This window comes from Siphateles boraxobius, unplaced genomic scaffold (genome assembly GCF_051911475.1).
Source record: "Siphateles boraxobius isolate OS27281-9 unplaced genomic scaffold, OSU_SipBor_1 16, whole genome shotgun sequence".
In the NCBI taxonomy this organism is placed as follows: Eukaryota; Metazoa; Chordata; class Actinopteri; order Cypriniformes; family Leuciscidae; genus Siphateles; species Siphateles boraxobius.
Window position 1 is genome coordinate 7,668,034 of NW_027508766.1, and position 102,497 is coordinate 7,770,530.

A 102,497-nucleotide genomic window follows, 5' to 3' on the forward strand; every position below is an offset into this window, starting at 1 on the left:
TTACACTGCCTCAGAAGGGTACAACTAACCGATACCATTTTGTCACATTAATATGGTTTTCTCTTACAGATGGATTTGTAGTTAAAGCAAAGCATACTGTGCAGATAAATGCTTTCAGGTCAGTAAGGAAGGGAAGGAGATCATACATACACTTTTCCTTTGCTTTTAGGTATTATTGATCTTGGTTATCATTTCCATTTCCATGTACATGACAAATAATTTGACAGTATTTTGTAAACGGATGACAATCATGGCACAAGAGGAACACAATCACATTGAAAACATTTTAAGGCAAGTCATGTTCTATGCAACTTTATACTTCTTTTCATTGTACATTTATACAAGTGTCCAGGTTATTTCAATTGTTGTTCTGCGTTTTTTTTTTTACACTATGCACGTCATGTTCAAAGCATGACGATGTCATTGACAGTACATACATCATGTTAATTTTATTTCATAATTTGAGCATCGGTTTGTCTGGGGAGGATTTAAACATCTATAACTATGAACGTGTTTCTGCTGCAGTGTTATGGAAACCAGTGAATTCTGTGGTATGAGAAAGTATAGAAAATGACCTCTGACTGTATAATAAAAGCATGCAGTGAATCCCCAGAAGTGCTGACCTAAAATCTTTACTCAATAAAAACTGGAACCAAATATTGAAATACCAACATGCTGGCAATAGAATCGCAGAAATAGATTTTCAAATTAATATTAGTTCTAAAATGATTATTATACACCTAAACAAATACAGCAGTAAGCACATTCATTCAATCTAATATGCCTATATGATCTAATAACAGCCACTTTTCTCTGGAGAAACAAAGTTTTCAAAAGGAGAAAGGAATGTTTGATGTCAAAATTGTGAATGTTCTTTAACGGAGGACTTCTGTATTTAAAAATTAAGTGCACTTATCAGGCAGATCACATGCTGGAGCAGTTCATCTTGTGCGGACATTGTTGGGCAGACCAAAAGTTTACACTCCATACAAACAATAAAAAGATAACAGCGAGAAAGATGAGCCACTAAAACATTCACTTCTTCACATCGAAATGTAGATGACCAACCATTATTGATTTATTTTTGCATGAGCTCATAAGGAATGTACTTTTTAAAAAGCACATTACAAAAACATATTTAAAAAAAATGAAAACCAAAATAAAATGTAATATTTTGTCCAAAAATCACCAGCATATTTGTTGTGCAAATCTAACGGGAGAAAAATACTAAATGAGGTATAGATACTCTGTGACTGTGATTCAGTTGATTATCATCAGATATCACCAAAACTCCTGCAGCATGGGAGGTCCAAAACATCCTCATACATGCTTCATAAAACCTTCACCACTCCAAGATAAATTATATGAATGACTACAATATTATTATGAGACTATAATTATGAGAACAATATGCACGTTTGCTTGTGTGTTATTTCTGGTCTGAAAAGCTGATACTTTGGATACTTCTCAACTTCAGTCCTCTGGACCCACCTTCCAGAATGTTTAAGATATCTCTATTTAACTAACTAACAAGCTGATGGGTTAATTCTGGTGTTTTAATTAGGGAGAGACATTCTGATAGATGAGTCCCTAAAGACTGGAGTTGAGAAACACTGCCTTAAAAAGATAGTTCACTCAAAAACGAAAATTCTGTCATCTTATACTCACCCGCATGTTGTTCCAAACCCTTAAGACTTTTATTCATCTTCTGAAAACAAATGAAGCTCTTTTTCACGAAATCTGAGAGATTTCTGTCCCTGCGTTGACAGCTACGCAATTTCCACTTTGATGCTTCAAAAAGTTCATAAAGAGATCGTAAAACTAATCCATATGAATTAAGCGGTTTAGTCCAACATTTTTGAAGAGAATCGATTGCTTTACGTATTTGATGAGCAGATTTAATTAAGGCTTATACTCACATTTAAACATTGATCAGCGAACATAAACAGAAGCTCAACCGAACCTGCTTGATGCACGAGAACAAACATCTTGAGGAAGCTCAAACGTGCTGTGTAACACACGAGAACAAACCTCATTGGATCTCGCACATCAAGCGAATATGCTTGAGCTTCCGTTCACCACAACTGATGTGCGAGTTGATGAATGAATAAAAGGCTAAATTAAATCTGTCATTGTATAAAGCAATCGTGTATCTTCAGAAAATTTGGACTAAACCGCTCAATTCATATGGATTAGTTTTACGATCTCTTTATTAACTTTTTGAAGCATCATAGTGTCAGTTGTGTTGCAGCCTATGTGGGGCCAGAAAGCTCTCAGATTTCGTAAAAAATATCTTCATTTGTGTTCCGAAGATGAACGAAAGTCTTACAGGTTTGGAATGACATGAGGGTGTGTAATTAATGACAGAATTTTCATTTTTGGGTGAACTAACCCTTTAAATTATGCCATTTTAGGAGAAAAAGGCGCAAGCATGATAATAATGTGAGAACGAAAGAAAATTGGTTTACTGTTTTTTATAACATTAAGCACAGTTTAAAAAATGATCACTGTCTCAGTGTCTAAAATCATGATTTTAATGCATTCCTCGCTATTCGGTCCTTTTTTCAGAAAACACCTAAGAGGGTTTAATGTGAGAAGCTCATTGCATTGATTCTCAACAAAGAGCACTCTATTGTCTCATCTGGAGTTAGAGTTGTTCTCCGGGAGTTTTTGGAGGGTTTCACAGAGCTTGACAGCAGGTGTTGAATCTTGTTTTGAGGTTATAACTAACGGATGATGTCCAGGTAATGCAGGTCAGTGTAGAGCGCATTGACCAACAGGGTCAAAAGGCTTTTGCTGTCACCCAGACAGTGATCTGGGTACTTGATGAACTGACAGGCCTGGTTCACAGACACATGCAGCTCTGAATACTGCTTATTATTCAGCATCGCCTCCAGTACAGATAAGCCCTGAAGACAGAGAGTAAACATTCAAGGTACAGAACAATACCATTTGCTTGTACTATAACAAATAATCATCAAATCTCTAAAACATATCCCCTTCTAACCATCAGAAAGCCACACAACAAAGCCACATTTCCCTAAAAACAGAAAATGTTATATTATATTACATTTCTGTCATGACAACTCTCTGAGAGATTGGCATGGTAATGGTAATAAATACAGCAATGTTAATGTATTTGGTCTTAGATCTGTTACGCTGCTCCAGAACAAGTACTGAGACTTGCGACTGCCAATACATTCACAGACATTGCTGTGAGCATATGCTGAACATGTTACATATAAATGAAAAACCCCCGTAGCAGAAATCAACCTGATGCACTATTTTTTACGTCTTGCCTGTTGATGACATCACAGTTTTATCCCATTCCCTGGAAACACTTACCTGTTGTGCTTTAGCTGAGAGCTGCAGGTCTGTGCCCTGATGAAGACGCAGCTGATTCTCTGAGGGCACCTGAACCAGGAGAAATGCTGACATGCTGCGTGCCACAACCCGAAACCTGAAATACAGCAAGAAATGAAATTGTGAGGGATGCAATTCACACAATTCAACTTTCATGAGCTTTAATTGAGAGCAGTTAGCTTTTACTTCTGATCTGGACGTCAAACAAAATTCTACTTCTAGCAGTATTTCAACAACTCTAAAACTTCTCTCACCTGTTAGAAAGGGGCGATTTCCTCCCAAGGCCGATGGCTCCCAGAATGCCTGAGTTCAGTCTTTCTTCACCAAGCTGGGCCAGATGGTTCTGGAACGCCATTAAGGTGAAAATCAGAGTGTCAAGTGTGCAGGTGTCCTCTTGGTCCACCTGGATCTGCAGAAGCTCCAAAAATTTATGCCACCATAAAAACAGCTTTGCCTCATCAGCTGGAGCACTGCAGGAACAGACGACACACTCACTTAGGTCATGAATACAAGGCTATCTGCAGGGTTTTTTAAATATAATTTATATATATTCAATTATTAATATTTATATTATTGTGTAATTAATCGTATGGGTGTGTGTGTGTTAATGTTTTTGGTAACATCTTAAACTATAAAATGGCTGTACAAAAAATATTTTGAAAAAGTTGTATAAAATTATAAACCGATTATGAATTAAAAAAAATATTACATATATTATATTATTCTACCTTTTTTGAATGCAGATTAGCCTCTTATCGATTCTCCATTTAACATTTACAACACTGTACTGACCTTGAATTTGATTTTAAAAACTAATTAAGACTTTTTAAGGACATGAGGGGACCCTGAAATAGTTCCACAATAAGCACTAAAGGTAAAAGGGAAGTCATTTACTAACTCTGCAATCCTACACTGCTTCCAGTCAGGTTTTCTGCATGCGTCCTTCAAGATGTGAAAGAACACAATGGCACTAAATGTGATGAAGTTCACGTTACCTAGGGAAGACCTGACAGATCCACGTGCTGAGCAGCACTAAGGTCTTCTTCTCATTCAGGAGGGTTTGCTCTAGGTTGAGCCTCTGGAGGATGTAGACGTACAGTGTGAGGTAACTACCCAGGCTCAGGCTTTCCTGGATGAAGTCCTCAACAGTAAGCTCAGGAACCTGAAGAGAGACCAGGATGGGCCCCCAACCAGAGTACTGATCAGCACACCCACCTGAGAGAGACACACAAGATACTAGTAGAAGATGTGGAAATTTTAGACAGTTTTATAAGAAACTAAAACTCACTGTACTCTTTAAGGGTACTGTAATACACAAACATGCAAATGTTTTGATTCAGCCCAGAGGTTTGCTTTTATGGTCTTAACATTGTGATTAGGGAGAGGAATAATTCCTAAAGGCTTACGCAGACAGAACATTTAAAATCTGTGACTAAGCCCAGAACAAGTACGAGCTATTATTACCGTCAGTGAAGTAGGAGAGAATACAGGCCTCAGTGGTGCGTGTCATATGACGCACTGACGCCAGGCATCTGGACGCAGCGGTTAGCAGGGGGAGAACCAAAGGACCCCGAGCTCGCTTTTCCACCCAGGAGTGGAGTTTAGTCCCAAGTCCCTCTGCTGTAGACATACTAGCTTCATTCAGAAGAGTCAGCATCTCAGCAAACAGACTGCAGGTGGCCATGTGCCGCTGCTGGAGGTCTGTCTCTGAATGTGAGGATGAAACGCATTAAGATCAGGTCAGCCTGTTATGTGTTCCAGCTTTCCGCAGATATAAGCAGCTCAACTGTTTTTAACAAGGGCAATAATAAGAAATGTTTCTTGAGCACAGAATCAGCCTATTAGAATGATTTTTGATCTGTCATTGTATAAAGCAATCATGAATCTTCAGAAAATTTGGACTATATCGCTCAATTCATATGGATTAGTTTTACGATCTCTTTATTAACTTTTTGAAGCATCATAGTGTCAGTTGTGTTGCAGCCTATGTGGGGCCAGAAAGCTCTCAGATTTCGTAAAAAATATCTTCATTTGTGTTCCGAAGATGAACGAAAGTCTTACAGGTTTGGAATGACATGAGGGTGTGTAATTAATGACAGAATTTACATTTTTGGGTGAACTAACCCTTTAAATTATGCCATTTTAGGAGAAAAAGGAGCAAGCATGATAATAATGTGAGAATGAAAGAAAATTGGTTTACTGTTTTTTATAACATTAAGCACAGTTTAAAAAATGATCACTGTCTCAGTGTCTAAAATCATGATTTTAATGCATTCCTCGCTATTCGGTCCTTTTTTCAGAAAACACCTAAGAGGGTTTAATGTGAGAAGCTTATTGCATTGATGAAACGCATTAAGATCAGGTCAGCCTGTTATGTGTTCCAGCTTTCCGCAGATATAAGCAGCTCAACTGTTTTTAACAAGGGCAATAATAAGAAATGTTTCTTGTGCACAGAATCAGCCTATTAGAATGATTTTTGAAGGATCATGTAACACTCAAGACTGGAGTAAAGCTGAAAAATTAGATTTGTCATCACAGAAATAAATTACATTTTAAAATATATAAAAATAGTAAAACGTCATTTAAACCTGCAATGATATGTTTCACAATACAACAGTTTTTTTTTTTTTATCAAATAAATACTGCTTTGGTAAGCATAAGACACTCTTGCCGACACTAAACTTCTTAACTGTTGTGTAGCTTGTTAAAAGTTAAAATCAGCCTTGGGATGTAAGATAACTGAGTAAATGCTAAAAATCACAGAAATTGACATACTAGATTAATATAAATGTTTGTCAAATTTGACCAAGGATTCTCCATTTTATACCCCCTATATTATTCAGACTTAAACTCTCAGGCTTCAGACAAGGAGTAAACTTTTTTTTGAAGTGTGACAAACCCCTTTAAAGCTTTTTGTAGTCTTAACAGCATGTTTAATAAAAAAACAATAAAATAAATAAATAAATTACAAACTACACTGTATTTATTTTGAAATTCAAATAAAATCAGATTTTTGGAAATGCGTTTCAGTTTGAATGGTAAAATTGAATTTCAGGTTTAGCATGGAAAGTGAACAGACGCTAGGGCTAATTCAGAGATTGCTGCACAAATTCTATGTACATATATTTAAGCTAGAAATATAAACATATAGCATTCTCTAATCTCTAGCATGCCAAATAGAGTTAATTGGCATACTCAAGCATACAAACCAGTAGATCATTTTTCAAAGGTTTTTGGCAAGAGCTGCATTCATAATGCACAGTAGTGCCTACAGTATATCAGTCCGATTACTCGTTTCTTACTTTTTTCCCCCAATCTGGGGATTGTGCAGATGCCTATGTCATTTACTGTGGCAACCGATGCACTGGGTAATGAACAAACTGATATGATTTCGTCATCTTCTAAATTACAGTGCAATAAATCAATCTAAAAGACTGGATCTGAAAAACAATCCAGAACTGTGTGCAGTGTGAACACAGCCTAAGCACTTCTGAGGCTAACTGCTTTTATTCCTATACGACCCAGTAGTGCAGAGAACTACAAATTATGCTTATGCAGTATTCTTGAGTCACCTGCGGAGTGATGTAGCAAGAAAATGAATGTGAAATATGAAATTTCCTCCTTACCAGGAGGGTTGAAAATGACAATGTACTCCAGTAATTTCTCCATTTCTGTCTCCAGAGATGCAAGACTGATGTGCCCATTTTGATCCAGAGAGGTCAGGAACTGCACCATTAGATGAAGGAAGGCTTGGCACTTTAAAGTCATGTCCTAACGGACACAAAACACACAGCAGCAGCACATCATGATGCTGTAAAGATGTAGGTATACGTTTCACTAAGGTACAGTGTGTTAACATGGATTTGACAATAATGTGTCATCTAACCTTATGATGCAACACTTGTGTGGTCGGCCCAAATCCAGCAGCCATTCTAAGCAATCTGATGACTTGTTGTGAAGAAGTGTCATTACTGAGAACAAGGGATGCTGGGTAATGTGTGCTAACATAGCACATAACATTTTGATAAGAAGGAAAATCCACGAGGTGCCAAGGCAGAGAAGCTGATTGGTCCAGTAGAGTGATGACAGAAGACTCCTGTAGAAGTAAACCAAAATATATTAACCACTAATAGGCACCGTTGAAGATGATTAGGGTAAACAGGTGAACACTCACAGGTTTGCTGAGATCCTCTTTGGCCAGAAACACCATCAGGTAGAGAACAGAGACCACCATGGTCTGAGCTGAGGGGTTCAGCTGGGGGCTAAGAGAGTCACTCAATACACTGACCCAGTTCACCTCACACAGCAGCTCTCCCATAAACAGGAAACAACTCTTTGGACTTCCCCGCTCCACCTGAACATCATGAAATTAAATTATTGACATTGATCTACTAAAGTATCCAGTTTATATGAGTGAGCCTGTTTAAACCTTAGAAGGATTAAAACCCACCATCTTCACCAAATTATTTGTCAAACTACCTCAATTACCAAATGTATATAGACTACCGTTCAGAAGTTTGGGGTCAGTATCATTTAAAAAAAAAAAAAAATTTTAAGAAAGCAAAAATGCATTAAATTGATCAAAAGTGACTTAATACTTTCATAATGTTATAAAAGATTCCTATTTTAAATATATGCTGTTCTTTTGAACTTATATCAGCAGCACAGCTGTTAAAATAATGATACATAAGAAATATTTCTTGAGCAGCAAATGATCATATTAAAATGATTTCTGAAGGAAAATTCAGCTTTGTCAAAACAAGAATAAGATACATTTTAAAATGAATTAAAACAGAAAACCACAATCTTAAATTATAATAATATCTCACAATATTACTGATTTTACTGTCTTTTTTTAATCAAATACATGTAACCTTGGTGAGCATAAGAGACTTATGACATAAGAGACTCCAAATGTCTGAATGGTAGTGTGTATAGGTCTAGAAAGTTTTGAAACATCACACAACACTCCTCAAAATTCTAGAGACCCTCAACCAAGCTCAAATAATACATGAGATTTTAAAGTCTCTCACATTGAAAAACTGGTTCATTAGTGTCTGATCTGGATGCAGGTCCTTCCATGGCAAACGACTGTACTCAGTGTGGTAGGTGTACAGCAGGTACTCTGGCATCTTGGGAGATGTGCAGGTCTCACAGTAATGCATGAGATGAAGCCACAGAGCTCCTCTTTGTCCTGGCAACAAGCGATCTGCAACAAAAACATGGATTTAATGAAACATGAAATTAACGGTAAAAAATATATAATTGAGCAAAAGCGGCTGAATGGATTATGACTTGTGTGTTTTTCTGTTCTTTGAGGATGTTTACCTTTGAATTTCTCATGTAAAGTCTCCAACAAGCAGGCATATAAGCTCACTAAGCTTGTTGCAGCTGCGGCATCAGATTCAAGCCACGGAGAACAGCGGGGATGACTGTGACATACACAAGAGAGTTGTTACTCATCACTTCTGTCATCACAGTGTTATTATAACCAAACCACTGAGCCACATCAAAGCATACCTAGTGTTGTCAGTTTCAAAGACCAGAATCCATGGTTTAAAGAGTTTGGCCATTTTTGCATGCAGGTTCTCAAGAGCTACATTTAGGAGAAAAGGATATAATATTAAAAACCTTGATTGTACAAATAGTTACAATGCACATCATGTATTTATTTTTAAATTTTATTTCTGCATTTTTTTGATCAAAGTATCAGTAAAACAATAATATTGTGAAATATCATTACAATATAAAATAACTGTTTTCTATTTTACTATATTTTAAAATGTAATTTATTTCTGTCATTCTAATATAAAAACATTTCTTATTATTTTTAATCAATGTTGAAAACCATTGTGCTGCATATTATTTTTGTGGAAACAAGTGATAATTTACTTTTAAGAATTCTTTGATGAATACAAAGTTCAAAAGAACTTAATTTATTTGAATCTTTTATAACATTATGAATTTCTTTGCTGTTACTTTTGATCAATTTAATATGTCATTGATGTATAAAAGTATTAATTAAATTTGTAAAAAATATTACGGTTCCCCACATTTTGAACGATAGTGTATTTCTTTATCTATATAGTTGTTAATATATAGTTGCAAAGCATAACAAAGAAATATAAATTTGTACCTTTGACCAGTTTTGGACTTCCTACTGGTTCTTTGCTACAATTGTTTAATTCCAGATAAATGACGTAGGTAATCAGATATTCACAAAACACCTTGACTTCCTCAATATACGGCCCCCATTTTGAGAGAAGACCAAAGCTCCTGAAGTCCGCATTAGACAGACGGAGCTTCAGGAAGAACTTTGAGAGCCACTCGATTGTTTCATCCACCTAAAAAAACATTATATTATTGTAATGCTCTGCTTCAGTTCAAAGTATTTAACACAAATAGATTATGCCAGTTAAAATATGTTTTTAATGTCAAAGAAATAATTTAAAATAAGGGTGTTTTGTGTTACCTGTTGAGGAGAAAGAAGGATGGAGCAGGGTTTGTTTGTCTTCATCTTAGGATGAGGAGAACAGCCTAGCACTCTTAGTGCCATTCTCCAACAGTCTGGACTGAGAAGCTTCTCAGAAGAGCCTGCAGGAAAGTGAACAATGTAAATTTTTCCAGGGATAAATTGCATTTAAAAAAAAAAAGTATTTAAAGTACATTTTTTATTATAGCAAACTCTTCATATGTAATCTTTGACGTTTACATTGAATGTTTATGAATTATGAAAAGCATGTCGCAGCATGTCTAATGCAAATACAACCGTGAATCACAATCACAAAAATGAATGGTTGTGACCCAAAAATCTGAGATTTGCAAGTATATTAAAATAAAATAACTTATTTTCTGAGGTGATTAAATGAAAGAATACAACATTGACCCAACCAAATCCAAAAAACACATTTGTCTAGGTCAAGGAAAAGGAAAGTCATACTCTGCATGAGCAGACGAAGAAAGTCACTGTAGTGGTCTGGAAACTGGTAAAGCAGCAGTTCAGTCCAATGCTTGCAGAAGATGTTGAAGGGCATGAGGACTTCTGCCTCAGGTTCCAGCCCACAGGTGCACAGAGCCTGATGGATGATTGCCATCAGCCGGCTACGCTCAGAGAACAGAGGCTGCGTCGCCGACAGCCACTGAGTCAAGTCAAACTAGAAGCACAGAACAGATTATTATTTGCAAACATGAGCTGCACATTCAAGAACAAAAAGTAGAGCAATCAAAGTCTCAGAGGGCCACAGGAAGGATCCAGCATAAATCTTACACAATTAAATCCTTCATAAACCCTAACAGCTGACGATTTTGCCACATTCTTCATAGATAAAACAACCACCATCAGCGGCCAATTTACCAATCCACAAACTGACACACTTTTTACCAGCAAACGCACACATTCTACCCTCCTTCTCTCTACTTTCAGAGGCAGAAGTCTCTAAACTCCTCCTTTCCAATCGCCCTACCACCTGTCCACTTGATCCTATCCCCACTAATCTACTTCAAGCCATTTCTTCCTCAGTTGTACCCACACTCACACACATCTTAAACACCTCTCTTCACACTGGTACCTTTCCCACAGCTTTTAAGCAGGCTCGGGTAACCCCACTGCTTAAGAAACCCACTCTAAATCCAGCACATCTGGAAATTACAGACCCTTCTTCCATTCGTCGCGAAAACACTTGAACGAGTTGTTCTCAACCAGATCTCTTCATTTCTTACACAGAACAACCTCTTGGACAACAATCAGTCTGGTTTCAAAAGCGGACACTCAACTGAGACTGCCCTGCTCTCAGTAATTGAAGCTCTGAGACTGGCAAGAGCAGCTTCCAAATCCTCAGTTCTCATCCTGCTGGATCTGTCTGCTGCCTTTGACACAGTTAACCACCAGATCCTTTTGTCAATCCTAAAGATGAAGGGCATCTTGGGAACCGCACTCCAATGGTTCAAGTCTTACCTCTCAGGTAGGTCCTTTAGGGTGTCGTGGAGGGGTGTGGCATCTAAGACCCAACATCTAGCTACTGGGGTGCCTCAGGGCTCAGTGCTTGGACCACTCCCCTTCTCCATCTACATGACATCACTAGGATCTGTGATTCAGAAACATGGCTTTTCCTATCATTGCTACGCTGATGACACACAACTCTACCCCTCATTCCAGCCTGACGATCCGACGGTAGCTGCTCGTATCTCAGCCTGCCTGACAGACATTTCTGGCTGGATGAAGGACCACCACCTTCAACTAAACCTTGCGAAGACAGAGCTTCTTGTGGTCCTGGCCAACTCAACACTTAATCACAACTTCTCCATTCAGTAGCCACTTTCAAGAAACTGCTGAAGACGCATCTTTTTCGGCAGCACTTGATCCAGTAATACTACCACTTTCTCTTCTATTCTATTTTTATTTATTAAAAAAAAAAAGGGACTGCGTTAGATTAAACTGAGAGGGGTCATAGCACTTACATATTGTCGTCCTACTGTTAGTTTAACTGCTTCTATTGTTCTCATTTATAAGTCGCTTTGGATAAAAGCGTCTGCTAAATGAATAAATGTAAATGTAAATAAGACTGTCTATTTCAGTCTTTGCACCCGCTATTTCTGCACAAAAACGGTAATAGTTTGGGAATATGCTAATGAAATCCTGTTAAAGGATATGACAGCACTACTTCACATGATTATGAACAAAACAGTGATTCCTCCAAATGGAGCGGGGAAAAAAATCTCTGTAAGAATTTTTTTTTTTTTTACAAATTCTTTGCATCACATGATAGTTTCAAATGCAACTTGTCTGACAAACATTGAAAGCATTATTCAATGAAGGCAAATTACTTTTGTGAGGAGCATGAATATGACATCACCGCTGTCTATGTGAAGGGTGTTGACCACTTCCTCGTACAGAGAGACCAGCTCTGCAGGGGAGGCGTTTGGGGTGAAGTACGGTGAGAGCAGGTTACATAGGTGTCTTTTGAGCAGGATGGTCTTCAGCATGTGTTTACATTCTGATTGGACGTCCCGGATGAAAACCTATTGTCAAAGACACACTTTATATAGTCTGTATTAGATAAAATATGTAAGACAGAGCTGTAAACTGCTTTACAGGAAAGTTACGGGGAAAAGAGAGAGAAAAAAAAACTAAATTTAAACAAGTATTGAAATTAAGGCTGAAATAATGTATCAAAGTTCTCCGGAAAACGATACCTGACCCAGGATCTCAATACAGGACGTGAAGAACTGGCGAGTGGGTGGATGTCTCTGTGTGTCCTCACAAACAAAGGACACTATCTGATAGAATGCAGCGATGCCCACTTTCAGTATGCCAGGGGATGTATTTAGTTTGTAAACATTAACCAAAGCCCTAAACAAGAAAACGTGATGTTTACATCTAGTGACACAAATTTAGAAAGCTTCAAAAATGAGTTGAGTGGCTACTGACGTGATAAAATTCTCGGTGTGTACGGCCGCCTCGGCCAGACTTTGAGGAGGAGCTTTGATTCCATCAGCCTGTAGCTGTTTAATATCACTCTTCAGGCACTGGATCTGATTCTGCACTGGATCCAGTCTGTGCATTGTTGAGTACTGCAACAAACAATGGAAGGGAGAGAAAGCTCATGAACATGTAGGATTACAGAGAGAGGACAATATTATTTAGGGAGAGATTAGAGGTATGGATTTGGACACAGGCTGGCTTTGAACATCCCAGTTTACACTGGGTCTGGAACATGCTTGTGCAAACTGCAAGGCCATGGCTGGCTGCAACAGGTGGATATTAAATTTGTTTGTGACAAAACCAAAAATTACAGCACAGAAATAAAACACAAAAGTTATTTTAGTATTATTTACATATTACTATACATTCATTTTATACTTTCAGTTTTTCATTTTAGTTTTAGTAATTATGTGCTTATAAGTTATGTGCTTTTGTCAATTTTATTACTTTTTGTTTTTCAGATATATAATAAAAAATATATATATATACATACATATACACACACACACACACACACACACACACATACATATATATATATATATATATATATATACACACATATACACACATGTATATATATATATATATATATATATATATATATATATATATACATACATACACACACACACACACACACGTATATATATATATATATATATATATATATATACTTAAAAAAAAATTTATCATGGACTTATTGGACCCGCTTCATCCTTCAAGGACACCTATTGGCGTGCATGTATGCAGATTTAGGTGGATGTGATGTGGATTGGCGTTGCGTGGAGTTTTAAGTTGCCATTGCCACTGTAGAAATATGCTAATTGCAGTCAGTCATGATTAATTAATTACACAATCAAAAGTGTCCAATAATATGGGGTTTACCACAATAAAGTGTTCAGTGGGTCATGTGATTTCAACATGGCGCACAGCTGAGTGCGTGAGACTTTCAAAGTATGCTCCTTTGGCCGTGAGCTAGAGGATTTTGTTTTTGAGCGCTCAAGTCACTCGCACATGCGTTGTTGTACACGTACCGTCCGCGAGGTCACAAAAATTGGGTTAAAAATAAAGTCAAGACAGGGGTTTGCGGACGACCGCGGACCCTCCTGATGATGAAAATTATGTAACGCGAACGGTGCAGCGTCGTGGACGGCCGAAGTATACTATGGGCTTCAGTTGTGTTATGTGTTGGAGCTGAACTCTGCATGAAGTTAGATCTCCAAGAACAGGATTAGGCACCCCTATCATATTTTTTTTTTTAATTTGGCTCCTTAATATGACGAAAGTTTTCATCTCATGTGACTGTACATTATTTTAAATGTAGTTTCAAATGTACCAATTTCTTTATGTAAAACCTTTTAGCGCGGTAAAGAAGTACACCTTCCGAATAGCAAAGAGCAGAAATACAGACACAACAGATATATGTGTTCACCTTAACAGTGACATGTGCGGGTCCCTGGCAGGGCAGTCCACCTTTTCCACGGCACTCTAACTGCATTGAGAGCTGGTCTTCTCGGTTTATGTAGAGCTGGGGCAACACCTCCAACAGTTCATTGTCTAGAGCGACCTGCTGCGTCTCCCGGACCGTTGCCAACCTGAGAAGAGGACACAGTCATGATTTACAACATAATTAAGCGCTTTGAGTACCTTGAGAAGCGCTATATAAATGTAATGAATTATTATTATTATTATAATTCAGTTTACAGCTTATCATTGAGTAATTTGAGTGGCTCCAGTTATTAATCACTGGAAACTTAATCTTAAGTGTATCTTAGTGAGTTTTGACATTATCAACCAATAAATGCTTCAAAACGACTAAGTGAGTGCTCATGTATTGAATCTTACTTGGCTTGATGTTGGAGCTTAGCAAGGTCTTCCTGAATTAAGGCAGTTGAAATTTTCTCATCAGACAGACTCTCAGTGGGAATGTCAGGCACTGGAGCTTTCATAGGGATGAGCAACAGCGCCCCCTGGGGGGCAACATGCTTTCTCAGGTGAGTGAGAATACGTTCCCTTGCTGCAAAATAATAGTTATGGAATATATTATTTATTGAAAAAGGTACAAAATGCTGTTCACTTAATCTGTACAGCAAACTGTGACCTAAGCTCTACATATCCAACAGCAAAAAAAAACATCTTTTTATTATACAAAACTAACTTGAATATGTTGAAAAAGGGCTTGTTGTGAGATGAATGGAGTCCCTGACTCTTGCTTTTTTTATTTAAATATGCCTGATGCAAACAACTGTAGCAACTTAAAAAGTAGAGAGTCCAGATATCAGAATATGGTTATTAGTGGAAAGTGGGCTCAGTACCAGCCAGAGGATTGATGAAGTCAATAAAGTTGGAGGAGTTGGTGTTCTGGGAAAGTACAGGTTCACTCTTGACCTTTGACCACAGACTGAGGACTTCCTGCAGCTCATGCTGGACTCGCTCAATGTCCACATGCTCCATCCACACCTCCTTAAGATGAATTGACACAGAGCTGGCTTCAATTTATTTTTCTTAATGTTTTGTCAATTCAGTTTTTGCCGTATATTTAATCAAATAAATGCAGTTTTGGTGAGCATAAGAGACTTCTTTTAAAAACGTTACAAAAATCTTATCAATGTAGATTTGTTAAATATACAGCTTGACATTTTATTCAAAATAATCTACTAAATCCGTTTGATGGTTCACAGTCCTCTTAAAAACCAAAACATAGGTTTGAAAAAATCCTCACCTGCTGGCGCTGCATGATTTTGGCTAGGCGATGGGTATCATACTGCTTTGGCAACGAGGGCAAGAAAATTTCCTGCTTCTGAAGGTTTTCATCATCCAACCACAAAGCAAACACAGTGAAGAGCCTGTACAATAAGAGTTTGGCATTTAAAAAAAACTCTTTATATTGTAACTTGACATAAATGAAAAACATAGCAGGACTCACAGCTTGGAAACAATATCAAGTTTATTTTACTCAATAGGACATTTAACTCAAAAGTAAACAGAATAATGGATGTTGAGAGAATAAAACACTGGACATTACCGCACAAGCTCAGTGTGCAGCTCAGGAGAGGTCATGTACTGGGTGATGGGCGTCCCGGGAGTTAGCAAACCATCACTGGATTCACCTTTCGAGGAGGGCACTTTCAGAGCCTTGCTAGCAGCATGGTGGAAGTCAGACACCTCAACCAGCCGCTGTCTGAGGCTCTTCAGCAAAGAGAGATGGGCCGCACTATGGAAATAACGCCTCCCAATACAACCTTTCACCTCCAGGCTGATGGTGCCAAATAAAACAACAGAGACAAGGGTTCAGAAATACCCATAATCATACAAACTGTACCACATATGCAGTTCACAACTCACAAATTACTTTTAGTAATGTAAAAAGTAAAGTATATAGTCATCTGGTCATTACTGCAAATTAAAAACCCAAGTGGGTCACAGCATTATAAAAATAATAAATGCAAATATCGATTTGAGCTGAAATTATTTAATTATGGTACAGGAAAAAGACTTTGAAGTGTATTTCAGAGAGCCATGTAATAAAATTGACATTTTCCAGGTACAAAATAATCTTATATTGACAAACAAAGCAAGTGAAATGCATCTGTGATATTGTACACATAATAGACAAAAGAGAATTATGTTAGTGAAAAAGCTTCATGAGAATCTCATGAAGAATCTGAGTCAGAAGGAAAGAGGAACTGTGTGAACAGTTTCAGTTAAATACAGCATGTACTTTGAATCCAACATGCATTATGTAACAACTAGATTTAAGTGAACTGAAATAGCATGGTGATATGTAAAGTTTGGAAGTCTTCACTTTAAGGAGCCAGATCATTTAAAACTTAGCAAAAAAATAGGTAGTAAATAACATTATCTAAAAAGCATAGCAAGTCTCCATGTTTAACGTACCCAAACTCTGGTCCAGGTTGACGGAGGTAAAGTTGGAGGAATTTCTGCCACACTAAAGGCAGGAGTGGATGATCTGCAGGGGTAGCTAAAGCTTGTTGAGCCCAGCGATAGATCATCAACCTCTGCAGCGACGGGACGACCTGAAGCTTGAGGCGCACCTGGGCTTTCTGACAAAACGAAAACAAATGGGCTAAGAAAATTTATGTTTATTGCATTAATGTATAAAAATGTTTACAGGGATCTCAAACCAATTAACCAATGAATATCTATTATCTTTCCAGTCATTAATAATTAATGAATACTTTTTTTACTCTTTTTGAAATGACTTTTTAATCATTTAATAATGTCACCAATAAGATCCTCAATGAAATAAGTAGGGGAACATGGGATATGTGTTTGGGGAGTTTCCTCACATCAAATTTTTCCATCACCATGTCCCCTTAGGGGCTTTGTAACAAAAGGAATGATGTTTCAAGTTGGCCAGTTTTACTCTAAAGACCACCTGCAAAGTGAAACAATTTAAATTTTAAAGGGGTCCTATTATGATGTTTTATGAAGTCTTTATTTTGTTTTTGGGGTGTACTAGAATATGTTTTCATGCTTAATTGTTTAAAAAACGCATTTTTCTCACATATTTTACATACTTACAGCACCTCCCTCCCTAATCTAGCTCGAACACGCCGATTTCGATGAAGCCCCTTCCTCCGGAATATGAAATGTGTTGTGGTTGGCCGTGCTTACAAAGAGAAAACAAATAGTTTTCATTTTGTCTAGCCCTCCATAACTGCAAGCTCTACTCTAGTGTAAATACTGAGGATGGCGTCAATTTCAAACCACTTCGAGCCCGATTCAGACCCTGACAATGTTAGTGAACAAGAGGATCACGCAGAACAGATTTCATGCACAGATTTCACAAGACATTTCAGAGTGGTGAGTTTTTTGTCATTTTCTTATACATTATAGATACGATGTTATCCACCATTTAATTGTGATATTTGTTGGAAAACTAAGGTAATACAAACAGTAATCGATCACAAATCTATGGTTAATTTTCCTAAGGAGTGGTGAACCGTCTTACAAAAGTGAGAGTTTACAAAAGAAACAGAAACAGAAAGCTGTTTTCCATAAAATGTGCAGCACACAGATAAACGTTGGGGTTATTATGTTCTGGAACAGTGTCACTCTTTATCTCTAGCGCAGCTCAGCCAGGCCTCGTCCCCTTTTTTGCGTATTCCGTGGGCACAAATTATTTAAATGATTAAAATTGTGATTTCATAACATCTGGAAAAATCGTGTTGTAGTCCAAACGAGCTGTTTGTTGTTAGTTCTTGAAAAGTGAATTGTGTTAAATATCTCCCTTTGGAGTGGACTTTGAGCTTTGTAACCTTGCAGATCTTTTTCATGCTCAAACAGCAACATTACAAACTAACTAAAGTTGAAAATGTGGAAAAGCATAATAGACAATTTAAACAATTTTCACATTCCCTGATCCTTTCAGGTGTGCTCAAAACACTCTCTTTGATGTGATTGCACATGTAAATTGTACTGAAGAGGAGAAGGTCTGAGCAGAACGAAAGTGTACCTTCAGAGCCTGATCTGGTGTGCAAGCAGAGTTTGAGAGGAGCTCATGCTCCACACAGCGTTGCAGCTGAGAATCTTCCTCGAACATTGTCTCCATGTTTAGGACCAACCAAGCAAACCACACCTTGAGACAAAATAAAAACACGGAGAGGGACATAATGACTAAGGGTGCTTTCACACTTGGTTCAATTTCCTGGTCCAAACCAGAGCTCGACTGCTACCCCTCCCCTCGCCGGATTATATTCACATTATATTTTTTGGGTCTGAACCGAGGTGCGTTTGAGTCATCAAAGCAGCAGCTGTTCACACGTGTTGCTTACTAACAATAACACAGAGGGTGGCAAAATGCATAGCAATTTAGATTCAATGATTTAGAATAATTGTATTCATATCAGGAGCGAACAGTACCAGAGTTCACATGAACTGTACCCCAGACTTCCCTTTTTAAGCAGACTCAGGTATGGTTTGCAGGTGCGCACCACCAGAGTTTGGAAAATCGACGTCAATCGAATCCGGGTGCACACCAAAAGTGCTATTGTGAAAGCAACCTAAAGGTGATACACAGGGCAACTTTTTGAGCAATGTTGCTGGGCAATCTTGCCGAGCGAATGTTGCTTGGGCACTTTCCCATTTAAAAAGGGCAATAAATTTCTACCTGGATAATTTAGATTGGTTGTGGCCCCTTTGTCTCAACTGGTTGCCCGTTAACGGCAACATTGCCTAGCATATTTGCTCAAAAGGTTGCCCTGTGTATCGTCACCTTAAGAGTAATTGTGTCAAGAAATAGACCAAGATGTGCCGTATAACCTGTATTAACCTGCACATACCTCTCCTGTGAGAGAATTGCCCTCAATGAAGGATGGAGTAACATTTCCTGCCACTATCCAGCCCATTAGAGATGAGAGCAAACCTTTGTCTCCATGATAACCTAATGCACTCTAAAAGGGAAATCCAAAAAAAAGCATCATACAAAACCATTTGTCGATCATTTGATTTAATTCACCCATTTGTTAGAAGAAGGCTGTTTAAACATCAGCCAAGAATGAAAAACCTTGTGTTGTTGGTAGAGAAGTTTCTGGAGACATTCCTCTTGTTGGTGAAGAAATGCAGCACGGCACAGGTGGTCCAGAAGGTAGAGAACAGCTCTGTCTCGATGCCAGAGGTTCTGTTTGGTCAAAACCTGAAGCCAGAACTCAAGAACAGCTACTGCACCAACACGCCCGGGCCTGGAGCTCTCCAGAATATGAGCCTGCAGGACAATAAGATCTTCTCATGATCCATAAAGATTTTTAAGGTTTTGTACTTAAAATGTTCATTATTTTTATGTATACATTAGCCTTCTAAAGTTTGGTGTTAGTAAGATGTTTTTGAAAGAAATTAATCTTTTTATTCAGCAAAGATGCATCAAATTGATCAAAAGTGACAGTAAAGACATTAATAAAGTAAAAAAATATTTTTCTTTAAAAAAATGCTGTTCATTTGAAATTTGAAAGAATCCTGAAAAAAAAAACAATTCAGCATATTAGAATGATTTCTGAAGGATCATGTGACACTGAAGACTGGAGCAATGGCTTCTGAAAAAAATGCAGCTGCCATCGTAGGAATAAATGACATTTTAAAATATATTAAAGGGGTCATCGGATGCAAAATTCACTTTTAAATGGTGTTTGTATTAAATGTGTCTTTGCAGTGTGTGGACAACCACCATATAATGAAAAAAATCCATTCACTTTTTTTATCCTCAAAAAGCCTAAACACTCTCAATAATCAAGCCGTTATGATTTTCTCAGCAATATGATGTCATATTGCTTATGCTCCGCCCACGACGACTGACGGACTGTCCCGCATTAGCACATTTACGCCCTTAGCCATTTTTATTCTGTCCATTAAGGCAGCTTGCCAAAGCAGCACTTTAAGGCCGGTGACACACTAGCTGCGTGGGTGCGTCTCAGCTGCGTGGCGTGTCCGTTTTTATATCAGCTCCCATGTTAACAGGTTAGAGCTTGCAGACTGCCTGTGCGTCTCAGGCACGGCTTGAGCCGCGCGGAAAACGTGTGCATGCTAGAAATAGAACCGACGCCTATTTTTCACGCGACACGCAAGCGTGTTGGAAGCGCTTCCAGGCAAAATAGAATAGGAAAAGATGTTATATGTTATTTTGTACATGAATACACATTAATAAATTACATTTTGATGGTTGAAAGTCTAGGTTGTGACATTAATTCACATATAAATATAATTTAAAAATAAAGAAATAAATAATTATAAATTTTCAAATATTGCACCTGTCAATACAGAACGAAATATTCTGTAGTCTATTTTTGCTGTCAATACTGCTGACAGTGTCTTTATCAGTAGGCTTTATATTTATACTTAACATAAAGTAGACTATATAGGGCTTCCACAACTCTGTCCCATATATCGAACAAGGGTGATCCGTGTCAGCAGCGCAACCGTTTCTGACACGCAACAGAAACGCCACGCTCCCGCCACGCAGCCAGTGTGTCACCGGCCTAATGTCTTGTGTCAACACGCCCCATGGAAGAGAGGGGTGGAGTGAGCAGTTGCTCATTATCATTTAAAGAGACATGCACCGAAACGGTCGCAGTGAACAGAACTGTTTTTTAGGAGGTAAAAGGGTGTTGTTTTACACAACTATTGAGGAATTTTAACCAAAGTATGTTACAAACTTTACATGAACACCCTAAATAAGGGGCATCCGATGACCCCTTTAAAATTGAAAACAGTTACTTTAAATCCTATTAATATTTCTAAGCGACTTTCAAAAACATTAAAGAATCTTACCCACATCAAACATTTGAACGGCACTGTATATTTTTATAATGGGGAGTTGGATTGGGTAATAAAGGAAAAAGAGTAACAAGTGTCCAGTATACATGGATAATCAACACAAAATCCTACCTGGATCACACTGTTGAGGAGTTTTATGTTCTCGCATGTAGAGGTGCCAATCAGATGCTGGGCCACCTTCTGTGTGACCTGCTGGGTCACACCCTGAGTCCCACTATCCAGCTGCAAGAAGAGCTGGATACAGCTCAGAAACCTGATTGATATTAGAAGGAAAGCATTGGTATTTCTTACATAACTACAGCATAATTAATTATTTATGCGGTAAATAAATAAACACATTGCCAAGGCTGCAGTAAAGTCTGACAGGAAGTGAAAAATATTTAAGCATAAATGTTCTTAACTGTTCATTCTTGAGCAGATAGAACTGGCAGTGGTAGACCAGAGGAAGGATGTTTTCCAGGATATGCACTACAACTTTGAGATGACGGGACTGAACCAGAGTCTTCAGCAGAGATATTCCATCACTGCAAAACTTCTCCAAACTGTCATGAAAAACATTTAAAATTAATTCATGTTACTAGACTTGGATTTTCATCCAGTCTGGAACGTAACTGATGATGAATCAAGTCAGTCGATGGTCACTACACTTCTGTTTGAAACAAGAGTTGTAATATTCCTTCCAAACCTGTGCCCAATGGTTGTCATGTCAATAGCCAGAAAACAGCCAATAGGGATGCCTGCTTTGACTGCCTTGAAAACAGGGTGCATAATGGGAGAGTCTGTGATCTCAGGCACACTGGGGGCGCTGGAAGAGGGAAGCGGGCACCAGGCATCCTGAGGACTTCTTTCATTGGCATGGAGCTTTAGCCTCAGAACCAGGTCCCAGGCCCACTGGTTAAAGGAGGATTCTAGTGTCTGGCCATGCCGCACCACATTAGCCAGGTAAGACACCTGCAGAAAGTTATCACACAGCAAATGTGAGCTGGCACTAGGAAGAAAATGATCATTCTTTGAGGGGAATTCTAAACTATCAACTATAAGTGGCTGATTCAACTTTTGGCTATAATTTCTGCTGATGAATGGAGGTGAACCAGTGCATACTAGATATTTTACATAGACTGATATGGTCTGCATTTGTCCCCCAAAACAAAGTCATAAAATGTTCAACAAATTTCTTTTTAAAACTGTTGAGGAAGCTTATAAATCTGCCGTAGCCAATGAATGACAATTAGTGTTGATTAATAGGCATGATATGTAGCCACCTTAATTCATACCTGTTTGATGCCTTCTGATAATATGCCACCATATGGCTTGTCTGAGAGATATTTTTGATATGCCTCAATCGCCAACAGGGCGACTTCACTGTGCAAAGACGCTGGTAAAATGAGGCAACCATTCTGTGGACAAGACAGAAAGTTGTATTAAAACTTTATAAAAAACACAAAATAGCATAGAAACTGGGCACATTTTATGATGATATAATCATAGCTGAGACTCACGGGCTGAAATCCCCAGTTTAGGCCCTCTAGTATGATGCAGGCTAATCTGTTCTCCACAGCAGAGAGACTGAAGTTCAACAGCCAATCTCGGATCAACCCCACCTCAGCTTGAGCTGGCATCCACAAGTGCAGGGGCAACTCCTTGAACAGGTAGAGTGACACCTGGACAGATAATCATAATTATCAGTATTTGCTGATAAAAAATACATTTTTGTGGCAGATGAGTAAATCATTAAATAGACAATACAAAAATGTATCTTTAGATCCTGTATTAAATATGCCTCTATTTTTCTACAGTAGCTGTTCTGAATGCTTATTTAGTAGTGTTACAATCTCAATTGTCAATCTTTATCAGTCTCTGATCATCCAGTTTCTACAGAAATTTAGAAATTAAGTTCTTGTGATTTTGAAGAATCACTCACCATGCCCACTTTCTCTATGGTCTCTCTCAGTCTCTCCAACAACACAGAGATTATGTGAGGGTGAGCAGTTGCTACAGCCGCCAACAACTCCCGCCCGACTTTAGAGAAGATCTCACGGGTGGTGATACTAACATAGGACACCTAGAGCAAAGAGTAATCACACAATTTATTGCATTTATAACAGCTGGATGATGCCATGATCAGATGTTTTTTTGTGCTTCACTAAAAAGTTGGGGGGGAAAAAGTCAAATCACCTCGTATATGTCTAGCACTATGTTCCTGACAAACTCAGGGTCTACGTCGGTGCGTCTGGGCTGGGCCATGTGTGCAAACGTTGTCAGCAGGCAGATTCCATCCGAGCTGTTTATCTCTGACAGCCAGAGCTGAAACCTTTCCTGATGGCTTGGTTCTGGACATACATAAACACACAATAAGTGTTTTTGCTATAACCAGTGGTCCTCAACCAGGGGACAGTGACACACTAGTGGGCATCAGCACACTTCCAAGGGGGGGGGGGGGGCACAAATGGCTTAAAATTATTTTAAATAAGACAAAAACAATCATTCTACTTAAATAAAGTGAGCAGTAAAGTTAAAATAGTAAACCATTCTCTTGTATTTTTCTAGCATCAGATTGGCATCTCACCTCTGAGTCTCCGGATACAGTCCTCATCACTCAGGCTACAGCTGAGCTTCTCCAGACCATCCATCTCTGCACACTGCATAATGTAGAAGATCTTCCACAGCATGCAGCTGGATAACGTGCCATACGGCATCTCAGACATGAACAGCCATATGCCCAGTCTGTAAACCAATAAAGAGTTAGTTAAATAGACATTATTAGACATTAAATAGACTACATAGAATAATATCATTATTCTATACCTCTTGGCCTTGAGCACATGAAGCACTGCTCTCAGGAAGAGATGGTCAAACTCCACCTGCAGCTTCTCCATTGAAAACGACTGTTCCTGCATTGTGGTTCTACTCACACCTGTCAGGCTGATGTACTGCGCCCAGTGGTCACTAACATAACAGAGTGTCATCCTAGAATGAGGAAAAGAACATGGACATAAAGTCAGTACTTATTAAAAGACTATATTGTCAACTATATAAAAATGAAAAATACCTGAACACCTGACTGAAAACCAGCTAAATAATTTCTACTAACAATTCTACTGCAAGCAGTCCAAGCACAGGAATAAACGAGACATGCAACCATGGCTGGGAGCTTTAAAAAAACTGCAACAATAATTTTTAGATTATTTTAGTCAAAATGGCTGAAAAAAAAAATCACAAATACAATCACAAGTAATATGATTAAATTGCTTATCACTTTTTGACCAATAGGTGGTGCTGTTACCAAATTGATGTTGTGTGGTCAGTGTGAGCAGACAATGACACATACAAAGTTTGCTGTTAATATGGCAAAGCGTTGCAGTGTTACAGCCTCAGAATCAGCGAGGCACCATGCCATGAAATTTGTTGATGTGTTATTCGAGAACAGTTTGGTCAATCAAAAAGCTTTTAATAACTAGGCTGGCATGGTCTGAAGATGATCTGAGTCAATGTAGGTGAAAATCGGACCAACAGTTCGAAAAGCAGGTTTTCAAAGAACTTGAATTTGGCAGACAACAAGTTTGATAAAATATGGCAAAATTGGTATCATTGTCTAAAATGGCTGTGGTTAATGTTCACGCTTTCCTCAATCAGTGTATCAAATTTCACAACTTTTCACCATACACTTCTATGGGCTGCCATACACTTCCAGAGCAGAATAATAATAATAATAAAAAGAAGAACACTAACGATTACAATAGGTGCCAATGCACATTTGGTGCTTGGCCCGTAATAACACCATAAAATAATATCGGATTATAGATTAAAATGGGATTTGGAAAATATGGATTAAAATAGGATTACTTAAGTATGAAAGCATTAATGTATACAGTGTGAAATGAAAAACTGAACTGAATTAATAAAGCTTACGTACCGAATCATATAACCAATCCTCTTCACAAATTGGCGATAACGTGCTCTGTTGTAGGTCTGCAAGCCAACAGCAAGCAGTTCGACCAGCGAAGAGGCAAATGCAAATATCTTCATCATCTTTTGACTGGTGGTGGCTTGAGGCTGATAGTCCTCTATTGGCAAGAGTGACATTTAACAGGTCAATTTATTAAATCGGTATGGAAAATGTCTAAATATTTCTAAGTCTTAAGGGAAATGCATGCCATAAGCTTTTTTCCATTTCATATCCCCATTCTCTTTCAATATATAAACAAAAATTGTTTATATATAAACATTTTTCCGTTCAATGGAGAGTCATGTGACAATTTGCATTTCTGTGTGAACTATCCTTTTCATAGCAAGTGAATACTATACAATCTACTGACCAATTAATGAGGAGAAACAGACATACACTGAATATTGTATGGCTGCCTCAGCTCATTTATGAGATATGACGAGTCTCACCTTTAGAGCAGATCCCCAGTAAGCGTTTGAAGAGCTCATCAAAGGGAAACTGAGAGAACAGAGAAACCAGATCTTCCTCAGACAGCAGCATCCAGCTTGTTTCTGGGTCTTCATCCTGAGAGAGTTCACAAGAGTGTTACAGTAGACATCATCTGGTAGTAAGGTTTTGTTGGTACTTAGATAAGAGACACAAAACAATGGCACTTTCGGCCTGTGCTAACAGAAGTCAAAAGTCTGATCAGAAGTTAATGCAATATAATATATAATTGATTCCTGATGTCAATATATGCAGTGAGGTCAAAAGGTCTGAAACCATTTTTAATAATTGAATACAAATCAGCAAAACAGTATGAGTTCAGACATTCTCGTATAAAAGCACTGACAGGGGCTGAGCAGAAATTCTCATTATCAGTTTCATGATGGACCACCTCACCTCCTCTCCACCCTCATCCACTAGAGTCCAGTTACCAGATGGAAGTCCTGTAATACTGTTGTTGCCCTTCACGTCAATAGGCTTCATGTGTCCGAGGAAGTCTGCACGGTGCCTGCATCATGTCACACAAATCTCCATATTCAATTAAATAAATAATGCAAAGCCAAATTCTGTCTCAAGTTTGTGCTTTTAGTTATAACAGTTTTAAACAAAAGAAGCAGCTTTTCGAGCTGTAACTGTAACAATGGCGATAATACAGACAATAATACAGATGATATGTAAAAAAAATTCAATGGATCATCAGCTCAATTTCCAGTAAAGCTAATCTTTACCTTGCAGGAGACATGAGGATAGCCAGAGCCTGCATGAAATGATACACTCCAGATGGGTTATCCAATACTTTGATCTATTGAAGGAAAGTGGATGCAATGACTATTATAAGACAAGAAGATATTTGAGATTTTGTATATTTCCCTGTTAAGATTGTTTATAGCTGATCTGAGTCACACATCAAGGCTCTGCTTCAGTACCTGTAGGAATGGCACAGCCCATTTCCCCACACCTGCTGGGCAGCAGAGTAGGTGGTTTAGGATGAAGAGATGATCTCCTCTTGAACCAACCTGATGCAGCACAGACACCTGGATGGAAAAAAAAGCTTTTATGTTTCATCATAGGTCATGAAAACCAGATCTTATAACCGAGATCCTTTTAACTCTGGGGTAACGTAAGGGTACGAGTATAATCAGCTTGAACAAGCTTGAATTTAATAAATTAAAGGACATCAGAATAATTGGTATTTATAAATACCAAATTTTATATGAATGTAATATTACAAATAATTTGTAGCTTTTTTTTCAGAATGTTCCCGATTCTTATTTCATGATCTCATGTTATCTTGACATTTTTTCAGTTCATTAGCTGGTGTTTGAGGGTCTTTACCAGCCTCTGAAGCCAGAGATGGATGTCAGCCTGAAACTGAGAATCATCTAGGACCCGTCGGGTGAAAATAAACAGCACACTGATGCTCTCCTTCAGCGATTGCAAAGAGGACGGCTGAGACTTTGAACTCACTAAAAAGTTCAATACAAAAATCAATAGACAGCATGGCATTCATAATAACAGAAATAACAACTTTCAACTGTAATCCTATGCTTTTTCAATGCTCATTAGGACCAGACCATAATAATACAGAAGTAAGACAGTTGTCCGTTCTGGTCATCCAATCTTTGGATAAAAGTGTCTGCTAAAATACACAAACAGTGAACAAGGAAAATCCAACAAGGATTGCATTAAATATGCCTCAATTATCAAAAAATGTTTTTACATTTGCCATATTGATGTTTTGTCAACACCAGTGTAACTGTGAAAATATTTATGTCAGTCATGGTACTCCTTATCAAACAGTGTAAGTTAACCAATTATTTGTGTCTAATGTACAGTGTAGACTTATCAGTGTGAACTTGCCTGTGCTTGTATCTTGCACAGCCACACTTTTGGTGGTGGGGTTAGAGCTGAGCAAGCAATAGAGATAAGACTCCACTTGCAGACGGGACAGGACGGAGGTGTATGAGTGCAGGGCCACTGTCTGATGGAGTATTTCTGCTTTTGCAGAAAACAGATGCTTCAGCTCAGCTAACGCTGCCTCGTTCAGAGTCACCTGCTGGTAGCAGTGGTAGCCAAACACCTTGGTCTGGTCTGCACATACACCCTGTAAAGCAAACAGGTGTTTGTGATCAATAAAATAGACCAATGCAGTGTATTGTTATGGTAAGGCATGGCTGTGACTTAAACAAACAGCTGGATTTACAGTTTTGATAAGGACACACTATAAAACTTAATTAGACCTGAGATCATGCTACCAATCAGCAAAAAAAAACAAAAAACATTCAGCTGATCAGGGTTGTGCGCATTTATTCAGAATTGCACTGAATCCATTCCTGAATTTGAAAAATATGATGCAGAATCACAATTAAATTTTTTTATGTATTTTTTTTCTTGAAATATGAAGGTTTAATTGGCTTTAATATGTAACTAGATGGATGGATGGATGGATGGATGGATGGATAGATAGATGTGACTCACCTGTAATGAAAGTCTTTCATCCTTGAAGCTCCACATGCGATTCTGCACATTTTTGCAGTCTGAGTTAGCAGCCTGCAGTTCAGTCTGGGCCTGCGTCAGCTGTTTACGGCACCTCCAGTAGCTCAGCAGCAGCTCGTACAGCTCATGTCCCTCTTGGTTGGCCAGACTCTGGAACTCGGCTTCAAGGAGCTCTACATTTTCCAGCCAGGAACCGGGTTCCCATGTCCGAAGCTGCTCGCTACTGAAGGGCTTTACGGACTGACAGGTCCTGGGAAGCTCTGGATAAAGCCTCTCCCTGGGCTTCTCCACATCAGAAACCTTCACAGGGACCAAGCTGGGCGGGGAGGATTCCTGGTTAGCCAGAGGCAGAACAGCTGGAGCTAGCTGTCCCTCAGAAGCCACTGGCATAAAGGAAGTATCTAACAGTCCATAGGCAATAGAGTATGAGTCCTCAGAGAGCTGAGGCTCAGAGCAGGAAGCTGGGATAGACGGATATATAGAAGGGACGCTAAATGGTTCAAGTTTAGCACAAAGAGGTTTGGGATCACTTTGGCTGTACTGAGTGGGTGCCAAAACTTGGTCCACCCAAGGTGCCGTGTCTTGTGATGGCACTTCATGCTCTTTGTCCTCATGGCAGAATGGTTTCTTCACTATTTCAGTCGTATCAGACAAGAGAACTTGGTCCTTTTCAGCTTTGCCATTATGGTTTAGTGAGGTCTGTGTGGCGGGTGGGTCCAGATCAGAGGCAGGAGGCACATGAGAAAGGCTGAGAGGGACATCAGTGAATTCAGGAGCCAGCGCTGGCTCATTAAGTTCTCTAGAAGGTTCAGAGGACTGTCTAACACTCTCTAACTGTCTCTCCTTTTTGACCTGTTAATGAGGAATAACTATTTTTAGGATTGAGATAAACTTAAACAAGATTTTAATTGTCAACCTAAGTAAGAGAAATATTATAGGTGGATTTTCACCTGTGGCTTCCTACTGGATTTGGACTTTGATTTTTTGGGTCTTAAAGCCTCCATCTCCACACCGGTCTCCACATGATCGTTATAAAATTACTCCATTTCTCTACAGGCCACTGCAGCACACAAGTCATTAAGCTTTAGAGAAGATATTGCGTTTAAAGTGGCAATTCACACAAAAATTTAAACTTTACAACATCTCTTATGTCGTTACAAACCTGCATGACTTAGTTTCTGGCTGTGGAACACAAAATTAGATGCTTTGCAGAATGACAGTCTCTGCTACCTTTCACTTTTGTTGCATGGAGAGAAAATACAATGAAAGTGCAAGGTGACTGGGAGATTCATTTTACTGAGATCTCTTGTTTCACTGAAGTCACATGGGTTGTAACAACATGAGGATAATCACAATTACATTTCGATGGAACTACAATAGCTTACAATTAAAATACAACAGAAAAATAAACCAAAAATGTAAGAGCGGAACTTCTGGCGGTAAGTTTCAACCTTCCATTTTAACATCTAACCCAACTGAAGTCAACTGACAGCGACAGAATTTTGATGAACCCGTGCAGTAGTTTACATTCATCTGATTCAACGCTATGTCTATTCTTAGCAGTGAATAAATTAGTTGTTACTTCCACGAACGAGGCTACTATTTCTAGTAAAAAGTAAACATAGACAGATACATCACAGGACTGCAGGGAGGAGCGGATCAACCAACATAACCCCTTCTAACATGGACGCTTCGTTCTACAAAACACAACAAAATAATCTCGTGTGAAAGGAAGATTATTATAACTCACCTACGTGATATTACTCTTATAAACAGCAGCTGTCGGTCAGTCATAAAGATTTAGCGGAGCTGTCAGCTCTTGGATTGTTTTGTTCCTGGACGCTATCGCAATACGGGGATCACGTGGCCCTCCACCCTCAAATGGTAGGCCGGAAGGGACAAAACGCGAAAAACTTATGAGCCACAGTACGAAAATGGATTTAATTTTTTTTTTTGTGCAGCTGTAGTTTTGCAGTTTCTACAATTTTGTTGCAGTATCAATAGTTGCTGCAAAACAAACAAACACAAAAAACGACAGATTCTGAAAGTTTCTTGAACAGTTTGAAGGCAATTACATGATTTTGTTTACAATACAATGCTGTAGGTTTGCAAATGACAGATAATGAGATTTACTTATATTTGATTTGATTAGTTGATAGCACTTTGTCATGTACATATTTTAAAAATCTCTCTATACATGCAATATGTGTAGTTAATCTCCATTATTTGAAATAAAACCAGGTCTAACCTTTATGTGGTATATTTCAAACATAAATAAGGCTAACCACAACTCAGTTCCTAGATGTAGATGTTTTATTAATTATTTCATACACAAGTGACACTGAAAACTGTTAGAAGTTCTGAGGTCATTTCTTCCATCCTCAGCCCCAGAAGCTATCAGCATCCAAACTGCTCTTGATGTTGTTCTGATTCTCTCTCCTCTCCTTGGTCACCAGGTTGGCCTCACCCTTCTGCAGACGTCTTCTCTGAGCAGCCTTCTGCTGTTTGGTGAGCTGTCTCTTCACTTTCTGCCTGATGACCTCCTGTATAGGGGCACATCCAAATCATTACTTACAACCACATAAATCTAACTTGCATCATGAAAGCAAAGTTTACACCAAGTTCAAATAGCCCACTTTGTTGGCAGAGGCTATTTACAATAATTCTGCCCACCATTTTCAAGATGAGTCAGGACAAAATTACAATCTGAAACAGAAGCAGTGACGTGGAGAGTAAAGCTGGTTGCCGATAGCTTTTGACGCAACCAACCAGAGTTCAAATCCGGCTTTTTCCTAACTTATTCTTCTCCCTTTTCCTATTGCATATCAGCTTGGAGAGGTGTTACTTTAAATAAAAAGTATAAGGTATATTATATATTCTAAAGGTACTTAGATATTTAATAGTGGGAATTAATTGCTAAACTGGTATTTCTAAATTAAATTGGATGTGGTGTCCTCACGATGGTCAGATGGTCTTGAACATTGACTGCGACACATGCAGCTCATGTTATCACGCTCAAAACAATGGCTCCCTTCCTGGACCTTTGAGGACAACTTTCCTTATCAGCGGGTTCAACATGGTTAGGGTTAGGGGTAAATGTAGGGAAGGGATTTAGGGATAGGAACAAGTAATTAGGGCTGCAACTAACGATTATTTTGATAATCGATTAATCGGACGATTATTTTTTCGATTAATCGATTAATCGGATAAAATTAAATTAGATTTTTTTTTTATTATAACTAAATAAAACCGTAAATCAGGGTATTTATGTGTAAAAGTGTACTTTAAAAAGTGCAAAAGCCACACATTGAGTTTTACTAATATCAATATTTGCATTGTTTTTAATGATAATTGCTGATGGCAAGTTGACAAACATGATTATTGTTAAAAAAATGATATCCAACATATTATGTTTTAACACAATTTTTGTTAAAACAAATTTACACAGACATGTTGTTCAGATGTGAATATCTGAACTAAAAACAAACTAAAAACATCTAAAATATATAATTCAATTTAATTTTTATTTAAAATTAATTATATATAAGGAATATAAGGATAAAGAATATAATATATATTATATATAATATATAAAAGAATAATATAAGGATAAATTGATTAAATAAATATAGAAAGACTGAAAACAATTGTGTGAATGTAGAGCCGCAGTAGATCGCGTTTGAAAAACAATTAAAACTTAGTAGACAAATGCTATAAAAAGAGAACGGAATGGAGGTAACGTTACCCAGCAAGCTAACAGGCTTGAGTAAAGGACAGGAGAAATTATGCATTAGTGCACAAGCATTCGCTGAAAACCACTGAGTACAGTGACTAAAAAAAAAATATTTTACTGCTGCTGTTATTAACTGCCTTTATATTTAGTGCTTCGCTTTGTAAACACCGTTTTAATTTAACCTATTTCTGCGGTAGCGCTATTTTAATCCATCACTTACGTTGCGAGCGAACTGATTGCGCAACCTGATGCTCGAGACAAAATACAGACATCCCGGAAGTCCCGGGATTCTCCCGCATATTGATTGCGGCTCCCTGATGCCCGCGAATTAGTTCAAACTCCCGAAATCTAGAGCGCGCAAGCAAGAGCGCGCATGCGAGACATAAGAGACTGCTCCAAACCGTGTAGCGCGCGCGCTCGGCAGAGCGCCTGAGGGAGAGAGACCTTGCGTGTGTGTGCGTACCAGTAAACGCTCCCCGTGACGTAAGCAGACCAACTAATCGATAATGGCATTCGTTGACAACGATTTTCATAATCGATTATAATCAATTTTATCGATTAGTTGTTGCAGCCCTACAAGTAATGTCCCAAAAAGGCAGCATTCGTTTTAATAAATGCAAACACATACACTCAATTTCTTTTTATTGAATACTGTTTTATAAAATACTTACTTGCAATACAATAAAGGTGCAAATAGTATCTGCCACTATTTGCACTAAGTGGCAGATAGCATCCAGTATACATAGCATCCAAAAACTGTTGACATTTAGTGCAAATAGACTCTGGCTTCTTTCCCCGAGGAACTTTGCATTTATATATGCAAACCTAAACATTTTTCACTGCATCTTGCTTTTGTGAACGAGGAAGTAAATTATAGAATAAAATTCAAAGGGTTATACTAACCGGTGGAATTGTTGAACAGCTGCCAACACTTCCAATGCTCATTTCACTGGTTGTTCTCCTCCTGTGCTCGTTCTCAAGGCTCAATTGATCTCTGTGGGATCACATGCATCATTTCATTATATGTATCATATGTAATAGTAAGGGATTTATATGAAGGAATACTTTAGTTCACACAAAAATTCAAATTCTTCAAGGAATCACAGGGTGTCAAGCGCATCAAAATAAGCAAAAAAGTAATTTAAGGTCATAATTCACAGAAAATGTTCACTTCCACTGCAGCTCTCCAACCTAATATGTCACGTTGTGACCGGATGTGTCAGCTTGAAGAATACTTGCGTTAGCAAACCTACATTTTTTTTACACAGGTAGCAGATATTTCAGTTGAAATTAAATTAAAAACAGATTTAATTTAGACTTAGTCACATTTAAACATTGATCAATGCACATCCATAGAGCAAATATGGTAAACTGAAGCTCAACTGTACTTGTACTTGATCCAAGTAAATTACAGAATATTCAATTTTGGGTGAAATAACCCTTTTAGTATATAAGCCACAAAATGAATGGTAGCTATATAGCAGTGTGAAAATGGTTGTGTGTGCAATCAAGTTACGATATTAAAAATCATATTTTTAGATATAAAAAAAGTCACAATCAGGTCGGCGCTATGGTGGGGCATTCGAGGGCCGTGCCCCCCCTAGCGCTCATTGATAGTGGTTTTAAAATATCGGCATCAGCCGATAAGTTTTTCTGATTGGCCGATGTGTTGGAAGCGGCACTTTTATTTTGACGGCGCTACGGACTTTTATTTTGACGGGCGGCGCTGAGAACACCAGCACCTGAGAAGAGAACACAGCGCTCACTCACATTCTCCGTCTTCATTAGTTTACGATCTCTGTCAGTCAGATCAGATCTAATACTTTGTTTGATAGAACCGGTGGCTACAGAACTGGTCAAAGAAAGTAAATGGTATGTGAAAAGTAATGCGTTTGCTTTTGTATTATTTGTAACCGAAAAAAAGGCAAACAATCAGCCTAAAATACTTTCTCATTTACTGTCAACATTCAGAAAATGCGCATCTACATAATTTAAACAAATCTCTGAATATCTAATAAACATTTAATTTCACAAACCTTGCAGATTTAATCGAATCCAGCTGTGATATCTTGTGAAGTGTGCGTTTGTAGCCTGCATAAACGTGTTCCTGCGAGTGACGGTCCGTGCGAAGTGAGTGAATGCGAACAGAAGATCAGCTTCACAGGAGACGCGATCGAAACACTTTAAATCCTTCTTTTTAAAATATGCTGTGCTATATCCAGTGGCCCACTGTGTCATATTCATGTCGTTTTCACTGTGTGCTGTATGTAAAATTAGCGTTACCTTGTCAAAAGTCAAAGTAAAAAAAAGTCTTCATTTGAAAAAATTTGATTATCAGTGATTACTGATTAATTACCAGATTACTGAGTGCCCTGGTACAGTGTTTACTTCCTTTTTATTCACATATTCATATATTTTTAAACATTTACTTTATTTGTGAAAAATTCTGTAATAGGATTGCAGATTCAAGAAGTTGCCATCTAGTATAGGGCCTAAGCATGTTTATTTTAAAGATTTTTAAATATGTATTAAATTTATCAAATTTATTAAATATTGATTTATATAAATATAAAGTATGTGTGACTGTGTGTGTGTATATATATATATATATATAAATATCGGCTTTATATTGGCCATCGGCCACCCTGCTCTCTAAGATATCTGCATCGGCCATCAAAAAACCCATATCGGTCGACCACTACTCATTGATGCCCCTCCTACAGGAGTTTCTAATACAATGCTAAATCATAAATCAGATGTAGGCTATACAACACCAAATGTCCAGCAATTATTTAAATAATACATTGTGTTTAATTTGTCTAATGAGATCTAAAATGTGTTAGTGCCAAGAATTTTCACGTGAAGAAATAACGTTAGATGTATTCTATCCGACTTTTCTTTGTAAGTGCTTAAATGGTCCAGTGGTGTAATTTTAGACTATCGTGCAAGAGATTCTGGGTTCTAACCCACACTCGCATAATTATTATTTTTTCCCCCTCATTAAAATCGATTATGTTTATCTGTGGTTGTCCGGGACATGTTTGAGTGCATTTTACTTTGTGATTTCACCGGTACGAATAGAGATTTCTCCGCAACTGATCAAGCGGGCGTCCGTGTGAAGATGTTTCTTGTGGCAGCGCGAGCCACAAGAGAACACTATCAGCACCACAGATCGCAGTCAACGAGCGCTTTGAATGGCGTGTCCAAAAAAAATATCCCTTTTAGTTATTTTTTCAATATTAAATGTACAAATTTTAACTTAAATGAAATAATGGCTTGGTTGAATTCTAATGTAACGTTATAATTTCTTGATAACAGACCGCTGCTAAGTATAGCACACCGTTGCCATTAAAAACAGAACATGCCATGGACACAGTTATGTTCACGCGGAAGCAATACAATCGTTTTTAAATCAAACTTCTATAAATTAATAATTTTTTTGTGTGTAAAATGATTTATTTGTAAAGTAGCCACAAATTCGCAATTAACAAATAATAATAAATAAAAAACGTGTTTTTCGTTTTTTAAAGCATTTCTGCTGTGTTAGCAGAAAAAAAAATTATCAAACGGCAGTGCCCCCCCGCGGATGACCCAATGCCCCTCCAGTAGATCTGCTCTGGCGCCGACTCTGGTCACAATATATTTTATCATATAAAATAAATGACGTATTAAAGTCTCCTTACCTGAAAGGCCTGAATTCTTTGTTGGATGCAGAAAGGTCAACCAAATCAGGACACTCATCTTCCACCTCATCCCTTCCCAAGTCTTTGGAAATGTCAGAAACGGTCTCTTTCTGAATGTCCTCTGCGGGGATCTCCTCTTGACATCGAGCTCCCTCATGTTCCTCTGTGTCGTTCTCTTCTGATAGAGTCTCCTTGCTAATTTTTAGCCCTTCCAGCTCAAGCATGGCATGTTTATACTCCTCCATGCTGATAACGTCCTCTGAGGCTGCCTGATCTGTGTCATCATCTGACTCCGAGATATCATCATCTTCATCTCCACTGAGTCCCTCACCCTCTGGACCTTCAGGGTGAAGCAAACTGTCATCCTGCTGGAGCTCCTTGGTGTAGCCGCTAGCTGAGATCTCCACATCGAGCGAACATGCTTTTCTGTGGAGAGAAATGCGTAACTTAGCTCGGCCTATAAAGTCTAGATTATGCAATAAAGCAAGCTATTAGAAAAATTACCTGATATCTTTGAATGTTGGATAGAGTTCACTTTCGTAGTTGAATCTCCTGAGGAAGAAATCCCGGACACATTTGACGTCTCGATCGAAGTACCTTTTGGAAAACAATTAAAAACTTACGTGCGAGTGCTGCTTATTAAATAATTATCTGTTTGTTATCAGGTTAAATAGTCACCATTCAGCATTTGTATGTGAGGTGGAGACCATCTGAGGGAAGTCAATCATTGTGACGTGGTCGTTGTCATCGAGCATGAGGTTAAATTCATTGAAGTCTCCGTGGATCAGGCCATGATTGGCAAGTTTGATTATTAGCTCCATAATTTCACTGTACAGTGTAGCAGAGTCTTGTATCTGTCGAATCTGACACCTGTGTAAAGAATACAGCAACAGTCAACGCAAGTAAATAAATAAACAAAAAATGGTGTTTCTATGTCCTTTCAAATAAAGTATGGTACAAGACAAATTAATACAGCACAGCACTACACAGTTATCAATGACCATGACATACAAGTAAATATTTAATCTAAGAAAAAAGTAGTGTGTCAGGAGTGTGTTCATCTAAAGCAAAGTGCAGGTAAACTCACAGCGGGTAACCATTAATGAGCTCCATAACCACTGCATGTCTGTTGTAGTCTATTGGCTTTGGAACAGGAAACCCTCGGTCATATAATGCCTGTAGGAAAACAAAGAATCTTAAAATGAATTCAGACAAACATTAGCCCAAACAAGAACTAAGTGTTTTCTGGTCTTTTTTTTGGTTAGATTTAGCTTTAATATATCATAAAGTAAGCAACAACTGGTAGCAGCTCAAATACCAAATAAATGGACATAAAATACTGATTTACATTAAAATTATTTCAGAAGAGAAGATTTAATCAGCACAATGTAGGAGATTGGTTGCAAGGGTCAACAGGCAAATACAGTTGGTTGGCATTACACAAATATTAGACCTCAGAATGCTGTGATTGACCAATTAGAGTCAAGTATTGCAGAGAATACACATACTCAACCCAAAAGATATTGTAGGTTGAAAATGACAATAGTAAAAAGATTTTATTTATTTTTTGGTTGTTAGTTACGGGACACTATGGGAAACTTTAGATAAAAATATCTCCTATATCAGTGGTTCTCGACCAATTTTGTTAAATTATATTAACCAGGGTTCGTACAGACTCTGTCAAATGAAATTTCAGGACTTTCAAGGACTTTTCAAGCACTACTTTTTGGGATTTCAAGGACTTCAATCAGCACTTAAACAAAATATTTATTATTATTATTATTTATTTCATTTTAATACTCAAATTAAATATGTATGGTATCTGATGTTTCACTTCATAGATGTCAATCCATTGACCAGCGCTGTCAGGCATGGGAAATCCCCTTAACCATTGAAAGAATATTGAAACTTCCATTAATATATATGATTGACCTGAAGAATGAAAGTTGTATTAGGCCTTTATACTTATCATATACTTAATATCATGCTCATAGCTCTATATCTCAGACGGGCTGCAGTGTTGATTTAGCATGAAACAATTGTATCTTTTCAACAACAACAACAAAAAAATCACAATATTTTGAATTAGGGATGCACTGATACCATTTTTTGCAGAACGAGATACCGATACCGTAACCGATCCCTGAATTTTCACTTCATTTGTAATTTTTAAATGTATTAGTAGATAAACCAAAAAAATATAAATCATATTAGTTGGCTTAATTTGTTCATCAAATATACATTTCTTTCAATTATTTTCATGCTTAATTAAGCCTGCTAAAATGCATTGTATGAGCTTCTGTTAGTGTACATTCTATTGCTCTATCATATTTTATCTTTCATTGAATAGCACAGCACATATTTAGACTAGAGCAGCTCCAGAAGGGTCAGTGCTGAGGATTGGGTCAATGGTACAAATGTTTAGACACCAGTGAAATATCAATTATTTAATCCAATTTTGATACTACAACAAAAACTGCCAGCCTAATTCATGCGAATTTAAAACATTATTAAAGGTAAGCAGCCAGCAACAAAATAAGAACGAATAGTCAACTTACAAATAAATATAATAGAACAAAGAAAGGCTACAAATGAAATAAACAGTGTTTTTAGAGTTTTTCGGGTAGATCTAACAGGTACAGAAATTCGAATAAAGTAATCAAATGTGAAAAAATTGCATATTCATTACTGGATAAATCAAATATAGATGGATCTTTTTGTAAAGTTGAAAAGGGTAGCCTATTTAGTCAAAGCAGTGAGTAATTTATTTGTCCATTGTTTGATTAACATTAAAACAGCAGTGGGTTTGTTAAACTGCCCCTTTAAGACCGCACGCAAGGACCCCATTTGAACATGGCTATAATCACTTGAGAAATAACTGACTTTGTTTACTAGGATACTCGCCAAGATGGGCGTTTTAACATAATTTTGTGTTAATTTGTCCGTACAAGCGCAAGACGTGAAAGACAATTTAATTCAGTAGCCATTCACGCGCGCGCTGATGTTTGCGTTCATGGAACTTCTCGACCGCAAACGTCCAGTAATAATGTAGGGAATCACTCGTTATACATAAATCAGGTAACAGTTCATGTTTTACTTTACTTACATATACGATTTAGTTTTCATCCAAATAACACGTTCTGAGTGAACGATCAGCAATCAAGAGCATTCAACAGAACTGCGCTCTCTCTCGTCAGTTAACGTTAATAATAAACTAACGTTACATGTACTCGTTTTATTGTCTTTGTCATTGACATTCCACTGAACTACAAACCTTCCACTGATGTCTGTTTAAAGGATGTGCTCGACCAGCTCGCGCGTCTGTGCCGCTGCGCGCTCAATCCACAGGGCGGTTTCCTCTGATCAGCTCGTGCACCAAAGCTGTGTGTTACTAGCATAGACGGTTACTACACGCTGCCTAGTAGGCCTATCGGTTGTTGGTATCGGAGCATTTTTACGAGTACATGAGCTCGGTATCGGTGCATCCCTTTAATAATTCAATAATTCAAGGGTTTTCAAGGACTTAAATTTCAAAAAGTCAAATTCAAGTACTTCAAGCACTTTAAGCACCTTTATACGAACCCTGATTAATCTTAAATTGTTTAAAAACACACACACACACACACACACACACACACACACACACACACACACTAACTAAAATAAAGATGTAGAGCATTGAATTGACGTCGTATTTGTGAATCAATTGGTATTACAGCAGAAGTACCAGAGGTTCATATCAGCTTAGTTTGAGTGCCTTAGAATATTGTCTTGAACAAAGTGGAACCATTTTGCAACATGAATAAATGTAATGGATTTTTACAAAAATGCATTTTCAGATTAGAAGCATTGATGCAAATACAAATGAGACTATTTTAACATTGTAAACAAAAGAAGTAAACCAAAAAATCTATCAAAAAAAAGTACAGTAAATATCCTCTTGGAATATTTGGATATTACCTTCATGTAGGCATACTCTTTCATGGCAGAGAGCCGGGACAGGTACAGCCATGACATATTGTGTCTGTGCTTGTGGTAATCTCTCTTATTCTTCAAGTTTCTGAAGGATGTCCTACCCAGTCTGTGTAGTTTCATAGCAAACTGTTCCCCCTCCGCATTCGCAACAATGTAAATGTCTGAAATATAAAACAAGTATTATAAGTCTCCTTTATGATAAGTGAAACACTTCAAGAGTTGAGGGAGAATTGACGAAAAAATCATTAAAAATGTGTCAGACTTCTCATCGCCTAAAAATAAATTCTAATTAAAAAATTATCCTGACCTGACTCTTTGCCAACTCCCATCTGGTTTCCAACAGACAAAATAACATCCCTGGATGAAAGTGTCTTCAATGCCAGGTAATCATAGCCGCCGTAATTCAGCCGATACCCCTGCACAGCTATAGTGAGGAAACACAGTCAAAGCTGCACTCATCCACAAAAATATTACTGAATGAAACTGAAGGATGATATGAAGCCTAACATTTTTTCCCCAGTATGTTTGTTGTCCTTTTCTTGTTTTATAACCACAGAACAAGTACACAAACATACACACTTTCACATACACATTCAATGTACCTTTTTTAAAAGAAGAAATGCATTAAAAAAGTAAAGACAAATGTGTAAAAATAAAATAATAAATAAGTAAATAAAAAATTATTAATTTGTTACAGTGTTAAGCCCAACACATTTACCTTTGCTGCGTTCATAGGCAAGCAGTTTGTGTTTCACCAGCTCCCGCAAAACCTTGTTGCATCCTCCATGTTTGAGACTGGCAATGGACGCAATCAGATTTACTGGGACGATTTCGTGATTCTTCATGCCCATTTCCACCTGTGCACCCCGAAGAGAAAAAAAAAATGGCATAATGCAAAAAACTTGATCACTGAATCATAATCAGATCTTTTAGTTTGTACTTCCATCTGAGCAAACTCGTAATGAATCAAATGTCAAAAGGCAAATATCTTTCTCATCCCACTAAGCAAACTGAAATGTTATAATTTTGTTTATAATTTGTATAATTACATTCTCTAAAATAGTTGACAACAGTAATTCAACAAAGTTCACTAATTTTCATAAACAGAATGTGAACGACAGGGGTTGGACAATGAAACACCTGGTTTTAATCCACAATAATTTACCAATATGGTGTATGACCTCATTTTGCAGCGGATGCAGCATAAATTAATCTAGGAAATGACAGAAGTCCTTCACAGTGGCCAAAAGGATTTTGAGCCATTCCTCTTTTGAGCTGTTCCTTTCAGAACAGTGGACAGGTAGGGAAAATGTTTTCTGACCAAAATACCTCAAAGTGACAGGTTTGATGTACAACTTTCCTTTCATGTTCAAACTATTCGGTCACAAGTTTTGCTGTGTGTATTGGTGCATTATCATGCTGATTCACGGCACCTCATTCAGGGTACAATATTTGAAACAATAGGTGCACATGGTCCTTCAGAATGGTTCGGTAGTCCTCAGCAGTGACACGCTCACGCATATTGCATCCCAAACCATCACTGATCCACCCTGTGCTTCACTCTGGGCAGCAACAGTCCGGGTGTTAATTTGGGGCTTCTCCACACCGTAACTCCCACAGATGTGGGAAAGGCAGTGAAGGTGGACTCATCAGAGAACACTGCATGTTTCACATTGTCCACAGCCCAAGATTTGCACTATTGGCACCAATGAAACTGACGTTTGACATTGGCACGAGTGACCAAAGGTTTGACAATAACAGCCCGACCATGAATATTGACACTGTGAAGCTCCAGACAAAAGAGTGAGTCTTTTAATTCCGCAGTGAGTTTGGCAGCTGTGCTTTTATGCGCTTTTGATACAATCCGGGTTAGTACCTGCCTGGACATCCCTTTCTCTTGCTTCAAGTTATACCTGTTGGATGTGGTGTATATGTCGACATTACCCTCTCAATCAATACACCACAAAGACTTGCTGTCCTGGTCACAGATGAGCTAGTGAGACGTGCAGCATCATTGCCTCGTTCAAACTGTCAGTGAAATGTGACCCAGTTCCGATTTTTCACTCATATGTGACACAGATCGGATGCGTTCTATGACCGTGTAAACAGAAAAAACACATGCATTCAGATATTTCGAAATCGGTTTCAGGCCTCGTTCATATGTGGAAATAAATCAGATATGTGCCAATGCGACTCATGTAAACAGGCAGATCGGATTTTCTGGGGCATTAGGCTACGTCTCTGCGTTTAATGACGAGAGAAACCCTGACGCGCATCTGCAAAGGGACGGATGGTGTCTTAGGATAGGAGTGTGGTGGACACAACATATCAAAGGTTGGCTTGCTCATTCTAAAATTTCAGACCCACTGCTTCTCTTTAAAGCCCACCACGATCTCATGAAAGTGCGTATCTATAGCCAATTTTTATTTATTGTGCAATTTACGTTTAATTGTTTTTGAGTGCATATGATAAATGAATGAGGCATTTATATAGCGCTTTCAATAAGCAATGGTAATTTCAATAATATGCACTTTATAGCGTTTAACACACGCACTCCACACCCCTAATCCTACCCAAGGGGTTACAGTGTGTATCATGCACGCAAAAACTATTTTTGGCGTGTAAATGGCGCGAGAAATTAAATTAGTGGTAACTTATAGATACGCACTTTCATGAGATCGTGTTGTATGTTCCCACCAGTCCTGAGATGTCTCTCGCACACAATAACTGAAGCGTAGGCAATGCGCTGGCTGCAATGATGATGGCCCTTTTATTCAAAATCATGATGTTTGGCGAACTTCGCATATATCGCAGAGCTAGCATCAAGCATATTTCGTGTTCGTCCATCTGTGCAAGAACTATGGGGGTAGAATTGTTGCATTAATCCAAATAAATAGATTATGATCCACAAATAAATGTAAAGAGATTCACAAAAATATATCAAATTCACAAATAAATAGATTAGATCCAAAAATAAATGTAAAGAGTTTCACAAAGAATTATAAAACTCACAAATAAATAGAATGAGATTTGCAAATAAAAAATATATTTACAAATGTTGTTTATACCACAAACACAACTCTGCCTGGAATTTATTTGTGAACCGTTTTTTGTGCATTTGTGAATCGGTTCCTGTGCATTTGTCGATCCCCTCACGCATTTGTGGATTTTGAAACACTTCTATCGTCGACGTACAGACAAATCCACAAATAAGTGGACTCCACCCACCCTTTACCTAGGCCAATCAGATAACGGCCACATTGAGCTGACCAATCGTAGCACGTTCTCGCTACAACCAATCACGTTAGGCTTACAATCAGAGTGGTCTTGCCCTGAAATAACTTTGCTCGTTCATCTGCATTGGCTCAAATAGGAAGTGTAAGGCTATAAGGCCCATAATATTGCTTCAGTAAAATGTTTAAAATTTGTATTTTGTTAGAGTTAGACCATTAGACTGTGTATCAAGCCCAGACACATTTTTATGAGGCTTTTGAAAATGGCAGAGAAACAGCGCTTACGTTATGGGAACAACGCGTTATGGAAGCGTCACGTTATTCATGATAAAACAGAAAAGCATCAATGCGTTGCTGAATAATGAATAACTGGATTCAACCTCGTGATAAATACGCGAGTTTGTGTAATATTGGGGAAATTACTGTCACAACAGCTTTTCCCACTTCTTCATTCAAGTTTTAAATAGCAGGTCCGTGGATCTAATGATTAAATATATAACATGCATTTAAAAGTGAAATGCCCAGCAGACAGCGATTTGAATTTATCCGTTAAAACGCTTGATCACATAAATAATATTTCATATGAATCAGACTTAATAATATTTTATTGTAAAAGTTACTTACAGCATCCAATATAAATGCAAATATGTATTTTTTCAGCATTGCATAATCCAGGGCCGGCCCGAGGCATAATAGAGAACTAAGCAGCTGCTTGGGGCCCCCTGATCACCAGGGCCCCCCCCCCAATAGAGTTTAAAAAATATATATATTTTTTAGATGACTTAAACAAGTGACATAAATGAATGAATTAATATGAATGAATAATTCAAGACAATAAAATTCTGATTTCATGATCAATATACCGGCCAACAACTGCTGCTGTGTCTGCCAGCGTTTAAGTCATGCGCATAATCTAGACACCTCGCGAGTGCATAGACAATTCGCATAGTCATGGTATCGGTTTAAGTTGGAGAAAATAGCTGCAGGGGAACTTAACCTTCTAGGTGTAAGGGTAGCAGTTTGAATAAATAATAAAAATAGCAGTTTGAACACTTCTCCACTTTATTATGCCACACATCAGATCACTAACTCCAAAAACCCGCGACACTCCAGTACCAAGTGAGTGCGCACGAGCCATTCCTATCTATGGCAAGCCCCGAGGGGAAAAATAGATTGCATACACACATCCAACGAGCGCCAGTACATCATTACCGGTATTATAGTAACAGACTTTGTTGGATTCTGTCATGTACAATCCAACAAAGTCTGGTACAATAATAATAATTAAAAAGATTTTGAGGACAGTTACACTGTATTGAGACAGCTGAGAAATAATAATATTTTTACAGTTTTCAACAATAATTGTCATTGTTGAACCCTTGCTCTTATTATGTTTCTGATTTCTCAGTTTTGTCATTATTTTAGTTATGTATTACAGTTTATTTTAAGAAATTTCAAAGAGTTAGTAAAAGAGTAAAGTAAAAGTTAAAACTTTTTTATTTAAGTAGGCATCTATTTTTTATTAAGTATTTATTTTGTAATAATATATAACCTCACTGTATTAATTTATAATGTATTATTATTGCGTGACATTTGTGTCAATAATCGTCAAGCACAGGTGACTTCGCGTAGTGGGCCCCCAAATCAAATTCTGCTTAGGGCCTCCAAAAGGCTCGGACCGGCTCTGGCATAATCCACTCAAAACCCCATTAGCCTACACGCTGTTACATCTTCAAAGATGGTCATTTGGGCTGATATTTTGTCTTCTACATAATATTTATGTCCTATAGCTAGCTATTTGTCACAACAATTGTGCTTTAAAAGACAAAATCATCCGTTTTGTAATTTATTACATTGCGTACCCCGTGCGAGGCTTTCTACATTGGACAATGGAGCAAATGATGTGTCCTCCGTAGTTGCGTGTAGTAGCCGCTACTTCAGAAGAAGAACGGGCATCCGTTTACTATCAATGAATCATCGTGTCGCGCTTCACCGCGTCCAGTAGACACTATCACGAATTATGAATTTTTATGTAGCCAGCATAGTCAATAAAATAGATTATACGTCATATATCTTCAGGTAAGAAAACAGACATCATGGGCAAAATGTTAACATTGCATACATGTTACATGATTTGAAACTGCTACGGCAGGGAAGATAATCGGCTATTTGCTTTTGACGCGCCGCTTGACTCCAGTAGAGAGGAGAGGGGGTAAAATCTTTGCGTGGCAGGGGGAGCTGCCACTCGACCAGTCACAGATATATGCGCCTGCCACTGCATTATATGCGCCTGCCACTCGACCAGTCACTGATATATGCGCCTGCCACTCGACCAGTCACTGATATATGCGCCTGCCACTCGAACTTACACAATATGTAATATATGTTTTTAAACCAAATGCAGCGCATATCTCCTGAAGCCAGCGGGAGCCAGAACGGTACGCACAATAGGTCAATATTCACCATTAACCCAACGCTTATCGCCTGACTTACAACTACTCTACCCGCTTTTTTTAATCCTGAGCACCAGTCTCGTGAGGCTTGCGCCTGCCTCAAAATCTTGTAGCTCTATTAAGCGTCGCCAGCCACACGATCTCTCACTGTTTACACCTATCAGACACTCCTAATGATACAGGAGAGCACACAGACAGTGCAGTACAGATCTTATTTACCTATTTCTCATCTGATCTTTTATTTTATTCGCTCTTTTTATCCGTATATGGGAGTGCGCTCCTGGCTCTATTAAGCCTCCCGCCAGCCACCAGCCACACGATCTCTCACTGTTTTCATCTACAAGACACTCGGGATTGATACACGAAAACACACAGACAGTGCAATCCTGCTCTTATTCACCTATTTCTCATCTTATCTTATATTTTATTCGCTCTTTTTATCCGTATATGGGAGTGCGCTCTTAGCTCTATTAAGGCTGGGACGGTTACCGCATTACCGCGGTCACGTGACTCCAACCGCGGGTCTGAGCTCGTCACCGTCATCACCGCAAAAAAAAAAAAAACCTTGGCCTGCACATGGGTGCACACATACCCCTTTTCCACCAAAAAAGAACGGGTTCGGAACTGGTGCTGGTTCAAAGTTGGTTCGGAGTTGGTTCAACTTGCGAACCTCCTCAGAACCTGTTTGTTTTTCCACTTCTAGAGCGCCCAGCGAACGACGTCGTTACGTCACTGTGTACGTTGCTTTACGTCTCAGCTAGAAACGCTTGCAAGTACAACATTACTTTGGGATTATCTCTAACTCGTGAACCAAGAAGGCTTTAAAAACAATTGAAATATGTAAGTCTTTTAATCTTTTCCTTTGATATGTAATCTTTTCTGATTAGTTATGTACACTGTCTTGTCTTTTTTCTCTCCGTTTATTTGTTCTATTTTGTGACTGTTTTCTTCTTTGCTTACATAATGTTTTCAATAAATTTTTTTTTAAAAAAGCTAGAAACGCTTGCGCCAACTTCAAGCATAACAATTACAATGGCGGACTACATCGTGTTTCTGCAAATGTTTCTCCTGGCTTTGCGGTCAGAAAAGATGTTTAGGACACATCTAAACCCGCCCCCAGCCCCCGACGTAAGCATGACGTGGTAAAAGAACGGTTCTCTGGTTCTAGTCCAGCAAAGAGTTGGTGCCGCTTTGGAACCAGTTTTCCTGGCCGAGAACCGGTTCTTTGGCTGTCGAAACACAAAGAACTGGTTCGCGCGCAGGCACCGGCTCCGAACCGGCTCTCAAAACGCTTTGGTGGAAAAGGGGTAGTTGTGTCTAATGACATGGATTCATTGATTCTGATTACATGGATTATGTCTAATGATATTGTGGCTTACATGGATTCAAGGTTTTCTAAACAAAACTTATCATCAAAAGATGGAGCAAATCCGACCTTTCGCGAGTTGAGGAGCGCAATGTTCCATGACGCATAATAACATTCCATTCGTATTAGAGATGCGCGGATGGGCTATTATTAGGGACTTTAAGCAACAGCTGCTGATGGAAAAGCAAAGGCAGCCGGAAGTAAACGGTTAACTGCCGTAGTTAAAGAACGCAACAATCACTAAGCAACAGTGAAGAGTACTGCGTAGGGGATAATTTAATCATTTGACAAAATACATGTAAAGAAAGTGATTTTAAAAAGCAGGAGAGGGTTGCTTTGGCCATTTAATGATATACATAAACAATTACAATGCCAAATACCATAAACCATAACATTAACTTTCTTAATCTTTCACGTAGTACCGACTACGGCAAATCAGCTGTTCTCCCGTAGTAGACGGTTACAGTAGAACATCGTGAAGTAGCAGTTAAGTCGCGCATTCCACCAGACGCCATTGCTTAAAGTCCCTAGTATTTCATCCGCAACCGCATCACAAAACTCATCATATGTCCGCCATCCACCCGCACCAAAATTTTTTGATCAATTTTCGAAACCGCATTTGCGGCGCTGACTGTTTTAAGGTCTATGAGCAATGCGAGGCGCTGCTGTCGCGAGGCTAGAAAGCTCTTGGCTGTTCTAGAAAGAACACTGATCCAATGCAGCAAAGATATTTAAAGGCTAAAGTCCCTAGTATATTGGCTATGTTGTATCCCCAGAATATCAGCAGTGAACTCCGTCTCCGATCGGCGAACAGGGATAAATATGAATAAGTAAATAGCCTATAACGCACATCTGCAAACCTGACCTTACCTGACTAGGCTACTGTAGACTAAAATGTTATTTCGTTTTGAATTTTGTTTAAAAGTAGACATTTAGGCCCAGCCTACACCGAGTTTCGGTTCATTTATGAGACGAGCTCCAGTTCACGCGCAAGAGACCGCACCTGCGCTTCCACGTCCTCCTGATTATATATCTGCTATTGCTTCTTATTTCTTAATTCCAGGCAATTAGTTAATGAAACAGTGATTAAAATTAAGGTACAATTTATACAAAACGAAATTTAATTTAAAGAAAGGCTTTCTACAAAACAAAACTTAATAAAGTGGTCAAAATCGTGATTCGTGTCTGACCCATCTTATGATCCTATCTTACTCATGCTGTTCACTCTTCATATAATCGACATAGATTAAATAAAAAATAACACTATATTATGTAAACAAAAAATATGGAGTACAATATTTGTAATTAAGACATAGGTGTTCTTTCTTTTCCAATGTGAACATAATAATGTATTCTCCTGAAAATGATGAATTCAATGCGAATGTATCTGAGAATATTCTTAAATAAGGAAATCTGTTCAGTGATTGGTTCATGCCAAATTACTGCTTGATGAAAATTTGATTATTTCAAATTGTGCTCGTTTTTTTTTTCGGATGTAGGTGACAATATTTAACAAAGTCTGTCTAGCAAAAACGACTTCTGGTGCGTGCGCGAAAGTCTGTCGTCTTGGGTTGGGGCTGGCTATTTAAAGCGGTTTACCGCCATACTGCGAGAAATCTTGTTTTTCAACCGCGGTTAGAAAATATCCATACCGCCCCAGCCCTAAGGCATAAAAAAAAAAAGTTTGGTTCCGGTTGGTTGTCAGTTGAGGTCATGGGTCGGTAGGGACTTTTTTTTTTTTGTCCAGTGGCAGCAAGTGATAGAAAGGAAATTATTCATATTATTTTTTTAGTTTTTATTTACAGTAGCGATGGAAAAGCTACTCTATTTTTTCATAACATAGCCTACCTATACATGTACTCTACCACCTTGTGTGTCCCAGCATGTTACACACACACACACGCTGATTTTAAATGTGTGCGCGGGGGCAAACGGGACGTCAGACGTCTCGTGAGTTCAGTGTTGGAAAGATCAGATGTTTTAACCATTCATTAAAACGAATCGGTTCAAATGAGTCATTAGTTCGCGAATTGGACGTGTCATTATCGGACGTGTGCGCGTTGTGTGATTATCCCGGCGGTTAGGACATCCCACAAGATTTGTGTCATCATCACAGAAAACATTTCATCACTGGATAGTTTTTTCTTTTATTTAAAGTGTGGTTTATATGTCAGCTGAATGTGTGGAACGCTTTGCAGAGAAGATAAGGCAACGTATTTTAGCCCAATTCCCACCCAGTGGTAATTCGGGAAAAAATAAATCTCCGAATGCTCCACATGAAACTTTAGACTTCCGACCTTGCCATCGTGTCGATTTGCGAGGGAGAGAGAGCAAGACAGTGCTTAGTTTTGAGACGGTGAAGCCTATACTTTCGCCTGGCTCCGCAGAAAGAGTGCGCGTGCGCGACCGGGGCTCTCTCTCTATCTCTGCTCGTTCAGTTCATGCGCCCTGTCACAAGCGCAGCAGTGCATCTACATGACAACAACGATGTGTGAACGCCCGTGGCTGCCTCGTTTGTTCGCATTGCTGGAGGACAACAGGCTATACAAATACGGTGCTGTACAAAAACATAAATTATAGTTCGCCTCAAAGTTTTTTATTTGTGTATTTATTTAATTTGCATTATTTCTTCCCCAAGCTCATAAAATAAATTTGGGTCGCACATAAATTGACAGGGTCGGTCGGACACCGGAACCAAACTAATTTTTTTCTAATGCCTAAGCTCTATTAAGCCTCCCGCCAGCCACACGATCTCTCACTGTTTACACCTATCAGACACTCCTAATGATACAGGAGAGCACACAGACAGTGCAGTACAGATCTTATTTACCCATTTCTCATCTGATCTTATATTTTATTCGCTCTTTTAATCCGTATGGGAGTGCGCTCGTAGCTCTATTAAGCGGCGCCAGCCACCAGCCACACGATCTCTCACTGTTTTCAACTACCAGACACTTGGGATTGATACACGAAAACACACAGACAGTGCAATCCTGCTCTTATTTACCCATTTTCTCACCTTATCTTATATTTTATTCGCTCTTTTTATCCGTATATGCGAGTGCGCTCGTGGCTCTTATTAAGCCTCGCGCCAGCCACACGATCTCTCACTGTTTACACTTATCAGACACTCCTAATGATACAGGAGAGCACACAGACAGTGCAATACGGATCTTATTTACCTATTTCTCATCTAATCTTATATTTTATTCGTTCTTTTTATCCGTATATGGGAGTGCGCTCCTGGCTCTATTAAGCGTCGCCAGCCATCAGCCACACGATCTCTCACTGTTTTCATCTACCAGACACTCGGGATTGATACACGAAAACACACAGACAGTGCAATCCTGCTCTTATTTAACCATTTTCTCACCTTATCTTATATTTTATTTGCTCTTTTTATCCGTATATGGGAGTGCGCTTGTGGCTCTATTAAGCCTCGCGCCAGCCACACGATCTCTCACCGTTTACACCTATCAGACACTCCTAATTATACACGAGAGCACGAAGACAGTGCAATACAGATCTTATTTACCTTAATGTCATCTTATCTAATATTTTATTTGCTATTTTTTGCCCCTTATGGAGCGCGTCTCGATCGTGGCTCTTACTAGCGTCACCAGCCACCAGATCTCTCACTGTTTTCATCTACCAGACACTCAGATTAATAGACGAAAACACAGACAGTGCAATCCTGCTCTTATTCACCTTAATGTCATTTTATTTGCTCTTTTTGCCCGTAATGAAGCTCGTCTCGATCGTGGCTCTTACGTCACCAGCCACAAGATGTTTTCAGACGCTCGGATTGATACACTCGACATACAAACAATGCAATCCTGCTCTTATTTGACATCTTATCTTATTTTTTATTAGCTCCTTTGTCCCGTAATATGGAGCGCATCTCGTGGCGCGCCAGCCACAAGATCTCTCACGTTACAGCGCCTGATACTCCTATTGACATATTCTGAAGGAGAATGTTTGAGAAGTTGTTTTGTATAAAGCATTTCCTTAAAGTGAATTTCGTTTTGTATAAATTGTATCTTAATTTTAATCAATGTTTGATCAACCAATTCCCTGGATTTTATAAATAAGAAGCAAATATAGCAGACATGGGCCTATAACAAAATCATGACATTTTTGCATTGCACGTTCCTCACATGCATGAGAAATATATATAGTATCTAGAAAGGTAGAAATGTCTAGCCTAGTTTTAAACGAAACAATTCAAAACAAAAATAAATAGGCTACTCTCAGATTATGTAATCCGTATGAAATGAGCATTTCTCTCCGCGCGTATACTACTGCGAAGATGGCGAGTCCAACTTCATCTTTGTAGCCAACACTGTCACAGAAAACACTTTATGGATGGGTGGAGGTGGTGGTTGTGTCACCCCGTGCCACCCACACGCTCACTAAATAACCTATCTTATTAATTGCTCGATATCTGAAGCTAAGAAAATGTAGTCGAGTTACGAGTATTTGTTGCAGAAAATGTATATTAATTGAAATCAGCTACCCCCACCCAAAAGTGTATACAGGTAGCCTAACTACTTAAAAAGGTACTTAAAAGGTACTTAAACAATATTTCATAAACCACAATGTGATGTTTAAAAATTCAATTTACTCACTTGACTTTGACATGTTCTGTGACTGACAGTTTGTTCTCCTGCACCATTCCTGGATGACAGGCAGCTGTAAAACAGTGAGAGATCTTGTGGCAGTACGCGAGAGGCTGACGCGACGAGCCACGAGACGCGCTCCATCACGGGCAAAAAGAGCTTATAAAATTATTAGATATGATGACAAAAAGGTAAATAAGAGCAGGATTGCACTGTCTGTGTGTTTTCGTGTATCAATTTGAGTGTCTGGTAGATGAAAACAGTGAGAGATCTTGTGGCTGGTGATATAAGAGCCAGCATCGAGACGCGCTTCATCACGGGCAAAAAGAGCGAATAAAATATAAGAGAAGAAGAGAAAATAGGTAAATAAGAGCAGGATTGCACTGTCTGTGTGTTTTCGTGAATCAATCCCGAGTGTCTGGTAGATGAAAACAGTGAGAGATCTTGTGGCTGGTGATATAAGAGCCAGCATCGAGACGCGCTTCATCACGGGCAAAAAGAGCGAATAAAATATAAGAGAAGAAGAGAAAATAGGTAAATAAGAGCAGGATTGCACTGTCTGTGTGTTTTCGTGAATCAATCCCGAGTGTCTGGTAGATGAAAACAGTGAGAGATCGTGTGGCTGGTGGCTTGCGCCGCTTAATAGAGACACGAGCGCACTCCCATATACGGATAAAAATAGCGAATAAAATATAAGATCAGATGAGAAATAGGTGAATAAGATCTGTATTGCACTGTCTGTGTGCTCTCCTGTATCATTTGGAGTGTCTGATAGGTGTAAACAGTGAGAGATCGTGTGGCTGGCGGGAGGCTTAATAGAGCCAGGAGCGCACTCCCATATACGGATAAAAAGAGCGAATAAAATATAACATAAGATGAGAAATAGGTAAATAAGATCAGCATTGCACTGTCTGTGGATTCGTTTTGTATATTAAAACAGGGAGAGATTTTGAGGCAGGCGCAAGCCTCACGAGACTGGTGCTCAGGATTTAAAAAAGCGGGTAGAGTAGTTGTAAGTCAGGCGATAAGCGTTTGGTTAATGGTGAATATTGACCTATTGTGCGTACCGTTCTGGCTCCCGCTGGCTTCAGGAGATATGCGCTGCATTTGGTTTAAAAACATATATTACATATTGTGTAAGTCCGAGTGGCAGGCGCATATATCCGTGACTGGTCGAGTGGCAGGCGCATATAATGCAGTGGCAGGCGCATATATCTGTGACTGGTCGAGTGGCAGCTCCCCCTGCCACGCAAAGATTTTACCCCTACAGGTAGAGAGGGTGTTAGGATGCTCGGGGTCTGTGATGATCATTTGTGTGTAATCCTGAGTTAATAATAAAGAATAATAAATATAAAGAAGCCTTAAACTCCAATCTTTTGGAAACGGGGTGTATAACCACATAAACAGCTAATTTGAATGAAGCTCCCATTACAGCTGCTTTCAGGGGTGTTAGGCCATAAGGTGAAGACGTTTTACGTTTAATCCCGTTCCCATATATGGGGCACTAAATTGTTTTAATTCTAATAAAAAGGTCGATTGTTTTTGGGCGAGAAAATAAAAGTTCTCCATGTGTAATCCTGCAGTTTATTTTTTATTACTGTTTAAAGTCGGCAATAGTTCTTTCCTCGCGTAATCATATTTTGATCATCAGTGATGAGGCTTCGCGGAACAATCATCACGTGCTTCCCGCTAGACCAATAAGGTGGCCGCTTTTTGGGACGACAGGTAAATATTAGTACAAGATGTCTGCGCCCTTGTTGTCAATATCGAGTAGTGAAGAAGAGGAAATTACGCCCAGACCTCCTTCAAAAGTCCGTAAAAAATATTTTAAACAATGCTACATGCATCTCACGTCCATAAAGAAAGAAGAAACAAAGGATTTTACACGCACACGGTGGGATACATTCAGAAACTGCGTCAAACGGTGGCTTGGTTTGCAAGGTGAGAATCAGATAATAGCAGAAATCTACAAACATTGTCTAGAAATCGAGTTTGACAATGTTCCCGAAGACGCTGGGTTTCACTCCACTTGCTACAGGCGTTTCATTGACAAAAAGCGGTTAGATGCGGCCGAGAAACGGGCCACACAGCGTCACGAAATTCAAGATCAAGGCCAGTCTGTGCCATCGGGTAGTAACGTTAGTATCGCTACAGTTGAATGTCCGACAAAGAAACTTAGGTCCAGGACCGGGCTGCCAGTAGCTTGTGCTGGTCCTGTGCTTTCTGCCTTGTGCATAATTTGTAAGAAAACGGACAAGTACATTACTGTGGGAGGCAAACGCCAGAAGGACCATCTTTCACAGGCAGAAACGTTGTCAGCAGGTAGGTAAAAACAAAACACACACACACACACACACACACACACACACACACACACACACACACATTTGAACTTTTATTCCCTTATGCTGGGTACCATGGCTAACTTTCAATTACAAAATTTAAGTAATGTTTATTTTAAAATCAGAGACCGATTTGCATTGTTTTGCATACAGCTACAGCCAGAACTCAATATTGTTTAACTATTAACACAGTTTTTTATTAGTTTAATTAGTTTGTATTTATTTATTTACAGGCCAGTTGCTGAAAGCTGCTGAGATGAAGGAAGACACTAGCATTCTTGTGCATATTCGAGACAAAGACTGTGTGTCTCTGGAGGTGCGATACCACAAGTCCTGTTATAGACAGTACACCAGGTTCTTGACAAAGTCTAGTGCATCAGTTACTGGGACCTCAGAAGAACAGTGAGTTATTCATATTTTATATTATTAAATAATAATTCCCTCACATTTTCACATTTCAAAAGTAAAGGATTGGCCATCTGTATTTTTGTCTGTAAACACAGTCTTGACTGCACAACTATTGCACCTGTAATTCAAAATGTTGAATAATAATAAAAATAAAAAAAACTCAAATCACTTTGTCAGGTTTCGATTTGCTACTATTTATACTACATTAAAATTGAAGCCATTGTGCAATAGTTATGGCATATAAAGTAATATATCTTTTCTGTTTTTAATGTGTTTTCTTTTCAGAAATGAACCAACCTTCGATGCCAGCTACAAGATCTTCTGTGAGAGAATCATCCGCCATAGAATAATTGTAAACCAAGAGGTGTTGACAATGAATCAGCTAAGAAGGATCTTTTTAAATCTGGTGAAAAAACATGAAGATCTTGATGCTTCAAACTACAGGTAATTTGAATACCACAAGTGTCTTTGGCATCTTTGGAAAGAACGTTTATCCAACATTCTTTTTCTAACTAACATGGAATTCATAATAATCATAATCATATTTTATAATGTGTAGAATCTGTTAACAGTGTATTTTAACTTTTAACTAATTTAACAAATTCAGTGTGAATATATCTTTATTTATACCATTGTGATAATCTTTCACTCATATCGTTTTGATTCAGGCAGGATAAATTGAAGAGGAGGTTGGCCCGTGATTTCCCCCAGCTGGTGTTTCACTCCCCCAAGAAGCGCAACATAAGTGAGATGGTTTTCGTCGAGACATTGTCTGCAGATAAGCTGATAGACAGGCTACCTCATCCATCAGGTACAGAAACAACAGAGTCAACTGAGGTAACTAGCCAAAGTGACTGTGAAAACAGGGTTAGTGCAAAAGCTGGTCCACAAAGACCAACTTCAATGGCCTCCATCAATACTGCAGAGGACACAAGGACACTTTACAGTGCGGCATTAATATTAAAGATCCTTCTGTGTGACTCTCCCGGTATGAAATGCCCGTGGCCACTCACATCAGATGACTTAAATGTGAGCGAGGCAAAATCTGTCGTGCCAATTGAACTTTACAATCTGATTTCCTGGATTATTGGTGCAACTGAGGAACCAACACTGGCCCATTATGTTGATATTCCAGATGATTTGAACCTAAAAGTGATATCTATCTGTCAAGACATTGTGTATCTTGCATCTAAGGGCCGGAGGCAGACCCCTAAATCATTGTGTCTTGGTCTAACGGTGCGCCATTTAACAGGTTCATCACAAATTGTGTCACTTCTAAATAGACTAGGACATTGTGCATCATGGGACACAGTTGTCAGTCTAGACACTAGCCTTGCCCAACTTACACTAGTAGAGGGCAGAGATAAAATACCAAAGAGATTCTCAAATAAGGTTCCTACCGTACTTGTGTGGGACAATATTGACTTTGGGGAGGAGACACTGTCAGGTCGTGGAACTACCCACCACACAAATGGGATTATGCTGCAAAGTTCTGTAGTTGAACCTGTGTCAACAACAAACAGACAACCTCTACAGAAGGGAGTTTCCTCATTTAAAGCACCCCCTAGCATCCCTGTAGAACCATACCATCAGTCTAAAAGACAAGGACCACAGAACTTGTTTCATCATGAAAGTGTTCCATTACAGGCGGACACATACAAATTGAACACAGTGTCTGCTGTACAAGCTGAACTGGCATATGTTTTTGTAAAGTCCATAGATGCTGAAAAATGCACAATACCAAGCTGGACAGGTTTCCATACATTGCTTCAAGGTGATGGCACTCTGCAAAAGTCAGCACTTTATTATCTTCCAGTCATTGAGGCTTCACCGACAGAGATGTCAACAGTGAACACAATTCTGAAGCGAAGTGTCCAAATTGCTAATCAGCTAGAACTGGACCATATAGTGTTAGTTTTTGACCAAGCTATATATGCCAAAGCTCAGCAAATCCGCTGGAAAGATCATGACTTTACTCAGCGTATAGTGATTAGACTAGGTGAATTTCACACATGCATGTCCTACCTGAGCATTCTAGGAAAAAGGTTTGGAGATGCAGGACTGCAAGACATACTCATTGAGTCCGAAGTTGTTGCCCCAGGATCCATCAATGGAGTATTCAGTGGTCATCATTACAACCGCAGCATAAGGGCACACAAACTTCTGTATGAGAGTCTGCAACGCATCAGACTTCTCACCTTCTTAGATTCTCTGCCACCAGAAGAGAGATATGAGTGTCTGGATGTCATCAATGAGATCAAATCTGCATTCCCGGACAGAACAATGGATGTTTTGTGTGCAAATGAGAAATTTGACAAAATGTGTTCGAAATATGAAGACTTTGTTAAAAGAAGAAGTGCAGAAAACCCAACGTTTGCCTTCTGGAGTTCATACATCGACATGGTACAGATACTCCTTCTATTTGTGAGAGCAACACGAGAATCGGACTGGCAGCTTCACCTGTCAACAGTGCGCTTGATGATGGCATGGTTTTTTGCGTACGATCGTGTAAATTATGCTAGGTATTTACCTTCATACTGGCTGGAAATGGTCAATTTGCCCCTCACACATCCTTCTTGCCACAGTGAGCTCAGTGTTAAAGGTCAGTGGACTGTCCAACGTCAAAGTGTCCATGGATTTGCCTCGATTGCTTGTGACCAGGCCATTGAGCAAACATGCAACAGAGATTCGAAGACAAAGGGTGGTTGGATAGGGTTAACACAGAATCGTGCTGCAGTATATCGCTGGATATTGTCGCAACATGAAAGGGCTGCCATAGCAAGACAATGTGAGGCAATGGCAGGTAAATCTCCCGATATAAGGAAACGAAAAGACCTTGACAGCACACGAATTCTTGCTGATGAAAAGGCTGTGACCAGAATAATTTCCACCCTAGATTCCATGCTGAATCCTTTTGATACGCACCAAGATGGCATTGTGTGTCTTAGTTCTGGGACAGTAGCAGCTGAAGAAATCATGAGGGATTTGCTTGCAGCTCCGGAAAAGGGGGAAAAGGCTGTCAAAGAGTTTATGGACCAAAGACTGTTATCACCATCAGTTGACATATTTGCTCCCATTAAAACACAAAAACTGAAGACCTTTAGTGACCAAGCCAAGACAAAGAAGAAATCTGCAGCAGGCAAGGAAGTGATTCTGCGTGCCGACAAGAAACTATTCTCCAGATTACTTGTCATAGGTCAAAGTAGAAAAATAGACCTGCGGGAAATTCTGTCTTACTCCTTGGGAACTGTGTCATATCCTTTAGCCAGTGCTGATGGTTCACTTGCTAAAACAAACAAATCAGCTCTTATGGATTTATTGGAAACCAAAGGTGGAGACTGTTTAGTTGACGAAGTTCCGACAGATGGAGCTATTCTCTTCGATGGCATGGCAGTCATTCAAGCCATTCGGTCCATACCAAGTACCTTTGGAGAGCTTGCAGACACCATACTGCAGTACATAGTCAAGCTTGCTCTGAAACACAACTGTACACGGATAGACTTTGTGATTGACCAGTATCCGAAAATGAGTATTAAAAACCTAGAACGGTCACGTAGAGCTGGTGGTGGTACACAACTGGTGAAAATTTATGGACGGGATCAGAAGACACCAACACAATGGAAAAAGTTTCTAATGAGATGGAACAAACAAAGAAGCACTGGCAGAATTCCTCTATGTTGTGTGGCGAGAGGCTGATCTTACCACTGTGGGCAAGGACTTAAGCTTGTACATAGCACATGGAGACCTGTGTCACTGCGTGACTGTAATGGAGGGTTTACAAACTCTCAGTGCTGTTGACGATCTGACATGTGATCATGAGGAATGTGACACCAGGGTGTTTTTACATGCACAACATGCAGCACAGGAACATCAAACTGTAGTCATCAAGAGCCCTGATACTGATGTCGCAGTGATTGCTTTAAGTCTGCAGCCAGATTTACCATGTAGGTTGTATTTTGTCACGGGGTTGGCAACAAAACAAGGCTCATTGACTTAGCTAAGGTGTCGTCAGCTCTTGGCACAAGTGTCTGTTTGGCACTTATTGGGATCCATACCTTCTCAGGTTGTGACTCTACAAGTGCCTTTTATGGCAAAGGCAAAAGAAAGGCATTTTCTGTTGCTTGTGAGAAAGAGGAATATCTGACTGCATTTACAAATCTGGGTAGCAGTTTTAACCTAGACCAGTCTACCTTTGAGCTACTTTGCACATATGTGTGCCACCTGTATGGCCAGTCATCTGCCGAAAATGTGAACGATGCAAGGTACAAAGCATTCTGCATGGCGTCGTCAGCTTTGCCAGAACTATCCATGCCCCCGACAAGTGACGCCCTGTACCAACACTGCAAAAGGGCAAACTACCAAGCAGCCATAATGAGACATTCTCTGAAAGGTATAATGTGTGCCCCTTCACCCGTTGGCAATGGATGGCACCTCGAGGATGGTGAGTTAACAGTGACCTGGATGACTAGAAATCCTGCCCCTGAAAGTGTGTTGCAGGCGGTCCACTGCAGTTGCAAGCATAGCAAATGTGAGACTGGAAGATGTTCCTGTATGTCTGCAAGACTGTCTTGTACTGATTTATGTCGGTGCCAAAATTGTGCAAATGTTTCACAGGAAAAAGAAGAAAGACCGACATGGGATGATGCCTCTGATAGTGATAGGGATGATACCGATGAGTAAATATCTGCTGTGTTATAATTTAAGGTGATTTTGAGCTGTAAAAAATCTGTTGTAGAATTGTATTTTTTTTTTGGCAGCATTCAAAAATAAGGGGACAGTGTAGCATTTCGAGTCATTTCAGCCAACTTGGGCCAAAGTGTGCTTATATTTGTATCTTTCTGTAATTGCACAGTACCTATTGAAAATGTTGATGTATAAAACATCACAGTTTTGCTAAATTTATAATGTTTATGTTTAATTCCAATCCGTGAAGTTGAAGGATATTTTCTACAAATGTGCCATATTTCATGGTCTACATTCACACTTGAGTATATAATGCAGCAAAATCTGTCTCAAGTGTTTAGGTACATGTATAAATGTCAGTTTGAGAGATATTTTGTGTTGCTAAAATGTATATAAATAAAGTTACAAACAAAATCAGAAGCATAAGATTTTCGTTTTTTCCAATTCACAGTTACATACATTTATGGATTAAAAAAAAAACTGCAGGGTATTTTGCGGAGAACTTTTAACATAAAGTCGATAATGGTATTGTCTATGCAAAAATTAATTTAAAAAGTAGTGCCCAGGTGTGGGAACGAAAATCATTTTCTAGCCACTTTTTCCTAGTTCACCTTATGGCCTATGTCGATATCTGCAAAATTAATCAGATCCATGCAGTTCTCACCCCGAGTGTAAAGCCTAACGTGATTGGTTGTAGCGAGAACGTGCTACGATTGGTCAGCTCAATGTGGCCGTTATCTGATTGGCCTAGGTAAAGGGTGGGTGGAGTCCACTTATTTGTGGATTTGTCTGCACGTCGACGATAGAAGTGTTTCAAAATCCACAAATGCGTGCGGGATTGACAAACGCACAGGAACCGATTCACAAATGCACAAAAAACGGTTCACAAATAAATTTTAGGCAGAGTTGTGTTTGTGGTATAAACAACATTTGTAAATATATTTTTTATTTACAAATCTCATTCTATTTATTTGTGAGTTTTATAATTCTTTGTGAAACTCCTTACATTTATTTGTGGATCTTAATCTATTTATTTGGAATAATGCAACAATTCTACCCCCATAAAGAACCCCCTTTAAGCATGCGCAATGTTTCACATAGAATGGCAAGTGTAAACACATTAATAGGATAAGGGTCACAAATTGTGACTCACAATTGAAAGAACGTGTAAACGGACGGTAATAATAATGGAATATAGGCAACAAATCAGAATTGGGCATCAATACCTGCTGTGTAAACGACTATGATATGTCTCCCAGTGTGTTGTGTGAATTGCAGTATTTTATATACAGCTGTGCGATTGGTCTGCTAAGTCAACCTTCACACTCTGATAGAATGTAAAATCAGTGAAGATCGGTGCACATACACATGCGTGAAACATCCAATACTATAAGTTAGTGGTCAGTGTTTCAGTTTCATTGTTCAACCCTGTACATTATATGCCATGACAGAACTAATGTTATATGCATTTAGCTAAAGGGAGTATCTTAATTTTGATTGACAGACATCTTTAGCTCAAATGGTTGTTAAAAATACAGCAGGGTGAAAAATGTATGTAAACAGATTAACGTTAGATACATACCGCTGTGAGGACTCTAAAGTCATCTCTGGACAGATACCTCAGGATAACGACGTTCAATTTGCCCATGATGGCAAACACGTTTCCACCTAATTTTATAAAGGTTTCTATATTTTGCAAATATCTTGCAATGCGTTTTTAGTTCTGTTCAACCTCAACCAGCCATTCCACATGTTTAAACCGGAAGTGCACAGTATTCTGACGTGCCCATCCCTGAAGTTGCCGGGTTCAGTGTTTTTCCTGGCGGCCTGGAGTATAATTGCATGTCCAGCTTAGCAACGCCGTGTGATGTAGTTGTACCCAGTGCCATAGAGTACTGGTTGTACCATATCAACAAAACTAGCAAAACAACAATAATTAAATATCAAGCAGGATCTTGAATCTTGTCAAGTGAAACAACAAATGACACAAAATAAAACAGTCAAGACGTGTTAAAGTTTTTAAAACTTTTTTAATGTTTTTATTTATTTTTTTAAATTCATTTATATTATCTACAAAGTAAAAGTTATTTTAACTTAACAGTTTTATAACGGTCAAGTCAAATGGGGTTTTGTCATCAGATTAAATTAATAAATAATTTATCTGCTTTTGTTTTGCCGAACATCTTCATTAATGGAAGTTTCTTGTGTTTAGTTTGGTTACAACCATTCCGTTTTGTTGGTGTTGAATTACCCCAAGGTCTTGAGCACAGCTATAGCAGCATTTAACAGTAATGTTAATACTGTCAATATACGGAAGAATTATCTTTAACTTAGGAGGTGCAGACAACATGTTCCAGTTATTTATGCACAGTTTTCTCACTCTTCTGGGCTTTTTTGCTATTGTTAGGACCCACTGCAAGAGTTCTAGTGTCACTGAAACGTGAAAAATGATTCCTCGTTAAAACTCTTGTATTTCTTTTCTTTAAAAAAAAAAAAAAAAAACACAGTTCACCACATCTTTGCTGTTAATGTTTCTTAATCACTGGTGGTGGGTAGCAGTAGAGCAGCATGATAGAGGTTCTCGTGGCCATTTAGGGGGGTGTTTAGAGAAAGGTAAGGATTGGTTGGCCAGTATGTGGTGGGCGGGGCCAGATAGCTCTGCAAGGACCAGGAGCCACTCAACTTGGCTGCTGTTCGCTGATCTTCATCCTCTACATCTGCTGCTGATGGTGAGCTTGCAATGAAACACACAATGATTTATTTTACACGATAGCAAAATGAAAAGAGAAACTTAAATACACATGTACAACAGTTAACATCACAAGTCAGACAGTATGTTACTAACATTACAGGCAAAACAGAAATTTCAGATCACTATATATTCAAATGCATACATTATAAAAGACAACAAAATGTTGGTTTGAAGATTGTATAGAATTTGGAACTTTTTTTTTGGGGGGGGGGGGGGCTGCCTGAAAATACAAACTTATTAGCAATAGATGGTGGTTGAAATTGAAAAAAATACTAGTGGAGTTTGACTATTCATTCATTACATTGCACCTCGGGAAAATACCCAAAACTGTTTTAGACAAGGAAAAATACTAGTATAGTAGTATGAAAGCTATAGTAGTAGCCTGTAGGAAAGCCACAATTAACTGAAATATACTGTATAGAAAGACTCACATTTAATTAATTTAAAAAAAATGTAGCAAGTATTGGGGGAAATGAATTCTGTATATACATTTAGAAGTGTTATATTGTATATCAAGATGTATGTTGAAAACGTACTGTGACCTGACATTGTAACACCCATGATGAACCTTAGATCTTTGTTTTCAATAAAAAAAGGGGGAAAAAAAGTATTTTATTATTTTGTTAATTCAAAAAAAGTAATAATACTATTAATAATTAGATAAAACAAACATAGTTATGCAATATTTATTATTTTTATATAAGACAAAAATAATTATACAAAATAATATTAATGAGAGTATTATATAAATGTTTCATATATATATATATATATATATATATATATATATATATATATATATATATATATATATATATATATATCTCAACCCTCTACAATGCAAGTAAAAAACTTTATATGCGATACAATGCAAGTAAAAAACTTTATATGCGAATAAATCTTCACTCTGGGCGGCTAAATGACTATCATTAGCCATTGGGAAATAAAATCTAAGATTTTACTCGCCAGTGTGCGTATTAGAGGCTAAGTATAAGTTTAGCATAGATATATTTTCACTCGCTGAACACTGACTTAGCGCTTGAGAGTTTCGCTCTACGTCACGCATTCTATAGATTCTTTACTATTTCAATGCAGCTCAATGGATGTGCAGGCCAGGGTACCTGTATTTGACGTACCATAAACTCTAGTGTGGCGTCGCTCAACTTGCCGTGGCTTTGCTGAGAATGCGGTGTGTCTCACACACAACCAAAGATAGAGAGAGTCTTACCTACCACGCATCAGAGTCGTTACATGTAAACGATATTCTTTGTTGTATTTACCAGTCAAAACAACCAAGTTCATTTGGAATTATTCAGCTTTTAAAAACAAGCAGAAGATATGCCGGATTCTCCGGTAGTGGGCAGAACTAATGCGCAAACTGCAATCTCATTGTCTGGCGCTCATCTATTACCGTCCCTTTTTTGATTTCAGCAAATCGGTTCGAGCGAATGCTGATAACATGATTAATATTCATGGCCCAAGCAGCTCATCAGTCCTTAGTGCATTGTACAGTGCATCCAGAAAGTATTCAAAGTGCTTCACTTTTTCCACATTTTGTTATGTTATAGCCTTATTCCAAAATGTATTAAATGCATTATTTTCCACAAAATTCTTCAAACAATACCCCATGATTACAACGTGAAAGAAGTTAGTTTGAAATCTTTGCAAATTTTTTACAAATAAAAAAGGGGGGAAAAAACTTATGCACTTATTTACATAAGTATTTACAGCCTTTACCATGGCCCTCAAAATTGAGCTCAGGTGCATCCTGTTTCCACTGATCATCCTTGATGTTTCTACAACTTGATTGGAGTCCACCGGTGGTAAATTCAGTAAATTGGACATGATTTGGAAAGACCAACGCCTGTCAATACAAGGTCCCACAGTTAACAGTGAATGTCAGAGCACAAACCAAGCCATGAAGTCCAAGGAATTGTCTGTAGACCTCTGAGACAGGATTGTATCGAGGCACAGATCTGGTGGATCTTTCTGCAGCATTGAAGGTCCCAATGAGCACAGTCATCCATAAATGGAAGAAGTTTGGAACCACCAGGACTCTTCCTAGATTACAAACTGAGCGATCGGGGGAGAAGGGCCTTAGTCAGGGGGCTGACCAAGAACCCAATTGTCACTTACAGAGGTCCAACGTTTCTCTGTGGAGAGAGGAGAAACTTCCAGAAGAGCACCCATCTCTGCAGCGCTCCACAAATCAGGCCTGTATGGTAGAGTAGCCAGACAGAAGCCACTCCTCAGTAAAAGGCACATGACATCCCACCTGGAGTTTGCCATAAGGCACTTGAAGGACTCTCAGACGATGAGAAGCAAAGACTGAACTCTTTGGCCTGAATGACAAGCGTCATGTCTGGAGGAAACCAGGCACCGCTTGTCTTCTTGCCAATACCATCCAGTGAGGCATGGTGGTGGGAGCATCATGCTGTGGGGATGTTTTTCAGCAGCAGGAACTGGGAGACTAATCAGGATTGAGGGAAAGATGAATGCTGCAACACACAGAGACATCCTTGATAAAAACCTGCTCCAGAGCGCTCTGGACCTCAGACTGGGGTGACGGTTCATCTTCCAACAGGACAACAACCCTAAAGCACACAGCCAAGATAACAAAGGAGTGGCTATGGGACAACTCTGTGAATGTCCTTGAGTGGCCCAGCCAGTGCCCAGACTTGAACCTGATTGAACATCTCTGGAGAGATCTGAAAATGGCTGTGCACCGACGCTCCCCATCCAACCTGATGGAGCTTGAGAGGTTTTGCAAAGAAGAATGGGAGAAACTGCCCAAAAATAGGTGTGCCAAGCTTGTAGAATCATATTCAAAAATATTTGAGATATGTAATAGCCAAAAGTGCTTCAACAAAGTATTGACCAAAGGCTGTGAATACTTATGTACAAGTACTTTTTATTTTTAATAAATTAGCGAAGATTTCAAACAAATTTCTTTCACAATGTCATTTTTGGGTATTGTTTGTAGAATTGAGGAAAATAATGAATTTAATCAATTTTGTTATAAGGTGGTAACATAACAAAATGTGGAAAAAGTGAAGCACTGTGAATACTTTCCAGATGCACTGTAGATAATTATTATTATCTTTATAGAATAATTACTCCTATCTATTACTATGATTATTTTTTCTGTTAAAATGACAACTATGAATTCATACATGGTTACCAAGTACTAGTTAAAGTTTTATCATGAAATAGTGCTTGATTATATCATCAAAATATAATGCTTGATTGACTGATGTTGTGAGTGTACGTTCAGATATCTGATAAGCTGATTTGGTGGAATCACACACACATTATATATATAGTATATCAGTCTGGTGAAAAAAAAAAAATTGTACTAGCCAATGGCGATTCTATTGCCAAGGTGTGCGTAGAGGGTTGTATATATATATATATATATATATATATATATTTTTTTTTTTTAAATTATTATTATTATTATTCTCTATGTGTTCAATTGAGCTGAGAAAGCCTCTTACCAGGGGCGAGAGTGTAGGAGTAGTGTGTGGCTGATGACACAGGGATGGGGTTGAGAGTGCCCTGGGGCATCGCAGTTTGGGGGCCAGTAGGAGCCTGTGTGGCCATCAACATCATAGTGGGGTGGGAAGGAGTGCCATGATGTTGAGGCACCATCCCTGACTGCATGTGTGCCTTTAGAGACATAGTGAATTAATATCCTGCGAGTATTTTTATAATCCTGGTGTCTGACTCACTAGCACTCACCTGCTGCACATGAGCCATATGGTTATGGTTGTACCCATGCTGCACTTGCTGGGGGTGGATGTAGACGGTCTGCTGAGCAGAGGGGAAGCTGGCTTGAGGGGACTGAGGGTTGGGGCCGGGGGTCATGGAGGGCGGGGTTGGTGCCAGGGCAGAGTACATCTGCTGCTGTGGTGGGTTGCCCAGGTGCATGGCCTGGGCTGCAGCCTGGTGCTGGGGATGCTGAACGGGGCTGGGGGCTGGATGGCTGCCTCCGTGCTGGTTACCCTGCTGTGGTTGTCCTGTCGGGGTGGCAGAGGGCTGAGGGTGCTGAGGATGAGGGTGCAGGGTGGAGCTTGGGTGGGGAAACTGCTGAGGAATGGGGGTAGGTGACACTGAAACAAAACAAAAATTACAAGCAGTTATAATGTTTGATAAAGTAAATCCAGTGAATGCGATTGTTAACAAATAAAAACAAAAAGAAGGATATAATAAATGAATTACAAAAACAAGAAACATGACAGGAGGAAGACCAGTCTATCACTAAAAGATATTTACATTTAAGTAAAATAGCATCTAATTTTCCTTTATTCCTAGAAGGATTAGTTCACCCAAAAATGAATATTCTGACATTAATTATGCATCCTCATGTCGTTCTAAACCCGTAAGAATTTATTTAATCTTCTGAAAACAAATGAAGATCTTTTGGATGAAATCTGAGGGCTTTCTGTCCCAGCTATGTAACTACCACTTTGACGCTTCAAACAAAGTTAATAAAGAGACCGTAAAACTAATCCATATGAATTGAGTGGTTTATTCCAGATTTTCTTAAGCGACTCGCTCCCTTTATGTGATGAACAGATTCAATTTAGGCTATTATTCACATAAACATTTATCAACTCACACATCAGTTGTGGTAAACGGAAGCTCAAATTTTTTAAGTGTCAAAGTGGTAGTTGCGTAGCTGTCAAGGGAGGGACAGAAATCTCTCAGGTTTCATCCAAAAAATCTTCATTTGGGTTCTGAAAACGTATGAAAGTCTTACGGGTTTGGAACGACATGAGGGTGAGTAAATTATGACATTTTTCATTTTGGGGTGAACTATCCCTTTAAGTCATTAATGTGTGGCTCATTACAAAGACCAACATTGGTTTCTGTAGCTTCAAGCTATACAGAGGCAACAAAAAGTGACTGTAAATTTAGCACAGTATGACAGTAAAGTGGTAAAGTGGACTGTCAAGGATAAGTCTTTGGGCTGGGGGAGTTCTTACCATACATAGTATGCGTCTGCTCACCATACTGATTGGTGGAGGAAGAGACCAGGCTAGGCTGAGCGTGGCCAGGAGGGGTGATCATCCTCGCACTGCCCTGAATCATAGGACTGAACACATGCTGGGCCTGAAACACATGAACCCAGCATCCTATTAATCACTTTCACTTTTACGGTTTAACAGTAAATGGTCTGCAAGATAGTACCTTTAAGAATTTTCTTCAAGAAAAAAAAAAACCTTGCATGTTTATCTTGTATAGTAGGGATTAGAATCTGTCCACATGTTATCCAGTCAATTCAGTGACATCACTCAATCATAAAACAGATTTTAAAGGCATTCAGAGTATCCAAACAAACCACAACGATGTTTTAAGCAAAAGGATCAGAGATTCCTAAACTTCCCACCGTTTTTTGTTGGTATCTTTTCAGCAAACAGTAAAAAAGTACAGTCTATCGTATGAATGAAATCCGGGCATACTACATCTGTCATGTTGGCTTTGTCATGTGACCTAAAGCACCAGTTATATCACTGCCATTCAGAACTCATCTCACGTAGCCATATGGAATTGTAAAGTGTCCATTGGATGCAAACTTCAGAATCTCAATGGAGGTATTCAGCCATTCAGGAACATTTCACTCAGTTTTATAGTAGAAATTTGAACATACTAATTTTATGTTCTGCCTACTAGTAAAGAGGTTGGTAGGGAAAAAAGCATATTCAGACAAAGGGTTAATTTTTTGTTTCCTTTAAAAAAAAAAATAATTTATTGGTTGTGTTCATCTTTTATTACTCTGCTTTAGTAATTCCTCATTAGAAATTAGATCTCTAAAGTCACTGTACCTGGGACTGGTAGTGGGGCATCTGTTGTACCAGAGGTTGACTAGCGAACTGCTGGGGGCTACAAGTGAAGTATTGGGTAGAGTAGGCTGGGTTCTGTGCCACGATGGGCGGCCCGGCAGCTGTAGCTGGATGCATCATTGTAGATGTGCCAGGTGGGTGATGCTGGTCTGGCCTTTGCTGTGGCATGTTTGGTACTGCAAGCAGATACAGCAAAAGAAGAGAGAATGAAAAGGGCATTTTGCCTTAAATCATTAGAGATTGAGAGAACATCATGAAAAATAAACTATTTTGCACCGACCGGCAAACAATACACAAAATCAATAGGCAAGAATATATAGTGTAATTCCCTCACATTGAAAAAGCTTAACTAACATTTGAAAGCAGCTTTAAAAAGCATGCACACTGAGAGAGAAGCATTCTCACCTTTACCTGGTCTGTAGGGCTTGGTCTGGTTCATGGCCATATGAGGAACCTGAACATGGTACATGGCTGGAGGCTAAAAGATGAGGAGCAGAACTTGAGATGCAGAATTACATATATGTTCTGAGTTTTTACTAAGGTCACAGTCTTAAAAAAAACTCTTGCTTAATGCATCTTAACACTATCATGTATCATTATTCTGTTGATCACTTCTGTAATTTACTTTTAGCACTTTCTCTTCTAGTCTCAAAGCACTGACAGGAAAAAGCTATTTGTACACATCAGAACCCTTCATTCTCTGTTTCTCAAAGACCCAGAAAATTGTTGTTCTCTACTTCTGATGGGTTGTTAAAACCAATGAGAAATACACACATCAATGCTTTGAAAAAAGACTGACATAAATCCACACAACGTCCTGGCTTTTTTATGTTCTGGTCAAGGGTTCATGCAAACAAGGCTTCAATGCTCTAACAGAACCAAAAAAAAAAAAAGAAATAAGGAAAATGTAAAAACAAAATTTGATTACAATTTTGAAGCAAAAAAGAAAAAAAAACTGCTCATTCAGAGTACTGAAAAATCTTAGTTGATAAGGTAGGCAAAAAAATTTAATGAGTTTTAAAAAAAAAATTGACGACAGTATGGAAATTTTAATAAGTTAGAGATAATCCACAGCTAGCTGTGCATTAAACGGTTTTAATGCTTAACGTTGCGGCAATGAACCACCCAACGTGAAGCCTCCGCAGAGTGCATTCAAATCGCTAAATGCATAGCTAGCTGTGGATTATCCAGCTTATACCATGGTCATTTGCCAGCATTGACAACTTAAAGCTGTTATTGATGTTTGCAGTGCAATATTTGACCGGAAGGGTAAAAATTATGCTTATTTCCCTCAGTTACGACTCATTAGATCAAGCATTCTGCCCGCTTTGAATCAGATACAGAGATAAAATAGTTTGTAAGATTACATTTATTACAAGAAATGAATAATAGCATTTATTTTAAATCATCAGAGAGAGAGAGAGAGAGAGAGAGAGAGAGAGAGAGAGAGAGAGAGAGAGAGAGAGAGAGGCGTGTGTGAATTACCTGTCTGTTCAGCGTCTCTCTCAATTAACAACGAAGCTGTGAGTTTAATTACTTTAAAACCAGCGATGTAACCCCCTCAGTGCTGAGAAATATAATGTAGCGATTCAGTAGCAAATCTATTTTATTAATGAAAGTCACAGGGCAGTGTTGATAAGATTCTGTGCTCCTGAATCTTTCTGCGTGTGCAGCGCGATCTCCAAGTGACGTTTGCTTGTTTGGTTCAATGTAAACAATGTGAATGATGTATGCGTCTGTGTGCTTCAATGAAAAAAGCGCATTTATATAGAACAGTGATTCAACTGATTTAGAACTACCGGTGCATTAAACGGGTTTATAGCACACCTTCCAGCCAATGAGATTAGAGAATTCAGACAGACCATGGTATAATAATAATAATAACTGATCAGCAGTAAGAAACGAGCAAACCAACATCTGCTGGTCAGTTATGCAGGCAAAAATCTACTACATGTTTTCAGTAGAAAAAAAAGCTTAGAATTGCACAAACCTTCCAGATAATGCTTTTCTAATGGAGAGAGAGGAAAGAGGGAAAAGAAACAAAAAGAACCAGTCTTTAGTGTGATTATCACTTGCTTTTTTCAGTATAATAAGATTAGTTTTCTAGAACATGTGAGAACTAAAGATGAATCAGCGTATTTTTTAAGAGAGGCTACAAAGGAAAATGAACGACTGAACTATTACTTTTGGGTTTAGCATTTACTAAATTGCATCTTTCCACTCTACACCACAATATATTCAAAAAAGTAAAGCTTTATTTTGGTCAGTAGAAACAAATTTAAATTACCGGTAGTAAATATATTATCAAACATCAGTGTGGTGCAACTTTTTGGGCTGATGAACCATGATCTCCTTCCAAAGCTTTACAGCATGCTACCAGTAAAAACATCTGTACTTTATCATGTTTGGACCTTACGGTCTGTTCACACCAAGTCCACATTTTAACACAATATTGTGAAATAAACCAGTGCACACCTATGAACCATTTACACAGAATTTTAAAACTTTCATCACATTTATTTAAACCAAACTTAGAATGAACAGGCCATTACTGGCCCTTCTCACTCAATTGAGCAATCATCTGATGGGTTATACATGCAGGTACTTTGCAGGTACAAATGCAACTGACAAATGAAAGTAAAGGAGGGATGGCTGAAGTTTGAACACAATCAGGACATCAATGATCTTGGCACATGAACCAAAATAAAAATAAAAACAAATGTATTTTTGATGTTATAGTACAAACGTAGGCTTCCATGCACAGAACAAATCAGATTAAACTGACAAGAGGGTTTCATATAATGGTTCTCACCTGAACGCCAGGGCTCACAGGGGTAAGAGGGTACATCTGGAACATGGTCTGACCATAGACGGCAGGGGGCTGCTGTACTACGATGGAAGGGCTGGGCTGACCCTGAGGCCGGGTCAGAGTGGGGGTTGTTGCTGGTTTAGGCTGAGGAAACAGTTAAAAAGAAATGTATGAACGTACATTTCTATCTTATATTAGTTTGTCAAAATTACCTGACTTTAAGGTACAATATATTGTCTCAGACATTTTTTTTTTGGGTGGAATATGTTGATTTCAGTTCAATGACAAAACAAACAACTGATTTACTTACAGGGGAGCAAAAAACCCTTGGGTTGAACTCCTTGGCATTGGGATTGAGAGTAGATTTTCTAACACTCCTAAAAAGTGCATAAACAAGAAATCACCATGGTTTTATTTACTATACTACAAGAACATTTCTCAGGGGATTGAGCAATACAATATATTACTGGCATGGATCATGTTGCTGAGAAAGACTCTTTTAAGCCTCTTTATACTTTTGAAAATAATTTATCATTTTGACAATGAATTCTGTCACTGATTCACACTGCCAATGCTACAGCCTTTTCATTTTCTTCTGCTGACTCACTCTGCCACAGGGTCATTCTTCTCCTCCTTCTCATCCTTATCTTTTGCAGCAGTGTTGGCCAGAGGCAAGGTGGTCTGGACGCCCTGAGATGTCACATCAGGCCCTCGTTTCTGCTCTGGTACAGCAGAGGAAGGAGAGAGTAAAGGGGTACCAGATTTACTTCCTGCTAGGGCGACGCTCACAGAAGTGGAGGTTTCTTCATTAATGCCGGACTCCATGGAGACTTTGGGTCCTGTTGAATCTACTGTGCTCTTCTCCGCTGCTTGATCGTTTGGCTTTACTCCAAGGTCCCTTGGAGTCTTGTTCACCATGGGATCAAAAACTGCATCTGAATTTGAGCTAGACTGCAACTATAAATGATGAAGGGATTCAATAAACTGAAGTACAGTTGCTGAAACACATATAATGGGAGAGGAATAAAACTTACCCTAAATTCTTCACTGAATTTTTTTAAATTATCTATTTGTTTCCTGTGATCTGGAGCCATGCTGAGAGGCCCTAGTAAGATCAAAAAGTGAAAGAATAATTTTAGAAAGTACACTTATTACAAAGAATTCACAATCACATTTGATTTTTCACTAAGATGTAATGGTGTCGCGATATACTGGTATTGAAAGGTCTGTCTCTGAAATATTTTAAAAATGAATTGATACTGTGTTAATACTACACATATAATATAATAAATAATCCAGTGGCAGTAACTATTTGGCTGACACTCCAACATAGTAGATGGCGTATTGCACCTTAAGGGGCCATACACATGTCGCGTCCAAAAACGCTGGGACTAGGACTGGGTCCTATCAGGTACAGTACATAGCAAATCGTATGTACTGTACCATGTACGGGAGGGGGGGATTTTTTGGTGGAGTAAATATTTTTTTTCTGAAGCAATATTTACTTAAATCTTCATATTTGTGATATTTACCCCAGAGTGTTATTTATTTTTATAAAGAGAATTTTTATTACCTTATTAAATGTATGCATCATCTTTCATGTCAAATTCTTACATTTGATAAATAAATTCATTTATAATAATAAGACACTATAGGGCTGTTACCCATCAAATTAAATAATTTGCACTGCAAAATTACAACTGCAATAAATAATGTTATGAGTTTGATGTTTTAAATAAATGTTTGAATATACAAATAAAAAAAATGCAACACTTAAACATGAAACTAAACTGCCAATAGGTGGCGGCAAGTGACTGCCTTAATTAGTGAATCATTGAGTCATTCATACAAAAGATTCATTCAAAACGCTGAACCATTCAAAAAAAAAAAAAACACCACGCTGCTGTTGCTTCCCTTTGGAAATATTTTCGTCGGTTGATTGAAAAAAATCACAATCATTCTTGCGTTTCGATGCTTCTCGATGCAGGTCTAGCCTGGTTATTTTTTGTCAGGTCGGGCAAGTAAAATTATCTTTCACTTGCCCTTTAATAAATTCCCCTTGTCCCGGACAACAGTTAATGTCGAGCCCTGAGTTCATTCATGGTTTTTTGTGTTGCTGTAAAGCGGAACAGGTGATTGGTTCACAGCGATCAAAAAAAGCACCAAAAAAAGATCACAACAGCTTGAAAGACGTCTATGGTCTCACTCCAGTCTAATTAGCACATTCCCAATTATTATTGTGAAGTTTATATGTCAGTTAAAACAGCTCAAAACATGCTTAAAGGGTTAGTTCACCCAAAAATGAAAATTCTGTAAGTATTTACTCAACCACATGTTGTTCCAACCCCGTAAGACCTTCGTTCATCTTCAGAACACGAATTAAGATATTTTTGATTAAATCTGAGAGCTGGATCACTCCTCCATACCAGTCCATAGGCTTCTTCAGGGATTGAAACTTGCCAGCCCCGAAAAGTTATTAAAGATATCGTTAAAATAGTCCAAGTGACTACAGTGGCTCAATATTAAGTTTATCAAACGACGAGAATACTTTTTGTGCGCAAAAAACAAACAAAAATAACGAGTTTATTTCAACTATTCATGTCCTTCTCTGTGGCCCTCGAGTCAGTTCACTAGTGTAATAGCGTACGCTTCTGTAGTTGTACATCACACGCATCAGCCACATGACCAGCGTCGGCCAATAGTGAGCCTACGTGTAACGTAGCTCTATGCCATCATACCAAGTTAACTGACTAGAGGCCAACAGAGAAGGAAATGAATAGTTGAAATAAAGTCGTTATTTTTGTTTGTTTTTGCACACAAAAAGTATTCTCATCGCTTGATAAACTTAAGGTTGAGCCACTGTAGTCACTTGGACTATTTTAACGATGTCTTTAATGACTGTTCGGGGCTAGCAAGTTTCAATCCCTGAAGAAACCTATGCACATAGTATGGAGGAGTGATCCAGCTCTCAGATTTCATCAAAAATATCTTAATTCGTGTTCCGAAGCTGAACAAAGGTCTTATGGGGTTGGAACAACATGAGGGTGAGTAAATACTGACAGATTTTTCATTTTTGGGTGAACTAACCCTTTAAGCCTTGTCTGTGAAACCGGGGATAAGTGTTAGAAACCCCAGTTTGCAGGAGGTGCTCAACAGGACATTATTTTTCTACGCTTTTGTACAGTTAAAAGAGGAATGTGACTGATAACATTACTTAATTTTCATAATTTCTATAGATGTCGCAATAATGTCATTATCGTGAATTTGTGTAGAGAAAATCTGATATTGTGACAGCTTTAATGCATATGCCATACCTATACTTGTATTGCAGTTTGTTTTTGATTTTAGTTTCAGTTTGATAAACTGAAATTTCTCACTCTATTTATAGTATAAGCAATTTTGAGAAAGAAAATTAATTCTTAGAAGCCAAATCCTTAATTCATGCTGACAACTTGCAATTTCTGCTTTCTACATGCTTTATGTCAACACAGCTCTAGCAAAAGCTTCAAAATTCAGATCAAAAACGGCTGGCTGTAGATAAATGACATCTCCAAAGGTACACACCCTTGCCGATGGATCGAGCGATGCCGGCAGAAACTTCAATAGGCTTCACATTCTCTTTGTTGGCATTAGGAGAATTTTGTCTTGTCTCTAGTACTCTTGATTCTTTGGCTATAGAAGAAAAAGAAATGGAAAAAAAGGCTGTTGTAAGATCTGGTACAGAGGAAATAGCACAAAAGCCCCTGATTGTGTAAGGGACGTCCTAACCCTCTTCTATTGGAGATGCTTCCAGGTTGGTGGCCGGGTTAGCTGCTGTAGGAGAAGTCGCCGTTGTGGAAGCTGTCACAGAGTCTACTGGCACTGTACCAGCCTGTGGGGAAGACAAGCAGGAGGAGCTCGGAGCACCTCCGCCAATGCTATTCTGTCGAGGTGAACGAGGTCTGTGCGCTAAGAAAAGTGGGGGAAAAAATGAGTGAGCATTGATGCGTTTCCGACTGAAACTGAAATCTGGGTACAGATTTAAAATCTAGGCTTACCACTAGGGTTGGGAACCGAGAATCCGTTCTTATCCAGAACCGTTAGTGTTTTTGAAAAATACCAGAACTGTGCGAAATTCCTAAGTTTCGGTTCTGGTGCGATGTGTGGGCGAAGTGTGTGCGAAGTGCTGGGAGCTTATCCTTTAATAGGGAATGCACTGAAAAGCCCTCCCACTACTCATATACGTTTTGCGTCAGATATCGACGCAGAGGGAAAGTATAAAGACAGTAGAGCTGCACGATTAATCTTTAAAAGATCTCGATCTCGTTTCAAACACCCACGCAATCTTATTCCTAAATGACAAAAACTTCACACCAGAACATTCAAATCTGTTTGCGCTGTCGCTGACCCAGAGAGCAGTTGTCAATATATATATGAAACAGCTTTACTTTCAGTCTATTCAACCACACAGTATCGATATTTCTGTGTTACAAATATTCAAATGATCACAGAAGTACTGAGATAAAAGTTTATAGTTAGAGTATAAACACTGATGTCTATGGTGTATCAACCAAAATAGAGTAAATCACCTTTTGAAAGTTGCTTCAAATAACGAGTGTATCGATTACATCTGATGCTTCAAAACATTCATAAAGACTGTTAAAGCTGCAGTCCGTAACTTCTTTGTGTTCAGAATTTACATCGAGTTAGACCCCGAAGCCGCCGCCAGCCAATAATTTCGTAAGCCAAATTGAGCCGCCATCTGATAAAGTTTGGCTGAGCCGGCTAGAATTCTTTGCATCAAATAATAATTCTATCACATAGAGACATACACACACGAAATATATAAAGAATACACGAGATCTATTTTCCCACTGGATTCATAACAGTACAGTCTTGTGCTCGTTGCTACGATACACAGACTCACAGTGAATTGACGACCAATTAAAATGCTCGTTTTCCGTACAGAAGCGATGCATTTTTTTTCTCGCACTGAGGTGAAATGGCAGAAAGAAGCAATCAAGGTAATTTTGATCTCACTTCACATACTTTCCTAATTCCTACTTACTTTTTTTTTTAACTTAGGCCTACCCAGACTTTTGTTAAATCTTCAGGGCACGATTGCACAAACACCTGAATCAAAGATTGATGTTATGAACCAAATATTCTGGAACGGAGAGATTTATAGCACTGAACGTGATATTACTGCAGTAACAAACCACCGTTTCCACATTGCTAATTCACGACGCATGCTTCAGTGTACATTGAAGTGAAATGTGCCAAACTTTGTCCAAAATAATACTGATAACAGTGTGTGTTTATATTAAGGTGAGACACGGCAGGCAAAACCATCGGGGTTTTTTTTTGTTACTGGTCAATTTTGAGATTTTTGGATATTTGTTTTCAATAACATGTCTTCTTTCCGACCTGTGGTGAAAAAAAAAGTCCGAAATACACATTTAGGTCTTTATTTTACTACACTTCGTCTGTAGATTTCTCATGAATTCAACAAAAGTTTGGGCTCTTAATCAACATACTTCTCCCCGATCTCTGCCGTCACCCTCTCATCACATGCACCGTTAGGAAGCTCTGCATTGCTTGGAAATATTGAGATCTAGTAAATCAGTATAACATAGACATCTGTAGACATGAAGTGGCAGCTTCAGCCATTTGCAGCTATGAAAAGTTTGGCGGCTGCAGCAGCCATTTAGGTTTTGGTTGAGCCGGCAAGCCAGCCAATAACTTCATCAGCCAGCCAATAACTTCATCAGCCAGCCATTATTCTCAAAACAAATGGCTTCGGGCTCTACATCGAGTACATCATGAATGCCTTATTTCAAACCGTTTTTTTGTCTTATCATGAATAACTACGGTAAACCTGTAATAAACATTTATACTTGGACTACTTTACACTGGTCAGGTCGGCATCGCTGCGGAGAAGCCCAGTACCTGCGTGACTCGTCGTACACATAAACAGAGAGAAGTAGCTCCGGCTACAATGTTCTTCCGCAAAACGCATGCAGTTCTGTTTATTAACCGCTAGAGTGCCGATTCATCCAGTAATGAAACAAGTGAAGTCTTTATGAATCAATCATTCAAACCGACTTTAAAAATATCCTGTTTCACCTGTCTGGATCTTACATGTGTGTTCAAGCATATTCTACCCCTTCTGAGAGCGTATTCTCCATGGCTGGAGATACAATAAGTTAGCAGAGGTCCCAAATTCTCCTAGAAAATGCAGAAATGTTTATTTTCCTTCTGAAAAATAAATTATTTTTGCGAAAATTGCCAAATAATATGTTAAATTTGTTGACATTACCAGTCTGTTAAACTCACTTGACAAGAATAAGAAACAAACACAAAAAGGATTGTGCATTTTTCCCCTACTACAATTTTTTTATTAGTTGTTTTAATAATTTTTATTGAATTGGAACTGGAACCGAAACCGGAATAGTTTGGCGGAACTGGAAAATTTCTTACGATTCCCAACCCTACTTACCACCACTGACAACAGATGACCAGGTTCCCCCAGAAGGGCTGTTGCGAGCAAGAGGGGGAGCAGAAACCTCCATCGATGGACCTGAAGACATATAATCTGGTGGAGGACCACCACCCCGACAAGGGGCCACTCTATGAGGTCTAGGAGTTCGCTGTGACTTGGGAGACATTCTTGGAGGACCTGCATTCACAAACATAGAGATGAGTGAGTTCTGAAAGAAGAAACAAAAACCCTTTAGTTTATCTCTCATCAATGTGTAGTGTGTAGCTCTCTCCAAAAGCAGATGCTGTGAACTATGTGACATTCAAAGTATCAAATGTGAAGCAAACACTGAGGGGAAATAACTATGCCAACTATTTGTGATTTCAATATGTACTGGATACACTACAACACATGGTACCAGAAAATGTTGTAGTTTTAACCAAATATGAGTAAGTCATACGCTTAAGTAGCTTAGTCATGTACAGAGCTCTGCACATTACAAGCAGAAGACAAAAAAAGGTAGGCTACTGACCAAATATTAAGAATTCATTCCCACAACTAAACTTAAATGAAAGAAAGAATTAGAACAAAGTGGCCATGAAAATGAGGGAACGAATTAGTACATTGTGGCCACGATTGAAATTAAAATTAGGAATCAAATTAGTACAATGTGGGCTAGTTTTAACTAAAACAAGGGAACAAATTATTACATTGTGGGAACAAATTCATAAGTTGTGGAAATGAATTCTTAATTGGAAAATTGTGGAAAAGGTAATTCTAGTCAATCTACCTGATATACAGTTGAACTGTAGAGGCTGTGACAGTTTCTCATTTGATGTATGAGAATACAATGTCGAGCCAATGTCAGACATGAAAAGAAACGCTTGGGCATTGTTAGTGGTGTCCCCATGGCCAAAATACAATGCCAATCCTTAAACACACCGCAGAAAATGTGTGTGTGAAACATGTCCCAAATTCACTTCAATCATGCATAGAAAGAGGTATAGCAGGAAAATGGAACAAGAGAAGTGAGTCGTTTTATTAAAAACCAAGAAAGTCCCACAGCTGTTAGTGACAGCCTTAATTCAGGCATTCTAATTGCAAAACGTGAACCTGAGTAGTGGTGCCACAACAAAATGGCTGCTCAGTCTGGAATTTCTGGTACCTTCTGAGGATAGGCGTTTGGGCATGGTGGACAGGGGCCCTGAAGAGCCATGAGCAGAGGGGTGAGACAGGGGCCGAGAGGGCCTGGAGGGGGGTCTGGAGGGAGGCCGGGTGGGCGTGGCCGCCCGGGGCGGGAGAGAGTTGGTGGGGCCTGACTGGTAACGGGATGGAGGGCGAGAGGAGGGAGATGGGCAGCGTGAGGGCCAAGGGTGTGCACCTGACAGAGATGAAATGAGCCGAAATGAGAGGAAAGAAAAACTACATTTGACTGAGAGAGTGGGGGAGGGGAACCAAATGACCATGCAAATTGAATAGGAAAATAGAAAAGTCTGAAGGCCTTATAGATTGAGAATTTTAGATATGATGACTGAAACTAGTCAGGAGGAAAGGTAGAGAGAGGAGATGGAAAAGTATTGAGCAGGAATGACAAGACACCAAAGAACAAGGACGAAATGTAACATCACATTTTGAGATATCTTTGGTTAAATCTGAGGCAGTGAAACAGAAAACAATAATGAAACGGGACTTTAAAGAAAGAACATTGGAAAGATCAATCAGATTTTCTTGGAACAGCAGCAGTCTTGGCCTAAAGAACTCCCTTGCCCGAATCCTTTTATATGAAAGGACTGAAAGCCAGAGAGATGATTTGAAAGATCGACTGTTAGTTGAGGAGAGAACGATGGATTAATTGATACCATAGAAAGCCAAGGGGATTTTTTATGTTTTTGCTCATTATAATTTCTAGTATTTTAAGTGGAAATTTTGAGTACTGTTTTAATGGTCTAATAAGGAATGATCCTGTTGAAAATGACACCAGGGGAAACTTTGAGACATCTATCAAAGATCCAGCCAGAAAATATAAGCACATTGCTTGCTGCGCTAACAACTCCACTGACTATAATTCATGGATTCAAAGCTGCATAACCAATAAACATACAGTTTATTTACATACATTATCAAATTTGATTGTTTGAGGCATCATTACACTAGTTACTAGCTATTTTAGATGACATGGATACCCAACACAAATCACCACAAATCATCTTGTACCTCCATTGACCACACGCTGATCCATTGTGTTGTAGTCGTGAGATCCAGATCTGGGTGTGGGTGGCCCAGGGTTACACTGAACCAGTCTGGGTGAATTTTGACGACCAGCTCCCCATGACATCCCTGGTTCTCGGTTCCTCTGACTAGGGGGAATGTATTTGTTCTCTCTGTTTAAGTAAACAAAATAAAGAGGGAAATTCTGGATTTAATTTTCCTGATTTTTTTTTAAGTGAGCAATACTTTTCTAACTGAATTCAGTTCTAACCAAAAAAATGTAGTGCCAACTAATAACGTTGTTGTAGTAGTTGTAATGGTGTGGTCACATTAGTGGAATTTCAGTATAATTTTGTAGGTAAAAAGGTCCACTATCCATTCACTTACTGCGAAATTTATATGTTGGGAAATATTTAGTCCAAAGGCAAAATTCCTGTTCGAGTGGATTCCTATTGAAATAACTAAATTTCGTTCGCAGAACTTAGCTGAACAACGGTAAATGTGACCACATCTTAAGACATTTGTGCTGCTACTCGAATTGATCCAGATGAAACAAGCAAAAGATTACTGTTGATCAAAAAGGTTAATTTGGTCAGACTGATTAACAAGCAAGAAGTTGTAATCTTGAACCAGCGATAGTTTTTGTCATTTTCTGGGATATTTAAATATATTTCAATCTAGCCACAGCCTTTGAAATTAATCAAAGCCTCTTTCAAGGAAAGCCAGTTCACTCAGCGGCCATATTTACAATGCCTACGAACAAATATTTCGGGCATGTAACTCCAACTCCTATCTACTTGAATGGAGAAATACAGAAATCTCAAAAACTGCTCACCAATCTCACATTTAAATAACCTTTCAAATCAGCAAATAAAATCTGACATTAACATTCCCATATATGGGACTTATGCTCTTGCTTTCTTATTCTGACTGTTTCTATGGGATTCGGAGCTTCTAGCTTCAGCTGCAGTGACGATTGGTTCATTTAATTATAAGACAGGACTTATTCAACCATATTTTTCATTATTCATAGTAATATGCGTGAACATAGTAATAGGAGTGGAATAAAATATGCCTTTATACACTTATGAATTCGCTTAGTATAATTTAGAGTAAGACCAGCATGAAAAAAAACCTGTTATTAATCTCCTTTTTATTTGTTCATCAACAGAAATTCACTGGAGCACAAACATCACCTGATCTAAACATACATACAGCAGCGGTAACTAGTTCAAGCTTCACCTGTTGAGGCTGTGAAGCTCCCGCTCTCCACGAACCACAGCAGTATATTTCTCTTCCTCTGAGCGGTCGTCATTCTCCAAGGCCACACGGGCCTTGTAGGTGGCACTGGCTTCGATCTCCTCCGCCAGCTGTGATGCACGAGCCTCGCGCTTCAGGAACTCCTCAGAGTTATCTCGCTCCAAGGGAACCCTGGAAACAAAATAAAAAAACAGACTAAGAGACAGCACATATCCAGTATTTAAACAAAACAAGATATTCATCAGAGGTAATTTAAAAGACAGATGAGATGACTTACGTGTATGATGACAGGCTGCTGTCATAGGTGGATTTCACACCGTATGTCTCCTCATTGTATTTAAACATCTCATCAGGATCCCAACCATTTGACTAAGAGGGAGACAGTTTTAAAAATGTGATTACAGCTTCGCACCATACCCCTCGTAACCGCAGAAAAATCACAGTTAAGTGTGACCTCAAGTGGCTTACTGTTTTAAACATCTAAACGTTACTGCTTATGATACTTCTACAATGATCCAACTGCAATTTATTACATTGTCAAGCCTAATTTGTTTGGCCTCTCACCAGATCAGTGTCAAGAGATTCCATGCTACCCGAGATGTGCTGCTCTCCTCCATCCCAGGGTTCCAGATCCTTCTCTTTGTGCTCTCCATTCAGACGGGCACTTACCGCACTGTCAGTGAAGTTATCTTCACCAACACAAAATAAGCAATAGGATTCATATAACGTGCATCATGGTGATGCAAAAGCACACAAATGATTATGAAAGAGACATAAAATGTGAGATAAGGGTGACAATGAAGTGGAAAACAAGTGGTGATTTCAAATGCCGGGTTCAGACTACACGACATTAGCCAGATTTTGGCAAAATTCATTTGACATGGCGTGTTGTGGTGATTCGTAAACGACAATGGGTGGCGGGAAGCAAGAATCAATCGTTTTATATCATATAGTGTGACACAGTGGACAACAACTGACGCTTCACAACGTCCTGACAGAAAGACTAGCATGTTTAATTTGTTTTCGGCCCTCCGCAACAGTTTCCGTCAGATCTGTGACATTGACCGATAGGAGCGCAAAGGCTCTTCCAAACACAGCATTCAAACATGCCGAAACACAGTTTGTGGAGCTATGACAACAATGCTCCTGCCTTTATGATGCTAACACGACGGTACGGTAGACATTGTTTGTTTACGCTCTTGTTTCCGGAAGTCAGTCGCTAGTTCCGCCTTCTCGATGACATCAAACACATTTCTTGAACACAACAAGAATTTAGAAGTCAACATCACATAATCTGACACAGTGATTATCATAATAGACAATGTTGTTTAGTTTGAACCCAGCATAGATGGACACAAATGGTGGTGCAAGGGCGAGGATCTCATAAAAATAATACAACTATATTGTATCTGAGCTCACCAAATTACAAAAACATTTTAAAGGTCATGTTATGAGAAAAAAAGATGGAGCTGTATTTATTCTTCTGACATAAAGGCAGAAACCAGAAAACAAATTAGTATTCCTGTCAAAGCAGACAGGAAACAAAGTTTCCTGTTCATATTTCCATCATTGCTAATAGTTTTTTTAAATCCTAACGCTTAAACTAAAGGTGCAGTCACATTTCCCATCGCGTGCAGAGTTTCACAGACAAAATACAGTAATTTCAAGGAATCCAAACAATAGGAAATTTTGAATGAGGGCGAAGAATTTTCATGTGGGTTCAAGTTGGTTATGAGGATTAGCCGCATTGACCAACAGAAAGCGAATGTGACCGCACCTTAAAACTATATATGAACTTGATTAATTCAACAGGAACGCTAATTAGAAAGTGAGATGCCTGAGAACAAGACCTTCACTGGATTAAGTCAGAGGTTAAGGGTCACAGAGAACTCAAGAGGAAACACAGTAATACAAAAGAATTAGGAAAGAATCAACATGTGTGGGTTTATTAAACAAACTGTGGCATCACACCATGCATTTCGGTCCATGTACATTTTTATCATTTCATTTCCTATTTGGAATGGAATAACGAAAATGAAAAGAAGGCTCATCTATTTATTTTAGTTTTTTCTTGTTTAGTTTAAAAAAAGAAAATAAGATTTCGGCTCAATTTCTTCATAGCCATAGGGCTGCACAATTAATCGAATTTCTAATTGCGATTACGGATGCCACGATTACGTAATCGTTCAAAGGCGCGATTACAAAAGAATATCCACTCTGCGTGTGTGTGTTTAGAGCATAAATATGTTATGAGAGGCGAATCACGCCTACTTCAGAAAACCCAGCACAATATGACATACCAGGCAGTGACGGAAGTGTACGCTGAAATAAAAAGACTTTCACCTCAGAAAAACGGACTTTACTGTCCTGTCCCGTTATACTGTGCTCGTAGCGCGCACTCTTCAATTGCACACGCAAATGCAGCGCGCGCTGTGTATCGCTTCACTGTATAAAGTGCAAAAGAAACTACGAGCATGCAACGTCGTTACAATGTAAATTAGTAAGTCACGAAATAAAAGTAAAATATCACGTGTTAGCTGAGAAGGATTTGCATGCAGGTATGATTTTCATTCTATTCACCAGGAGCCGTTTCATTAACAGTACTTGTTAGTATATTGTGTATTCACCATGGTAACTGTCATTTCCATAACCCAAAAATGCCACTTTATTTTCACTTTGTGTTATTTTTTATATTTTTAAATGACTGTGGTGGCTCATATCAACATTGTATTAACAAAAACTAGTTTGGGACTGCTATATTTAATTGCTTTAGCATAGTCCTAATGTTTTTCTAGTCTTTACTATGAGTCATACAATTTATGTGTATGTTAAGTAAAGGGGGACAGTACTTGTGTGTGTGTTAACAATTTTTGTGTAAACATGTATTATAATATGCCTATATATTCAATGTAAATTGTGATAATCGTAATTAATAATCGCAATTACAATTTCAAGGGAATAATCGGCAATTATGATTTTTGTCATAATCGTGCAGCTCTAAGCCATACATCTTTTCACAAATTTTCATTTAGATTGTGTTTAGACTATTATAGAATAATTATTATAATAAAAATGACTTTGTCGAAGTTTAGGATTTTTTGTACTGTACTTTTGCAATTATGTCAAAATATTACAGTCAAACCTGAACATGGTGTTGTGAGTGTTATATGTGCGTGTTTGTATTTGTTCTCCATTGTGGATGTGTTTTTTAAGATGCTTTTCAGGTGTCTCACATGAAGCAGTGTGGAACCAAGGAGAACCCCTTCATCCACTGAGGTCTGCCCAGACAACCGCACCGCTGAAGGTGACAGGATTGGTCAAGAAGGGTCAGAAGGTGCCACAGAAGCGTTTCCTTGAAGGAATGAAACGTCGACTGAACAAGTCACAAAGGCCCAGATTGATTCTATGAACTTTGCTCACATTCTAGGCTGAAACGCAAGAAGAAAACCTGAACGCTTTCTTCCACCTGCTGAACTCAAGCTACATACACCCAGTGAGACCAGGTATTCTGCAGGTGAACACAGCCGTCTTAAAGCTTCTACAGATGCTAACATTGCAAAGACAATTTTTGAGTTGCGTCTCAAGGATTACAACAAACGTCTTACTGTGACCACTTAAGTGTTCATCTGAATTTGACCCATGTGGTCAAGAGGCCAATCTGTAAGACTGGAAAATTGTAAGAATGTAGAAGCCTCCTCTCTGAGAGAACAAAGGAAATTACCATTTGGACTCTCTCGTGTCCACCATTCGAGACGCAAGTCTCACTTCAGAATTTATGAATTCAGAATTCATTCTAATGTACATCTCTTTCCCTCGACCCCCACTCGTGGTAAGATCTCCCAAACTCACACACGAATCTAAACGGTTTAATGTGAATGATTATCATCGAGCTTTATACATGTTTGATATTATTTGAAATGTCTCGGTGCGACTGGTACAAATGTCTCATTCCCAAAGAAGTAAACCAAAAGGTAATTAAGTTCTTAAGAGTTTGTAAATATCTTCCACACTGTGTCTTTGAGTTAACACCTTCTGACCATTTGACTGAATGCAAATTTCCACTGCTAGCAAATGGTGACTTGCAGGTAAATTTCCACTGTGAATCATGTTTAGATTTGAAATGAGGTCTGGGTATATAATGAAACGCAACGAGAGCTCACAGCCTTTCTGTATCTCAGATCAGCCCGTGAATGCTGAGGGTCGCCGAGACTCAGCATTTATGCATTTCATAATGTCGGGTAAAAAATGTATACTCTTTGTTCTAGAACATTTGATGGTTTGCATTGATTATCTTTCAATTGATTACGAAATTGTAATAATACATTTACCTGACATAATAAATTTTTATATTTGATTATTCTAACAGACTTTGACTTTATTTTCATTAGAGTTAAAAGGAATAGTCAAACATTCACGTATTTAATGATACACAGATATCATTGAAAAACCTTTCCATTTATGGAGTCAGATGAAATAACGAGTTAATACATAAGAGAAAATGTATTGTATTTAATCAAAAATCCCTTTGCCATGAGAAAAGACGGAACACGCGTATGACCTTCACCTCTAATCGAATACCGCCATTGGATCGAGTTAGACGGCCTTACAAGTTATAACATTATAGTTCTCAAATCAAGTTCAGTTTTGGTTGCATGCATTGTTGTAAAGATAAAATAACGTTTTGCACATTACATTTTCCATTTTATTGACTGACCTACACATCTGCCTGCAGACATCAAGCTGTGCAGATTCATTTATAGATTTAAACGGTTAGTTCACCCAAAAATGAAAATGATGTCATTAATGACTCACCCTCATGTTGCTCCAAGCCCGTAAGACCTCCGTTCATCTTCAGAACACAGTTTAAGATATTTTAGATTTAGTCCGAGAGTTTTCAGTCCCTCCATTGAAAATGTATAAACGGTATACTGTCCTTGTCCAGAAAGGAAATAAAGACATCATCAGAGTAGTACATGTGACATCAGTGGGTTAGTTAGAATGTTTTGAAGCATCGGAAATACATTTTGGTCCAAAAATAACAAAAACTACGACTTTATTCAGCATTGTATTGTCTTCCGGTTCTGTTGGGGATCCGCATTCACGAGTCCGCAGTGACGCTGATGGACTACTTTGATGATGTCTTTATTTCCTTTCTGGACAAGGACAGTATACCGTTCATACATTTTCAATGGAGGGACAGAAAAATTTCCCGGACTAAATCTAAAATATCTTAAACTGTGTTCTGAAGATGAACGGAGGTCTTACGGGCTTGGATCGACATGAGGGTGAGTCATTAATGACATCATTTTCATTTTTGGGTGAACTAACCCTTTAACAACATTAACATAAGCCAGAGGTGTCCAATCCTGCTTCTGGAGAGCCAATTTCCTGCAGTTCAGCTCCAGCCTATATTCCAACACAATGCATTCTCAGAAAAAACGTACAAAAGCTGTCACTGGGGAGGTACTATTTCAAAAGGTACACCTTTGGCCAAAATAGTACCTTAAAGGTACATATTGGTAGCAAAAGTGTACATATACTGTAGTACATAAATGATACATATTAGAACCTTTTAAAGGGTTGCATCAGAGTGACAGCTTTTGTACCATTTTCTTCTGAGAGTGTAGCCTGGATATTTCTAGTAATCCTGAAGACCTTGCTTAGCTGGTTCAGGTGTGTTTATAGGGTTGGAGCTAAACTTTGCAGGACATAGACCCTCCAGGAGCAGGAGACCAATGACATAGGCCCTCCACAATAACTTAATGTAATTTATCAATACCTAGTACATCTTTAAACATAGAGCTCATGACAAAAGAAAAAAAGAGCGTAAGAAATTATGGTAATACTTTAGTTTAGGGTCCAATTCTCACTATTAACTAACTATTAATTACGACTTTTGCCTCAAACTCCTAATTACTAATTAATAGTTAGTAAGGTAGCTGTTAAAGGGATACTCCACCAGTTTTTCTTATTAAACTATGTTATTCCCTTAACTAAGACGAGTTGATACATACCTCTCTCGTCTCAGTGCGTGCACTATATCGCTCTGTATTGCCGCAAAACTATGTTAGCACTTAGCTTAGCCCATGCACTAAATATGGGCCAAGCAGAGAAGCGACCAAACACTTCCACGTTTTCCCTATGTAAACACAGTTACTCGAGTAGTGTAACTTGACCTGGGCTGGTGACACAAAATAAACCGTTGCGCTTTTCTAAGCGTTTAAAATTGATGACTATATTGTATGGCGGAATACCATAACAAGTGCTTTTGAGCACTTCGACTTGGCGCAATAATATCTTCACTCGTGAAAAGTCCTCTTACCGGCTCCCGCTTCCTCTCCCTCTGACATTTCCGTCAATACAACGAGAGGAAGTGGGAGCCGGTAAGAGGACTTTTCACAAGTGAAGATATTATTGCGCCAAGTCAAAGTGCTCAAAAGCACTTGTTATGGTATTCCGCCATACAATATAGTCATCAATTTTAAACGCTTAGAAAAGCGCAATGGTTTATTTTGTGTCACCAGCCCAGGTCAAGTTACACTACTCGAGTAACTGTGTTTACATAGGGAAAACGTGGAAGTGTTTGGTCGCTTCTCTGCTTGGCCCATATTTAGTGCATGGGCTAAGCTAAGTGCTAACATAGTTTTGCGGCAATACAGAGCGATATAGTGCACGAAATGAGACGAGAGAGGTATGTATCAACTCGTCTTAGTTAAGGGAATAACATAGTTTAATAAGAAAAACTGGTGGAGTATCCCTTTAAGTTTAGGTATTTGGTAGGACTAAGGAATGTAGGATATAATCATACAGAATAAGGCATTAATGTCTGCTTTATAAGTACTAATAAAATCAATATCCTAGTTATGTGCATGCTAATAAGCAACTAGTTAATAGTGAGAATTCGACCCTAAACTAAAGTGTTACCGAAAGTACTTTAGTAGTTAAAAAATATTAACCAGGGCTTTGCTGGACAAACATGACAAACATGATGGACGTTCGTGACTCTCCTGTTCGAACTCGTTCATCAAAAAAAAACAAATCTTTTTTCGAGTCATTTTGTTCATTCAACGAACAAAATGAACGAAATGACTCGAAAAAAGATTTGTTCATTTTGATGAACGAGTTTGAACAGGAGAGTCACAAACGTGCATCACAGACAGAGCAAGGCAAGCATTTGTGCTTATAAAACTTAAACTTTTTTATTCATTTTTGAAATGACCGATCGTTTCGCAAGATAAGACCCTTATGCATCGTCTGCTGTCGTTTAAAGACATTTGAAGCTGCACTGAAACTGTCATTTGGACCTTGGACGGTTTGGTACCCAGTGAAGTCCATTATATGGAGAAAAATCCTAGAATGTTTTCATCAAAAACCTTAATTTCTTTTCGACTGAAGAAAGAAAGACATGGACATCTTGGATGACATGGGGGTGAGTAAATTATCAGAAAAAGTTTTTTTTTTAAAGTGAACTAATCCTTTAACACTGATTTTAATTTGAACAACTGCAGAAACTCTCCTCAGATCACAATTCATATATTGCTATATTTATTGGATTGTATTTCTAATCCTAAATAAATTAACTTTTTTAATAACCAACCATTCACAATGTATTCTAGCCTTCTAGCAAATGTATTCAACTTTAACAGTACAGTTCCTATCCATAATTCATATTTGTGTATCGATTTAAGGCTTACAATACAGTTACTCTCCAACCATGCTAATTTTGTGGGGTATTAAGTAGCCTACATGTTCACGGATTCAATTATTTTTTCTATCTCATTCTTTTCATGTAAACGGAGTACACAATGCTTACAATACTTTTTAACTTTATTTCTATCTATTTTTCACAATTATTTATTCAGGTGTGTCACACACACACACACGTGGGGACTTTCCAAAGACAATGATTTTATACTGTACAAACTGTATATTCCATCCCAACCCTACAACAACAAAAACCCATCACTTAGTATGATTTAAAAGCTGTAAGATTTATGTTGCTTTTAAATATAGAAATAATAAAAAAATACACCAAACTCTGTGTCAGCATACTGTATTGCTTGCGACTATTCAAGTGTCGTAAATTAAGAGGCAAAGCTGCACTTTATTATATGCCCAGCAACATATATCGGTTTCAAATGTTAATGAGTGGTGGTTTGTGTGGTGACAAATGCTTATTAAAATGGCATTTGGCAGTGAGACTTATTTCAACCGACAGAATTAAGGCAATACTGAAGACAGCCCAGTTTGACCAATCAGATTTAAGGGGCTTTCAGGGCCGCCCACATGTGCGAATGAAATCTCAAAGCCATAAACGGAATGGTAAACCAACAAAAAAATAAGAAATCGAGTCTAAATCTAATTTTCCGTTTAAGTAAACAAAAACTAATAGACAAGCAGTTTTCCATTTCTCAATATTCCTTTCCAGATATGAAATAAAATGATTAAAACGTACACCGAAATCTGTAAATTCAAAGAATCGATAAAGTAGTTTTCATGCCAGCATGATTTGCTTTTGTTTATCGCTGTTAAACTGGCCTTGCATTGAACTTTGTTAATGTTGACTTGATTTCAATAAATTCGTTTTTATAAAGGAAGAGAAGAAAAAGCATGCAAATGGATCAAAACTAAATCACAACCAGAAGAATTATGATCTCACACCAAGATTTATTTAGATCAAGCAATACTGTGGTGCTCATGAAATCAAACAGGCCTCTAATATGACATCTTTGGCTCATGCTGCAATGACAGTCAAAATGTTACAATAGCAACTTGCAGCCAGCTTTGAGGGGGTTCAGCACTTGTCTGACATTTTATCTTCACACGATTCAAAATCTAATAGCTGAAGTTATTATAACATTGAACAATTTTCCTCAAGCTTACTGAGGTGAAGTATTGTAGAACAAAAACTTTCTGTAAATCCTACCTCTAATTGATCTGTTAAATGTGCCTTTTAGGGACTTAAAATAGCGGTGTTATTAATTAGTAAACTAATTTCTAGTTTGATCCAGCATGATCCCTGATCAAGCAAGATTATAATAACAAATAACAAAAGCATTTCTGTGTCAAAATGCCTGCAAGTCTTGCACTATTCACCTACTCAAAGAATGCCGCAAGCAACTAAAGAAAACTAAAGAATTTTTTTTTGCATAAACACACTGGTAAAAGAAATGGATGAGTTGTATTACCTGCATCTGATGAGACTACGCCCATTTAAGAGAAAAAGACAGAATAAAGAAGGGGTCAGTTTGTGAAAGTCATTGAAGAGATTCAACTAATACATTTCAGCAGCTACAGTGAAAGAGACAGGCTAAAAGGGATTGGATTGACTGAAAGGAGCAATGGAGACATTAAATATACACACTTTCATGCAAACTGCAAATGCTGTTGTCACGAAAAGGATAAAAACAATTGATTTCATGCCTAATGAAGTTATTCTATATCCAATATGTCAAGTATGTCTGGAATGATAATTTCATAAGTGTGTTTTGTATTGCTGAAAACAGTATGTAGTAGCAGCATTATAAATATTTTATAATGAGTGGTTTGCTATGTCTTTGATCCATCAAAATGTCATCCAATCTCATAACACATTTCGAACTCAGTAAACAAAACATTATGGCAGGTCTACAGCAGGCACTGTCCATTACGATGTTTCTGGTGGTTTGCATTTACACTGCAAGGCTCACAGATCTGATTGTGTAACAGTGACTACATTTACATGCAGCCAATAACACATTCAAAACCGGAATATTAGCAATAACCCGGTCGCGCACGGCCATGTAAACTACGGCAAAATCCCGAATATGCTTATATCCCGGATTTTAAAAACCCAGATATGATACCTGGGGTACCCCTTTTCTAACCCGAATTTTTGGTCATGTAAACGCGTATCGGCATATCCCCATAGTGATTTGTGTTCTGCGCTAGGGGTTGAACCGACTAGTCGATTAGTCGACTAGTCAACCTTAATGCAATACCGTGACGCTTTAAGCTTGACGTCGACTAGTCGCGTTGATCATGTGACACTATGATTGCGCTAATTTTGATACTAACATGTTGCAGACGACAAGAGATGAAGAGCCCAGGGGGTCATTGCAGCAAGAAAGCAGTATTGGTACATCAAGTGTGTGTAAATACTTAACTACCCTAACACTACAAATTGTTGAAAAGAAAGTAAAAGCATGACGCACGCTCATTGTTTTACCGGGAAATGAGAGTTCAGTCTCCTTATTAAAATATTATTTTTTTCTTATATTTATTTAAACATAGTAATGATGTAGGCTACCTCTAATTCACCCGCAATTCATTGGAATATTATTTTGTATTAGGCTACTTGGATCTGGGCATCACTAACACGCAGATGTGAATTTATAGCTTTTTTTCCTTTACTTTTTTCTTTTCATCCTGAATGATGATGTAAACAGCGGGCTATTTACACCTAGCCACTTCATGTGTTTCTCTGATCTGATAGTTGTCCGGTCGTGAAAAGACCAGGTGTAAATGCCCTCCGAAACGCATTCGAGATGGATTTAAATACGATCGCTCAAACCACTTCAGGAGGAGGTCTGGGCCGCTTAACAGACGAAACTGCATCTGGTTGTTGAAAGAAACCACATATGTAAATTGGACTTCTCCCAACAATGCTAAAAATAAACGTGTGTGAGTACAAAGAGACATGCATTTGTGTGTGTGTGTGTGTGTGTGTGTGTGTGTGTGTGTGTGTGTGTGTGTGTGTGTGTGTGTGTGTTTGTTTCTTTTGTAAAAGTTTCCTGGATATAACTTCCCTATTTAATGCACAATTTTCCTTACAAATTATATTATCAGCATTACAATGTGAGTAAATGTAGCCGTGTAAAATGTAAGGGATGATGCCACCCTTCTAGAATAATGTGCATTTACATTTAAATTGTAACATTTTTAATATCATGGAATTAAAGTGTGTAATTAGTGTTAGCTCACTATCTTAGCCTTTTTTAGTGCATTAGGTGAGGTAATCTGATAATATTAGTGATTCTCATTTATCAAAACACTAACATTGATACCGTTTTGGAGAGAAATTGGGTATTTTTTAATATCTCTATTTGATGCATTTTAAAAAGATGGATGATAGATATTCTTCAATCTTTCTAACAAAGAACAAAATATAAAGTGAATTACAGTATGTACAATTTTTTTAAATTTATAAATTGTAGTGCACAGTGTTTATTGTAAGGGGTAGAATCCACAGCTCAGTACTCACTACTCACTACTCATGAGTACTTTTAAATAAGCTACTTTTTTACTCTTACTCAAGTAGTTTTTTGGACAAGTACTTTTTACTCTACTCACACTACATTTTTTGGAATGTAATGCTACTTTTACTTGAGTATGTTTTTTCAGTACTCTTTCCACCACTGCAGAAATGAGGAGCTCGAGCATCTATTCGTCAACGTGCAAACTATCGCAATCAAAGTGAAAGTAAGTCGCAGACGCTTAACACACAATCATCTTCATTAAAAGTAAAGAAACAAAATGATCTTACCAGTGCTGTCTCTCTTATTGCGGTCTTTGATTTTGAAATGAGCTGATAATCAATAAAATGCAGCTCATTAATGTTGCTTTCGGTGACGTGAACTCCGTTAAATCTGCATATAGCGCGTTGTTTGAAGATCGGATTTATATCCGTTTTGCGAAAACATCTTTATGTGACCAGGTGTAAATGGAATCGTTTTGATAAATCAGATCAGTAAAAACGCATGAAGTGACCAGGTGTAAATGGCCCCATTATGAGCTGTCAGCATCTGTATAATTTTCTGTTAATTCATTGCAAATTGTGTTAAATCTCTTGTGTTTTTTTGAATGTCGTCATCGACTAGTCGACGTCGACTCGACTTTGATGTCATAACAGTCGACTTCAAAAAATCTGAAGTCGTTCAACCCCTATTCTGCGCATGTTCTATTCGCAAGGAATCTTGCTCTTTTGAGTAGAGGAACTTCTCGGCGCATACAAAAACCCGCGTGCAGTATAGCGTAAGTAAACATGGCGAGACGCAGCACAGCATACATTTGGAGCGAGGTCAGTACCAGCACCAAAGCGCAAACAAAGGCGATCGCTATCTGCCCCCAGCTATTCATTATCCGCGTGCTGCTGCTGTTGTTGTTGTCTTTGGATACAGGAAGAAGAATCGGAAATGTATCATATTGCGTCTTAAGGTTGTCCGTACGTCCAGACGCTAACCGTGCGTCGCCATTTACATTGGGATATTGCAATTCCATGTATACAGGAGTAACTCTCTCTGCTCACGCATGTAAAGGGGTTATTTCAAATGTTTCAGAAACCCGAATAATGACCTTAACCCGACCATAACCCGAAAATTGGCTGCATGTAAACGTAGTGACTGACCACATCACAGATTAAGTTGATTGTTCTGGTATATCCCTGTATATGGTCATTACAAAAAAGCTAAGATGGTCTTATTCTTTTCCGCAGTCATTTCCTGAAATAATACTCATGTTTTTTTACATGATTCACATTTATGTACATTCAAAACCAGTTTAAAGTATATCACAAAACTTATATTAGTCAACGAGAGATTTATGGGGAATTCATTTATTTGCGTACAATTCATTTTCTAACGTTTAAATAAAAAAAACTCCTTAATGTAATAATGTGAAAAACTGAATTGCAAATACAGACATGGTTGCTTTGTATTTAGTGTAAACTAGGAGAGTAACGGTTCTTGGTTTAAAAAAAAATAATTCAAACCGTGCCGTTCTCCACCCACGGCTCGGCACGCACTTGCACCGCGGTTCATCTTAAATCTGACAACGCATCTATAATATGGTATACAACGTGTAAAACAGACAGACAAAGTTCGGCTAATGCATGTTTCTGTCGATTGATACACATTCTGGGTTCCCAATACATTAGAACAGCGGTGATGTCACTCTTTGTTCAATGCGAGTGCCGTATGCTCGAATAGGACAAGTCATTTATGCTGTCATCACCCAAGTTTGATAGCGCACGAGCGCAGGTGAGACCCGAACAGCACACGTTGCGACTATCTGTTTAAACTAAACTCATTTAAGCCTTGACAATTTAAACATTTAAGAGCCAGAAGACGCAAATGAGACCTCAAACCCACGTCCCTGTCTTGGTGACAGACATAGTCAGTTATGTCTTAAGTGAATGAAACAGTCGAGACATGTGTATCATTATCAATGTGTACTGGATCCATGCATTATATATTAAAGTGATAGCAAGCTAGTATTCCTACTGTCTGTGTTTTTAATGTCAATCAAACAACAAAAGACAAGGAAATCACTCGCTGCTCTTGACTGAATAGCTTTTGTAACTTTAATAAGGATTAATCTTTAATTTATACAGTCAAATATGCAATGCTATTTTACTATTTCTGTACCTGAAAACTAATGTGAGAGGTACATGAAAAACCTGAAAAGCAATGTTTATTTTATTTGTATCTTTGCTCTATTGCATTTATTTGTGATGTTGATTGTAGTTAGGTTATTTGTTCTCATTTTCTTTATTGTTATTTGAAAGTAGTCCTTTTTTACCCCCGAACATAGCACATACAGTATGGTACCAAAACCATAACCCTAAAACAGTGATACAAACCGAACCGTGAGTAATTTGAACCGTTGCACACCTATAAACCATTTCATTGGATATTAGACTGAATTGGCTCATGCTTTAAAACAAACAAATAGCAACACTACACCCTCTCATCAGTGACAGTCTGTAGCTCAATTTTAACAACTAACTTAACCTGAAGTGTCTAAAAATAAAATAAAAAATACAAGCAGCCAATCATGAGACAATCTGTCTGAATATTCTTAATGCTCATGATAGATTATGTTTAACCAAATAAATATGTAAAACTGAATGATGCAACTGAACTAGAATTTTGTTGTCAACCATGAGAACTTGGCTAATAAAATTCATGGTGCAAGTAAAATATTTGCTTTTTAATTTCTGAGCACAATCTAATCATATCAGTCCTCTATTTAATGAATATACAGCAGTCCACAATATATGTATGGCTACGTTTACATGCAACCAAACGTACGGCTCGATTGGACTGAAAAGCCTTTATGTAAACACCTTAATCGATCGGATTGTGCTCGATCCGAATGAAACTTCGATCAGATTGAAAGTGGTGGTTTATTCCTTTTCTAATCCGATCGAAAGAACATGTAAACACTTGATCGGATTGAAAACTGAAACTGAAAGGACTGCGCATGTAGGGGTGTGCGATATCACGATTTTTGAACGTGGACAATTAAAATGTCTCCACGATCTGCTTTTGAAGAAATATCGTAGTATTGTGCTACAGTGCATTCTATCAGCAGCAGTTCTGGCGCCTTCGTCTCAACATACTGTACAACGCGACGTATATTCACATCAAATGTTAATTCAGAGGAACGGGACACTGCAGTTCACAAAAGTTAATTATTTACATGTGCTTTAAAGCCTTGCCGGTTAAACATTTCATTTGCGTGTGGATTAGCTGTTCTAACATGCGCTTTTCTGAGCGCGTACACGTAGCACATGCACTAAAAGCTTGTCTAAAAGCGCCTGGTTACTGGATTAAGTTATCTTTCTAGTCTTATTGCGCTAATACTGTCAAATACACACAAGGTTTACATAAAGTTGGTTATGTCTAAAGTGAAAGCAAACAGAAAATCTACTTGTCAAATGAGTGTATATTAGGCCTCGTTTACACTGTCAGTGAATTGTGACCCAATTCTGATTTTTTGCTCATATGTGACACAAATCGGATGTGTTCTATGACGGTGTAAACAGGGAAAAAACACATGCATTCGGATATTTCGAAATCGGTTTCAGGCCTCGTTCATATGTGTAAAAAAATCAGATATGTGCCAATGCGACTGTCATGTAAACAGGCAGATCGGATTTTCTTACTGTTAGAAACCCTAACGCGCATCTGCAAAGGGACGGATGGCCCAGTGTAAACAAAGCCTTAGACGTGTCGCATGCAGGTCTTAGGCTAAGGCCAGTTAGGCAGTAGGCTAAGGCCTCGTTTACACTGCAGGTCTTGATGCCCAATTCTGATTTGTTGCCTATATCTGATTTTTTTGACTGTCTGTTTACAGCAGAGGTCTTCAATCCTGCTCCTGGAGGGTCACGTTCCTGCAGAGTTTAGTTCCAACCTGCTTCAGCACACCTGTCTTTGTATATTCAAGCGATCCTGAAGAGCTTGATGAGCTGATTCAGGTGTGTTTGTTTAGGGTTGAAACTAAACTCTGCAGGACAGCAGACCTCCAGGACCGGGATTAAAGACCTCTGGTTTACACGTTCTTTCAATTGTGACCCATATCCGATTCATGTGTTTACACTTGGCACACAATCTGAAACGTCCCGCATGCTTAAAGGGGGTTCTTGCACAGATGGACAAACGCAAAATATGCTTGATGATAGCTCTGCGATATATGCGAAGTTCGCCAAACATCACCATGATTTTGAGGCGGTGTTACACGCTATAAAGTGCATATCATATGCACGCAAAAACTGCGTATCAAATGTACTCAAAAACTATTTTTGCCGTAAATGACACGAGAAATAAAATTTGTGCTATAGATCGCACTTTCATGAGATTGTGGCGGGCTTTTACGAGGAGCAGTGGGTGTATGGCATAATGAGCAAGCCAACCTTTGATATGTTGTGTCAATGTGTGTCCACATTCCTCTCCTACGACGACACAATGTTTCGTTGGGCCATGCCATTTTTTTTTATTTTGTTACCTAAGGCTGTTTTTAAAATAGGGATATTAGTTTTACTGTAATGCTCGGTCACTTGCAAAATAGTAAAACCAACATGAAAAAGAATCATGATAAAATCGTGAATCGTGATTTTCCTGAAAAAATATTGTGATATATTTTTGCCATTACGCCCACCCCTATGCACATGTGCAATGACGTTGAAATAGAGTAATGACGTATGACGCGTGGAACAAGCTGTTCTTCCTGTTGAATAAAGTGTCATAAAAATGAGTGTCCTGTCATTCTAAAATTTTCCTTTCACCCCGCGTCTGTGAAGCAGGACAACGGCCCACTATTCCTTGTTTCGGATTCTCATCCACAGATGACCGGTTTTGGGCGCGGGAAGGGGCATTTTTAAATCGTTATAAATATAAGCAGCACATATAAATATAAGGCACAACGGTTCATATGCTCATTGTCTCCAATTATGACCAGAAATGGATAAATATTAAGCCTGCAGTTTAAAACGTTCGGATTCATCAATCAGAATGAATTCAGTCCGAAACAAAAGTTGTGCATGTAAACGTAGCCACGCACTCATTCTGCAGAAAACACAATGGATGGCTCTAGTTTTAGTAGTAAATAACATCTTGAGTCTTGACTTTACATCTTGAAAAATCTTTTCTAATGGTTGATGGCAACTTATGGCAACATATTTTCCATCACTTTGCAATGTCTAAATGAACATGTTTCCTTTTATGTCAGTAAACTGGTCCGTTTTCCTGCTATATGTGTTCATAAATTAATTGCACTGGCAGTTACTACACTTTTTACTTTTTACCTATTTATCTACAGTATATTACACCTGTAAAGTAACCACTAAAGAAGCAGCGACAAACATTAATTTGACACAGTTCTCACCTTTCTTGGCATAGTTGAGGTCCACATCTTTGAAATGAACTACCACTACATCTGAGGATTTGAAGATGATGCTCTCCACAATATCCTCACGGCGAGGGCCCACATTAGGTTCAACACTCTTCCTGTGTGCAGCATCCAGGACAATATCACACTATAGATGAAGAGACCAACACAATTTAAAAAGAGGGACAAATGCCAAATGTGCATATAAGTACAGTAAACATAATATGCTACACAGTGTTTTAAACACTTGAGTTTAGAGCCATAGAAAGTCTTCTCCTCACCTCTGGGCCATAGGTTTTAAAAACTCCTTCGTAGATCAGGCCATTTTTAACCTTAAGTTCACATTTGTTTCCCTGTTGAGTGGTGAAGCACAAAACAAATTTCAGTATGATTGAATTGGTTTAATTTTTGGTAAAGACGCTAATAAAATAAAAAACAGAAAAAATAATAACAGCTGCACAAACAAGCATTTTTATAACTTTACTAATAACTGCATTTGGACTCACCACAACTGAGGTCAAAACATGAACCATCCTCATGTTTGCATAAACTCCACTGAATGCCACCTTAAAGAGGTAAGGAGACATAGACAATACTTACATTTAAATTGTATTACAGTTTCAGGTCCTCTAACATAATTGTCTGAGCAGTGTTCAATATTCTGATATTGAGTTCAACGGAGGACTTTTCAATGCTTGCGGAGCAAATTTTTGCTCAATTTAGACATTTTTTGTCGATTTAGAAAAACAATGTTATGAATAAGTGAAAGAAACTGAAAGAAAAGTTACAACTCACTGCAGTGGAAGGTCCTTTGGCATTGTTGCGTCCTCTGTAGAGAAGAAAGAAAACAACATATAATAAGCTTGATAGATAGATAATTATAATCAAATGGAAACAAGGAAATGTTTGCCATGCTGTATATACACAGTTTTCAGGGCCAAAAAAAAAAACAGTTACACACTCCTAGGAACAAGAATTCATGTAATACCGGTGGTACTATCGAATGCAAATACACTGATATACATTCAGAGCTACAATGACAAGGGAGCAAAGGCATAGTTTGCGAGTTAGACGGGAGTCCCCACCACTTTTTGCTGAGGTTAATATTGTCCCCACCCCTTTTTTGAAACATCTGCACGGATATACCTAATGCAAATGAAACATATCCAGTTGATGTTCATTTGTGTTAAATAAGAGGCAATCTGGCGCTGGAATGTGTTGTTTTTTAAATCATACTGATTGTTTGTTGCCAACCAGTGGCGGAACTTTCTCTTTTGGCTTGTGAACAGTCTTCACACAGACGTGCGCATCAATTTATTACTTAATAGAGTGGTGCAGGTATGATGTAAATTTGTAGGCCAAAACGCGGAAACGAGTTCGCATTTTAGCCCTTACGGTTCAATCGTTTTGAATTCAATGGGTTTTTGGTTAAATGGATGAAATAAGGTCTGTGGTGAACACAAGCTCAAAATAATTTCACGTTTTATTCTACTAAAGGGCGAGCCTTGCATTTTTTTGTACATTATTTGTGGGCTTCAGGACAACAAAATCTTGAGAGCTTTTTTCTGATTTTTGACGTCTTATTATATGACAAAATACATCAGTATTACCCCACTTGTGATTTTTTTTAAGCTGTTACATGCCTTGAAAAAGCAAGCCTTGTTATGCTTACAATTATGCTCATATAAACTATTCTAACTCAAACTTTGAGGAAAAAAATTTTAGTTAGATAAAAACTGAAAGAGTTGTCTGAAGCTTAGTGATGGTGACGTTGAAGTCGTGGGACCGTGGTGTAGTTTGTTTATAGCCTACCTTTAGCTTTTTACTTCTGGGGACTACATTTAGGCTTCAAAATGAATAAAACTAGCAATATATAGTATTATAGATATAGTGGATATAAGAATGAAACTTTCACATTAAACGAACTATTGAAATTGACGTCAATAGTTCATGTTTAGTTCATGTCAAAAAAGTGCTTGTGAAGTTCCCAAACAGGCTTAGGGAAAAATCAGCATTTCACAGAGAGGACGTGATTCGTAGTTGACTGAATTATACCACAAACGTGCAAGTATGAGAGATCCTAAATTATAAAGTGTTCATCTACACATTTAGGACGAAATACCAATGAGGTCTCTAATGTGCAGCAAGAATGAGTTCAGTGAGCATGATCTGAATACAAATTATCAAGTGCTTCCAGTCCATTCAAATAAATAGAGAATAAAAGCTGTGAATGACAGTCCTCCTTTTTCAGCAGCCAGACTACAAATCAAATGCTGCATTACAGGCGGTGTAGGCTTCACTGCACCACTCACGATTCCCACAGTTTCTACAAGTCATAATACTCTTGTTGTTCGGTGTAAACAAGAATGACATTTTTCACTATGCAGCAGCGCGATTAGCCTGTGATGCCAATAAAGGCCTCTCTGCCTCTTAGCTGTAGGAATACGCGTTTCCAAATACATTTACAGCTAAATAAAAACCGTAACAATATTTTTCGTGTATCACAGCACACTCTAAGTAACATACTTACAAAAATGTAATCTAGCAAGGACTGGTTTATACATGCAACCTCTTTGAAACGTCAAGGTTGAGATCTGACTTTCCCCTAGCGCCGCCACTTATCGGAAATGCACCCGTCTGACAAATAGTCCCAAAACGTTCGTTTCCCAAATGATTATTAACAGGAAAGACGCAATTCTGCCCTGGTGTTCTCAAGTAAACCAAATTCAAGAAAACTAGAACGGAAACTGGGTTAATGTCATCCTCAATAGTGACAGAGAGCTGACATGTGACTTATCATATGGGAGGATGAATTCCCATAACGTCGATTCACAGGCCCTCAGAACGGTTTAAAAATCAGACCAGACAGGACTTTATCGTTTGACAGATAAGATAAATAATAACAGTAAGATAAGGTATCCGTGGCCACCAATTTTATTGGGATTGTCACAAATTAAAAGAAAATAAAAAACGGTGTAGAAATAATGTAATTATAGGCTATTAGGGACCGCTTGATTTTAATTTGAACAATTTCTAAAAAAATATATAAAAAAACTGGACTGTCATGCGGATAAAAGCAATAGATTACAAACAGTATAACCAAATAAATTTTGGCTAACGTTAGTTAGCTGGCTAACAACACTGCGTTACTATGGAATTGTATCGCTGCTGCTATTTTAATTTTAGGACTCTCAAAGCATTTTTTTGAACGTTATTCAAATGTCAAAATCGATAAATCACACTAGAATACATTCCAAAACGATATATTTGCATCTGTCTTGTGGGGGAAAAGCTGGCACAGCGATATTTCCCCGGCAGAAAAGGCTATTCATCCTGAACCTATTCCACACAGCAAACACGCCCCTCTCAAATATTCACGAACGTATTGTCCGCTATCAGTAACGTTAGTTATTTTATAACCGCGATGGATTTGTGCCCATTAAAGTGTGAATGAATCCCTGTCCTGGGAACTTGGCCTATATCGGCCTACTTGCGCTCATTCCAGAATGATCACTGCAAATTCACAACCTGCGTTTTTAAACTACGACACGAGTGCGGGCATGCCGCATCCCCCAGTAGGTTCGCCCTCATCCGTCCTCCAAATAAAAACCCCGTTATGTTGCAGATTCGGAACCCACCTGCCTATGTTCTGACGTCCGACGCCTCCTCCTGCTCCCCCGGTACCGGAGGCCGCAGCGGCTCCGCTGTTGCTTCCGCCGGGTTTGCGATTACCACCGGCCTGCGGCTTCATGGACATGGTGATCCCATAAACGACAGCTTGAGCAGAGTTTTCTGACTGTTTAGGGAAAAAAACGTTTTACACCGCGCACGAGTGCGGAATATGCTATTTGACGTGTTAGCTGACAGTTGATCTAGTGACAGCTAACGTGTAAAGCTGTTACTCCTCCAGTTATTCAAGTATCCACTAATGCTGCCTGCTAACTTACTTCAGCTAGCTCTGCTGATATCCCCCCCTCCTAAACAGAGACGATTTAGTCCGTTTTAAAAACAAAGCGAGGTCGATCCATATGTTTTAGATGTCAACAAAAATACCAACCCAGTAATTTCGCTTTTTTTGTTATTTTAAGTGCGATATTCTCTGTGATATACACAGTTCACGCGGGGCTTCAGTACTGACCGATAGACCTAAACAGTCTGAAAAGCCACAAAAAGTGGCGGAAGGATATATATGTATATACACATTCCAGGAATGTGTGTACTCCTTTTGTCGGTTTTGTTTGTTCTAAAGAAAATTATCCCCTGTAATTACTGTAAATATGCTTGGAACATGATACGTTATTTAGTTAATATTGGAAATGGATGAATGTTTGTTTTGAGGAACACTGCTCCTATGTAGAGCGCACTACTTTCAGCAAATGCAACGATCACTTTGAGCGTTTGCGCTTTGACACTATAGGCCTGGTGACTGATGTAATATATAGCCTACTGTTAAATTCCTTAAGCACTATGCAGTTTTTCTTATCATTTTATTCGTTTGAGTGTTTGTTTTGATTTCAAATGTATTTTAATCCATAATCAGACAGTTAGTAAAAAAAATTTTTTTTTAAATTGTCCTCATTTAACCCAATTGAGGCCTATCTGGATAAAAATGTGGTCCTTTTTCATTTTGGTCAACTGGTTTGAAAAATTATTTAAAAATATATTTATTCACTCATATGTTGCAAGCTGGTTATATTCCTCCTTGGTTGGCAGCATCTGGGTAAATTCACTTCACTTTTCAACATTTTGTGAAGAACCAGATCCATAGAAAAATAATTTTGATTAATGATATTTGATAGGCGAGAAACATACTCATAATAAACATGACATTTCAAGAAATATGGGAAATCAAAGTTGAATAACTATTTAAAGATTACTGTGATCCAAATTATTATGCAAGAAAGTGGGGTTTTTTCCCCATATTTTTTTAAATTGTTTGCCTGGGCTTCTTAAGTAATTGGGGAACCTAATTAAAGAGGTTGTTCCACATTATTAAGCAAGTCACAGTTCTCATGTAATATGGGGAGGAAGAAAGATCTTTCTAAAGATGAAAAGCATGAAATGGCAATGTCTTACAAAAGGCATGAAATAAACGAATATTTTGGGCAAACTGAATAGAGATTATCAAACTATCAAAAGATTTGTAATTTAGAGCACAGAAGAACTTGGTAAGATAAAGGCTTGTTAATGAACGTTTCGGTCAAACAAATTATTGTATTAAAACAATTAATGCAGCTATAAAAAAAACTATACTGTTGAGCAGCAAACAGGTATTTGAAGCTGCTGGAGTCCCTAATCTTTCCATGCAGGCTGGCAATTGTGCGTAAAGTTGCAAGTTGCACAAAGCTTACAAAGAAAAACATTTACATAGGGTTTAGAAATGCATGAAGACTCATTTTTAAATAGTTTTATTCACTGACGAATGCTGTACTACAATGGATCTAGATCAGAGGTCTTCAACCCTGCTCATGGAGACCCATTGTCCTGCAAAGTTTATTTCTAACCTACTTCAGCACATCCGCCCGTGTGTTTTTAAGCGATCCTGAAGAACTTCAGGTGTGCTTGATTAGGGTTGGAACTAAAGTCTGCAGGGCAGTGGGTCACCAGGAGCAGGGTTGAAGACCTCTGGTCTAGAGATAGATGGATGGTTGGTGAATGGCCACCCCATTCTAACAAGACTGCGACGTCAGTGAAGAGCTAGCGGGTGATGATTGGGGCTGGAATATTGGGAAGTGAAATGGAAGGCCCCTTTAGGGTCCCAGAGGATGTCAAAATGATGTTTATTACATTTTCTCCGGTGTAAAAAGAAGGATAGTGCCTTCTGAAATAAAAGGATTTTCATGCAGGACAACACACTATCCCATGCAGCAAAACACCATGACAATAAAACTGTTTGAAAATGTATTTATAAACCCAATGTAAGGGTTTAGTAATGTTTCTCTCTGTGAGCTTTGGT

The 102,497-nt window shown here is 38.5% G+C and overlaps 4 protein-coding genes across 30 annotated transcripts; 1 reads left to right on the top strand and 3 right to left on the bottom strand.

The window, feature by feature from the left end:
• Window positions 1-296: 296 nt before the first annotated feature.
• Window positions 297-29,950, bottom strand: epg5 (ectopic P-granules autophagy protein 5 homolog (C. elegans)). Of its 3 annotated transcripts, none has more exons than XM_077231362.1 (45): window positions 29,815-29,950; window positions 29,015-29,124; window positions 28,047-28,916; window positions 27,429-27,672; window positions 26,904-27,034; window positions 26,495-26,602; window positions 26,297-26,370; window positions 25,965-26,076; window positions 25,532-25,646; window positions 25,050-25,200; window positions 23,942-24,103; window positions 23,703-23,860; window positions 23,312-23,466; window positions 23,058-23,198; window positions 22,636-22,797; window positions 22,411-22,533; window positions 21,822-22,087; window positions 21,538-21,678; window positions 21,248-21,389; window positions 19,377-19,574; window positions 19,153-19,263; window positions 18,327-18,449; window positions 16,745-16,911; window positions 15,873-16,103; window positions 15,570-15,693; window positions 15,163-15,310; window positions 14,693-14,864; window positions 14,280-14,442; window positions 12,791-12,933; window positions 12,556-12,712; window positions 12,187-12,381; window positions 10,304-10,517; window positions 9,836-9,957; window positions 9,500-9,707; window positions 8,884-8,959; window positions 8,692-8,795; window positions 8,397-8,572; window positions 7,538-7,717; window positions 7,250-7,459; window positions 6,990-7,134; window positions 4,828-5,070; window positions 4,359-4,578; window positions 3,618-3,833; window positions 3,346-3,460; window positions 297-2,909 (listed from the first exon to the last, which is right to left on the bottom strand). In XM_077231362.1, exons 2-45 carry the CDS (start codon window positions 29,066-29,068, stop codon window positions 2,727-2,729), a joined length of 7,653 nt encoding a protein of 2,550 aa, XP_077087477.1. In that variant the 5' UTR covers window positions 29,069-29,124; window positions 29,815-29,950; the 3' UTR covers window positions 297-2,726. The 3 variants fall into 3 exon arrangements, with proteins under 3 accessions (XP_077087477.1, XP_077087479.1, XP_077087478.1); XM_077231364.1 differs by having other exon boundaries at window positions 26,904-27,030; window positions 27,425-27,672; window positions 29,815-29,934; XM_077231363.1 differs by having other exon boundaries at window positions 29,819-29,911.
• A 409-nt stretch (window positions 29,951-30,359) lies between these two features.
• Window positions 30,360-60,353, bottom strand: riok2 (RIO kinase 2 (yeast)). Its single transcript, XM_077231382.1, has 10 exons — window positions 60,142-60,353; window positions 40,174-40,312; window positions 39,763-39,879; window positions 39,441-39,616; window positions 36,568-36,656; window positions 36,159-36,350; window positions 35,985-36,077; window positions 35,481-35,906; window positions 32,701-32,791; window positions 30,360-30,607 (listed from the first exon to the last, which is right to left on the bottom strand). Exons 1-10 carry the CDS (start codon window positions 60,205-60,207, stop codon window positions 30,446-30,448), a joined length of 1,551 nt encoding a protein of 516 aa, XP_077087497.1. The 5' UTR covers window positions 60,208-60,353; the 3' UTR covers window positions 30,360-30,445.
• On the top strand, window positions 53,676-58,974 carry LOC143739156 (uncharacterized). The gene is made up of 3 exons (XM_077231365.1): window positions 53,676-53,870; window positions 54,162-54,320; window positions 54,545-58,974. The coding sequence occupies exons 1-3, from the start codon at window positions 53,725-53,727 to the stop codon at window positions 57,570-57,572; spliced, it is 3,333 nt and encodes a 1,110-aa protein (XP_077087480.1). The 5' UTR covers window positions 53,676-53,724; the 3' UTR covers window positions 57,573-58,974.
• A 216-nt stretch (window positions 60,354-60,569) lies between the features above and the next one.
• Window positions 60,570-100,723, bottom strand: atxn2 (ataxin 2). Of its 25 annotated transcripts, XM_077231407.1 has the most exons (25): window positions 100,180-100,708; window positions 97,337-97,370; window positions 97,048-97,107; window positions 96,823-96,894; window positions 96,539-96,689; window positions 89,083-89,097; window positions 80,459-80,583; window positions 80,172-80,263; window positions 79,877-80,065; window positions 78,641-78,807; window positions 77,592-77,807; window positions 76,445-76,624; window positions 73,735-73,914; window positions 73,531-73,638; window positions 71,001-71,071; window positions 70,574-70,923; window positions 70,277-70,343; window positions 69,970-70,110; window positions 69,148-69,165; window positions 67,563-67,635; window positions 67,140-67,333; window positions 66,324-66,426; window positions 65,053-65,423; window positions 64,809-64,980; window positions 60,570-61,293 (listed from the first exon to the last, which is right to left on the bottom strand). In XM_077231407.1, the coding sequence occupies exons 1-25, from the start codon at window positions 100,296-100,298 to the stop codon at window positions 61,271-61,273; spliced, it is 3,291 nt and encodes a 1,096-aa protein (XP_077087522.1). In that variant the 5' UTR covers window positions 100,299-100,708; the 3' UTR covers window positions 60,570-61,270. The 25 variants fall into 25 exon arrangements, with proteins under 25 accessions (XP_077087522.1, XP_077087525.1, XP_077087533.1 ...); XM_077231410.1 differs by lacking the exons at window positions 69,148-69,165; window positions 89,083-89,097 and having other exon boundaries at window positions 66,300-66,426; window positions 67,569-67,635; window positions 100,180-100,337; window positions 100,599-100,706; XM_077231401.1 differs by lacking the exon at window positions 60,570-61,293 and having other exon boundaries at window positions 64,727-64,980; window positions 66,300-66,426; window positions 67,569-67,635.
• Window positions 100,724-102,497: the final 1,774 nt, after the last annotated feature.

What these genes read in the sequence shown, in the direction of transcription:
- epg5 (XM_077231362.1), bottom strand. Translation starts at nt 29,068, where the DNA reads ATGGAGGCTTTAAGACCCAAAAAATCAAAGTCCAAATCCAGTAGGAAG. An exon ending in CTTCATCAATCCTCTGGCTG is followed by an intron (nt 14,865 to 15,162) that starts GTACTGAGCCCA and finishes ATTATTTTGCAG; the next exon opens with CAAGGGAACGTATTCTCACT. An exon ending in ATCTGTCAGGTCTTCCCTAG is followed by an intron (nt 3,834 to 4,358) that starts GTAACGTGAACT and finishes CTGTTCCTGCAG; the next exon opens with TGCTCCAGCTGATGAGGCAA.
- LOC143739156 (XM_077231365.1), top strand. Translation starts at nt 53,725, where the DNA reads ATGAAGGAAGACACTAGCATTCTTGTGCATATTCGAGACAAAGACTGT. An exon ending in ACTGGGACCTCAGAAGAACA is followed by an intron (nt 53,871 to 54,161) that starts GTGAGTTATTCA and finishes TTTTCTTTTCAG; the next exon opens with AAATGAACCAACCTTCGATG. An exon ending in CTTGATGCTTCAAACTACAG is followed by an intron (nt 54,321 to 54,544) that starts GTAATTTGAATA and finishes GTTTTGATTCAG; the next exon opens with GCAGGATAAATTGAAGAGGA.
- riok2 (XM_077231382.1), bottom strand. Translation starts at nt 60,207, where the DNA reads ATGGGCAAATTGAACGTCGTTATCCTGAGGTATCTGTCCAGAGATGAC. An exon ending in TCACATACAAATGCTGAATG is followed by an intron (nt 36,078 to 36,158) that starts GTGACTATTTAA and finishes GTTTTCCAAAAG; the next exon opens with GTACTTCGATCGAGACGTCA. An exon ending in GCTGTTCAACAATTCCACCG is followed by an intron (nt 30,608 to 32,700) that starts GTTAGTATAACC and finishes GCCCCTATACAG; the next exon opens with GAGGTCATCAGGCAGAAAGT.
- atxn2 (XM_077231400.1), bottom strand. Translation starts at nt 100,298, where the DNA reads ATGTCCATGAAGCCGCAGGCCGGTGGTAATCGCAAACCCGGCGGAAGC. An exon ending in ATGTTTTGACCTCAGTTGTG is followed by an intron (nt 96,895 to 97,047) that starts GTGAGTCCAAAT and finishes ACCACTCAACAG; the next exon opens with GGAAACAAATGTGAACTTAA. An exon ending in GAGCTTCACAGCCTCAACAG is followed by an intron (nt 78,808 to 79,876) that starts GTGAAGCTTGAA and finishes TTACTTAAACAG; the next exon opens with AGAGAACAAATACATTCCCC.